The sequence below is a fragment of the Schistocerca serialis genome, chromosome 1, assembly GCF_023864345.2.
Source record: "Schistocerca serialis cubense isolate TAMUIC-IGC-003099 chromosome 1, iqSchSeri2.2, whole genome shotgun sequence".
Lineage (NCBI taxonomy): Eukaryota > Metazoa > Arthropoda > Insecta > Orthoptera > Acrididae > Schistocerca > Schistocerca serialis.
Genome location: NC_064638.1, coordinates 637209972 through 637354150, shown reverse-complemented (window position 1 = coordinate 637354150; position 144179 = coordinate 637209972). Strand labels below are relative to the sequence as shown.

Genomic DNA, 144179 nt, shown 5'->3' with positions numbered 1-144179 from the left:
TCTGAACAGCGGTCCTTGGTTGAGAGGAATAACGTTTATAAGTATTTAAGCATTATATTTATTCTTAAGACCTAGCAAATATATTATCACTATGCCTATACAGGAAACTGAATACTTGTACTTCTACTTTCTTAAATGATAAACTTATCCTTCTACATTATGCTTCGGGGGATATCGTCCGTTTTTCTTTACAATAGGAAAAAATTCGAAAGGTTATGAATGTTTAAAATAGATGCCGTTAATTTACTTTTTGCGAATATTCACATGGGTGTTAAAACACCAACCAGACAATATCCACTAAACTACGTACAATTATGATAATAGTAGTTAGGTGTTCTCGCTTCAGCGGTCGTGCCGTTGAGTTCACCTATTTAGGTTCTGTCCACTTGCCGAGGTACAGCTCTGGCTTCACTCACCAAATGATCACAGAACTTGTCCCTGAGCTGTATTGCTTTTTTGTTGGTGATTGACGGTCTTCACTCCATTCATATAAACCTTCGACTGTCAAGGTTTCTTCAACTTTGAAACCATCACGTTCTGTGATAAAGCTATGCAAAACACAGCAACTTCGTATTATGGATTCATCCAAACGAAGATCAACATTCAATGGTCGATGGAAAATTCTCCATTTATTGCCCAAGATTCCAAACGTACGCTCTATATTTCTTCGTGCTATGCTAAGTCGATAGTTATATACACTTTTTTTTACGATCAGAGATTGACCTGCATAAGGTCTAAGTAGCTTTGTTGTCAAACCGTAACTTCATCTCCAAAAAACACAAATGCCAAAGGCTCATCCAAATCCTGAAAAGAAGATGGAGCTTCAGGAATATTTAAGGAGCTCTCATCACGTTTTTTCTTAAAAACACTGTCCTTGAATATCGTGGAATCAGCAGACCATCATATGCACCCACATGCAAGACAATGTATTTGTAGTTGGCATCACACATAGCGAGTAGCACTACTGAGAAAATGTTTTTGTAATTATAATACAATGAACCACTTCCAGTTCGCTGGATCACTCGTGTATGTTTTCCGTTAGTGGCTCCAATGCAGTGTGCGAAGTAGGTTGTTTTGCAAATACCAGCAGCTGTCCTAAGCCGAAACCTGTGGTGAGGTATGGGAGGCATTCTCGTCTAACGTTTTTCTAGATGGCATCTAAAACCTGTCTTACAAACACAGACATTGTAGGTTGATTTATTCTGTACTGGTAACGTAGACCTTCTATCAAAATTCCGTAGCCAGATATCTGAAACAAAATTTAAAAAAGCAGTTCAATCATTTTTTTAACGTCCCTGTACACAAAAATGAATGTATGTAAGTTTGTCCTCCACTCGTTCCTAAACTATTCATTCGATCGCGATGAAATTTTTGTGAGTTGTTCTCCGTACGCTCACGAATGTTCCTAGCCAAAAAAATAGGAATACGACACATTGTTGAAGAGACATGACGTCATAAAGAATGAGATGCCACCGCCTGAATATACCCAGATTTATGCACCCAAAATTTATGAGAGCATTTAGCGACTATTCTCTCTCTCACCTTCTATTACTTTTTTCTTCAGCGACAATAATTCAAAAGAAGTGGAAATCTATCCGCTCATGTCACACGAGAGAACTTCTTCGGGTGAAGGGTGTCAAAAGTGATTCATATGCAACCAGGAAAAAATAGGAGACCATATTGAACAACTACGTTTTCTAGCAACTGCTGTGAAAAAATCTACAACAAACGTGGACGAAGAAGACATTGTGAATGAAGAAGAAAACGAAACTTCTGTTTCGTTTGATAATGGACCGACATGTAAGATTTCTCAGCACAAATCTAAGAAAAGAACCAGCAACGACGATGAGCTAATTGAAGTTCTAAAGAAAAAGATTGCATCGGAAGAGAAATCTCGCACTTTGGAGGAATCAGATGAGGATGAGCTGTTTCTCCTCTCTATGTTAACTGAGATTCATAGAGTACCCTCTAAAAACAAATTAAAACTCCAGGGAAACATGATTTCTCTCGTCGCTGCTGGCCAAACACCAGTACAGCAAGGATGGCAGCAAATGTGTTATACTGGACCCTTCATTCCTCTGCCATCACCATCAGTACAGTATCCTGTACACCCATAGTCTATGCAAATACAGTGCATACCACAAGGCCGATGGAACAACATCCTATGCAACAGAAAACAATGTCTCAACCAGGACTAAAGAATCAACAACCACAAGTTCAATTTTTTCTAACTCAATTTCAACAATACCCAAATGAAAGCGTGCCCTTACAATCTCCTCCATGTGCAGACACTTCAGTCATTTCAAATGAAGATTCTGATAGTCAAATGAGTGAACCTTTCCTCTTCAATACGTAGTGTATCCAAATATTCAACACATACAATGTACAAAACTTTTGGAAATAAATGTTCTTATCAATGTTCTTTTTGAAAATAAATGTTCTTATTAATTCTATTTTTAGTCATATTTTAAATCACTTTCCTTTTGACATAATACGATAAAAATATTGAACTAAAATATTCATATTTTTTAAAATGTTAACGGTTTTCAAAAGTAATTAATATTTTCAAAAGCAAAATATTTAATAACTTTCAATACAATTTATCGGTTTACTTACCTCAAAGTGAGCCCGCCCCGTTGGCCGTGCGGTCTAATGCACGGCTTTCCGGGCGGAAAGGAACACGTGGTGCCCGGCACGAATCAGCCCGGCGGCTTTGTGTCGAGGTCCGGAGAATCGGCCAGTCTGTGGATGGTTTTTAGGTGGTTTTCCACCTTCCTCGTCGAATGCGGGCTGGTTCCTCTTATTCCGCCTCAGTTACACTATGTCGACGATTGCTGCGCAAGCAAGTTCTCCGCGTACGCGTACACCACAATTACTCTACCACGCAAATATAGGGGTTACACACGTCTGGTGTGAGACGTTCCCTGGTTGGGTCCACCGGGGGCCGAACCTCACAATAATCCTGGGTTCGGTGTGGGGCGGCGGAGGGGTGCAGTGGACTGTGGTAGTCGTCGTGGGGTTGTGGACCACTGCGGCTGCGGCGGGGACGGAGCCTCTCCGTCGTTTCTAGGTCCCCGGTTAACATACAATACAATACCTCAAAGCGACTACAAGTTTTTCTTCTGTGTGGTACACTTTCTCATTTTCGTTCCTTTCCCGATAATATCCGCCTTTATTAACGACTATAACTCAAAGAAAAGCGATTTAGACATTCTTAGGTAATTAAAAATCTTATTGACGTCTAAATACAGTTCATGATAAAGAGTATAATACAACCCTTTAGATTCTCTTAACAACAGCATCTTCCTCTCCCTTCGCCTTCTCCTTTTCGTTAACAGTGCTAGGAGGAGCATGTATGTATAGTTGTTGTCCGACATGTTCCCTGGTCACTAGTGTACAGCGAACTGACGACGTGGTGGTCAAACTGACTGGTGGTGGCAGGACTGGTGACCCAGTGTAACAGCCTCCGTTTGACACAATGCACCGCCAAGACTCTCCACCACCAGTGGCGGCCGACTTGGTGGCAGGGCAAGGCAGCCAGTCAGCAGCCATCTTCCGGCGGCCCCACTGGCTGCGCTAGTCTAATGAATTCAATAACAGTCTGTTCCCAATGACGAGCAGTGCCACCGGTGGCATGGCTGGCTGCGGCGCTTGGCGGCCTAGTTCAATACTCGAACGGTATAGCACATTGTAATTCTCGTCGCAGCGCACCGTAAGTTCAATACTACTTTTCTGCTGAGAAAAACTCCACAACGATTACAGTTCCTGTACGTTACGATAAAAATGTTCACCGTTGAACAACTGACCACTGTGAGCAGCACGATAACGTTAAAGAAATTATGTTAGGTATGAAACCATGTTCCATAATGAAGTCTGTAAGTCAACTGGTCTAGCGTGAATCTCTTGCAAAGTTAGAGAGCCAGCTTGTTGTTATACGAGGAACTTTGCGGTTGCTCGCTGCCTGCTGCACGTTATGCTGGTAGTGGGAACATGTCGCTGACTAAAGCATATGTCCACATCAACTTCTACTTTCTCTTTCCTTGTCCACCTACACACTCCTTCACCCCTTCACAGTTATACCCACAAAATACTGCTCTTCCGAGCTCTCAGCTCGTCGAAGGTGCAAGGTATTAAGGATTTTTACAACAATATTGCATATCAGGACGGACAAGTATGCTGTGGGTAGCCTATTTAGTATATGTGTTGCACCCTCTAAGAATTCTGCCAGTAAAGCGCAATCTTGAAACTTTCCTGGCAGATTAAAATCGTTTGCCGGACCGAGACTCGAACTCGGGAACTTTGCCTTTCGCGGGCAAGTGCTCTACCAATTGTGCTACCCAAGCACAACCCACGCCCTCTCCTCACAGCTTTACTTCTGCCAGTACCTCGTCTCCTACCTCCCGAGTTCGAGTCTCGGGCCGACACAAAGTTTTAATCTGCCAAGAAAGTTTCATATCTGCGCATGAAAATCTCATTCAAGCGCAATCTTTATTCACGTTCCGAGCAACGTTTTATGTGTGACAGCAACAATTTAAATTGTTTAACTGTAGTCCCTACATATTTAGTTGAATAAATAACATGAAACTTGTAAGAGTTTCCAAGTAAAGGAAGTTTAATGGAATATTTTTAAGTACTCATCTGATGGACCTCATACTTTCTGTTGCCCAGGGTCAATTACATTTCTGTCACCCTGCAGATATCTTGTGTACATCATTTTGTACTTCGTATGATGTTCCGATGACTTTACTAGATAGTCAACGATGTGAGCATTATACACTCCTGGAAATAGAAAAAAGAACACATTGACACCGGTGTGTCAGACCCACCATACTTGCTCCGGACACTGCGAGAGGGCTGTACAACCAATGATCACTCGCACGGCACAGCGGACACACCAGGAACCGCGGTGTTGGCCGTCGAATGGCGCTAGCTGCGCAGCATTTGTGCACCGCCGCCGTCAGTGTCAGCCAGTTTGCCGTAGCATACGGAGCTCCATCGCAGTCTTTAACACTCGTAGCATGCCGCGACAGCGTGGACGTGAACCGTATGTGCAGTTGACGGACTTTGAGCGAGGGCGTATAGTGGGCATGCGGGAGGCCGGGTGGACGTACCGCCGAATTGCTCAACACGTGGGGCGTGAGGTCTCCACAGTACATCGATGTTGTCGCCAGTGGTCGGCGGAAGGTGCACGTGCCCGTCGACCTGGAACCGGACCGCAGCGACGCACGGATGCACGCCAAGACCGTAGGATCCTACGCAGTGCCGTAGGGGACCGCACCGCCACTTCCCAGCAAATTAGGGACACTGTTGCTCCTGGGGTATCGGCGAGGACCATTCGCAACCGTCTCCATGAAGCTGGGCTACGGTCCCGCACACCGTTAGGCCGTCTTCCGCTCACGCCCCAACATCGTGCAGCCCGCCTCCAGTGGTGTCGCGACAGGTGTGAATGGAGGGACGAATGGAGACGTGTCGTCTTCAGCGATGAGAGTCGCTTCTGCCTTGGTGCCAATGATGGTCGTATGCGTGTTTGGCGCCGTGCAGGTGAGCGCCACAATCAGGACTGCATACGACCGAGGCACACAGGGCCAACACCCGGCATTATGGTGTGGGGAGCGATCTCCTACACTGGCCGTACACCACTGGTGATCGTCGATGGGACACTGAATAGTGCACGGTACATCCAAACCGTCATCGAACCCATCGTTCTACCATTCCTAGACCGGCAAGGGAACTTGCTGTTCCAACAGGACAATGCACGTCCGCATGTATCCCGTGCCACCGAACGTGCTCTAGAAGGTGTAAGTCAACTACCCTGGCCAGCAAGATCTCCGGATCTGTCCCCCATTGAGCATGTTTGGGACTGGATGAAGCGTCGTCTCACGCGGTCTGCACGTCCAGCACGAACACTGGTCAAACTGAGGCGCCAGGTGGAAATGGCATGGCAAGCCGTTCCACAGGACTACATCCAGCATCTCTACGATCGTCTCCATGGGAGAATAGCAGCCTGCATTGCTGCGAAAGGTGGATATACACTGTACTAGTGCCGACATTGTGCATGCTCTGTTGCCTGTGTCTATGTGCCTGTGGTTCTGTCAGTGTGATCATGTGATGTATCTGACGCCAGGAATGTGTCAATAAAGTTTCCCCTTCCTGGGACAATGAATTCACGGTGTTCTTATTTCAATTTCCAGGAGTGTAGAAACAAGTGTGAAAGTGTAGATGGATACAGCGAATGGTTCTCTGATGTAGATGCGGACGAGGTACGGAAAATGTATGCAGCTAGCCATACACGGTACAGTTTGTTGTGTTTCATACAGTGGTGGGCAAACCTGACGGACAAAAGTAACTTGCGCATGATGTGTTACTGACAAGTACCATATTTTGACGAAACTCTGACCAAAGAGAGAAAGAATTGCTAGACAGAAGATAATTAAGAGAAATCAGTAATGAGACGAAGAGAAACGGCAGTGTCATTCATAGACAGTAAGTACACTGAAGTCGCCGCGATTTTTGATGATTCCCTGGACATTACGAAAGGTAGGACACAGTTCTTAATACGATGGTCTCACTTCTCATCATATGAACGTACGTGTTCCCACATCTTGGTGTGTGAGAGTACGTAACGCGCCTAGGATTGCTGACCGACTTTATTATTTTGGAGATCGAGGTGTTATGGAGTGCAGAGACATAGTGCTGCATGCTCGCACTGACCTCCTTATCTTTGAACACGTTACAATCTCCGGTCAGCGATATTGACACACCGTATTCCTTCCCCACGTGTTTCTTTGAGGAGTGCATTCAGCCTAGACCTACTCTCTATGGATGACACTGCCCGAACGCATCGAACGCTGTAGGTGCATGAGCCCTGGGATCGAGGGGATAATCGACGAAAGGATTGACCTGCCCGTTCTCTGACTTGAATCCGATCAAGTACGTGTGAAATGCGTTGGGGACACGAATTGCAGCACGTCCACATGCACGAACGACCACGCAGCAGTTGCGAATAGCGATGGTGGAGAAATAGAACGCCCTACGGTAGAAACTTCAAACCAACTTTGTGGCGAGAATGGGATACGCTGCAGGGGATGCATAGCCGTTAGTGGTGATTACAGATCATTTTAAACACGATATCCTCCCTTTTGTAGTGTTCAGGGGATGATCATATGTCTCGGTGGTTTCAAAAATGGCTCTGAGCACTATGGGACTTAACTTCTGAGGTCATCAGTCCCCTAGAACTTAGAACTACTTAAACCTAACTAGCCTAAGGACATCACACACATCCATGCCCGAGGCAGGATTCGAACCTGCAACCGTAGCGGTCGCGCGGTTCCAGACTGTAGCGCCTAGAACCGCTCGGCCACCCCGGCTGGCTCGGTGGTTTCAATGTAATTTTTTTTTTCTCTTTTTGTATGTGTTTGTTTGCCAATAGTTTTCTGACTCGTTTAATGCGGCCAGCCACGAATTTTTCTCCTGTACCAACCTCTTCATATCAAAGTAGCACATACAACCTTCGGTTTCATTTTTTTTTTTTTTTTTTTTTTTTTGGGGGTCATCAGTCTACAGACTGTTTTGATGCGGCCCGCCATGAATTCCTTTCCTGTGCTAACCTCTTCATCTCAGAGTAGCACTTGCAACCTACGTCCTCAATTATTTGCTTGACGTATTCCAATCTCTGTCCTCCTCTACAGATTTTGCCCTCTACAGCTCCCTCTAGTACCATGGAAGTCATTCCCTCATGTCTTAGCAGATGTCCTATCATTCTGTCCCTTCTCCTTATCAGTGTTTTCCACATATTCCTTTCCTCTCCGATTCTGCGTAGAACCTCCTCATTCCTTACCTTATCAGTCCACCTAATTTTCAACATTCGTCTATAGCACCACATCTCAAATGCTTCGATTCTCTTCTGTTCCGGTTTTCCCACAGTCCATGTTTCACTACCATACAATGCTGTACTCCAGACGTACATCCTCAGAAATTTCTTCCTCAAATTAAGGCCAGTATTTGATATTACCAGACTTCTCTTGGCCAGAAATGCCTTTTTTGCCATAGCGAGTCTGCTTTCTTGATGTCCTCCTTGCTCCGGCCGTCATTGGTTATTTTACTGCCTAGGTAGCAGAATTCCTTAACTTCATTGACTTCGTGACCATCAATCCTGATGTTAAGTTTCTCGCTGTTCTCGTTTCTACTACTTCTCATTATCTTCGTCTTTCTCCGATTTACTCTCAAACCATACTGTGTACTCATTAGACTGTCCATTCCGTTCAGCAGATCATTTAATTCTTCTTCACTTTCACTCAGGATAGCAATGTCATCAGTGAATCGTATCATTGATATCCTTTCACCTTGTATTTTAATTCCACTCCTGAACCTTTCTTTTATTTCCATCATTGCTTCCTCGATGTACAGATTGAAGAGTAGGAGCGAAAGGCTACAGCCTTGTCTTACACCCTTCTTAATACGAGCACTTCGTTCTTGATCGTCCACTCTTATTATTCCCTCTTGGTTGTTGTACATATTGCATATGACCCGTCTCTCCCTATAGCTTACCCCTACTTTTTTCAGAATCTCGAACAGCTTGCACCATTTTATATTGTCGAACGCTTTTTCCAGGTCGACAAATCCTATGAAAGTGTCCTGATTTTTCTTTAGCCTTCCTTCCATTATTAGCCGCAAAGTCAGAATTGTCTCTCTCGTCCCTTTACTTTTCCTAAAGCCAAACTGATCGTCACCTAGCGCATTCTCAATTTTCTTTTACATTCTTCTGTATATTATTCTTGTAAGCAGCTTCGATGCATGAGCTGTTAAGCTGATGGTGCGATAATTCTCGCACTTGTCAATTCTTGCCGTCTTCGGAATTGTGTGGATGATGCTTTTCCGAAAGTCAGATGGTATATCGCCAGACTCATGTATTCTACACACCAACGTGAATAGTCGTTTTGTTGCCACTTCCCCCAATGATTTTAGAAATTCTGATGGAATGTTATCTATCCCTTATGCCTTATTTGACCGTAAGTCCTCCAAAGCTCTTTTAAATTCCCATTCTAATACTGGATCTCCTATCTCTTCTAAATCGACTCCTGTTTCTTCTTCTATCACATCAGACAAATCTTCACCCTCATAGAGGCTTTCAATGTATTCTTTCCACCTATCTGCTCTCTCCTCTGCATTTAACAGTGGAATTCCCGTTGCACTCTTAATGTTACCACCGTTGCTTTTAATGTCACCAAAGGTTGTTTTGACTTTCCTGTATGCTGAGTCTGTCCTTCCGACAATCATATCTTTTTCGATGTCTTCACATTTTTCCTGCAGCCATTTCGTCTTAGCTTCCCTGCACTTCCTATTTATTTCATTCCTCAGCGACTTGTATTTCTGTATTCCTGATTTTCCCGGAACATGTTTGTACTTCCTCCTTTCATCAACCAACTGAAGTATTTCTTCTGTTACCCATGGTTTCTTCGCAGCTATCTTCTTTACACCTATGTTTTCCTTCCCAACTTCTGTGATGGCCCTTTTTAGAGATGTCCATTCCTCTTCAACTGTACTGCATACTACGCTATTCCTTATTGCTGTATCTATAGCGTTAGAGAACTTCAAACGTATCTCGTCATTCCTTAGTACTTCCGTATCCCACTTCTTTGCGTATTGATTCTTCCTGACTACTCTTCATCACTACTATATTGTGATCTGAGTCTATATCTGCTCCTGGGCATGCCTTACAATCCAGTATCTGATTTCGGAATCTCTGTCTGACCATGATGTAATCTAATTGAAATCTTCCCGTATCTCCCGGCCTTTTCCAAGTATACCTCCTCCTCTTGTGATTCTTGAACAGGTTATTCGCTATTACTAGCTGAAACTTGTTACAGAACTCAATTAGTCTTTCTCCTCTTTCGTTCCTTGTCCTAAGTCCATATTCTCCTGTAACTTTTTCTTCTACTCCTTCCCCTACAACTGCACTCCAGTCGCCCATGACTATTAGATTTTCGTCCCCCTTTACATACTGCATTACCCTTTCAATATCCTCATATACTTTCTCTATCTGTTCATCTTCAGCTTGCGACGTCGGCATGTATACCTGAACTATCGTTGTCGGTGTTGGTCTGCTGTCGATTCTGATTAGAACATCCCGGTCACTGAACTGTTCACGGTAACACACCCTCTGCCCTACCTTCCTATTCATAACGAATCCTACACCTGTTATATCATTTTCTGCTGCTGTTGATATTACCCGATACTCATGTGACCAGAAATCCTTGTCTTCCTTCCACTTCACTTCACTGATCCCTACTATATCTAGATTGAGCCTTTGCATTTCCCTTTTCAGATTTTCTAGTTTCCCTACCACGTTCAAGCTTCTGACATTCCACGTCCTGACTCGTAGAACGTTATCCTTTCGTTGATTATTCAATCTTTTTCTCATGGTAACCTTCCCCTTGGCAGTCCCCTCCCGGAGATCCGAATGGGGGATTATTATTTACTGGATGTATTGCAATCACTACGGCTTTTGTTCCGTTCAGCTCCCTCGAAGACCATTCTAATTATTCCAGATGTCTTAACAGATGTCCTATCATGCTGTCCGTTCTTCTTGTTAGTGTTTTCCATATATTCCTTTCCTCTCCGATTCTGCGAAGAACCTCCTCATTCTTTACCTTATCATTCCACCTAATTTTTAGCATCCTCAAATTTATGCTTATGTTCGATGCTAGTAGTCTTATCTTGGCCAGGAATGCCCTTTTCGCCATTGCTCGTCACTTTGGATGTGCTTGCTGAGTCCGTCATTGGTCATTTTGATGCCTAGGTAGACGGATACCTTAACTTCATCTGCTGACGTTGCTGTTAATAATGGAAGCAGGGCTAAGGAAAATCAGAAGATGTTCATAGGATATGTCGGCCTGGGGAAAGCATTCGAAAATGTAAAATGATGCAAGATGTTCGAAATTCTGAGAAAAAGAGGGGTAAACCATAAGGACAGACGGGTAACACACAATATGTAGAAGAGCGATGAGGGAATAATAAGAGTAGACGACCAAGAATTAAGTGCTTGGATTAAAAAGTGTTTGAGACAGGGATGTAGTTTCTCGTCTCTATGGCTCAATCTGTACATCGAATAAGCAGTGATGGAAATGAAAGGTTCAAGAGTGGTATTAAATTTCAAGGCGAAAGGATATCAATGATACGATTCGCTGATGATAGTGCTTTCCAGGAGGAAAGTAAAGACGAATTAAATGATCAGTAGAATGAAATGAACATTGTAATGAGTACAGAACATGAATTGAGAGTAAATCGAAGTAAGACGAAAGTAATGTGGCGTAGATGAAATGAGAACAGCTAGAAACTTAACATCAGGATTGATGGTCACAAAGTTAAGAAATTCCGCTACATAGGCAGCAAAATAACCAATGACAGAGAGAGGAGGACATCTAAAGCAGACTGGCACTGGCAAAAAGGGCATTCCTGCCCAAAAGAACTCTACTAGTATTAGAGAGAGGCCTTAATGTGAGGAGGACACTTCTGAGAATTTACGTTTGGAAAACATCATTGCATGGTAGTGAAACACAGACTGTGGGAAAGCCGAAACAAAAGAGAATCGAAGCATTTCAGATGTGGTGTTACAGGCAAATGTTGAAAATTAGATGGACTGATAAGGTAGGGAATGGAGAGGCTCTTCGATGAATCGGAGAGGAAAGGAATGTGTGGAAACCACTGACATGGAGAAGGGACAGGATGACAGGAGACTTATTAAGACATCTGGAATGTCTTCCATGGTACTAGAGGTAGCCGTAAGAGACAAAAACTGTAGAAGAAGACAGAGATTGGAATACATCCAGCAAATAATTGAGGACATAGGTTGTCTGTGCAACTCTGAGATGAAGAAGTTGGCACAGATGAATTCTTGTAGGGCCGCATCAAAGCAGTCACAATTTAGTTTAAAGTCAACAGTCGAGATCACTATAATCATGATAACGATCGTGGCATCAACAGAAAACGGCATAAAATTTATGTAAATAAACAAATAGTATTGCGATGTCGACTGCTGATTCTCACCTAAATGTAGCACCAGGTCGCTGTACTCCGTGGAAAGTTTCGTTTAAATTTAAAACCAATCAGAAGATTGTTGACACAAAAAAAAAGAAAAGTAAAATGCTGAGTCAGTCCTTCGGACAAAGACTTTTGTTTAAATTCCTTCTCATTTTTCATGCTGCCGTTTCGTCTTCCTATTTAATTCATACTTAGATGAATCGTATTTGTGTTTTCTGTATTTCCCTGAACACTTTTGTACTTTCTTCTTTAATCGATCAACGAAGTATTTCTCCTGTTACCCATGATATCTTTGCAGTTACCTACTTTGTGCCTATGTTTCTCTTTCCACCTTCTGTGACTCCCCTTCTTAGAGATGTCCATTTCTCTTCAGTTGAAATACCTAATGATCTTTTTCTTATCGCCGTGTCTATAGACTTAGAGAATTCTAAACGTAACGCTTCATTCCTTAGTACTTCCGTATCCCACTTCTTTCCGCAATGATTCTTCCTGACAAAACTCTTTTAGAGTTCAGCCTGTTCTTCATCACCATTAAATTGTCTTCCGAGTCTATATCTGCTCCTGAGTCTGCCTCACAATCCAGTGTCTGTTTGAATTTCTGTCTGACAATGATGTAATCTACGTGAAATCTTCCTGTATCACCCGACCTCTTCAAAGTATACCCCCTCCTCTTGTAATTCTTGAACAGTTTATTCACTATTACTAGCGGAAATTTATTTCAGAACGCAGTTATTCTTTCTCCTCTCTCATACCTAGTACCAAGCCCATATTTTCCCGTAACCATTTCTTCTTCTCCTTCCCCTACAACTGCATTCCAGTCCCCAAAGGCTATTAGATTTTCATCTCCCCTTACATACTGAACTACCCGTTGAATATGCTAAGATACTTTTTCTATATTTTCATCTCCAGATAACGAGTTCGACGTATATACCTGAAATATCGTTGGCGGTGTCGGTTTGGTGTCGATTCTGATGAGAAAATGCAATCACTGAACCGTTCACTGTAACTCACTTTGTGCCCTACCTTCGTATTCATAACAAATCCTACTCCAGTTACACTATTTTCTGATGCTATTGGTATTACCATATCCTCATCTGATGAGAAATCCTTTCCTTCTGCCCATTTCTCTTCACTGACTCCCACTATATCTAGATTGAGCGTTTGCATTTTACTTTTCATTTATTATATCTACCGCAACACGTTCAAACTCTTGACATTCCACGCTTTGAATCGTAGACCGTTATTATTTCTTTAGTTATTCAATCTTTTTCTCATGGTCAACTCTGTCATGATAGTCTCCCCCCAGAGATCCGAATGGGGGACTATTCCGGAATCTTTTGACAGTTGAGATATCATCTTGACACTTTTCAATTACAGGCCACATGCACTATGGATATACGTTATGCGTCTTTAATGCAGTCGTTTCCACTGCCTTCTGCATTCTCATACCACTGATCACTGCTGATTCTTCCGCCTTTAGGGGCAGTTTCCCTCCCTAAGGGCAAGAGAATGCCTTGGACCTCTGTCCACTCCCTGGCCCACGCTGAAGAAGCCGTTGACAGAATGTAGGTGACATCTTATGCTAGGAGTCTTCGGCAGCCAATGCTGATGATTTTTATTCATAATTTAATTGATGGCAGGTACGAACATGTGACTGGAAACGTTTTCATTACTAATCAAAATCGCTACCCCTAGACCATGGATTGGCGTGTAGCTATTGTCTCTGAATATGTCTTTTCTGTTTGTCTCATTTCGTGAAAGTCAAAATCAGCGTCAAATGTCATTTACAGCTGCCCTTCAATGTATACAATCTGCTCAAGCATTTGCACTTTTCAAGCTTATTTAAGTACAAAGTGAGTTGGGCCCCTTAGCTACAATCCTAATCCTTTCTGATTTGGACACTGCACAGGTTTTTCGTCCCATGCGAACTTATGAGCAATTACTAGCAATCATACTAACATTAAAAGCTTTAAAGCTTAGTGTTTTTCTATCATGGGCTTATCAATAGTTTTGCTTGTCGTATTGTGCATTCTGGCTTCAACTGAGCAAAGAAAGATAAAAAATTAGGTTTTAATTGCATCAGAGGTGGAGCACAAGCTAGAATTAGGGAATGATAGTTAACCAGAGCGGCGGCGTTCTTTCAAAGGAACCACCCCCACTGTTGCCTTAATTGAGGTACCCGCTACAGCGAAATTAAATATGGATAGCTCGGTACGTATTTTAAGTGCCCCCCCCCCCCCCCCTTACAAATCGGAGTCCAGCTTAATGACCACTGCAACATGTAACCTGGCTCAACAATTTTAGATAGTACCAAAACGCTTAACTAAAATGTTGGTTAGCTTTTCTATCACTATGTCTGTTGAGTTATTAACATAAGTCTAGGCCTGAATATATTCGTAGAAATACACTGTCCTCAAAAGCCATCAGAATAATTAATAATTCTCGGCCTCATGTTACTTCCATTGTCGGGAGTACACGGTAAACTGTCAACACTATATAGCACATATATCATAATTACAAGGTGTTTCACATAAGATGCAAGTGGTGTGTCCACCATTACATGGGAACCATTTCTGACCTGTCTACCCTGCTCTCTCTCTCTCTCTCTCACACACACACACACACACACACACACACACAAACGAATATCTTTATCTTATCGTCTCATATTAATTGATGCTTTCTACAGTTGCTTGAACAGTTTATCAGGTGGCGCATTGGTTCAGCCGAGCAGAAACTAGTTTAGTGTGTTACTTAGTAGTAGCCTAGAAAGAAAATCCCAGAAATTAGTTGTGCTATTTAGTCCCTCAGGCATGGGTGCGTGTGTTTGTCCTTAGGATAATTTAGATTAAGTAGTGTGTAAGTTTAGGGACTGATGACCTTAGCAGTTAAGTCCCATAACATTTCACACACATTTGAACATTTTTTTAGGATTTTAAACTGGTGTTTCATAGTATCTGCTTACAAAAGAAAACAATAATGACTCAAAAATATCCTACAATACTCTTAGACACACAATGACCATGTACTCTGTTCTGCTGGTATGGAAGATGGAGTTTTCTAAAAAAATTACTGTATATTGTTCACCCACCTATTAGAAGCTACGGTTTTGTGTAATACAACAGATTCAATAAATCAAGCTGTACTAATAAAATATGGAATTCCTGATTTAACATTATGAAGACGTTACAGACGTAACTGTTCAAACACCCCACGATGATTATTTTGTGAGTTTATGCACCTGGCCGGACGGGGTGGCAGAGCGGTTCTAGGCGCTACTGTCTGGAACAGCGCGACCGCTACGGTCGCAAGTTCGAATTCTGTCTCGGGCATGCAATTGCATTTAGTGCTGTACGTTACCCCCAAAGATAGACGCATAATTTTATAGATCCATTGTTCCTTCCAGAATGACGAGATCACCCAGGGAATATCACAAAGACATCCCCCACAACATAACGCTCCCTCCTCCAGCCTGGACCCTTCCCTGTGTCGTTGCAGCGTGTTTCCTTTCAGACGTTTGGTACCGTACAAGCCAACGAGCACGTATCCGATGGTGCTTAAAACGTATTCATTTGAAAAGGCGCCCGTCACCACTCAGTGGACGTCCAGCTGTGGCACTGGCTTGGAAATTCCACCCATTGTCACCGATGAACAACAGCATGGGTGCTTCAACCAGGCGCCGGTTGCTGGGACTCATCTGCAGTAACGTTCGCTGAACGGCCGTTGAGGAGACACTTTTGGTAGCCTCTTGTTTCATATGGGTGGTCAGTTGCTCAGCAGCACGTACACATCTCTGTAGCCGTCGTCCAAGCTTGTCATCTATAGCCTGCGAAACATCACAGTTGCCTCGCCGCTGATTATGGACAGCGCCACATTGTCATGCATGCACGCTTCCACCCTTGGTCCAAAAGCCAACGATAAGTCGTTCTGCACGTCGGAAGAATCGCTTTGTTACTGCAGTATGACAGTGATTACACTGTTTTCCGCATCCCCCCCTCCACCGACATACGTTATAATAAACCGTCCACTGCTAGTACTGCCAATTGCTGTCTGCAAGTGGTTATTGCACGTTTACGCCATACATAGGTGATGGTCTTATTAATGTGACTGGATCCTGTGTTTCTAGATGACAATACTAAAACTCTCTACCACAGTCTGCGTATGATTACAAAAATAATACCGTGTGGTAGCCTTGTGCAAGTCCGTCAACTGGTCGCCACTTCCACGACTTGCGTTGCCCTGAGCTCCAGCACGTAGTGTTTCCAGGCTGTAACCCATTCAAGTACTGACCGGGCTGACTTTGATTAACTTCTATGAACAGGCGAGAACAGTTATATCTAATATGCCAAGCCTTTTGGCCGATTGCGTATGATAGGTTGGTAGCTTTTTCTTATGAAGCATGGCTGCAATTATCCAGGTACATAAAAAATGGTTCAACTATGGGACTTAACTTCTCAGGTCATCCGTCCCCTAGAACTTAGAACTACTGAAACCTAGCTAACCTAAGGACATCACACACATCCATGCCCGAGACACGATTCGAACCTGCGACCGTAGCGGTCACGCCGTTCCAGACTGTAGCGCCTAGTACCGCTCGGCCACAGTGGCCGGCTCATCTTATATAAACCCAATCGAGAATTTGTGGGGCCAGCTTGATTGAGCTGTTTGTGCCGTTGATACTCAAACGAGAAACGAATTGCACCTGGACACGTCACTGGGGTCGACATGGTTGCACTTCCCTGTCAGGAACCAGTACCTCACTGACTCTCTTCCTGCAGATCTCGTAGAAGTCTGCACTGCAAAAGGTTGTTATTCAGGATTTTGAATGTAGTCACTTCAATGTGAGTGGACAGTGTAGTAGATCAGCCGATTAGCTTGTAAAATTTTAGTGGTGCACACTTTTGTTAGTAGATTTTACAGACATACCAACCTGAAGGGCTGTCGATCAGTCGATTAGCTCGTAAAATTTTAGTGGTGCACACTTTTGTTAGTAGATTTTAGAGACATACCAACCTGAAGGGCTAAATTCCACAGCTCCTTTCTCGCTTGTATTTCGAAGACCGGCTAAAATCGATATGCTGCCATAGCATCTAAGCGGCAACTCTGAGCGTATGCTGGAATTTGTGCCCTTTCCCCTGAAATGGTAGCTTCAAGTAACTATGTAAACAACATAATGAAGCCTATCTTCAGAGAACTAACAACCAACGGAAAAGACCTACCGTTTCTTCATGTTGGACATTTCAGGAGCACGTACTGCTAGCGCCTCCATGCGAGTTTTAAGAGATGCTTTCGAAGGCCGTTGCTGGCTGTGAGGAGATGTTATAGGAAAACGTTTCTGAAGCGGTAAACGGCTCAACGAATTTCTGGGAACTCTTCCGAAAGCCGGTATGCCACATGCTACACTTTATGAACAATGGACCGAAGCGCCTGTTGCCAGTTGGTTCAAAAATGGCTCTGAGCACTATGGGACTTAACATCCGAGTTCATCAGTCCCCTAGAACTTAGAACTACTTAAACCTAACTAGCCTAAGGACATCACACACATCCATGCCCGAGGCAGGATTCGAAACTGCGACCGTAGCGGTCGCGCGGTTCCAGAGTGAAGCGCCTAGAACTGCTCGGACACCTCGACCGGCTGTTGCCAGTTGGATCAAAAAATGGTTCAAATGGCTCTGAGCACTATGCGACTTAACTTCTGAGGTCATCAGTCGCCTAAAACTTAGAACTAATTAAACCTAACTAACCTAAGGACATCACACACATCCATGCCCGAGGCAGGATTCGAACCTGCGATCGTAGCGGTCGCTCGGTTCCAGACTGTAGCGCCTAGAACTGCACGGCCACTCCGGCCGGCTTGTTGGATCCTGTCTGGGGCTGGGATTACCCCCCTCACAACAGTAGACATAGTCATAGGATCGTATTCAAAACCTCCGTATATAAAATTATGGCTCGGTTCCTTTCATATGTACAGCAGGAACTTAATAAATTTAAAATTAGCCGTGCGTTGTCGCCGCGTGGTTTAGGCGCCATGTCACGGATTGCGCGGCCGCTCCCGCCAGAGTTTCGAGTCCTTCCTCGGGCATGGGTGTGTGTGTGTGTGTGTGTGTGTGTGTGTGTGTGTGTGTGTTGCTCTTAGCATAAGCTAGTTCAAGTTAGTTTAAGTGGCGTGTAAGTCTAGGGACTGATGACTTCAGTAGTTAGGTCCCGTAAGAATTTACACACATTTGAACAAATTTAAAATTATATCTTTTCTTCTTTTTGCCTGTACTTAGGCAACAATTCTAGAAAAGTAGTAAAGGGCTATGTGTGCCATCAAGTGCACAATTTTATGTTTATTCTCTCCCAGTTTCGACTCTGACAGTCGTCTTCAAAGAGGTAAACATCAATGGATCAATCATACATTTCCATCATACTTGGCCGAAGTGGCCGAGCGGTTATAGGCACTACAGTCTGGAACCGCGCGACCGCTACGGTCGCAGATTCGAATCCTGCCTCTGGCATGGATGTTTGTGACGTCCTTAGATTAGTTAGGTTTAAGTAGTTCTAAGTTCAAGGGCAGGGCTTAACAACTGGCTGGTTTTGAGCGCGAGTACTCGCGTCTGCTCAGGCAAGTGCTCGCGAGCAGGTGCAAGGTCGCTGAGTAGGGAGGGAGGGGAGGGAGGGGAAATGCGCGCGCACGTATGAATAGGACCGCTGTGTGCCTATTGAATTCGCGCCGACTGTGTAACGTTAAAAGGACTACGATCAGCTCTAACAGTCACTTCGCTGGTTAAGAATCATGTCAAGTCGCCGTTGTGTAACCCCAACCATGCTTTCGCAGTTCAACCCCCATTGGGAGGAATTGTATCTGTTTACAGAAAAAGATGGTGTTGCAAAATGTTTAGTATGTCACAAAACGCTGAATTCTTTTAGGAAATTTAATTTGCAGCGCCATTATATGTCATACAATGCGAGAGACTACGGAAAAGGAAAATGTGATGGACCAGATCGTGCACAGGATGTTATTAAACTTAAAAGGAAGCTATCCGAAGAACATCTGGATGACGAAGAAAAATCAACTGAGGCAGCTCTCAGAGTGAGCTACAAAATTGCTTTGTTTTTAGCAAAATCCCTGCGTCCCTTCACTGATGGCGATTTAATAAAAGATGTTTGGTAGTTGCAGCGGAACAATTGTGTCAATCTCAAGTTGAACAGTTTCGGATTGTGCCATTATCTGACATGACCATTATGCGTCGCATACAGGACATGGCAGACGACGCCCAGAGCCAGCTTGCAAATATCTATAAAGATTTTATGGCGTATTCTCTAGCTCTGGACGAAAGTGTTGATATCACTGGAACAGCGCAGCTTTCCATATTTATTAGAGGTGTTAATAGAGATCTTCAGGTGAGGAAGGAGCTCCTCGATGTAGTAGCCATGAAGAACACTACAACCGGAGGTGATATTTTAAGTAGTGTTGAAGAAAGTGTTGAAAATATAGGATTGTCGTGGAATTCTTTAGTTTCAGTGTCTACAGACGGTGCACCAGCGATGACAGGTAAAAAATTAGGTTTCGTTGCGCTGTTGAAGGAGAAAATGTAAAAACTGACCATGCAGAATGAAATAAGGGGCGTTCACTGTGTGATCCACCAGGAAAACTTATGTGCAAAGAGTATCACTCTAAAAAATGTGATGAGTGTTGTTGTTCCTACAACCAATTATATAAGGAAGCATGGGCTACAACACAGATAATTTAAAAGCTTTCTTGAGGATGTAGAAAGCCAGTATGGTAGCCTGCCTTATTACAGCGAGGTCCGCTGGCTTAGTCGTGGCGAATTATTAAATCGAATTTTTGCCTATTAGATGAGATAAATATGTTCATGGAAATAAATAACATGTGTGTTCCTGAATTGAAAGAATTTGATCAACGCTTTCAAGATCTGACAGCACTAGACAGTGATTCTGATCTGTTCTTAGCAGATTTAACTAGCCATCTGAATGCTTTGAACATTTCACTACAAGGTAAAGATCTGCTAATTACTGATTTCATAGATCGAATACCAGCTTTTAAAATGAAATTGACACTTTGGGTGAGTCAGCTGGAAACAGGAAATCTAGCTCATTTTCCTAAATTATCATCCATGCAAGATGTTCACAAAGACTGTGAGCGTTATTCACATAGTTTAGTTGCCCTTAAGGAAGAATTTGATCAGCGCTTTCAAGATCTGACAGCACTAGACAGTGATTCTGATGTGTTCTCCTCTCCATATTCAGCGAATATTGAAGAGATTCGTCCTAAGCTGCAACTAGAAAGTATTGACCTGCAGTGTGACAGAGAATACAGAGACAAATTTCTGAACAAGAAAAACATTTTGGAATTTTACAGACACTTCCCTCAGGATAGATTTCCTCATTTGCACAAACTGGCGGCTACAATAATATCAATGTTCGGTTCCATGAATGTTTGTGAATAACTGTTCTCTGCAATGAAATCTAACAAGACGCGCCTGAGAAAAGCATTGTCTGATCGAAATTTAAACTGCACACTGCACCTACGATACACAAGAATAATTACTCCGTACATAGACGCAATTGTAAAGGGCAAAAAGTACAAGATAACCGAGAATCCCACACTTCAGTGACACCTTTTATTGTGTAACAGTTCACAAACTAATACGAATGTAGAGGCATACACTAAGCTAATAAAATTATGTGGCACGTGTACATTCTCCTTTATTTGTATAATTTGTCACAGTAATAATTCGTGAGTGATATCCCTGCAGGTGGCCGTGGATTTACAATTGACTGGCGGCAGCTGTTGTGTGCCCCACGTGACTCTCCCCACTCTCCGCTCTGGTCCGGTAGTGGGGGTAGCGTGCTCGCGCTGCTCCGTGCTCGCGCCTTGCTGCTCACAGCTTGCTCCGTGAGCACGTATGTTGTGAAGCCCTGTTCTAGGGGACTGATGACCTCAGGTGTTAAGTCCCATAGTGCTCAGAGCCTTTTTTAACTTACGTTAAGGACAACACACACACCCATGCCCGAGGGAGGACTCGAATCTCCGACAGGGTGATCAGTGTACCGTTAACACAGTGTGTTTTTATGGATGTGTTAGCACACACTATTATGGTCCGCCCGGTTGGCTGTGCGGTCTAATGCACGGCTTTCCGGACGGGAAGGAGCGCCTGGTCCCAGGCACGAATCCGCCCAGCGGATTTGTGTCGAGGTCCGGTGAACAGGCCAGTCTGTGGATGGTTTTTAGGCAGTTTTCCATCTGCCTCGGCAAATGCGGGCTGGTTCCCCTTATTCCACCTCAGTTACACTATGTCAGCAATTGCTGCGCGAACAAGTTTTCCACATACGCGTACACCACCATTACTCTACCACACAAATTAGGGGTTACACTCGTATGGTGTAAGACGTTCCGCGGGGGGTCCACCGGGGGCCCAACCGCACAATAACCCAGAGTTCGGTGTGGGTGGTGGAGGGGTGAAGTGGACTGCGGCAGTCGTCGTGGGGTTGTGGACCACTGTGGCTGCGGCGGGGATGGAGCCTCTCCGTCGTTTCTAGATTCCCAGTTAACATACAGGGTGTTTCAAAAGTGACGGGTATATTTGAAACGGCAATAAAAACTAAACGAGCAGCGATAGAAATACACTGTTTGTTGCAATATCCTTGGGACAACAGTACATTTTCAGGCGGACAAACTTTCGAAATTACAGTAGTTACAATTTACAACAACAGATGGCGCTGCAAGTGATGTGAAAGATATAGAAGACAACCCAGTCTGTGGATGCGCCATTCTGTACGTCGTCTTTCTGCTGTAAGCGTGTGCTGTTCACAACGTGCAAGTGTGCTGTAGACAACATGGTTAATTCCTTAGAACAGAGGATTTTTCTGGTGTTGGAATTCCACCGCCTAGAACACAGTGTTGTTGCAACAAGACGAAGTTTTCAACGGAGGTTTAATGTAACCAAAAAGCGATACAATAAAGAATCTGTTTGAAAAATTTCAACGGACTGGGAACGTGACGGATGAACGTGCTGGAAAGGTAGGGCGACCGCGTACGGCAACCACAGAGGGCAACGCGCAGCTAGTGCAGCAGGTGATCCAACAGCGGCCTCGGGCTTCTGTTCGCCGTGTTGCAGCTGCGGTCCAAATGACGCCAACGTCCACGTATCGTCTCATGCGCCAGAGTTTACACCTCTATCCATACAAAATTCAAACGTGGCAACCCCTCAGTGCCGCTACCATTGCTGCACGAGAGACATTCGCTAACGATATAGTGCACAGGATTGATGACGGCGATATGCATGTGGGCAGCATTTGGTTTACTGACGAAGCTTATTTTTACCTGGACGGCTTCGTCAATAAACAGAACTGGCGCATATGGGGAACCGAAAAGTCCCATGTTGCAGTCCCATCGTCCCTGCATCCTCAAAAAGTACTGGTCTGGGCCGCCATTTCTTCCAAAGGAATCATTGGCCCATTTTTCAGATCCGAAACGATTACTGCATCACGCTATCTGGACATTCTTCGTGAATTTGTGGCGGTACAAACTGCCTTAGACGACACTGCGAACACCTCGTGGTTTATGCAAGATGGTGCCCGGCCACATCGCACGGCCGACGTCTTTAATTTCCTGAATGAATATTTCGATGATCGTGTGATTGCTTCGGGCTATCCGAAACATACAGGAGGCGGCGTGGATTGGCCTCCCTATTCGCCAGACATGAACCCCTGTGACTTCTTTCTGTGGGGACACTTGAAAGACCAGGTGTACCGCCAGAATCCAGAAACAATTGAACAGCTGAAGCAGTACATCTCATCTGCATGTGAAGCCATTCCGCCAGACACGTTGTCAAAGGTTTCGGGTAATTTCATTCAGAGACTACGCCATATTATTGCTACGCATGGTGGATATGTGGAAAATATCGTACTATAGAGTTTCCCAGACCGCAGCGCCATCTGTTGTTGAAAATTGTAACTACTGTAATTTCGAAAGTTTGTCTGCCTGAAAATGTACTGTTGTCCCAAGCATATTGCAACAAACGGTGTATTTCTATCGCTGCTCGTTTAGTTTTTATTGCCGTTTCAAATATACCGGTCATTTTTGAAACACCCTGTACAATACAATACACACTGTTATGACAATTATAAATGCTCTACATTTATATGGCTCATATATGACGGAAATGTATGGTTGATCCATTGAAGTACAACGTTTTCGTCCTTAAAGATGATTGTAACAAGTGGAATCCGGTGATAGCACAAATATGCATTTTCGATATTTTTTTGACAGCTGTAGACAAAATATGCTTTTTCTAAATTATTTAGCTGCTGTAGTGAGTCAGCTGCGAAAACCTCTTTAGAAAAATGCGTGAAACAAGAGACCTAGATCTTGTTCGATGAAAGATGGTAAAAAGGCAAAAAGGTCTATTTTATAATAAGTACTTTTTCTTATTTTTTTTTACAGGAATCCACAGTCGCTTCAATAAAAATGGAGGAAATAATGCTTGAAGTAAAAGTCCCATGGAATGACGCATCCTACACGGCGATACGTACTGCGATACAGCACCACGTAGGTGGCTCAGATAGGAGACGGTGTGAGGGCGGACTCAACGCGGAGCGCCGGCGCACTATGTTAACGGCGCGGCTGAGCGCCGACTGCGCCGCGGCTGGGTGAGCTCGCCGGCCTGCGACCGCTTAATTCGCTGCCGCCAGAGTTTATGGACTCCGGCGGGCGCGTCTTTTATGGAGCGGTAAATAACGTGCCGGGCCGCGCTGCGCGTAGCCGGCGTGCGTGACAGACAGGACCGCGGGCGGCGGCGACGGCCCTGACTCCGACGGTCCAATCGGATGGCTGTAAACAGGACGACGTGCTGCAAACCCCGGTGCGGTGCGGCGCAGCCTGCTCCGCTGTTTGGACAGCTGCGGCCTACAACTGTTTTGCGTCACTGACAGGGGTCGCAATGTCGCGCTTCGATCCCCGCTTCCCGATTCCCTTTGATTCTTATTCGCCGAGGCTATCGTCGTCACACTAACGCTCCGTAATCCGGCCAACCAGAATCTAGTGACTCGACAGTACATCGTAGTATTAGCTGTCATAGTTTACTCATCGTCCGTGGTAGGTCATACGTTCATACAGTGTGCGTTATTACCCGCAATATTTGCAGGATTTCTGTGCAAGAAAAGCGTTTCTGAAAGAGAGAAATTTGTCAACATCGGTATTAGTTTACACGTTAGGAAATATTGTCTGGAGATATTTGTCTGGAAGTGATTCATACATGTAAACAGTTTATACAACAAGAGAGTTGAAACTTTTGAAATTACGTGCTATATGTCTATAGGCAGATCACGTAACTAATGAGAAGGTACAGAACAGAATCGGAGAGTCAAGAAATTTGTGGCACAACTTATCTGAAACAAAGGGTCGGTTAATAGGACACATTCTTAGACATCAAGGCATCACCGATTTAGTGGTAGAGGGAAGAGCTGGAGGTAAAAATCGCTGAGGGAGGCCAAGAGATAAGTATAGAAAGTAAATTATTCACACATGAAAAGGCTTGCACAGGACAGAGTAACAAGGAGCGCTGCATCAAACCGGTCATCGGATTTAAGACCACATCAATATGAAATGTAAGCATCTCATGACTAATTCCATCACTCAGTCTCCACTGCTAACTCATTCTTACCGAGTGTATGCGTATGGCGAAGCGGCAGTGCGACTGTGAAACTCGTTTGACGAATGGTTACCAGCAGCCGAGATAAGAACTAATACTGCGAGCAAGAAAGAAAGAAGCGAGGAATGACGTCCCGCAAAGATTGGATACAGTTCTCGTACATCGGAATAACATTTTATATACAAACACGTCAAAAAAAGTTTTGCATCACCTCGGTTCCGAGAGTTCCGGAACCTGTGCAGGATATTGAAATAGAGATCAACATAAACATCATTTCCGCCCTTTTTATAGCTCATGAAAACGACACATTGCAGGTTCTACCACCATACAGCGATATCTTCAGAGGTGGTGGTGGTCCAGATTGCTGTACTCACTGGTACCTCTATTATCGAGTAGCACCATCTCTTGCACTGATGCATGGCTATATTCGTAGCCCTCAGAGTGGCTGGTGGGTCACGTCGTGCATGAACAGCCCTTTTCAATCTATCCCAGACATGTTCGATAGCGTTCATGTCCGGAGAAAATGCTGGCCACTCTAGTCGAGCGATGTTGTTATCCTGAAGGAAGTCATTCACAAGATGAGTACATTGGGGGTGCGAATTGTCGTCCATGAAGACGAATGCCTCGCCAATATGCTGCCGATATGGTTGCACTATCAGTTGGAGGATGGCATTGACGTATTGTGCAGCTCTTACGGCGCCTTCCGTGATCACAAGCGGGGTACGTCAGTCCCGCGTAACGCCACCTCAATACACCAGGGAACCTCCACCTTGCAGCACTCGTTGGACAGTGTGTCTAAGGCGTTAAGCCTGACCTGGTTGCCTCCAAACACTTATCCGACGGTTGTCTGGATGAATGAATATGCGGTACTCGTCGGTGAAAAGAGCGTGATGCAATTCCTAAGCGGTCCATACGGCATGTTGTTGGGCCCATCTGTATTAAACCGCATGGCGTCATGGTTTCCAAGGTGGACCTCATCATGGACGTCGGGAGTGATGTTGCGCATCATGCAACCAATTGCGCACTGTTTGAGTCGTAACACGATGTCTTGTGGCGTTACTTTCAGGGTTCAAAATGGTTCAAATGGCTCTGAGCACTATGGGACTTAACATCTGAGGTCGTCAGTCCCCTAGAACTTAGAAGTACCTAAACCTAACTAACCTAAGGACATCACACAGATCCGTGCCCAAGGGAGGATTGGAACCTGAAAACGTAGCTGTCGCGCGGTTCCAGACTGAAGCGCCTAGAACCGCTCGCCCACACCGGCCGGCTGTCAGGGTTCCTCCCGCGGCCTGAGCGAGGCATGTCATCGACAGTTACTGTCTCTCTTTTTTTCCTTCATGTCCGAACAACATCCCTTTGGTTCACTTCGAGATGCCTGGACATTTCTCTAGTTGAGAGCCCTTCCTGGCACAAAAGTAACAATGCGGACGCGATCGAGCAGGCCGAGGTGGCCGAGCGGTACTAGGAGCTACAGTTTGGAACCGCGCGACCGCTACGGTCGCAGGTTCTAATGCTGTCTCCGGCATGGATGGATGTGTATGATGTACTTAGGTTGGTTACGTTTAAGTAGTTCTAAGTTGTAGGGAATTGACTCTCTAGTCTTTATTACCGGCGCGGGGTTGTCACATAGAGAGAGAGAGTTAGCGCCATCTCTCTCTATGTCGCAACCCCGCGCATACATACACGCGCTAGGCAGGACCTATATAAATCAATGCCCGACCTACCTCACTCTCACACTGCTCGTATACTTCATTCATCCAATACTTGTCACGTCTTCGTAATTAAACGTGTAAAAATGAAACGATCACGAACCGCCAGTGACAGCAGCAGCAGCAGCAAACGTGCTCATGTGGACGAAGTTCCATTCCCTGGTAAGTACATTTTCAGAATTCTGATATCTACACCCTTTAACTCTGTGTATGAGTGCTACATATCTTTTATAATGCTCTCTATAAAGATCGCTCCTCCACTTGTTCTGTGTGTGTTCGGGCTTACGTTTTTTACCCTTTTGAATCTCTCTCTCTATAAAAAATTGCTTATCCACGCCTTTTTTTTTTACCTCTAACTTGGGTGTCTGAATCTTTTATTTTAACTGTTACATTTGTTTTGTACTGTCCTCTATAAATATTGTTCATCCACGTGTTGTATGTTACGTGTTATACCCGTTTTCGATCTCTCTCTGTAAAGTTTACTAAGTCTTTTAACGGATTCTATGTTTGTGTATGCGTTAAGTCTTATAACCGTTTTGGACATCTCAATGTAAAGAATGACTTTCCACATGTTGTATGTGTTATAATTAATTTACCGTATCCGCTATAAAGATAGAGCTTCCACGTGTTGTGTATCTGTTATATTCGTTGTGCAGTGCTCTTTGTAAATATTTCATTTCGTTCCTTTTTTTTTAAATTTGCTGTTCCGCTTATTTCTCTATCACTTAACTGAAAGCACACTTCCCTTTCCATATGCGATATTATATTCAGGCTTCTCCATCTTTCTAGATTTCTTCCAGCAAATCTTGGTTGATCTAGACAACCAGATCGAGATGGAAAGGGCTCAAGCGCAGCTCGAATGTAAGTACATTTATAATACAATCATACTTCTTAAACTTAAATAATTTCATCTAATATATACCCGTTTCCTGATTGTATACATTTAGTCCTCATAAGCCGGTCTTTTCTTTGTAGATGCGCCTAATTCAGAATTCGGTTCAACCACCCAAAACGTTCAAGGAGGCGACGGTAGCGTTCAAACGGCGCCCGCCACACAGGACACTCAGTCTTTAGAGGAGGAGGAGACCAACCTGCCTGACCCGTTTGAGGAGGAGATCAACCTACCTGAGTGGTTTGAGGATCTACTTGATTTTGGCAATGAGTTGCTCAAACCATGGAGTCAGAGCGGAGAAGGTGAATAATTTTGAACATTAACATTCCCTCACATAACCACCATTATCTACTCTTATTGTTATTATTTATCGCTCTTTTAAATATAAATCACTAAATTAATTTTTTTCCTTATTTATCTTACAGGTATATCACACGGCGTAGGCCGTGTTCCTAGAGCGGTGGTTGCGGGGGCGGGACTCGGGCGCACCGAACCGCAAAGACACGCCGCGCCTTGCGTAGCCCCTATAAGGGCTTCGCGGGAGGCGGATGCAGAACACGCACCAGCTCCTCCCCCAGCGCTGTCGCAACCGTTTGGCTGCGCAGCCCGTCCGCCATCGCCACAGCCTGGCCCTTCAAACCGGCTGTCACCCCCTCCTCCTCTAGAAGCAGCAGCTCACCGCCGCCGCCCACGCAGGTATGCGTTCCGAGACGTATACCTCTCCCCGCAAATGATGATGATGATTACGATCACCCATCACCAGCCCATTCATCTATCGGGTGGACTCCTAGTTGTAGCAACAGTGATAATAGTAATTTCCTTACGGCTAGCTGTAGTTCTCTCACCCGTCCTATCGATAACGAAGTCGATCAGAATAACGGCGTAATGTCTCCCTTAGAATACTCAGCAGTTGCTAGAGCGTTTGAGGGGCGAATCTCTTTCACCAGAATTGAGAACCCAGGCGGGAGGTATTGCGATCCTGTAAGGTTTTTGGAGGCATGCCTCCCCATCTTGGAGACCGAGCTCCTCAAACTCTTAGAAGATCCGGAATTTAACGCCTTTAAATGCAGTGCTGTGTTATGCTGTGAACTGAGTCACCCCCCTAAACATCAAGGCGACGCGGAGACGGCTACTCTGCATTATATATGGGGTGACAATGGCGTTATTTCTCGGAGCACATCGATTGCTGAGTGGTATCGAGAATCCACCTTGAGCGCTATTATGGCCCGATTTTCTGAGATGGAAGTACGTGGATCAGCTAACGCGCTCAGCAGTATACCACACCTCGACATCCATATACATGTCTATGATCCAATGAATGGAGGGTCCAGTTATATTAAACTCCCTATAGATATTGAGAAAAAGCAGGCGTGCATTAATGTTCAAAATAACTATGATAATGCGTGTTTTGCATGGTCAGTCCTGGCTTGCGAGAGAAATTACAAACATCATCCCGAGCGTCCCAGCAGTTACAAAGTCAAAGATCTTAAGAGACAGTATAACTTTGACGGAATAGAGTTCCCTTTAAGAATCCAGGACATACCTAAGTTTGAGGCTCAGAATACCGCAATATCGGTCCACGTTTATGGCCTGGAGAAGAAAAGCAAGTCAGATGAGCAGAACAAGCATACAGTAGTAGGCCCCCTCCATTTCTCAAAATTTGCAGGTGAACGAGAGTTGCATGTCAACATGCTGCTCTTCTCCGAACGTGATAATTATCACTACGTCTGGATCAAAGACATGTCCCGACTCATTTCCTCCCAGTTAAGTAAAAATGATCATAAACGACATATTTGTATAAGGTGTTTGAATTATTTTTCATCTCAAGAGTTATTAGCGACACATCTATTAGATTGTGCATGCAAGGATCCGGTACGTGTTGTTATGCCCACTGAGGAAAATAACTTCATTAAATTTAAAAATGCTCAGCACCAGCAGCGTTGTCCTTTTGTTGTGTACGCCGATTTTGAATGCTTGCTGGCTCCTATTACTCGTACTTCTTGTACGGTTTCAAGTATAGGCCTTTTCCAATGACTGCTGCTTCCATCATGCGGTTATGTCTTCTCGCCTCTTCTAACTGGGTTTGCGAGTTTTGCGCATTCTTGACTGTTCGAGCGATAGCTGCAGCTCACCGGAGAGCGAACCTACCGCTGAGAGCGCGGAGAGGGCTGGGATGAGAAAAGGAATAAAACCGCCGAATGTCTTGGGTATTCGTAGAATGCGAGGTGCTTTAACGGATCTTCTCGTTGGTGATTCTTTGTCCTTCATTGCGTTTTTAGCTGCATACATCGCTGTCGGGATACATTTCTTCAAACAACCCTTCTTGTTCTTCATGTTCAGTGCGCGACGTGCAGCGTTCATAACGCGCTTGAAATTCATCACTCCTAATCCTAACTTGATTTTTCCGCGCATGGTTTTATCAACTGCGAATGCCGCGATGCGTTGACCTATAACAATATCTTTTCTTTTCCGTATCGCCTTAGCTTTATCAGCTAAAATCCTATCTGCAATGTGACGACTTGGTAGATCTTTATTTGCTTCGTATGCAATGTCGTGTTCCATGCACGCTTCGTCAAGCAGATTCACTCCCTTATCACCTCGCGCCAAGCGTTTCTGAAGCTTTGTCCCAGGTCCGCAGTAGTTATACCCCGGGATGTGTAATTCCAAAGGTAGTTTGTCCAGAACACCACCGCCTCCTCTAATGTGCCCTCGATCGCGCATGTCAGGCTACTGTGGTGGTTGTGGACGATGAATGTTCATTATATAGCAAATCCCTGGCATCAATCCAACTGTTTTGTGTAGCAGGAAAACCAAGCCATTTGACTAGGGCTTTATTTTGAAGTCGTCTTATGACTCTCTCCACGAGAAAAAGATCTGGTTGTGAGCTCTTCTGCATCTCCTCAGTGTAGAAGGAGCCTGCAATTTCTTCACCTTTACTGTCTTTCAATAAATAAGTTCTAGGATTCGTTCGCTGCACATTTGAAACTGTAAATATCTCAGTTGACCAGTTCGGTAGGTATGATTTCTCAAATGCGGTCTTGTGTTTTGAGATACGCACCAAATCACCTACATTAAATTTCTGTTTGCGTGGATCCAGTATCTTAATGTGAAAGTATACCGTATCCATGAGTGTGTTATCACGAACATCAATTGGCCGCATTTTTATTGTGCTATGTTTGGTTCTATTATATTGAGCAATTATTTCTGGGAGGATATCTGTCCATTTGTATGAGCCACGAAGGTTAAACCGCATCCACATTCTGCCTTTTATTGTTCTGTTCAAGCGCTCTACTATACTTGCCTTCAGGTGAGTGAATGTCGAGTAGTGATGTATTCCATACCGCTGCATCACTGTCTTGAAGTACCTATTGTAGAACTCACCACCATGATCGGTTTGGAGATTGTCCGGGCATCGATTGGTTCCTATCTGTAGCAAGCGTTCAAAGGCATCAGCGACATTTGGTCCGGTTTTTGTCTTGACTGGTACGGCCCATGCAAATTTGGAGTATGTATCAATAACAATTAAGATGTATTTGAAGCCATTATTCTCATGTGAATATTGTCGCATATCTACAAGATCAACTTGCCACAAGTCATCCATCCCTTTAATCATGACATGCCTGCGCGGGTATGTTTTGCGTGCTGGTTTGTGTAGTTCTCGAACTACGGTCTCCATACTTATTCGATGATACCTCTCTCTCGAAGCTCAGAGATTATGGAGATAACTTCATTCGAATGAGCTGTATTACCTGCAGCAGCTGATGCCATGAGCAGACGTAGTCGATCTATTAGTTCGTTGGGGTCGTCATAATATATATACTGAGGGACTCGATTGTTCACTGTCTTAAGACCAATGTCAATACCATCTCCGCTGCTGGCACCGTTGTTGTTGTTTTGGTCTTCAAGTATTGGTTTTATAATGGTTTTATACTTCCTGTTGGTTAGGCTTTTGGTGATCTTGTGTACACCAGTCATGTGTAGTATTTGACGGTACGTGTCCTTATCACTAACTGAATAATTTATAGGTTTTTTAGTTGGTATTAGGAAAATAAGATTCATTAAGCCTGGTGTTCGGTCAAACTGTCCATCAGCTATTTGTATTTTGTCTTCTGTTACAGTTATGGGATGCGTGCCCAACATGTATGGTCTTCCCGGGCTAACGCCGAATGTTCTATCTATCTGGCCTGGTGCGTGACTAATAATGAATTCATCAATGGCTTGACTGTCGTTTTGGGTCGTTTTTGTTTTTGGTGAGAGCTGTCGGAGAGACTCAGTAACGGGCTTAAAGGTCTCTCTTAGTGTTTGCTGACGATCAATATACCCTAACCTAAGCAACCGTAATTTCTCTCGGACTGCTTTACGGGCTTGAATGACTTTCTGTTTGGTCGTCGACATCTCAACGTATACTAATCAGACGTCTCTGCGACATGAGGCTTTATATATGCATTCATTTTCTTCAGCTTCTTAGTATGATCACGCCCTTATCGACAACAATCAGGTCGACATCTATTTTTCTCTGAATATGATCGACCTTTTCAGTTAAGTCGGTTACTTTCTTACTGACTTGATTAACTAGGTCATTTAACTGATTCACCATTCTCAGAAGGGTTTGGTAATAGGTCTCTAGTTCCCTGCGCATACTTGCAACTTTAAGAGCCATAGCTTGAATTTTCGCATCCATGTACAAGCGAATGTTCTGTCTGTGTACACCAATCATCTCAGGTTGAGAGGTGGACATACGCGCGAATTTGTCCATGGTATGACGTAGACTGATGTGCTAACGTCTATTGCCTTGTTATATATGCAAAAATTCTTGAAAGTTTCGTCTGTATCTACCATCATACAGTTTTCTTGTTTTATCAACAACGAGAAACCCATACTGTGAATGGTTCCAACAGTCTGCACATATATTTAAGAAATTATTGAACGACATATCCGGCCCCACATGTGCTTGGTAAATGTGTCTTAAATTAAGATTGTCTTGCTTGAAGGCTATAATGAGATTTGCGTTATCCCTAACAAGTTGTTTGGGGATTCTGGAATATGTTTGACTTAGATAAAATACGTCAGCACCCATATGGCGACCGAAAGAGAAATAGTTGCGAATTTGGTCTTGGTTTTCTACTGCAACATCGTCAAATATGAATACTGTGTTTGGTTTTGTTTCTTCAGGTGGGGGGATATCAGAGCTTTCACTGAATGTTGTGTATGTAACGCCATCTACACCTCGAAATATCTCATGCAATAGCTGATACTTGGGTTGAAAGAGTGTTTTTGAGAATAGACAGACATGTTCAAATCGGACACCTTGCACATGAGTTAGCAGAGTCGTGAGGACATTAGTCTTGCCGCAGTTGGATGGGCCTACAATAATTGCTCTTATATTATCGGGAAGGAGAATTCCATTTTTCTTGTTCTTCTTCTTCTTCTGCTCTTCACTTGAATCTTCACATGACCAGTCACCGACAACAAAGTCCTTGTGGTGAGGGTGCTTCACTCAGCCAGCCATGATAGTAAATGAGCCATGTACAAACAAGTACTTGACATATATAGAAAATATAACTGAGAGGATAATAATAATATTTGTGTGTAGCCAGTATAGTTTGATCAATTAACCGATTGAGCTATACTGCCTACACGAGGAACACATGTATGAAGAGTAAGATGGTCATAATTTGAGTAGAATTAAAAAATTATTGGATCAATTTGATTATAATAGGAGTGGTGGTCTGAAATAAAAGAGAAACAGGAGATAAGATTAAATATAAATTATTTATTTAAAAATCATACATTGGATGTACTATTTCTGAGGTGTTATCATAATCTGCACGTTTCTTCTTAGAACCTGTACAATATATACCAAATAATTCTCTTTGCTTGGCAATAAATTCTGCACGTATCTCACGCAATCCGATAGGTGACTCTGAGTACTCTGGTTTTTGACACACGCAATTCAATTGGATGTCTGTAGTTTTAATGGCCATATGCGAACGAAGATGCTGCTCAAAATCGTCAATATGTATATTATTAACACGTAGAGAGTTTTTAACATCACTATATGCTGCCTCTATGCTAGGAACCCAACGATTCAGTCTCTCGAGAGCAAACCGTATAGAGGAGTCTAGGTTGAATAATTTGATAACTGACGGATGCCTTAGATAGACGCTGTTGACACCTGATTTAATGCATAAGGCGCAGTCATCATATACAGTAGTAATGGAAAGTGTGACATCGGCAAGACGAATTTCTGGTGGGGGATGAGTTGGATCATATTCGGTGGTCATTTGTTGATTGATGTAGCGCCCTGCATGACAGATCCCGGCCCAGTCGAACTCGGAAATCGGGACTTTAACACTTTTGGAAATATTTTCAATCTCCATTATAGCTTGGATCCCCCAGACATGATGGACATCTATAGCAATGTTCACACGTTTGGAACCACTGGAGATTAAATTATATGTCGTGGTGAATAGCGTAGCCGCACTAGACGTATTCTTTTTATTTACAGTATCTAAACTCGGTGGTTGCAGTATCACGGGAGTGTTCGATTGTTATGAGTTATATGTAGGCATCCAGTACTGACCACCATTTAGTTGATCTTTAACACCACCAGTGGTTGAATTCGTTGTGTGGTGAGCAGATCGAGCGTCTTCATCACACAAGTTGCTGAGTGGGACGGAGAGCAGCAACTCCTTGTCCTGCTCCAACATGTAAGCTCCAGGATCCCACGTGGTCGCTACTGGATCAAATGAGTCGGCTGTCGCTGGTGTAGGTCCGGATGAGATGGTTAACGAAGCTAATGATGATGCAGGTTCGGACGCGTCTGCGGAGCTAAGCATGGTTGCGTTTGACTCTGTTGAAAAAAGAAGATGAATGATTAGATATTAGCGAATAAGTGAAAACATTGAATAATAAGAATAATGAACGAGATAGAATAATGTGAAATATGATACTTACTTTTCCGTTTGATCCTGTTCTGAGTGACTGCACTGGAGGTTGACTGGTGCTTCATGATTGTTCTTCTTAGTCTTCCGCTGACTGAGTGACCAAGACTGGGGTCCCGGAACTTAACCTATATATGTCCTACAATGAGGTCATAGGATAGTTGAATCCTATTGGTAGAAGTCGAACATGTGACTCAATTAAGGGATCGTATTGGATACAGCCATTTTCACCACCCCACCGGATACATTGCGTGCGTAGAGAGAGATGGCGCTAACTCTCTCTCTCTATGTCACAACCCCACGCCGGTAATAAAGACTAGAGAGTCAACACATGCCGGATACATTGCGTGCGACCTTGTCGACTAACGATGCTTTGGAAAGGTGACGGTGTTACGAAAACATTTCATGTCTAGCGCGTATACCGTAGGCGGGAGGGGGGGGGGGGGGGGGGTTGGTGACGGTATTTTGGAATGGTACCGGCCCTGTTCCAATACTACTGATGACCTCCAAAGTTAAGTCCCATAGTGCTGAGTCATTTTTGCGGACGCGATCGAACTGCGGTATTGACCATCTAGGCATGGTTGAACTAGAGACAACACGAGCCGTGTACCTCCTTCCTGGTGGAATGAGTGGAACTGATCAGCTGTCGGCCACCTTCCGTCTAATATGCGCTGCATGGTTGTTTACATCTTTGGGCGGGTTTGTGACTTCTCTGAGCAGTCAAAGGGACTGTGTCTGTGATACAGTATCCACAGTCAACTTCTATTTCCATGAGTTCTGGGAACTGGGGTGATGCAAAACATTTTTTGTTGTTTGTACTATTATATATTTCTGTTATGTTTTGTATGGCATATGGAAAAGCTAATGCAAAGCGCAACGAAAAAGGGTGAAATTACTTGGAAGTAAATCAATTGATCTGAATGTTAGGATCAGCTGCTAACTACGTACTACGCAGTGTCAGTGTGTAAAACTACTTCCTTAGAGGTCCCATTTGTAGGAGTGAACAGCTCGTGGTCTAGAAACTAGCGTTGCTGCCTCTGGATCAAGGGGTCCGGGTTTGATTCCCGGCTGGGTCGGGGATTTTCTCTGACCGGTGACTGGGTGTTTGTGTTGTCCTCATCATCATCATTCGGGTAGAGGCGACACTGGAAATGAAAAGATTGGAACGTGTACGGCCGCTGATGACCTCGCTGTTGAGCGCTCCACAAACTATCATCATCATCCCATTTGTAGGAAGACAAATGTCATCTTTCACCTAACTGCCTAATAACCTGAAAACAGAGCTTGTGGGATGATGTGATCGTCGTTCTACAAACTACCTAGGTGAAGATGATGTGATCATGTGCTTCCCTCAGTACTTCTCCTTTAAGGGGAGGTTTACTATCTCTTGGTTAAAAAATCGATTTTTTAATTGCATTTTTGGATCCATAGAAGTGTTTAGAATCTACCCCTGAAACAGTTTTTCCGAATACGGGTCGGAAATGTTTGTTATTCGCGGTTGAACCAAAATATGCACCTGCTTGAAATCGTCCTTCTCAAGCACCAGTTTTTTTTTTCTTTCGGAGGACGAGTTATTCTACCGGTGCTTGGGAGGAAACACACAAAATTCAAATGAAAGTTTGAACGTGTGTGTTTGGAAGTTATCCCCCCAGCATTTGCATTCTGGTGCTAAGACTGTGGAGATTGCGACTTTCCTGGCACTGAGCAGCTTCAACGAAGGGTATTCAACAGTTCTGAAGACCATGACAACGATGGACGTCAACCTGGGACTCTATTCGACGCAGTTCGCCAAGGGACGACCACCGGATTCAAGCGGCCGAAAACCGCTTGTCACCGGCCGTACAAGCGGCTCTGCAGCAGCGCAGGATGGCCCAGACAGAGCAGAACGCCCTCTATGAGGAAGAGGAAGGACTAGTTTATGGACCCGGAATACCAGGTTGAATGTAAGTTGCATACTATTTTTCTCGAAATGACTTTTTTTTAACGCGCGGTATGATAACTTCAAATCTAGTGAACCGATTGGCATGATTATTTGTTTCCGACGAAGCTAACTAAATTATCTAGGAGTTGTACCACTTTTATTCTGATCCCTCAACTATAAACATTTTTACTTGGCCCAAGAATTCGAAAAATCGATGAAAAAAAACATTTTTCTTCAAATGGTCGCCATTTTGTTTCCTATGGTCCATATAACTTAAGCGAGGCACAACTCCTAAAGAATCTTACATACTTCGCTAACGTCAGCTCAATTTTGATTTCAGACGAGCCGGCTGACCAGTGACACTCTACGCGTGGAGGTCTACATCGAAATTTTGTTTCGTTCCGACGGCACTTCCGTCTTTGCTCTTCGACATTTCCGGTGGAAAAAATTCCAGGTTGTAGAGAAAATATCAACAAACATTTTGACCAAATTTTACATTGACATCTATACTACATCCCGAGAAACAAATTCTCAATGAACATTCTTTTTTCGGGACTAAGAAAGTAAACCTCCCTTTAAGAAAGGCCTAATCTTTGCAGTCGGCGTCAGCACATTACTCTGGTTGTCATTGTGCAAGGCCGTGACACCTAAATTTACATGGATATTTTACAATTCAGAGTTAAATACCTGGCAGAGGGTTCACCGAACCACCTTCACAATAGTTCTCTATCATTCCACTCTTGAACAGCGCACTGAGAAAATGAACACCTAATTTCTCCGTGCGAGATCTGATTTCTGATATTTTATCATGATGATCTTTCCGTCCTATGTAGTTCAGCGGAAACAAAATATTTTCACATTGAGAGGAGAAAGTTGGTGACTGAAACTTCTTGAGAAGATCAGCCGCAACGAGACACGTCACCCCAAATACTGTACGATGTCCGTGACAGTCTCTGCCCTAATTCTCTATGATACACAACGCGCTGCTATTGTCCGAACTTTCTCAGTGTACACCGTTAATTTTATATCTAAGGATTCCAGATCGCATAGCAGCAATCTAAATGAGGACGGACAATCGTAGTGTGCACAGTATCTATAGCAGATCCGTTGCATCTTTTAAGTTTTCTGCCAATAAATGGCAGTCTTTGACACGCCTTCCCCAAAACTTTTTCTGTGTTTTTTCCAATTTAAGTTGTTCATAATTGTGACTCGTCAGTGTTTAGTTGAAATTGTGGCTCTAAGGTTTGATTTATTTGCCGTGTAATCGAAGTTTCAAGGATTCTTTTGAGCATTCATATGAATGAACTCATACGTTTCATTATTTAGGAGAAATTGCCAATTTTCGCAGCATACACATATCTTTTCCAAATCGTTTTTCAATCTGCTTTGACCTTCTGATGACTTTATCAGATGATAAGCGACAGCGTCACCTGTAAACAACCTAATACGGCTGCTCAGATTGGCTCCTAAATCGTTTATATAGATAGAGAACAGCAGAGGACCTATGGCACTACTTTGGGGAACGCCAGAAATCACTTCTGTTTTACTCGATGACTTTCCGTCAATTACTACGAACTGCAGCCTCTCTGAAATGAAATCACGGATCCAGTCGCATAACTGAGAAGATATTCCATAAGCACCCGATTTGATTACAAGCCACTAGTGAGGCACAGTTCTTTGCCTCCTGGAAATCTAGAAATACAGAATCAGTTTGAAATCCCTCGTCAATTGCACTCAGCTCTTCGTGTGACTAAAGAACCAGATGTGTTTTACAAGAACGATGTTTTCTAAACCCGGACTGGCTGTGTGTCAATAGACTGTTATCTTCGAGGTCGTTCGTAATGTTCGAACACAATATGTCTTCCAATATGCCGCTGCATATCGAGGTTAATGACATGGGCCTGTTATTTAGTGGGTTACTCCTATGGCCTTTCTCGAATATTGGTATGACCTGTGCAACTTTCCAGTCTCGTTGAGCGAGCGGTTGTGTATGATTGTTAAGTATGGAGCTATTGCGTCAGCATACTCTGAAAGAAACCAAATTTGTTTAGAGTCTGGATCGGAAGACTTGCTTTTATTAAGTGATTTAAGTTGCTCATTTAAGCTCTTCTTGATTCGAATTCTGGAATATTTACCTCGTCCTCTTTGGTGAAGGAATGTCGGAAGGCTGTGTTTAGTAGCTCTGATTTAGCAGCACTGTAATCGATAGTATTTCCATTGCTGTCACGCAGAGAAGGCACTGACTGTGTTTTGCAGCTGGCAGACTTTACATACGACCAGAGTCTCTTTGATTTTCTGCCAGATTTCGAGACAAAGCTTCGTTGTGAAAACTTTTAAAAGCATTTCGCATTGATGTGCACGCTAAATTTTGAGCTTCTGTAGAAGATAGGCAATCTTGAGGATTTTGCGTTCGTTTATGTTTGACATTCGTTTTTCGTCGTTTCTGAAACACTTTTCTAACTCGTTTTAGGTACCACGGGAGATTTATTTGGTGTTAATCTTTCAACTGCTATTGATGCTATTTCCTTGAATACAAGCCATATCTGGTCTCCACTCATTGTTTATTTGGTGGGAGTGGAGATTTTCTCTCAGGGAAGCGTTAAGCATTTTTTTTTCTTCTTTTTCGAACAGGTCTATTTTTAGTTTACCTTTGGAGTATTTGGGAGATACGGAATTCTGTCTAGTTACTACAACCCTGTCTTTCACTAAAACATGTATCCGTTGTGATGCTCTTTCTTAGCTCAGAATTATTTGTTGCTACGAGTTGAAGTGTGATTCGAGTGGGCTCACGAACTAACTATACGAAATAATTATCAGAGAATGCGTTTAGCAGAATCTCGGATGACGTTTTATGCATACCTCCGGATTTAAACATGTATTTTCGCCAACGTATCTAGGATAAATTGAAGTGTTTTAAGCTAGACTCAAGTTTTCTTTGAACTTATATCATCTGAGTTTGGAGGTTGAACTTGTATCAACTGAATTTGGAGGTCAGGAAACGATCCAATTATTATATTATTCCGGCTGCCAAGAATGACCTCAACCCATACCAACTAACTGGAGATATGTATTTCTATTTCGCTACAAGATAAAATACCTCTAACAGCAATAAACATGCCATCGCCAATTGTGTTCAACCTATTCTTTCTGAGTACCGTTAGGTCCTTAGCAAAAATTTCGGTTGAACTTATCGCTGGCTTTAGCCAGCCTTCAGTGCCTATAACTATTTGTACATCAGTGTTCTCTTTTAGCGCTTGGAGCTCTGGTGCTTTCCCAACATACATACCACAGTTTACAGCTGTTATACCGATGATTCCTAGATGTATATTCTTCCTGTGTTCGACCTGCACCTATGAGACTGAAGCCCTTTTTATGTTTCCCTGAGACCCTCTAACCTAAAAAATTGCCCAGTCCATGCCACACAGCCACTGCTACCCGTGTAGCTGCGTTCTGCGTGTAATGGACTCCTGACATACTTACCAGAACCCGAAATCCCACCCCCCCTCTGGCACAATTCGAGGAATCTACAGCCTACACAGCTGTAGAACCATCTGAGCATATGTTTCAGATCCTCCACTCGGCTGTGTACTGGTTGTCCGCAATCGGTCCTTCATTGGTACTGATGTGAGCCATCACCTGTAGTTGTCTGCACTCTGTGCTCTTCATGGCATCCAGAAGGACCCATTCCAGAGCTGGAATGACCCCACTCGGTGTGCACATGGAGTGAACATTGGCATTCCTCCCCTCATTGTCAGTCATGTACTTAAGGGGCCCTATAACATGCCAAACATTGGAGCTCGCAACTACTAATGGTCTGTGACTGCCTGTATTTTGTAGGCTAAGAGATTCACTCTGAAACAGGACTAGCGACTGTATCTGACTGAGGGACAGTATCAGCTGGAACCTGTTTGGCCGACTAACTGATATGGCCCTATGTCAGGACCCCTGGGAAGTCTTTCACCGCTATACACGCCCCGAGGCAGCTTCCCACTCGACCATAGGTGAGCAGTAACCGCGCTGGCCATCGGCACGGACCGATCAGAGGACTCTTGAGTCCTTTGGATCCCCACGGCCCTCCTATAATAGTGATGCCCATCCAAAGCAGCGTCATGTTGTGTAGCCGAAGCCATCAAAGCCTGGAGCTGGAAACGAAGTATCACCAACTTGGCTAGCATCCGCACACAGCATTCACATTCCCTGTGCATACTGTAGGCAATGGAAAACTTCGCTCCACAGACAAACAAAGGACTACCAATACGCACCGTGGAACTCTGCTACAGACACTGACGAAAGCGCAAGAAATGTGTCTAATAATTTAGATTAACACGTAGAGACTAAATAATCGGCCCCTGATTGGAAATTGTTATGTCATAAAATCGGTAAACTTTCCGACACAAACGTGAACACGAGAACTATGTCTATTAAATACATACATTAAAAAAGTTTTGCATCACCTCGGTTCCGAGAGTTCCGGAACCTGTACAGGAAACTGGAATAGAGATCAACATAAACATCCTCTCCACCCTTTTTATTGCTAATGAAAACCACACATTGCACGTTGTACAACCATACAGCGAGACCTTCAGAGGTGGTGGTCCAGACTGCTGTACACACCGGTACCTCTAATTCCCAGTAGCACGATCTCTTGGACTGATGCATGCCTGTATTTGTCGTGGAATACTATCCACAAGTTTATCAAGGCACTGTTGGTCCAGATTGTCCCACTCCTCAACGGCGATTCGGCGTAGATCCCTCAGAGTGATTGGTGGGTCACGTCGTTCCATAAACAGACCTTTTCAATCTGTCCCAGGCATGTGCGATAGGGTTCATGTCTGGAGAAGATTCTGGCCACTCTAGTCGAGCGATGTTGTTATCGCCGGCCGGAGTGGCCGAGTGGTTCTAGGCGCTACAGTCTGGAACCGTGTGATCGCTACGGTCGCAGGTTCGAATCCTGCCTCGGGCATGGATGTGTGTGACGTCCTTAGGTTTAAGTAGTTCTAAGTTCTAGGGGACTGATGACCTCAGAAGTTAAGTCCCATAGGGCTCAGAGCCATGTTGATGTTGTTATCCTGAAGGAGGTCATTCATAGGGTTCATGTCTGAAGAAGACCAAGAGCGGTGTACATCGGCCCAACAGAGTGCCACCCCAAAACAGCAGGGAACCTCCACCTTGCTGCAACTTGCTGGACAGTGTGCCCAAAGCGTTCAGCCTGACAGGGTTACCTCCAAACACATCTCTGACGACTGTGTCGTTGAACGCATATGCGGTACTCATCGGTGAAGAGAACGAGATGCCAATCCTGCGAGGTCTATTCGGCGTGTTAAGCAATTTCTTTGAGCTTGATGGTCAAATTACATGACCTGAGAGCATCTCTTGCGTCCAAATCAGTGTCTGCAAATGAACTGTGAGGCACATGTGTATTATAAACATTTCACTTGTCACTAGCTCACATGTCGGAAAAAAGATAACCATTTTTATGTTCAACATCAACTTGCCATAATTCAAGAGCACGTTTCTGTTTTTTACACTACGACAAGTCCCGTTTTACCTATGCGATGCTGTATCGTACTGGCGATTACGAAACAAATCGTGAGAACCTGTCTGTTAATACAACCTCCTACCAGATTTTATCACCTCTCTCTCTCCCTTCCGTTACATGGAAACCAACTACTGTCTGCATGCATACGTTTCATATTTCTGCTCCCTAACTCCCCTCTGTCTGTAAACTTTCTCGTGTTCCTGTTTTGTAAGCAGTTTGATCATCACAGATTCTTGCACACAATCTACTCACATGTTAGGAACAAAAAAGAACACTGACGTGTCTAGGTTCCACAATGAGCAATAATTCAAGTGGTGTCTACTTCACAATTAAAGGTTATGAAGTATGAAATCACACATGACTTGCAGTAACATCTATTTTCTAAGTACACAATCATGATGATAATAGCAAAACAGTCATTTCTGTGAGAATAGGTACATCCGATTTCTATTAGTTTTATGGGCAAAATCGGTTTAGTTTCGAGAGAACTCTCTACATCCAAACTTTTATCAGGTATGCACTCTCTATATTTGAACTTTCTATAAGTTTTATGGCCTATCTCTCTACAGTTATATCGAAAAAAATACCATCGGCATGTTGACATCGAGCATAATGCATGCACACGTATCGCCCGATTGGAGCTCATAGCCAGTGTTCGACTGTACAGGAAGAGGACAATATGCAGCAGACTATCACTCACAAGAGGAGGTTCCTGTATTGGTCCTTCATAAGCAGTATAATACATCGTTTTTTCGGCTGTGACACACCCAAGGAGGGTATGACTACGGTTTTGTGCACTGACATACATTTTGTTCTTCTACCATAACTTTCAGGAGCTAAAACAATATCAACACGTTTTGATCTTTTGTCTGTCACAGAAACATGAACACCACAACACACAGGTCGGTAGAGATAATATAGAGGGGATATTTCTCATTGACAAAAATGTGGCAGACATCGCAATCTAGGGAAACTGGAAGAGTTTGTGGCATTGTAGAGCGTTTTCAACAGTTATCTGAAGGTGATGACCTATACAGTTAAACTCATCTTCCACAGCGATTGAGTAGTGGATGTTTCAGCGTTCCGTTTTGAGAGCAATGGTTCCTCATTTTGCAGTCATGTGCTTTATTACTGTTCTGTTTATTCTGTCGATGACCATTGCCGAAAGGTGGGATTCACAAAAGAGGTTCTGTTACCTTATTGGTGAAAAAATAAAAAATAAGAACATGTGGAGGGCATTACGGCATATGGAAATAGGATAAATCTGCAGCATTGAGAAATGCTTCCAAACAACTGTCTGGAGGTAATGACCTCTACATTTCATCCCATGCTCCACAGTGAGAAGTAGAAGAAATGATATGTTCCACCAAGGTTCTCTCCATCTCAACCAAGTGGTGTCACTCAATCGTTATGCGGTAATCAGCGTCATACCAGTGGACAGATGGGATGGAAAAGACACTGTTGATAACGCCAGCCAGTAACACAGTACAATGCTTCCCTATTTCTGTATCATCACTAACGCTTCCCTCCACATCCTTGCAGCCGCAATATACTAGATTCCGAATACAGTGCCCTATACCGATGCAATTATGTTATCTACATATTTCCTGCACATGGATCATGGTGCAGAATTTACGATTATGACTGGCAATTTGACCCATGAGGATGAACGTCACAGAGTATTCCTGCATTTGTAGGATAAATTCGGAGAGTGACAGATCCCTCCAACATTATTGCTATTTGGAGCCACCCACAACACACACACACACACACACACACACACACACACACACACACACACACAAACACACACACATGGACACATGGACATAGATATAGAAGAAAGAAATGGAGTAAATGCATTTGCATATGTAGAATGAATGATTGTGAGTGACTAGGTGCATTCGAGTACAGTGCTATACCGTCCAACTAACGTGCTGTTTTGTACCGTACATAAGAATAATGCTCAGGAAGAACTGTCTCCATCCTTCAGATGGACATCTATCACACAACATAGTGGAACTGGGATGTGCTTACATCTCCTACAGAATCGTTTTGCGGAGTTTTTCGCTCTTCACGAGTTGTAGCACTGTCAAAAATAATGTATAAGCAGTTGAAATCAAGGCTTCGTGATTGGTATTATGCATGCATAATTTTGTGTATGTAGAGCTGTCAGCGGCAGACGGTTGTGGTTCTGAAGCATAACTTGCAATTATATTGCCAGGGATGCACACTCCATATGTACAGGGAATGGAAACTCTCATGTTCCAGGATGCTAAGTGTTCTCGATACAGTGTCAAGTAACGAATAACTTATTACTAAGATAAAAAAACACCCAAAATCTATAGTTTATAGATGACCTGACGTGGTTGTGGTGGCATATCAGAGTTGGAAGGTATAAACAAAAGTAGCGAAGCTCATCTGCTAAGCAATGAGAACATATACTTATGAGAAAAAATATAAGATCGGCAGCAGAAATTAATTCTGTACCAATGTCATCTTCCTGTTGCAGCTCTCTATACGGTGGAGCGGAAGTCATATGAATGTGTAGAACTGTGCCAATCTTTGAGTTTGCATCACGTGCATCGTTACTTGAGTCTTCAGACAAGCTCTCTGATGTGCCGTAGCAGTATACAGGTTTGTTTCCAGGCTACCAGTTTCCAATTTGCACCACTCATTGAGTCTCATCTAGGTACAAGGTGAGTGTTACTATACTATCCTTGATCTCCCTTTCAAAATTCATGCATTTAGATCATCGGGAAGAGGGGATTTCTTAGGCATGTTAGTAGGCTGCTGTATAGGACACGCCATATCCTCTTATAAAATGAAACAACGTGTGGGTCCGCTAGCAATATGATCATATACGTAAGGAAAAATGTAAATGAAATGTGAAAAAAGTTATAAAATTGATAAAAATCGAGTAAAACCTGGTATAATTATGAGAAATTGATAGGAAATACCTAAAATTGAAGGAAATTCGACAACATATGTAAAAGTACGAAAGAAATTTGTAAAATTAATAAATTGACGGACAGAATATAAAATTAGAGAAAAAGCATCACGAAATGCGGGGAATTGAGGTGGACACTCAAGACCGAGAAAAGCTTAAAAATTTAGCTCTAGCAGCATTCAGATTTAAGCTTCCCCCAAAACTACGTGGTTTTCGTAACACATACTTCAACAAAGGAAACATATTACACAGAGGTGCTATATTAAAGCATGAAAAACATTTGCATCCCAATCTGTAACTGTATTCTCACACTTGCAGTCGCATATGGATTTTACCAAATTACAGCTGGCTCTCACAAAAAGTTTTATTCCTTAAAATTAAGGAGAAGAACCAATGCATTTCCCTAGAGTGTTCTGTAGAGTGTACCAGTGTCCCATGTGTCGCCTTCAATGGAGTGTGTACTACAGATGTGGTGTTAGGACGAAACTGCTGTATTATCCTACACATGACCAAAACTAACTAACACCATACCAGGACTTCTTCCTGCAAGAGGAATGCGTGGTGGTGCTACTGTAAACACCATTAAGACTGTTACAACTCTTTTGGCTACTAATTGTGGTGCATATTCCCTCATAAGAAGTGGCTACTTCTTTGTGTTCATTTTTGTACAGAAGGGTGTGGGTCGTACCTCAATGTATCAGCTATCGAGAATATTCATGTTGGCTATTCGTCACTCTATTTCCTAGTGAGACATAGTCACATCTGTCATATCTGGCAATACTGCCAATTAAAAGCGCGACTGTTACAGGAATTGTGATTGGGGGTACATACATCTATTAATTTCCTAAGAGTCAAAACAGCAGTCTCTAGACTTCGTTCTAGTTGGTTTATAAGCAACTTGAGTGGCAGATATGCACTGACACCAGAAGAGTGTAGAAGGAAGTAGTTTTACCATTTTAAAGTTTGTCACCACAGTGACTGGGGTAGGAAACTTGCGGTGTGGGTGCATGCCTGATGTTCGATAAATACATCCTGTATTAGTATTAAGAGCGTTGCATTCCATATGAATAATACTTTGGAAACGGTACGGCATTAACAGTATAGCATTTTTAGGTGCAGAACGGTGTAACCATAGGAGTGTGTGTTTTTTACTCTATGATCATCTCTCTCATGCTGATACCTTTCTCTTACTGACTCCAGATAGTGGAATAATGCTGCAGAACTGATAGCACAGTTGATTTACGTGAAATATTTCGAACTCGATCCATCTGGAGCTCCATCATTTACAAACATTCGTTTCTTCTTTACTGTCTGTTATATCACCACAACACTCTCATGTCTAATATATGCCAATAAGAGGCGTACCGTCGTCGACAGAGATGCATCTGGAGAGATCTTCTGCCTTTTGGAGGGTGCCGTGGGCAAGATTGGTGCTGTAACAAGGATTGGTCAAGGAAAATGTGGGAGGGGTATGTGTCTGAGTTTATCCGACAAATTCGAGCATACCATGTGACACCAATCCACACAGGGAAAGATGGCCAGTCGTAATCATACTATGATCAATATGCAGGAAATATGTAGATAACGTAATTCCATCAGTGTAGGACGCTGCATTCGCAGTCTAGTATATTGCAGTTTCAAAGTAGTGGATGGAAGATTTAGTGATGATACGGAGGACTTGAAGCATTCTACCATGTTACTGGCTGGCATTAAAACTATGGAACAACTGGTGTACTTTTGCGTATATATTCGAATGGATGTACTGCACAGTCACCTAGTTGCATTCACAATCAATTATTTGGTATTTGCAAAGTCGAGGAGGGGTTATTTGGAGATGATACAGAAATTGGAAAGCATTTTGTTCTGTCATTGGCTGGCATTGAAATAATGGAACAACTGGTAAAATTGCAAAAACTGATTGCACTCTTAACTACAGTGTACGTAAGTACATAGTTCCATATCAGCAGTGTCATTCCCATTCCGTCCATCCACTAGTGTATTGATGATTGCCTCATAATGACACCACTCAGTTGAAATGGAGGGAGCTTTAATGGAGTACTGGATTTCTGCTACTTGTCACTGCGGAGCAGGGGATCAAGTATGAAGGTCATCACCTTCAGACAGCTGTTTCGAAGCATTCCTCAATGCTGCAGGCTCGTCCTATTCCCATATGCTGCGATGCCCTTTACATGTTTCTATTTTTTCACCAATAAGATGAAAGAATCTCTTTTTATTTTACTACCGAGTGCATGTTTGAGGAGCACCTTGTGGCAGTGGTCAACATCAGAATAGTAGTAATGTACAAGACTGCAAAATGAGGATACAATGCTAGTCAAAATGAAACACCAAGGCATCTTGCTACCCCAACACTGTGGAAAATGAGATTAACCCTATAGATCATCACCTTCAGATAGCTTTTGGAAACGCTAGTAGTAGGACAAAGTATGTGCCACCCCACTCTCCATTGTTGCCAAATTTATTCAAGATGGCGGATCCAGTATTTCAGTGATAGATATGGCTCATCATAATGATGTCATGGCGGGAAGTTCAAATTTTGGTGGGAAAATTTGTCAATTGGTCTACCTCCACTAAACTAACCCCTTCCCCAACCCACCCCAGTAAATAGCAGGAAGTTCAAATTACAGCAGAACATTGCAACACACCATGGATTCATCCACAAACCTAAGAAAATGGCGGGAAAAGAGCTCACTTGGCCTACCTCCACTAACCTTAGTCATCCAACAGCTACCCCTTCCTAGGAATTGGCGGGAAAAGGACTCAGCCTTTGTTGGGCTGATGGATAGGTGGGACTGTACTTTATTTATTTTGGGACAATTTATTTAGGGACCGATATGACATAGTACATTTGTTACACTGATACAAAACACTCGTCCTGGTGTGCTTGGGTTCACAATACATAGCATACAGACACACAAACAAACCGTAAATCACCGAAATAATGCAGTACATTGATGTACAGAAACGCAAACTGCTTATAAATTACCGAAATAATGCAGTACACAGCATACAGACCTGCAAAAAACTGGTAAATCGCCGAAATAACGCAGTACACTGATGTGCAGACACGCAAACAACTCGTAAATTGTCAAAATAATGCATGTAAAACGATCTGTAGACAGGCTCACTAATTATAAACTGTTGAACTAATGCAGTACACTGATGTACAGACATGCATACAACTCGTAAATTACTGAAATAATGCATAGCACAGCCGACAGACCTGTTCGCAAAATGAAGCAACAGAGACCCTAACAACTCATAAATTGTCAAAATAGTGTGAAACGTCCCCTTAGAAAAATTGTATACGTGACTGGGCTTAAACTACCACACAATGTTTTTAGCGCAACGCAATCTGACTTTCAATAATCCCTACAAAAGAATGGCCCTGACTAACATTAACTTATACCTTTCGCAAATCACTTACCTCACAAAAATCTTCGTTACTCGAACTACTGCAATATAGCGAGCGCCACTACTGCCAGCTAAATAAAAGATTCTAACTACTTAAGGCACTAACTACTGATAGGCATAGTTAGCAAATGAAAGATTTTGATAGAGAACAAATGATGTATTTACCTTAATAGTCATAATATATATAGCAGTTCATGACATCCAGTCTTACAAATTTCAAAACTCCGCCATCTCTCTCCCCAGATCCTCACCTCCAACTGCGCAACGCTACGCGCTGTTCACATCCAGCTGCCCAACACTGCAATGGCAGACAACAATGCCAACTAGCCACAGACTGCACACAGCACAGCCAGTGATTTTCATACCGAGCGCTACGTGGCGTTACCAATAAGAAAATCTAAACAGCCTACTTACAAGTGGAAGTAAAAGGCTCTGAAAACACATTCACAACGCTTAACTAGCCGAAAATAATACTGTGCACAAACACTCAGTGCACGTGAAAAACACTTTCGACCTGTCATAAACCGTGACGTATCAGCAAACTGTTCCATCGCGCGCAAAAGCCGACGCCACAGACACTACACAGGCGCTTTGCAGCCCGCAGCCAGCAGGTGAAAGTCACATCTACTATCGGGTGTACAGTTATAGTTCTTCGAGTGTTATATTGATGTCACATGTCTACGTAAATAAGAGCCTAGTCACCCACTGGACGTGCGTTCACGCCACTCCCATACGAGAGATGCCTCTGGCACAATACCTCTCTAACTGTGGATACTGACATCATAGGTCGTGATATAGAAATCTGGTCCAATCCTTCCCAAAATAGCACAGAGTGCATTATTCTTAGTGATCCTAATGGGACACGCAAGCTGCGTCTAGCTGTGCATACATTTACCTCCCCAGTGTGGCAGACACATCACCATGAAATGTTCATGTGGCTATGTAAATAACAGCCCTCAGAAATTGGTAAATTGCTGCAGAAATAGTTAATGGTCACTTTTGTAGGAGCCTTCGTGATGTCTCAGCTTGTCTGCATGGAAATTCTTGTCCTAACAGAACCTGTCCCAGAATGCTTTCCTCCTGATGGTTTTAACATGGAATCCCGTCCATCACATGTTACTCTTCCTGGAAATTGCGATGTCCTGCTTTCAACATACATCTCAGAAACGCAGGAAATGCAAACGCTGTCACTGCTGTATAGAGGCTCCTACATCCCAGCACTAAGGGTGTCTTGTGAATGAATGTAGCATTCTGATCACCTCTTTCTGCATTTACCCACCAAATTTCTGATGCTGCCAGTGTGAAAGCACTGTCCGCCTTTTTCTTTCTTCCTGCATGCTTGACTTGCAGCAGCAAAACTATTTTGTACAGATCGCCATATTGCACTGACAGTTAAACCCTGCAAAAGTGACCTAGAGATTGTCAAATATGGGAAGACACATGCTGAATTACGCTGCTCTGCCACTGAGAGCAGGAGGTTGAATATTAGAGCATGAAACCAATCTCCAATCCGGCAATATATCACTGCATGCTATGTAGATGTAGCAAACATACAATTCGCATCCTGCGCCACACAAAATCGCCCCTTTTGCATCATGCGTATAGCTATCGACTGCCAGACACTCGTATATATACCGCAAAGACAGAGAGCATAAGCACATGCACTGTAGGTATACTCCTCGCTGCACTAGATAGTTCCCATGAAGTCGGGCAGTCAACCACTCTGAGCATGAGCAGAGCGCCCTCAGTGGACCAAAGTCTCTCTCAGAACTGTTGTACAAAGGCTGGATCAGTTCACCTCTGCTCAAAGGCGTCACCATTCCTGATTCCGACCTGCTTGCTTGCTTTTAACACCAATCTCCAGACAGTGAGATTATTAGAACACATATATTTTCACATGTTTTGCCACAATATTATACCATTTACGCAATACTTCTCGATATCAAGCACATAGCAATATCGCTTGGATAGCAGTATCACTTGGGCAACATAATTCAGAAGATATAGACTGGAAATTATTTCTCTAGAAACCCGAAACGTTAGCGAGGTGGAGAATGCTACAAACTACTGAGTAACTAGAAACTTATTCCATCTCTGAAAATCTTTACATGAAAACCTGAAAAAATTCGAGGAAACTGATATTTCTACTCGTGAATACCAATGTCGGTTATGTAACAGATTACAAATCATCCCTATAATTTACAAAGTCAGCTAAGTTGTTTCTCATGTCCAGAGAACCAGCAAATGTGCCTGCCATCTGTCTTTCACATGGTAGATGCACACACCACAATCGATGTTCCCCCAGCTAAATAAAGGCCCGAAATATTCAGAAGCAGTCAATTGAGTAATTTACATGGGAGGGAATAATGGTCCAGCACAAACACATGTCCATATTGTATCTTCTCAGATTTCCACCAGATCACGAAAGCTGTCCAACACAAACTAAGTTTTAGTTCGCTATTCATCCATCGACAGGACGACGCAGTTAAGTCAGCTACATTCCTGCACCCCAACAGGCCCCTCCATTTGGACAGCTCCTAGTGTTAGGCGGAAACGTAAATTATTCCCACCACAGGTCACCGGCACTGCACGCCAAGCATGCATAGCTGAATCATCATTGTAGGAAGCCAGCCACAGATATACTTCATCACTTTACTTACAATTAAATATTATGATCACAGTCTCAATTGGATGACATTCAACAATATGCGAAGTGTTGGAAATACACTCTGCTGGCGGTTGTGGCTCTGGAAGTAGAAATATCTATACCATTCTTATGACTTGATATACTATTGCCTTTGCTGTCACAGTATTACACATCAAATCCAGACCTTCCTTACGACTGGACATAGTCGTTTCCATTGCGATTTTGGAACACACACGCACACACACATACTTTATAAGCATGGTGCTCAAGGTGTACCTATCATCCATCCCCTACTAATAAGTATAATGCTTGGCCAATAACTGACTGCCAGCGATACGAAATAATAGTGACCGAAAATCAGCATTTCATTGACATGTCTGATAAGTTTTCTGTATGGGTAGTATCACTGTGTCTTAGAAAGAGAGACACGATTGTCTTACAGACTGCCAGATGTTAAAAAACATTACCATGTTACTATCACTAGCGGTCTTGGTTCTACAGGTACCTATACTGAAACCTATACTGGATTTATAAATCTACATATGCCACTACCTCCAAATGAACTGGTTTTTCTAGACAAATACAGTGAAACTGAATACAGACAGTGATCGCAATAGTGTATATTATCAGACCAGCAGTGCAGTTATACATAGCCTATAATGCAACCTTGTGATAAGTTCACTGAATTTTGAAAGTGGTTCAAATGGTTCTGAGCACTATGGGACTTAACATCTGTGGTCATCAGTCCCCTAGAACTTAGAACTACTTAAACCTAACTAACCTAAGGACATCACACACATCCATGTCCGAGGCAGGATTCGAACCTGCGACCGTAGTAGTCCCGCGGTTCCGGACTGCGCGCCTAGAACCACTAGACCACCGCGGTCGGCAATTTTGAAAGTGGTTCAGCTAAGAAACATGGTATGAAATTGGTACTTGCAACTCCCTCATGCTGCCACTACGTATTTCTCCTGTATTTGTAATGCACTCTGTCTCATTGCAATCTCAGCGGTTCTGCTATATACCCATTGGGCTATAGGCGAAGGTTGATTGAGAAGAATTACAAACAGTAGGTGGTGTGCTGATTGAGGTTCTAAGAAATGTACACTAGCTTTTCAGATCTCTAGTGTTACCCTCTCCATTAGAAATGTTGTCTGGGATTTTGAGTCAAGTCTTTCCATTCAACTACATATCTGCATTGAATATTATGGAGAAATCCTTTAATGATTGCAGCCACTGGTGAATCAACTTTCTGGCACTCTCATATCCTACTGGCGACACATGCATGTACACGGACATGCAGAAAACAAAGGAAATGCGTTGCAATTGTGGAATATATAGGGTAGAGGCGACTGGATGCAATCGAGTACAGTGCTATACTACGCCTCTCGATCAATGCATTTGGGTTAGGTGTTGGCAGCTGTACTACATTTACAAGCAATTTTAGAACGCGAGAAGAGACATCATGCCATGATCGCATGGGTAGAAGTGACATACAAAAATCTATAAAACTGTGGAAAATACGTATAAATTGAAAGAAAACACACAGATATGTGGGGAAATTGAGGATTTACGTTTGTGTCCATGGTTGATGCAGAAGAAATCGTGTACTTTGGAACGAGTATGCGACAGCAAGAGGAATACAAGAAAATGTTGACATGAAAGCACCAGGAACCAGGGAAACAGTATTTTTTTTTGTCAAGGCAGCATTCTACTGTATGTCTACTGAGGTAATAGTGATACACGTGAGTTGACAGCTGTCTTTGATGCTTTCCTGGAAAAACAGAGACTCATGTGCCTCTAGACTTACTTGCATCTGCGAAGGATGACATAGCGTGGATGGAGTGGTTGGTTGAGAAGGAGTTGTAACGAGGTACGATTTAATGGTAGACTGGTGATACATTCTAGAGAGAGAGAGAGAGGGAGAGAAGTTGCTGCAGGTCATTTGACCATTTTTCCCGATGTTCTGTCAGGATGCATCAGTTGTGTGAGATAGCCAGCATTCACTTGTATACAACTGCGTGTTCTGTGTGGGTCTTAGAGCAGTGTCTACTTGCGATTGTTAACAGTAAACCTCTCAGTCATCAGTCATCAGTCGACTTCCATCTCATGTGTAATGAAATGTGACATATTCCTCTAAACGAGCTATGATTTATGCAATGTACTCCATTCACCTGTGAGGCACTGCAAACCCCATGAATACATTTGCTTGACAGATGTCTTGTTTACAGAGTTAGTGGCGGCATGAAATTTAATTTCACATGTCAAACGCCGGTGCTATGCGTTTATCTGTTTCCTTCTAAGAGATATTCTCCGTTAATAACTTTCATTTTATATAGAACTCATGCGGGCGTAGCATAATTTCTGAACTGTGATCGAATGCAAGCAATGGAAGCTATACATCTCTGGAAAGCTATATTGTGCACGTATCACATAGAATCGATATTTTAAGGAAGCAGTGTTTCCATTTTACGGATCATTACCAAAGTTTATCGTAGAGAAACCCGGAGGAAGGATACATGTTATGTGCTGGAAATATATTTCATACATTGGAATATTAACACTGTTACATTCCTTATGACTAATAGGTCTGAAACTGAAGCGATCTTACATTAAAGCCTGTTTTAAGTGCGGGAAATTGTAGCCTTAGGAGTGCGTATGTTTATGTTCTCTCCTACCCATAACTTCCAGGCTCTAGAGCAGTACTTTAGAGTTGATAGCGTGGTTGATTTACATAAAAATGCTTCTAACTCCATCTGTCTGGAGCTCCAACATGCACAAAAACCAGCCGTTTCTTGTTGTTCTTAAACATTTGCTATTACACCACAACACTTTCAAATGTGTTACTACACACCGGTAAGGAGTGTTAACCTCCTCGACATGGGCGCATCTGGAGAAAAATTGTGTACTTGGATGGGCGAGGACTCGTCTAGCTCCATTCAGTCATGAGATGCAGAATATAGTGGTCTACTTCTGGTCGGCTGAAGATTAAATCGGTAACAGTGCTGCAAGGCGGGCTGGTCAATGACAGTGTGAGGGGGACTTTCAGTCTCTAATTTTATCCTAAAACTGCGAGATTGCTCTGTGACTCCCATCCGCATAGAGATAGATCGTAAATTATGCACTATGCTCAAGGTGGTAGAAATATGTAGAGTGCTGTCTAGTATACTTTGATGATGTATGTGTTCGAGAATTAACAATGAATGGACATACTGCACAATCATCTCTCTACATTCCCAATGATACTCGCAAAGTAGAGAAGGGGCGGTTTAGGTACGATACTGAAATTTGGTAACATACTGTCACATCACTGGTCGGTGTTGAAATTACTGTAAAATTGCCAACGTTGTTCGCAATATCAACTGCGATGCTTATTATTACGGTACATCGACGGTGTCTTTTGCATCCCATCCATCATGATTGACTGACATCGCTTGTTTGAGTTGGAGAAAGAGTTCTGATGGCGGGCAACACCTTCTGGGGAGGCTAGCACCGAAACAGTGATTGCGTACATGACTCCATTACGAGGAATCATTCGAAATGGAATGCAGAGCCATCAGATATTCTATCACTGTGACAGACGAGTTTAAATGTAGAGGTCGTCAGTCACCTTCAGACAGCAGTTGGGAAGCTCTTCACAACGCTGACAAACTCCTCCAGTTTCCTTATGTTGTAACTGTCTTTTATTCAAAATCGTCCAGTGTGTGTGGTGTGTTATGGTAGCAGCAGTAACAACAATTACTTATACCCTGCAACATCTAGTTTTCTGTGAGAATCAATGAATCAGAACATGTTAATGTCAGTTTAGAATCTGACACAGACCTTGAAGTCATGGCGGAAAAAACAAAATGTATGGAAGTGTACAAAGCGTTTTACAGCAGAAAAAAACAGTGTTTCAAACAACAACACAGGGACACAGGGAGGGACTCTTCGACTTATAGTATAGTTCGTGGGTTGCTGTCATCCTCCTACAATAAAGGCGATGTAACTTTATACTGGTCCGGATCAATAGCTGTATATTTCATAGGATCATCACATCTGCTCGATGATGGCACATAGATGGTATTTGCTTTCGATATATAGGAGGAGAGAGATGCGACAAAAATCTTATCGAGTTCCCTATCAGATGAAATTAGAGGAGCACTTATACTTCATAATTTGTTACTGTTGAATGCTATAGAATAACGAAGATAGCGTGATAGGTGATAGATGTGAATGGGTCCTGAGGAACATGGATCTGCTTCGGACAGCAGGACTTGAATGTAGTTTCGGGACACACGACAATGCAGTAGCAAAATCCTCATTCTTCTCCCAGTTTCCGTACTCTTTTGTACTACCTGGTGTTGCAGGAGCAGGCTTCGTTTGGCGCTGACCTTACACATTGTACATTGTTGGTGGAGCTACAACATGTTCCCAATGAATGGTCAAAACACATTCCTGTCGCGCTAACTCAGGTCTCTCTGTTTCTACACGGCTTACAGAAGGTGGTACATACAGCTATCTCCGACTTCTGCTCAGTTCCTACTTAAATTGGAACGTTCACATGCCCAAAGCTGCAGAAATGGCAGCAATTGCCAGATACATAGGGACTACCTAAAATTTTTCTGTAGCTCACGCATTTGGAAAGGGTGACTCGTTTTAGGATATGAGAGTACCAGAAACATGATTCACTAGTGGCTGTAATCATTAAAGGACTTCCCCGTAGGATCCAACGCAGGTGTTTGGTTGAATGGAAAGATTTGACTCGAAATTCCAGACAGCACTTCTACCGGAGAGCATAACCCTAGAGATATGAAAAGCTAGAATATATTTCTTACGACTTCAGTCAGCACACCATCTACTGTTTGTGATCTTTCTGAATCAATCTTCGCCTATAGCCCAATGGATATATCGTAGAACCGCTGAAATGACATCGAGACAGAACACGTTAATAATACTGGAGAAATATCTAGCGGTGGAATGACAGCGTTGCAAATACCGGTTTCATACCACGTTCCTTAGCCGAACCACTTTCAAAATTCAGTGATTTTATCACGAGGCTGCATCGTGGACTACGTGTAACCGCATTGCTGGTCTGATAATATACACTCCTGATATCACCGTCCATATTTGGTGTCACGGTATTTTTCTAGAAAAACCAGTTCATTCGGAGGTAGTGCCATATGTAGATTTATAAATCCAGCATAGGTTTCAATATGAATACTTGTGTGCACCTGTAGAACCAAGACCGCTTGTGATAATAATATGGTCATGTTTTTTAACATCTGGCAGTCTGTAACACAATTATGTCTCTCTTTCTAAGACACGTGGTACTACTCGCACAGAAAACTTATGAGACATGTCCACCAAATGCTGATTTTTGGTCACTATTATTTCGTATCACCGGCAGTGAGTTATTGGCCAAGTATTATAATTAGTAGTAGGGGATGGCTGATAGGTTCACCTTGAGCATCAGGCCTATCAAGTATGTGTGTGTGTGTGTGTGTATGTGTGTATGTGTGTGTGTGTGTGTGTGTGTGTGTGTGAGAGAGAGAGAGAGAGAGAGAGAGAGAGAGAGTGTGTTCCAAAATGTGCAAAGGAAATGACTATGTCCAGTCGTAAGGAAGATCTGGATTTGACTTGGAATATCGTGACAGCAAAGGGAAAAGTATGACGAGTCACAAGAATGGTACAGATATTTCTAATTCCAGCACCATAGCCACCAGTAGAGTGTATTTCCGATACTTCACTCATTGTCAAATGTCATACAATTGAGATCGTGATCATAATATTTAGTTGTAAGTAAAGTGATAAAATATATCTGTGGGCGGCTTCCTATGATGACGATTCTGCCTATGCGTGCTTGCCGTGCAGCGCCGGTGACTGTGGCGGGAATGATTCACGTTTCCAGCTAACGGTAGGAGCTGTCCTAATGGAGAAGCCTTTTGGGGTGCAGTAAGGTAAATGACTTAACCATGCCGTCCTCTACACTGACAAATAGCGAACTAATTCTTAGTACGTGGTGGACAGATTTCGTGATCACGTGGAAATTTGAGAAGATTCAATACGGATTTGTGTGTGCAGTGGGCCATTATTTCCTCCCATGTAAATTGTCCGCTTGAGTGCTTCTGCACATTTCGCGCCTTTATTTAGTCGAGGGAAGATCGATTGTGGTGTGTACTTCTAGCAGGTGTTAAACAGTGGAAGACACATTTGGTAGTTCTCTAGACATAAGAAACATCTTAGTTGACTTTGTAAATTATAGGGATGATTTGGAATCTGTTACTCACCGACATCGATATTCGCGAGTTGAAATATCAGTTTCCTCTATTTTTATCGAGTTTACATGTAAAGGTCTTCAACGGATAAAAAAACGCCAGAAGGACAATTTGGAATATCAGGTTTAGAGGGAATATCTTCGAAACTCTGATATATAGAAACGTTTTTTTGTATAAACATTGATATACAACGAACGTTCCTGAAAACCGTTTAATCAACTTGTGTAATAATTTGAAATTTTGCAAAGGCCTAATGACCATTAATTAATGTTGAAAAATGAAATCTTTTGTTACAACACATATTGAAGAAACTTTTAAGACACACACATCCATGTGTAATGAAGCTCGTTCCGAAAATACAATTTTTGGAGAGTAAGTGTGTATGCTGTCGGAGTGACACATAAGTTTCTACCGGCGTATGCAATGTTCAGATAACGTACCAATTTGCATCAGGTTGAAGTCGTCGAAAACAGACGGTATTCTACAGAAGACCACCTTGTCATTTTCAAGAGAAAACTGCAGCAGGAAAAGTGCAGTGCAAGGGAATTTTAAAGCTCGGTTTGCAATGAAATTTCGGAAAGCGAGACCTCAAAAAGTCTGCTTTTCCTTGGAATTGACTGAGCAGTGCTTAACGGTTGCAGTCAAACTGGAATTTCATTCTGTAACTGCTCGACATTTGGTTTTGAGTCTAATACTACACACGGTCAGTTTGTGATAAATCTCGCGGAGAAACGTTTTGTCGACGCAGCCTTTCCGTGCGAAGGAAAAGTTTAAATGCTGCACTGACCCCAAGTGTTTGCCAGTGGCTGATTTTATTATTTCTGTCGAACAAGCTGTTTTTAAACTACCTCCTGAAGCTTCAGAGGAGGTTGGAGGGTCGCATACCGTGTGTTGATTGGGGCACGTTCACACAAGTGAAATATAGCAGCAGCAGATAGGGCTGCTTCACGGATTCTTACAGTTGATGTGGATAATTTTTACCTGCGGACAATGGAAATTCTACAGTGGTTCTGGACCAGCAGGGTTATGTTCAAAAGAAGCAGTGTTTACTATGAGATTTAGCTTATAGTAGGATCGGTGATGACGCCACTAAACGTGTTAAGAGATAGACTAAAGAAAAGTTCCTTGCCGCAGGAGACTATCAAGAATATTACTGCTGATTCTGCTGCACTCCCTGTTATATAGTCTTCTGAAGATCCACAAAGACGGGGTTTCACTGCGTCCGATTGTAAGTAACGATGGTGCTTCGATACATCATGTAGCAAAACACTTGTCTGCTATGTTTATCTCACAACAGGTCGTGTGAGGAACAGTATAGTTAACCCATCTTGAGTTCACTTTTCGTCACAATGGGTATAGTGAAAGATCAGAAGTGCCTTGCGCTGTCCAGCAAGCGTGCACTGGCTGACTGGTTATAATACCGAGTTAGTACGAAGGTTTACGCCCTTTCCACCTTACACAGGGAGGATTTGCGATAATATTGGTCGTATTTTGTGAAATGTGTTTTCCGTCTTTCATCTAAAATTAAGGACCTTCTACGTTCCGTTAAGGATGATCTTCGTTTATGTAATATGGGTATCTATCGTATTCCTTGCAGTTGTGGCATGTCATAAGCTGGTCAGACAGTCAAGATCGTGGAGGACCCGTGCACTGAGCATAAGCGTCATACACGCTTACAACAGTCCAGTAAACAGGCTATTGCTCAACATTGTATGGAACATAACAACACGCCGAATCTGGCAAGACCTTCAAGCTGTTGGAACAGTGTTAGTAAGGAAAGTAAATCAGCAAGTAACTTCGTACATGGAGATGAAGGTTTTTGCTTAAATGGTGCGTGGAATCCTGCTGTTTTCGTCATCAGACAACGGACGTTAATGCTAATTTTCAGCATCCATAACTTCTCGCGTTGGTTATGTTTGGAGGGCATGGTGGAGCTAGTGTTTACAGTGTGTGTGTGTGTATGTGTGTGAGAGAGAGAGAGAGAGAGAGAGAGAGAGAGAGAGAGAGGGAGGGAGAGGGAGAGAGAGAGATAGAGAGAGAGGAGGGGAAGAGAGGGAAAAAGAAATTGCATTGCAAACCGTGATTTTAAATTTCCTTGCACATCACTTTCCTGCTGCACTTTTCCCTTGAAAATGGCAGAAATGTTGTCGATAGCGCGCGGCAAGACGGGGCTGTTTAATTCGTGTAATTGATGTTGTTGCCATCTAGGTCTTTTTGGCGTTCGTGGTAGGACAAATTTAGTGTGAAGAAAGTAGCTGAGAGCAGTTACGATCCTCAAAACGAAAGTCAGTCAAATCTCTATGCTTCAACCGACAGTGAGAAGAAGATCACGTTTTTATTGAAACGCAAACCGACCCTCAGTGTCTATTTGTAGTACTTTCATATCGACTTGGAAAAAAAGAAAAAAAAGCACGAAGCAGGATTTTCAGTTCCTTCCGGAGAAATTCTTGATCACTTAGGATGCTGATGAAAGCGAGGTCAAACTTTTCGAGCTAAAATACATGAGACCAAAAGAGGAGAGTTCATACAGATATATGTCATTTTGTGAGAGTGTTTCTTTTATTTATAAAGCGTTATGTGGTTTCCTCCAGATTTTGCCCCTTCATTGTAACGTATCCACAGGAAGAGATCCATGTTAGTGAGTGAGCTATCACACAGCTCTTAAAATAGGCAAAACAGTGCATCCCTTCAGCGAAGGAGAATTTGTCAAAGTGTGTGTTCGACGCTGAAACACTTTTGTGTCCAGCGACTTTTCGGGTTTTCGAAACAGTTTGCAAACGCATAGAAGAAATTTCAAACGACGTGTAAACGCAAATGGAAGGCGAGAATAAAGATTTTTTCTCTTTGGTTTTGGATGAAAGCGTGGATGGGTCCGATATTGCTCTACTTGCCTTGTTTGTGAGAAGTGTACGCTAGTGGAGTCGAGGTGTCGTTTTAGAACGTTTTTCCAACTTATGTAAAGACTTTGCATTAATCATGGACATGTAAGAAAAGCCAGTAAAATAGTTTGATGACCAGTGGATATTAGATCTCATATTTCTAACCGATCTTAATAAGCAACAGAATTTCAGTGTAACTTTACAGGATACACATGAACTAATCGCCTCTATTTTTAACATCAGTTATCAGTTTTAAAAGTAAACTACTGTAGTGGATAAAGCAGCTTTCAGAAAGGTCATTCGCGCACTTTTCAAATGTTGCCTTCGTCGTTTTCAAATGTTGTCTACTTCGTCGTGTATATTATATGGAGAAATTTAGTTCATTTTATGTGCATTGTATAAAAAACTTTATGTTATAAGCGTTTCTTTACAGACTCATTTTTGTAATTTTCTTGTAACAAATAACGAACAAAATACACAAATCTGAAACTGTAACTTAAAAACAAAGAAAACATGATTAAAAACAAAAAAACAATTAAAAACATAAACATAAACAAAAACATGAATGAAAATAAAGTGAATAATTAGAATAATAATTTAGATATTTTAATTAGGTATTTCGTAAATACTCCGACAGTACAATGTGTAAGGCTTATTTTACAAAAATGGTATTTCAGAATCCAGTTTTACTACTCTTGATTGTGTGTGGCTTGAAACCATCTTGAATTTATGTTGTAACAAAAGTTTTCATTTTTCAAACGTAAGTAATGGTGGTGGGGTATTTTGCAAAATTTCAATTATTAAGAAAGTTGACTATATAGTTTTTAGTAACGTTTCTTACATATGAACGTTTATATGAAAAACAACTATCGAAGACATTCCCTTTAAATTACTTTCGGGGTGGGTTTTACTCATTAAAAGTGAAATTGGGCACAAAAAGAATAAGTATCACATTATTTCGCCCACTCTACATACGCGCCAAACTTCATCGAGATCGTTTATGTACACTGTTGCCTTTTGAGCTGTGTTTTCATTGGCAATATTGAATACAAATAAAGCATAAACATAAGCAAAAATACGAATATAAAAGTGCCCTCCGAACATGGCTCAATGGGTTCTTCGTCTCAAAACAGCGTGATTTTTACAGTCGCGGAATCGGAAAGTTACCCCAGCTTTGACAGATTGCTGTAAATAGTGAAGGGTAACATGTTATTGGTGACTAAACTCTCTAGTACTTGTATCGGTTGTGTTTATTAAACTTATGGAAAAACGCTACGAACTTACGCATCAGCCCAATAATTTTATTTTAGCAGCATTATTTCTAAATGATTGTAATTGGCGCTCATTGTCAATGTTTATGTTATGAACAGAAATAAGGCAAATAATGTATTTCATCTTAACAGTATTCGTAATGCCTTTTCATTTCTTTTCACTTCCATTTCATAAAGACTGCACTTTTGTGCCATGCGAATATTTTTGGAGCAAGACTAGTTGTTAACAGAAGTAGTACAATGCAGTAAGTGAGCAAAAATTTGCGGGACCTAAGTACAGGAACATTAATACCTGGAACAGTCAAATAATAGACAAAGTAAGTCGCCTGAGGTCTGTTAATTTACAGATCAGTTAAATAAATTTTATCTACGGTCTTCCGATGAATGCCACCGCAAAATCCTTCGTTTTCTACGGCATTTACTATTTGGGATTGGTGTATACCCACTTATAGAGATTGTTTACCTGAATTCTTCAAGTAGTCCGTCCATCTAAATGAGTCCATGGTATGCACTCTTTCGATTAACAACTCGGTATTCCTCAAAAATGAACAATATGTAATTAGCATCGAGTGAAAGTGTGTCACTCTGCAGTTGTTACTCAATACTAGAACATCTCCACGTCACTTCATTCATTTTGGTAGTACTATTGGTTAGTGAATATCTAAATGTATTTTTATTCATCTTGTATCTGTCTGTGATGTCTGTAGAGAAAGTGAACTGAAAATGGGTATCCCTCATCAAAAATCTCGTGGGAGGTTGTGTGTGCTCACTTGTATTGAATAAAGTGTTTCATTTACCTTAGCCAACCTGATAATCATTGTAATACTTATGCCAAGAAATGTGGTGAAGTGTCAAGCTAACTGTTGCAGTGTTGCGACCATCGTTCCCATATTTTTATCAACAAAACTTACAGCAAGATAACAGTCACCTTCAGCAAAGGAGTTACCGAGGAAACAATACCATCGTAAGTGAGGCAGGGCGCAGACTCTCAGGATCAAATATAATGTCTAGCTGCTTTTTCATTAAAATAAAATGTTGTTCCACTCGTAAAATTGTAAATAATTGATATACGACAACAATGTCATTGTAACAGTATCAATACATAAATTTCCCTGTTATTTTTCCGCCATAAGTAAAATAGCAGTCACATCTGTTCTCATTCATTCACTGTGAGTGCCAGGTTTCGCAGATTCTGAGTCCTCACGTAACAAATAAGTAACTGCGTCAAATGAACAGCTTTGCAACCCACCTTTATATAGCGTGCACCTGAATCTATCATGAGGCTGTTTCGTTTAGCAGAGAACCGCTGCCCGCGTGGTATTCGAATTTGACAATTGGTATACACATGTTTGATGTTGGTTTGTTTATAATATTAGCCGAGTTGCATTGCTTAAGCGCGTCAGTCTATTTCAAGTAACTATGTGCATTTCTGGGTGTATACGCGCTTGTTATTCAACAGCATGTGTGTGTCAACAACGCAATGCCAAACTAATTAGGTTTATTTAATTTCCTCGCTCCTCGTTTCTGGTTTGAGAAGAGGTTCAGGGCAAGTATATAAGTACATTTTTATTGATTTTCAGCCGCACAGAAAATTTAGTTTCGTCCGTTTGACTCAGACGTCCAGCTGGGAAAAGGAAGTAAATGTAAAAATATAATTGAAAACTCGATTCTACATAAATTTACAAACAAGTGTTATCAAAGACTTGTGGCATTTCGCGAGAAAATACAACCTTATATTTAAATCAATATACATAAAGAGGAATCCAGAATGTTTTACGTCATTTACACTACTTAAATTAGGGCGACTACTTCCGTTGCGTTATAAGCGCCACAAGGGGTCCAAATGTAAGGTAGTGAGACCACACGGTCCAGTTGATCTCTATGAACCGACCAGCAAGAAACAAAGCAGGGCCCTCACATTTGCTTATGTTCGTCACTCCACTCCGGTAAATTAGGGCTCTGAATTTCAGTGGAAGCGACGCTTGCACGTAGAGAATCCGGTTGGTTGTCGATGAGTTTTTGATTACTTCGTAATCGCTCTGCCGCGCAAATAGGCTTGATAAGCTCTGACTGGCAAATCCGGTTTGGCGGAAGACCATTATAGTCAGCTTTAAAGCAACAGAATTATCACCTACTTTAGCCTGCTCTCACGTTGCGTCCATTACGATTTCTCGTTTAACATAGCGAACCGTTTTCCCCACACGGATAAGTGGAGTAGCCAAACCGAACGTGAATTTATCGTTTAGCTTATACCTGATAAATCAGAATAGGTCAAAACGGAAAGACCATCTTCCTGAAAAAGTTAGATGCAATGACGCATATATCAAATCATCACTCCATTTTTTCACAGCATCGTGGACAAATACCCAGCTGATCTGTTGTTGACAGGCTCAGAAAGCTGTGTAAGATGTGTACATTTCTATTGTCTTTTTCAGACCACAATTTATGAAAGATGTTTATATTTTATTATTAGGATTAAGTAGGAATAATTAATATTTGTCATTTCGGAAAAAAATTGTGGCAGCAGGGAATGTCTGCAGCAAAGTATAGTTGCCAAGAAAGACCGCTAATTGATATAATTTTAAAAAGGGCGGGAGAGACCGCGTATGGATACATTTTAAGAAAAGAGTGGGAAAGACCGCGCATTGATACATTTTTTAATGGTAGCAGGGATTGTCTGCACCAGAAAGCATTGTTGGCAGGAGAGACCGCACTTTAGCGTTCGTAGGAAGTCAGTAGTAAGCGAGAAGTGAAGCGAGGCGGTAGCTGGTCTGAAGTGATAGGTTGAGAGGAGCGGTGTGCCTGCCATCCACCAGTTATTATTTGCAAGAGATTATAAAAGGATGTGCAGAGACTTCAACTAACTATTATCATAAGAGGAACTAATATTATTGAATTATTTTCTTTGCGAAACTCAAAACTACTGAAGATATGTATGCGCAATGCTAGTTGTAAGATTATTGTAAAAGTAAGTCCCATTTGAACGTTTGTAAAATCATTTCGTTACCAGCAGTAAATATTTGAACAAACGTTTTCAGAATATAATTAATTTTTGCCAGGAATGTTGCATTACAGATTATAATCCATCCCAAAATTTTATTGTTGTCAAGAAAAAATGTAACTATGAATTACGTAACTTCAGTCAAATTAATTAAACAATAACGTCAGCTTTCCTATTAAAGAATAACTTCAGGTTTGGTAATAAATACAGCCACCTATTATGACAGCCCACCAGCAGTTAATAGAGTATAGTAAACCAGAGTAAGTATATTCATGTCATAGTTCGATGTAGCAGTCAGATGGAGATCCAGTAACAGTAAAAAAGGGAAGGAACAGGTTTGGGTTACTGCAGATAACGACTGAGGGCCACGACGACGACACATTGTATGATTCGTCGAAATTATCAGAAAATCACTTTTAATAAGCAGCAATTAAATTTGTATGCGAAGATTGAGAAAGAGAATAAATTTCAAAGGGAAGATTTCATTTGTTATTACTAAGCAAGGGATAGAAATCCTGAGGAAAGGTTTCATAGGTTATTGTAGAAGGGAAAGTTGCGTAACAAAAAAAAGAGATATAGAGGAGACGGGAAGGTGTCACTTGGCGAAATACAATCAGTAAGACTCGTTAGTGAATCTACTGTGAAAATGACTATACTGCCTCTGACAATTGTATGAATAAGCTAGTGTTAAGTGACGCAACACTTATACTACAGTGCATACCTTTAATTCACAGCCCATCGGAAATTCTGTTTGCTCTATTGATTCTGCGTTGAAGAGTGTTTGTTCAGTGTTGAATCCGCTTTGAACAGTGATAGATTTTGTTCCGTGTGCTAATTATAGACAATGTCCCGCAGAATAATTTACTCGTTCTCAAAGTGATAAAAGTGTAGAAAATACTGACGAGAAATTCTTTTCAGGAATAGACAGAAATAATACGTGTCAAAAACCCGACAGTGAAACGTTAGGTGAACAGATATTAGACAGTAGTAATAATATGAAATCTTTTGACGAACAATCAACATCAGAAATGCCAACTGATAATGAGACATTAGTGCAAAATAATTTGTTTGTAAATACAACATACGCTACAGAGTCACAAATTACGCGTAGCAGACATAATACACCCCTGGAAATGGAAAAAAGAACACATTGACACCGGTGTGTCAGACCCACCATACTTGCTCCGGACACTGCGAGAGGGCTGTACAAGCAATGATCACACGCACGGCACAGCGGACACACCAGGAACCGCGGTGTTGGCCGTTGAATGGCGCTAGCTGCGCAGCATTTGTGCACCGCCGCCGTCAGTGTCAGCCAGTTTGCCGTGGCATACGGAGCTCCATCGCAGTCTTTAACACTGGTAGCATTCCGCGATAGCGTGGACGTGAACCGTATGTGCAGTTGACGGACCTTGAGCGAGGGCGTATAGTGGGCATGCAGGAGGCCGGGTGGACGTACCGCCGAATTGCTCAACACGTGGGGCGTGAGGTCTCCACAGTACATCGATGTTGTCGCCAGTGGTCGGCGGAAGGTGCACGGGCCCGTTGACCTGGGACCGGACCGCAGCGACGCACGGATGCACGCCAAGACCGTAGGATCCTACGCAGTGCCGTAGGGGACCGCACCGCCACTTCCCAGCAAATTAGGGACACTGTTGCTCCTGGGGTATCGGCGAGGACCATTCGCAACCGTCTCCATGAAGCTGGGCTATGGTCCCGCACACCGTTAGGCCGTCTTCCGCTCACGCCCCAACATCGTGCAGCCCGCCTCCAGTGGTGTCGCGACAGGCGTGAATGGAGGGACGAATGGAGACGTGTCGTCTTCAGCGATGAGAGTCGCTTCTGCCTTGGTGCCAATGATGGTCGTATGCGTGTTTGGCGCCGTGCAGGTGAGCGCCACAATCCGGACTGCATACGACTGAGGCACACAGGGCCAATACCCGGCATCATGGTGTGGGGAGCGATCTCTTACACTGGCCGTACACCACTGGTGATCGTCGAGGGGACATTGAATAGTGCACGGTACATCCAAACCATCATCGAACCCATCATTCTACCATTCCTAGACCGGCAAGGGAACTTGCTGTTCCAACAGGACAATGCACGTCCGCATGTATCCCGTGCCACCCAACGTGCTCTAGAAGGTGTAAGTCAACTATCCTGGCCAGCAAGATCTCCGGATCTGTCCCCCATTGAGCATGTTTGGGACTGGATGAAGCATCGTCTCACGCGGTCTGCACGTCCAGCACTAACGCTGGTCCAACTGAGGCGCCAGGTGGAAATGGCATGGCAAGCCGTTCCACAGGACTACATCCAGCATCTCTACGATCGTCTCCATGGGACAATAGCAGCCTGCATTGCTGCGAAAGGTGGGTATACACTGTACTAGTGCCGACATTGTGCATGCTCTGTTGCCTGTGTCTATGTGCCTGTGGTTCTGTCAGTGTGATCATGTGATGTATCTGACCCCAGGAATGTGTCAATAAAGTTTCCCCTTCCTGGGACAATGAATTCACGGTGTTCTTATTTCAATTTCCAGGAGTGTAGTTTCAGTAACGAAACCATTATAATGCAGCCAAACAGTGTGACTCCATTACGTGCCGAAACAGATTCAAACGGTAAACACCTTCACAATCTGCGTAGCAGACACCACAGTTTTATTGACAAAAATTCCGAACCCACGGAAGAGGTGACACGATTACAATCGTCTGAGAATGTTCAAATGAACACAGATGTACAACCTACAACCTTCAACAACGAATACAAATACACAAAGAAGTCAATCCGAAACGGATCCAATAATGGCATTTTTGCTACAAATGAGACAAGATATGAATCAAAACTTTAACAGAAGGGCACAAGAATCAGCAGACCTAAAAAACGAAATCAAATTAGTCGCTGAAAAATGTTCACAATCAAACCAAGAATTACACTCCAAGATTCAAGAGATAACAGATGAACAAGAACCATTCGCTGTTAGCATACGAGAAACAATGACAGAGAACTTTTCTAAACAAAACGCTGACATTGATGAACTTTTTAACAATCACACAGGAAACTGTTTGATACGTCACCGCAAACTGTTGCGATCGCAGGATAAAGAACGAAAAGAACTGTTACATACAATTAATAAACAGCGACAGGACGACAAAAAGAAAGTGTTTGCTCAGAGAAAAACTTACGTGGACAATCACATATACTCGATTTCGGAATAAATCGAAACTGTTAAGGAGACAAATATTCAAATACAAGAGAGGCTCACGGAAATCACACACAATTGAGGCGAAAATTTCTACAGACACTGAAATCCAGAATATTAGGGATGAATTAACAGAAGAAATCTAGACACTAACTGACAAAATATAACACATAGAAATCAATCAAGACCCAGAAAATTTGAAAGCAGCTTTTAAGAAAGTAACCAAAAGTAATCGTAAATTACGAAACGAACTGACAGAAAAGATCAACGAACTCACTACAAGAATAGACCTGTTAGATACTAACAATGACTGTAAATCAGATGACACTACACCAGTCTCAGTTCAACAGATTTCTAATAGCAAAGATACGCAAATTACAAATGTGCAACAAACAATCAGAGACCTAGAATCACGTAATAATTTGTTACATCCGAAAATCAATTCTTTACAGCAAGGGATAGCTGACATACAAGAAACAACTCCAAACAATCAATTCCAACAGAACACACACCATTACGACATGCCTCAGATGCACAATACATATAATATCGGTATACTTCAGAGAGTAAGAGATCTTAACCAGGCAGAAAGACACATAAATTCATATTAACAACATTACGAAAATAATTACACACAAAGGCATGACGGTTTCGACCACAAGCATTTCCTTTCAAATGGTTCAAATGGCTCTGAGCACTATGCGACTTAACTTCTGAGGTCATCAGTCGCCTAGAACTAATTAAACCTAACTAACCTAAGGACATCACACACATCCATGCCCGAGGCAGGATTCGAACCTGCGACCATAGCGGTCGCTCGGCTCCAGACTGTAGCGCCTAGAACCGCACGGCCACTCCGGCCGGCGCATTTCCTTTCAGTGAGAAATTTTAAAAAATTAAAAACGATAAGATGGAAATACGTCCACTGGACTGGATCCAACGATTCAATGCGGTACTCCCACCGTCGTGGCCAGTTCAACATAAGCTAGGATTTATTATTAGTTTTCTTGAAAGGGAATCAGCGAGAAGAATGCGACCAATTGCTAGACAGTGTTTTTCCGTAGACGCATTCCAGGAAGCATTTCTAGCAGCATATTGGTCAGATAGCACACAGAGTAGCATTAAAGATCTGCTAATTAGTCTGCCAAATCTCGAGAATTCTACTTTCCCAACAATCACACAATTTTTCGAGTATATCGTTGAACAAAACCAATACCTCAATGAGCCATACAGTCAATCCGCTTTAATACATTTGTGTATTTCAAAACTCCCCAGAGCATTAAAAGTGTCATTATTACCAGGCCAGCAAAAGGACAGTGTGTATGCATTTAGAGACATCCTGCAATTGCTAGAGTTACACCAGGCAGATTATGTTTGTTAATACGAACTGTTCACGACATATTGCAAACCAGACGAACAATGCAAATTTTGAGCAAACACGATTTGGCAATAACAATCATAATAAACACTTTCACAGTGAAAATGAAAACTTTAATCGAGAATACACACAGGGATTTAATGAACAGCAGTATAACAGCAATGTACACTACAGTTCAAGACAGCAACAAATCCATCCAAATAACACGACACATATACGACAGGAAATGCCGAACCAGTCAAACTTTCACATGACTCATCGCCTAAATAAGACGGGTGCAAGCAATTACATGGGTTAGCCGCAAAATATACAAAACGAACAAAGACAGCCTTTTCAGAGAAACATGCGTGCCTCGCCGTATAACCACAGTTATAATGACAGAAGGAGAGAAAACGAACACCGACCGCAAAGGACATTCTACACTGATAATTTTCATAGATATTCAAACAGTGCACAACAACCAAGTCATTGTTTGAATGTACCAGACACAAGATTTCATCTGCCACCTACCGCTAATAATCAAAACATGATCATGCAGAAAACTATATGCCACCCAATAGTCCAGATAAATTTAAAGTCACAAAATATTTTAGCAATAAGTGATTCAGGCTCACCAATGTGCATAATCAACGAAGACACATTTAACAGATGCAATACCAATAATGATTACCCAGTATTCCCGTTACACAAAACTAAAGGTGCGGGAGCAGTTACAGGAAAAAGCATTGAAGTCAAAAGACAAACACAATTAACGTTTATTTATGCAGGGCAAACTTTCCGTATCAATTGTAGGATAGTACCACATTTAACAACTGATATAATATTAGGCATAAATTTTCTCGTACAGTACGACGCAAAGATTGACTATAAATCGTCATACCTAATATTACAGAAGGAAGGCAGCGAAGTGGTAGTGAGATTTCAAAACACAGTATCCCCAGAAGAACAAAATATGCACAGGATCGAGATTATTGCAGATTCTAAAACTAACGATTCTTATCTCACACTATACACGAATACACATTATAACGACATGGAAAAGGAACAGGAGTATAATGTGTTAGAGACAATTACACGCTGGGTTGGAGACAGTATAGCAAAAGACGACACAGAACACACAGAATTAGAAAATATTCTTGTGCGACGTAAAACAGTTTTTAAGAATGTTCCAGGAACGATGACAGGATTTATGTACGAATTTCAGGTGAAACCACACGAGCCTTTCAAAGCAAAACACTATCCAATCCCGCATATACACACAGAAGCAGTTAAGAAAGAGTTACGAGCAATGATTGATCAGGGTATAATTGAACCAGCAGAAAGCCAATATATAAATCCATTTCACATCGTTGAAAAGAAGGGTGGATCACTCCGTTTAGTGTTAGATTCACGTCAGGTTAATAAAATAATCATTACAGAAACTGACCGACCACAGACGTTAGAAAAGTTACTGCAAAAGTTTCATGGCACCTCTATATATATACCATCCTCGATCTCAAATCAGGATTTTGGCAAATCCAGTTGCATCCAAATTGCCGAAAGTATACTACATTCCCTTGCTTTGGTGAATGTTCCCAATTTTGTAATCTTCCGTTTGGACTAACGATTTCGTCTGCAGCTTCTATACGAGGCATGAATACAATTCTCCCACAGAATCTTAAAAACAAAATTACTACATATGTAGATGACATTCTAATCGCAGCAGAAAACTAGGAACAGCACAACTACACTCTTCAAGAATTACTGAATACATTCGAGCAGAACCGTGTAACTATAAACTTCCGTAAATCTTAATTTGGCAAAGCCTCAATAAAATATCTAGGTCATACCATTTCACAAACAGGTATTGCGCCAGACTCCGACAAATTGCAAGCATTGAAAGATATCGACGTACCAACAAATAAGAAGGAAGTATGGAGCTTTTTAGGCCTTATTAATTATTTTAGAAAATTCATTCATTATAAAGCATTAGACACACACTTGCTATACCAGCTCAAAAGTAAAAACACAATTTGGCCATGGAATGAAGACGCTGACGCTGAATTAGAGAATTTGAAAGAAGCGTTACTAAGGGCACCTTTGTTATCACATCCTGACCCAACATAAAACTTTTCCATTGCAACAGATGGTTGAACTACAGCACTAGTAGTACATACTTTCCAGGAAGTAGAGGAGGAAGGTAAGACAATCGTTAAACATATTGCGTTTGCAAGGAGGATACTTTCTCCAACAGAGCGCAATTGTTCTGTAACAGAATTAGAGACGCCATGCGTAGTATGGGCATTTAAAAGATTCCGTCATTATCTATATGGAAGACACACCACGGTATATACCGATTACCGAGCAATCCAGTTTTTATTATCATTAAAACTTAAGCGTGATGGATTAAGCCGTTGGAAATTGTATCTACAAGAGTTCGACTTTACTATTGCACACATTCCAGGCATGCAGAATATTGTTGCCGACGCACTGTCAAGATCTATTCACCATAAACGATTAGAGGAGGAAAATACCTTCCGCCACAACAACCATAGTATTATGTATATCAAACAAGTAGCTTTCGAAAACCTTGTATCATCAGCATTACAGGATATAGAGAGAGAACAGCAGAAAGATGAAACACTAAAAGAGATTGTAACGCTTTGGCGAGTCAAGAGCAACGCAAAAGTCAGACATAATTACACTATACATCAAAATATTCTGTTTATTCTCTCATACCCAGACGGCAACAATTGGCTTTTATGCATTCCAGAAGGGATCAGAAACAAATTGATATGCTATACGCACCTAAGCTATGCACATTACGGCGCTAGGAAATGCTTTCTAATTCTTCAAAATTGTCACTTCAACAATATGGAAAAACACATTCGCAAAGTTATAGCATCGTGCAAGATATGTCAGAAAGCTAAATCATCAACAGTATGACTTATTCCACCACTGTATCCCATCATACCGGTAAGTTAAGACACATGGCAGAACAAGTAAAGGTTATAGTTATATTCTAGTAGCCGTAGAACTGACATCCAAATTTGTAACACTTTCTCCACTAAGGAAAGCAACAGCTAGATCAGTATCAAGAGCGTTTGTAGGAGATATTCTATCAATAGTAGGACACGTACAGAAGGTTACTTCAGATAGCGGACCACAGTTTAGGTCAGACTTATGGAAACAAATGTTAGAGAGTAAGAACATAACAGCAATTTAGATATCAAGATATCACAGTTCTTCTAACCCGTCAGAAAGAATAATGAAAGAGATCGGGAAACTATGTAGAATTTATTGCCACAGAAAGCATACAACATGGGAGGAATACATTTCACAGTTTCAGGTAGTAATAAATGCAATACTTAATGAGTCAACGATGCTCTCACCAACTGTAATATTGGCGAATAAAGACCCACCGAATAATCTTACTGAAATGATTACTTTTCCAAAGAAGCGTAGACTTCGTCATTGTGAGATAACAGACATGGCATTAGCGAACATTAAATGAGCTGCAGATCGTCGGAAGAGACAGCAGAAGAAGGTAAGTAGATTACGCAAGTACGAGATTGATGATAAGGTATCTGTCACATAAAGGGAAGAACCGATGCAAAAAATTGGAACTTCTATATGCAGGACCGTACAGCACTCGAAATATTCCGCACGCTAATGTAGTACACACTGAGACACTCAGAACAACAAAATCAAGAGGAAACCATCATATGTCAAACATAAAGAAATTCTTAAAATAGGGAAACCTTCTTACAGGGATACATATAGACATATTATAACAATGAGCTTTTTGACACATTCCAGCAAGCCCGAACACAGTGAGCTACTAATGGGTTATTTATGTGCACAACAGGTCACCTCGATTCGACCGCAGATAAATACTCTGAACACTAGTAGCAGTCTCAGAAGCGTTCTCGCAGGACATTTATTTCACATTATGTAAGGTAAGTGAAGCAATTAACAGGACTATTTTAAATGTAAATGTATAACACGTACAAATGATTTTGATACAGTAGTAGCAATTAGATGTATTCTTTAACCCATGCATGCAACATTGTTGTCATAATTCACCAAAATAAACGTAGTTTTAATTATAATGCAAGTATTGAATACGGAGAAATGTGGATAAATGATTTACAGGTCATGCCGAGAGCTGACGCGATTTTCCAGATGCAGAGAGATGATGAAGTCAAGCCGTGCGCTGACGAATATTAGCCACGAATATTTTATTACAGGTAATATAGAGAGATGTTGAAGTCGTGGCGTGCGCTGATGATTATTAACAATGAATATTTTATTATAGGCTATGCAGAGAGATAACACGGGATACAAAGGAGAGAGGAGAATGAAGATGTTAGTATGTAAGGAATACAATTTACTAATGGTTTATTTTGATAACAGGTGACACAGGGCAGCACAGCACTACGGATAGAGAAACCGCATTAAATTGCTTACTATATGTACTTTGCTATTCGAAAAAATTTTTCTGCGCTGAACATGATATCTTTTACATCAGATACATATACATACATAGCAAAAGCATATCACACCAAATGTCAGCATACCGATTCGCACTCTGCGTAAAATACAAATGTTTTCTCTTAAACAACAATGACGATGTGTGCTACACAACTCAAACATAACATATAGTCGACTGATAACATGACTCGTAACTGACGACCACATTACCGAACATACTGAAGTCGCAGGAAGTTACATAGTTTGTCAAAATGTACTTTCATATTTCAAAAACTGTGAATTCACAACCTGTGAAGTAATATAACAGTGTCTTTATGTAATTATTTATATGAGCACCAAATTATGATTTATTTAGAGGAAATTTATCTGATAAAGTCATAGAAAGTGGCATAGTTTGTGTAAAGGTACTTGCTTACTTTATTTAAAATGTTGATGCCTAAATGTACTACTAAACTCGACTTACAGAAATATTTGTCTATGTTATTAACTGTTACATAGTGTCATATGTACTGTAGGCTGAATTCACTACAGATGGAAAATGTGTTTTTTATGTAATTGTTTAAAACTATGAACTTTTTCTGCAGTCACACAAGGTGACATATTTTGTCCTTTTAAACGTAAAATAAGAATACGGTAAAGATAATTTTTATGAGCACAGAGGAAAGACATGATGTAAAATTTGGTAATAACGGTACAACCATATCCGTGAACCTTTTGACAAAATGATTATACCTGTACCTTAATTCCTGTGCACCCCCATGGTTATAGAACACAAACAAAGTGAATAGTGAACCACGTTACTTCAATCTACGATGTTTTCTATGAGGTGTCGGCATACCAAGATGCACACCACAGTCATGATGTACGTCAATAGATGCTTGCATACCAAGATGCACACCATCACTACTAATGGATAAATGGAGTTGTAACTTGTACCTGATGTAACTGCGGCAACTCAGGCAATTCGACGGTTAACTTAGTGTTTGGTTACACTAAAGCTATGGATCAAAGAGACGATGGAATCACATGGCGAAACCTGGTGTTGTGCTATGTGAGGGAAAGAAACTGACTTTTGAGTGCATTCACAGACAGTTGCCAGTGCTTTGACCATGCTATCCAATTCCTTTTTTTTCCCTTCCTTGAACAATTTTACCAGAGAAAAAAAATTATAGTGTAACATAAACTATGTTCTAATTTTTTGCCATGCATTACTATTAGAGATATAAATAACTTTTACTACCTGATGTACACTTCCGACTTACTGATTCATATTATTTGTATATTTTGATGTATACTCTTTTGAATAATCTCTTTGTTAGAGTTAGTAAAACAAATTCTTATGAAAGTATATGTATACGCTTTGTTGAAAGAAATATTCTATCATTAACTCACTTATTACTACTCATATTTCTATAATCAAATTTTCTCCTTACGTCAGGTCCAAATGACTTAAGGACGTACGAAAAATTTAAGGAAACCCAGTGGAGGGTTATGTAAGACGTGTATATTTCTATTGTATTTTGTCAAACCAGATTTATGAAAGATGTTTATATTTTATTAATAGGATTAAGTAGGAATAATTAATATTTGTCATTTTGGAAATAATTGTGGTAGCAGGGAATGTCTGCACCAACGTATTGTTGCCAAGAAAGACCGCTAATTGATATAATTTTAAAAAGGGCGGGAGATACCGCGTGTGGATACATTTTAAGAAAACAGCGGGAAATACCGCGCGTTGATACATTTTGTAATGCTAGCAAGGATTGTCTGCACCAGAAAGCATTGTTGGCAGGAGAGACCGCACTTTAGCGTTCGTAGGAAGTCAGTAGTAAGCGAGAAGTGAAGCGAGGTGGTAGCTGGTCTGAAGTGATAGGTTGAGAGGAGCGGTGTGCCTGCCATCCACCAGCTATGATTTAGAAGAGATTATAAACGGATGTACAGAGAGATCAACTAACTGTTATCATAAGAGGAACTAATGTTATTGAATGTTTTTCTTTGCGAAACTCAAAACTACTGAAGGTATGTATGCACAATGCTAGTTGTAAGATTATTGTAAAAGTAAGTCCCATTTGAACGTTTGTAAAATCATTTTGTTACCAGCAGTAAATATTTGAACAAACGTTTTCAGAATACAATTAATTTTTGCCAGCAATGTTGCATTACTGATTATAATCCATCTCAAAAGCCATCAACGTAAAACTTTGCAAAAATTTTATTGTTGACAAGAAAAAGTGTAACTATGAATTACGTAACTTCAGTCAAATTAATTAAACAATAACGTCAGCTTTCCTATTAAAGAATAACGTCAGCTTTGGTAATAAATACAGCCACCTATTATGACAGCCCACCAGCAGTTAATAGAGTATAGTAAACCAGAGTAAGTATATTCATGTCGCAGTTCGATGTAGCAGTCAGATGGCGATCCAGTAACAGGAAAATAGGTAAGGAACAGGTTTGGGTTGTTGCAGATAACGAATGAGGGCCACGACGATGACACATTCTACGTTTCGTCGAAATTATCAGAAAATCACTTTTAATAAGCAGCAATTAAATTTGTATGCGAAGATTGAGAAAGAGAATAAATTTCAAAGGGAAGATTTCATTTGTTATTATTAAGCAAGGGATAGAAATTCTGAGGAAAGGTTTCATAGGTTATTGTAGAAGGGAAATTTGCGTAACAAAAATAACGAGATATAGAGGAAACGGGAAGGTTCCAGCTGTATGAAACTTTAATACCGTTATACTACTTTAAACTATTGATTACCGACGTTCCAAACACGTGGCTCAACGATATATAACATGAGACCATTACACAGCTTATTTGCCACCGCATTTTCAATCGCAATGAGGACTGAAGGACTCATAGAGGATTAAAATACGTACATGTCCATGTAATATATGCACTAACAATAGAAAAGTTGCGATACCAAAAAAATTACTGGGTGGTAATGAAATTTCGGTAATGCATTAATATATTTAAGTGATTGACATTGCCAGATCACTGGTTATTGGAAGCGTGAGATAAGTCATTGTAGATGTGAAAAGCTGGTACATTAATAATCGATAAAAAGGCCAGAATGTTGAATGCAAACCTAGAAACTTGCATGCGTAGTGCGATGGAATTACATGCCTGTTGCACTCGGTCGGTTAACAAAGTGGCGATTAATGCTGGTTGTGGATGATGTTAAGTTGCAGTCCGATGATGTCCCATATTTTATCGATTGGAGACAGCACTGTTGATCGAGTAGGCCAAGGCAACCATGTCGACACTCTTTAGAGCAAGGTGAGTTTCATAAGCGATATTTGGGCAACTGTTATCCTGTTGGAAAACATCCTCTGGAATGCCGTTTATGAATGGCAGTACATCAGGTCGAATCACCAGACTGATGTACAAATTTGCAGTTGGGGTGCGTGGGCACCAGGGGCCATAACATGACATGTAGATCCAGTGCCTCTGGCGCACAGCCAGTTTTGGTTCAGGTCCTCAACTGGCTTTCTTCTAATCAAAGCTCGATCATCACTGGCATCGAAGCAGAGCCAGATTTCATCAGAAAATATCACAGAGTTCTAACATGCTCTATAATGAGCTCTCGCTTGACACCAAGATGTCACAAATTGTGGTTGTTTGGGGTCAGTATCATGTACGCTACAGGGCGTCCTTGAATTAACCGATTTATAACAGTTCATAGTGTCACTGTGGTGCCAAATAATGCTCAAATTGTTGCTGAAGACGCAGTACGATGCAATGAGTCTAACGCCGAACACGACGGTCTTTCCATTCGGTAATGGCACGTGAGCGTCCGTAGCTCGGTCTCCTCGTGAAGTTACGTTCTCGTCACCAATCATGTTCAGTGGCCACATTCATGCCAAGTCTGTATGCAGTATCGCAGAAGAGACGTCCAGTTTCTAGTAGTCCCATTGTACGACGCTTTGGTAAAGACGATATCGTCAGCTTCAAGGTATTCTTGAACACACACATACAAAGGGTGTCTCTTATGTCCCGTCAAGCTCATTTTCCCTGGTGGTTCTGCAGGTATTTGCAATTCCGTAGAGCTGGAGGCATCCCAGTAATTCTTACTCATCGTGTCTTAAATACGACGCCCGCCCTCGATGAAAAAGCACCAGATTGTTTCTCATGACAAGAAAAATGATTTTCCAAACCAAATATTACATGTCCAAACAAGAGAGCGAGTCCAAATTAGATTAGCACATTATTCGATTTATCGGGTGTATATCAATGAATCTACTACCCTGTTGTTGAAGGAGGAGAGATGCTCTGAGGAGGCGCGTCTCAGTGACCCAGGTGGCGGATAGGGAGATCTTCACCGGCTTTCCGGCGGACTTCAGTGACATGTATCTCTCGCAGACAAAATACACCGTCTACTGTTAACAGTAGTTGTTTATCGGAGGTTGCTCCAGCCAAGTCAAATACATAAAGGTCTTTTAGGTAAAGAATACTATACTCAGGCTCAAAAAGGCAGGTAAAGGCTACATCGAATGAGGTGGGTGGCCACCTACGATACAGCAACGAATCGCAGTGATTGCAGTAACCAAAGCACATCAACACACAAAAAGAAGTTTGCACTTAAGCAAATAAATTATATAGCAAAACACAACAGAAACTTACTACTTAAGACCGGAAATCTCAAGAATTACGCAGGTGAATTACGTAAACAAAAAATTTAATAGCGTGACTCCAAGAAATAACGGGAATACAGAATGTATGATGGAAAACCAAGAGATAGGGTCCTGAAGTAACGTCCCCAATTGGGAGCAGGATTTATATTGAACTGAAAAATAACAGATTCAGTAACTAATTTTCAAGCTATATCACCAAGAATTGCAACTCTTACGTGTAAAATAATGAAAGAAACTTACTCAACAGTAAACGTTCATCCTCCTACAAAAGAAAACATAGTTTCTAACAAAAACAAAGGAGGAGATAAATAAATTTTGGTTCTCTCGCGAACAAAGTGTGAATGGTATAAATAAAAGGAATGTAGAAATCTTATTGGGAGACTTCAACATCCAACTGGGAAAGGGAATGTAAGTAAAGATGTAATTGGAAAATGAAGGCCAAATAAATTTACAAACAAGAATGGCCAAAGTCTTGTAGCATTCTGCAAAAAACACAACCCTATAATTAAATTAACATCCTTAAAGAGGAAGCCAGATAAACGTAAAACACTGAAACATCCACACTGGAGGAAGGGGAAGTGGCAGCTAGAGCGTGGATGTATAGACAAAAATCCTCGTAAGGAAATCTACAATGTTAAAGAATAGAGAGGAGGAGACAATGAGTCAGAACGATACTTTCTGAAAGTAAATTTAAATTCATTTCATTAGAGAGAAAAAATTGGAAAAAATAATAAAACAAAAGGGAAGTATACCCACATCACCCAATAACAAATGACAAATACCAACAAACAACACAAACCATTAAATTAACAAATGGTCGAGAAGAACTGGTACTACCTCTCAAGAAACCAGCTGAGAATATAGTTCCTTGATACCGCGAAGAAAACATGCATTGTGAGCACCAGAATAAGACGAATTTCAAAAGGACAGATACCAAGCATGATTAAAGTTTCAAACACATAAAGAAAATGCCAGCGACCTCTAAAACCAAGGAAAAAATTTAAACAAAACATTAGGAGAATAAAGAGGGCATTCCATAAAGGCATAATAAACTCTATAGAATATAATCACCACAAAACCAATTCGAGGAAATACTAAAAAATCTTTGGAAAGCAACAACAAATTATGAGCCCGTACCCTAACACTGAAAATGAATATGGAAGAACGGCATGCAGTGACAAAGGAAATTCTGAAATCGCAACGAAAGCATTTAACAAACATTCGAACTATGAAGAACCCAAATAACTTTAGCAAATGAACGTAAGTATCCAAATATAAACCAATCCTAACAAACCAGGCCCTCCAACTTTACAAGAAGTATAAAGAGGGACGAAAAATTAGCAGGCATGCCGAAAAAATCAGTTTTTTGTTAAAATGTGGAAATATTCAAGTGACAAGGTTAAGAAATCATTATACAAGATTCTCACAATCATTTGGATACTAGGAAATTTCCTGAACATTAGGCCATGGCCACCATCAGCCCACTCCACAAGAAGGGGGATAAAAACAAGCTGGGCAACTCCAGAGGAATCTCTCTCCACAAACGCATACACAAGATTTTATCCAATATCCTATATGGGACAAGGAACAACTACAACAGGTGTTAAGGAAATGCTAGGCAGATTTCAGACCATGACGAATTTGTGCAAAGCACATCATAATTTAGAATTAACTATGGCATATTACAGGAAACGGAACAAACCTCTGGCAATAGCATTTGTAGATTTCAAGATGGGTTATGGCTGTCTCCACAGACCGCCAGTATTAAAAATATTGTGGAATCTGGTACTCTGTACAAAACTAATGAAACAAAAGAAACTTACTCTAATCAACACCAGACTGAAGGTGAAGTATAGATGCGGAATTTATGAAATACTCCCCATAAAAAGAGGAATAAGACAAAGTGCCTATCACCACCACTGTTCAACTGCACATTGAAATGCATAATGTTACAAAGATAACACAGAGGACATAAGAATTGGAAGCAGATTAAAACTGTATGCCGGACTGAGACTCAAACTCGGGAGTTTTTCCTTTCGCGGGCGAATTCGAGTCGCGGTCCGGCGACCAGTTTTAGTTTGCCAGGTAGTTTGATATCAGCTCTCATTCCGCTGCGGAGTGAATATTTCATCCTGGTTGTGAGTTGCTGACGATTTTGCCCTTTTGGCCAATAATGTTCAAGGAACCAGGCAATAAGTTAAATCGCTCTAAGAAATAGCGCAGAAAATCGGCCTTAGAGTATCATTTGAAGAACAGAGATTATGACAACTGACGAACCACTTTCAAATAAAATTACAATGAAGGAACAGCAAACCAACTCACGTCTTCGTATAAAGCATCTGCATAACGATTTGAACGCACGATATCCAGTTTTATGGCGCCATACGATAAGTTCGTTGATTTGAGAAAAGCGTGTGGGGGCCTGAAGATGGCAAAATGAATTGCCGGAACTGGTTCTTTTCAGAATAAAATAAAATATCTTAAAGTTTACGACTGTTCATAAAGTTTATTGACATTGAAAACTGTGTACTATGTTGCAGGACATATTTCACATCCTGTCGTATTAATTGACTTCACGTCATTGGAAAGGAACTACATTATGTAAGCAGACTTATGTTACTTCTACATACGTATATTTACCATTCCATATAAATCTATACTCATACAGTTGTTTGTTCCTCAGTATCAGATGTCACTGATGATGAGTTATAAACCTGAAAACCGGTTTTGGCAAATAAAATAATGAAGCTCATGGTGTATGAGAGATGTCTTTAAATAGTAAGGAGTGATGCCACTAACGACGAGGTATAAATCAGAAAGTAATTATCGACAATTAAATAGTGCATCTCATAGCGTGTAGCATACGTCTTTCAATAGTCGAGCAAACAGATTTTTCTTACTTGAGTTAAGCCACAATGTAAACTATGCGACAGCGAGAAATATTTAACTTTCACTATGATGCACTAAAGAGAACGATTTTGTTCTGTCAACAAGTTTCAGAGGGATTTTCTTTGGTTTTAAAAGTGGCGTCATCAAAGATGCACGGGTTTGTCCTCTTATCCGTGACTCCAATAGTGGCGCTGATGGAAGAAGATCTCTTACCCCAGCACGGTAGATGTTTCGCTCTAACTGGAAGTTGCTAAAATTTCGCAAGTGAACTAATGTACCTGAATAATTTAACGTCCCAAACTGCAGCTTCGCTACACTGTTCTGCTATTGAAACTCCTATAATTGCCTCAGAAAGGTTATTTAAATGGAATTTGCTAGGTTCATTCATGAATACACCAGTTTATAATCAGGATGATGGTCGCTCACATAATAATTCATTTGATTGGCACCAACTTGTTGTAAACTTGCACTTTTAAGCTAGCGTGTACTTTGTCCTTACAATAAATTATCTGATAATGACTACTCCGTTCAAGATCTCTTTCTCTAGCATAAAGATTGCGTAATAGACTCTTCGTTTACACAGTCCACTCGTCCGCTGTAGTTTACCATCTCTCCATCACTCTCCGTCAAAACATTAAGCGTTTCTTCTCCATATACAATCACTGCTATTGTTCGGTGTACTTCTTTGAGTGAACCCATACAGTTATTTTTATTCCAATGTCTTGAATTCTTCATTCTTTGTGTTAATCTTCTGCTTTTCCTCTATTGATAAATAATTTGTATATATTAGTTCTTCTGTCTCGTTCCATTCGCCTTTCTCCTGTTCTCTGTCGAAGCTTCAGTAGCTCAATGCTTCGTTGTAGAATTTAATGACTCATTATGTAAATGAGTAATACTTCATTAGCTCTGCGATAACCTTCAGAGAACTGTTTCATTCTAATTAGTTCTTCAAATCGTCCCTCCGGATCAAATGCGCTTATTACTGTCTTTTTCTTGACTTTAAATTAATTTTTCATTCTGTAATTTCCAAACACGAAAAGCCGACGACCGAGATTCGCAAGGAAACAACACTTATTCTTTCTCTGGACAACGACTTTCAATTGTATAGTGCTACCTGTCCTCAGTTGTTTCTTTCTTCTCGATAAAGTTGCAAGGATTAATTTTAACCTACCAGCCCTTTCTTCTTAAGCATGACAGCAAGGAGAATTTTACATCTGATTCTACAGATATCGCAGGCCAACGAAAAATCTTTTTTTTGAAACACTTTTTTTTACTTTTGTAGCTGATCTTTATAGATTTTTATGAGCTGAATCAAAATCTAGCTTCAGTTTTCTCGTATCACCAGTAGTTTTTGAGCAATATTCTTTTTACTATATAGTATAAAAGTCCTATGCTACACGGTAAATGGGCAAATTAGTGAAACGCCTTGTTACAAAATAAGCATGGCTTGTATTTACAGTAAGCTGCTTAAAACAATGATATGTATTAATAGAGGTTTCACTTGTCAGCTGGAATTCGTTTGTATTTTCTTTCTCTTTTTTTCTTTGAAGCTTCTTTTGTAGCTTTTTCTTCGATGACTCGCTTGCTGATCTTCTCGGTGAAGTGACCAACAGCAGTCCGCCGTCATGTTGGTGTTCCAGCGGCCTTGGTAGCGTTTATCCATCACTTTCATGTCAGTGGTAAAAACGCCCTCCTTGCTCCTCACTAACGTCTCCCATAATGTCTGGGAAGTAATCAACGTGACTGCTCAGGCTCATTAAGCATTCTGAAGTTTTAAGCTTCTTTAACATTATAACTATAACAGAAACATATTCTGAGTCTATCTCATGTCCTGAGAACTTTGTAACGACTTGCTTGAATGATACTCATGCTTCTTTCTCATTTAAGGTCATCGTGGATTCAAAGTTAACATCAAACATCAATTTTCTAATGTCAGGTCCGACAAAAAGGTCTTCTTTTAGTTTAGCTTCCGAAAGGTGTGGAAACCTTTGGCAGAGATACTTAAAACATGGTCCCTCTTTAGGCAAAGCCGTTACCAGCTGTTTTATTTGGCCTAACTTTATACATAGAGGTGGTAGAAGTGCGTTTTATAGATCGACAAGGATTTGCGAAGAATGTTCTTCTCACCAGGTTATAAAGACTCTCTCACATGCCAGTTCTTTCTGCACCAGTGTTGATCCCTAGCCCTACTGTCCCATTCACACAAGAAATGTGGAAATTTGGTAAAGCCAACTTGCTGACCAAGGAGCATGCATGTTTCTTTTAGATCGTCACATATCATCCAACCATGAGCAGAATAGCCTATTTTATTTAGCACTATTTATAGGTTTTCATAACTTTCCTTCATACATACAGAATGTTAACATGTATAGATGCATACATGTTACCGTTGTGTAATAAAACAGCCTCTAAACTAGCTTTGGATGAATCAATAAACAGCCTCCAGTCTTCCTTTTTGTATTCAATACAAAACTCGTTCATCAGACTGGGAATGTCTGAGCATTACATTAAATGTAAATGTCGAGTGACTAGGGCTTCCCATCAGGTGGACCGTCAGCCATGTGCAATTCTTTCTACTTGATGCCACTACGGCGACTTCGATGGGGATGAAATGATGATTATTAGGACAACACAACACCCAGTTCGTAATCGGAGAAAATCTCCGACCCAGCCGGGAATCGAACCCAGGCCGGTAGGACTGAAATTCTGTCGCACTGACCACTCAGCTACTTGGGGCCAACAGCAGCACACTAAATCACGTTCTTGTTGAAAAAAACTTTGAAAATTGCTGCTGTCTCTTTCTATACATGTTTATGCTCGTTCCAACTGCCAATAAGTTCTTTTCTTTCGATCTAGAGCCAAGCAATTTAGCTTTTTCTTTCGTTAAGCCCAGATCCCTAACAGAATCGTTAAGCTCGGTCTGAGTAAATAATTTGGACTCTAGACTTTCTGTATTACAATGGAAGTCATCATCATCCGGTTCATGTAAATCAAATTGTACATCAGAAAATACTTCTGCTGGAAAATAATTTAAATCATCTGTTGGTTCCGGAACCGGCAAATCTACAGCATGCCCTACTGCTCGGCTGGCGGAAGGAAGGTTAGGGTAGCTTATTATCTTCTTGTTTTTCGAATTATGACCATTAATATCAACACTGCAAAAGTAGCAATCATCGGAATGATTTCTTGGCTTCCTCTATATCATGGGAACAGCAAATCAAAGGCTTGTTTCTCCTTTTTGGACCATTTTCTCAGATTTTCAACACACACATAAAATACCCTATATGGCGCCCAAGATTTATGTTGATCACCAAGTTTAGATCCAAAATATGATAGAAAAACCTTTCTCACAAAATCTGTAATTTTTCTTTGATGATTTTTAATAACAAATTCAGCACAAATATAACAGAAACTGTCAGTAGAGTTTTTACAACCTCGATTAGACATTGTACTGAGCACATGCACACTAAACAGGAAAGTGAGGTTAAGTTGACAGTAAACAAAACACTATCTGTTAACACAAAAACAGATCGACCTTTTTTGCGAGCAAATGTTTTTCATCAGAGCTACCAACGTCATCTACATTCATTACATCTCCTTTTTAAATTATTTTAACTATATAAAAGCTATTAAATTCTTTAAAAAATCGCTTAATTTAATCAATTTAACTGTAAAATGTGAATACACAGCGGGTGATACAGTTTTTTAAGTATCATATTTGGAATTCCCATCCTAAAAAACACAAGAATAAGCTGTTTTCAGCAAGAAAGTTTTTCCATCGTTGGCCTGTGTAATAAAGCAAACGTACATACACAGATACCATCTGTATACAAAAACGTTTAAAAACGCATGTTATATTCGGACTTGTAACAAAATCTTCAATAATAGACAAAAATGACTACGGTAATTGTACCGGAGAGAATACCCGTCACTGCCTTGCGTGGCAGAAAGAGGAATTACATTCGTTGGCCTTGCGCATCTGTCAGACTGAGTGTGTTTCTAGCGCTCAACGTCTTCCCCACCCCGTCACAGGTACAGAACACGCACTGGGCAAAAAGCGAAAACGTATCATTTTATACGTCTACTATGTCTATACAACTTCAACCCCAACATTAACAAAATGACGACGCACATCAGTAGTAGTTGACAACACTGGACATACAGTTATTGACCTCCAGAATTAACAATGATAATGGGCTCAATACGTTGAAGATGAGTCCATAGGTTTCTTCAGGTATGCGGCTGTAGATACACTTTGATGATTCGGTCCCGTTGTGGTGCCAACTTGCAATAATGCTGATTGTGAATCACCCATAGTTTCAAATAATCGCAGACATGTTATGTGGGATCAAGAGCAATTGATTAAGTGGACCAGCCGAAGTGCAGCTGCATGTCTGGACGTCATGAAACGAGGAAAGTATGTGTGCAGCTCTTTGGACATCGCTGTTATTATCGTGAAAAGCTGGTGCTGTTCGCACCCTACTCATCATTAAAGTACAGCAGAAACGGCAGCACCTGTTCATTCACAATGTTGAAGCAGATAGCCTGTTTCATGTTCTCGCTAACTTTCGAGAATGGACTGAAGCCACGGCGTGAAAAATACTCTCAAAACATCACAAAAACATCTTTGGTCTGAAGAACACCCTCAACACCAGAGCATTAAACATGATATTATGCTGTCGATGCACTCGACGCTTTTCATCCTTTGAGAGAAGTAAAATCGCGAACCATAGAGCTACAAATGTACGTTAATGCAGATGAATGTGAAAAACGAACCTGCAGTATTCAAGTACAGCATTAGTAGAGTACTGCTGTTTGACACGATGATTTCTATTAAACACGAGGAGGAATGTTTTAAAGCGATATGAAATGCAACGTAAGGACAGTAGTAGGTAAGGCGAATGATCGACGTCGGTTTATTAGGACATTTTAGGAAAGTGTGATGCATCTATAATAAAGATCGCGTACAGCACACCTGTCTAGTAAGCAAGGAGATCCAAGTTCTGGTCCCAGCCATGGCACAAATCTTAATTCATTTCTTGAGCTTCTATCATTATTGTAGATAATTTAAATTTAATTACTGCAAGATTGTGTACGACCCCATAGTAGATACAACTAAAGGAAGATATGGAGTCAATTTAGATATGGGCTGCTAGGTTTGTTACCAGTAGGTTCAGTCAACATGTGAGTATTATGGAGGTGTTTCGTGAACTCAGATAGGAAATTATAGAGCGAAGGCGACATTCTTTTTATGAAACACCATTGAGAAAATGTAAAGAATCGACATTTGTAGTTGACTGCAGAACGATTTCACTGCCGCCAAAGTATATTTCGCGTAGGGACCACCAAGATAAGACAACTTAGTGCTCTTACCGAGGAATATAGACTGTCATTTCCCCCTCGCTATGTTTAGGAAATGACTTGTAGTGCTACAACATACCATCCGCTATGGGCCGTGCAGTGGCTTGCGGAGTATTTATGTAGATGTAGATGTGCGCTATACTCTTATTGTTGGTTACCATCAAGTTCTGCATTGAAGATTTATAGCTTAGAAATGTTCATGGACTCTCCCCTGCAATAAGTGCTCGGAAACTGTTTCAGGTGGATGTGCGTTTACTGACAGCAGCAATTCATGTCGGATTCCAAAATTATTGTTACCGACAAGGTGTAACACTTGTCTCTGTTAACTGTTGGTTAGTATATTTTTTATGAACACAAGTCTTACGCTGTGTTACGTGTCTTACCATTGATACACCATTCCATGTAGTCTGACTGGGCAGTTCGCATTGGTGTACCAACAAATCATGTACGGTAATTCGTTGTGTGGACACGGGCATGTTCTAACACGATACCTCCTTTCTGTTGTTCTGCCTCGTCTCCAAGAAGACGCATCTCACAGTTGACTCCAAAGAAAAGAGTGACACAGACATTAAACTGCACTACTACGATATACGTTTGTGGTAGGAGGTGCTATGGCGGCCTGGTATCTAGTTCTGCGCTATCCACAGCGCTCGAAAGCAACGATTTAGATTTTTTGACAGGGTGTCTACACTGAGGTGACAAAAGTCATGTGATACCTCGTAATATGGTGCCGGACCTCGTTTTACCCATCGTAGTGCAGCAACGCGAAGTGGCATGGATTCAACCAGTCTTTGGGAGCCCCCAGCAGAAATATTGAGCCATGCTGCCTCCTTAGCCATCTCTAATTGTAAAAGTATCGGTGGTGCAACACTTTTGTGCACGAACTTACCTCTTGGTTATGTCCCATAAATATTCGATGGATTTCAGGACGGCGATCTGGATGGCCAAATCAGTCACTCGAACTGTCCAGAATGTTCTTCAAAGCTATCGTGAACCATTGTGGCCTGTAACACGATGCATTGTCATCCATAAGAATTCAGTCGTCGTGTGACAACATGAAGTAAATGAATGGCAGTAAATGATCTCCTGGTAGCAGAAAGTAACCATTCCCAATCAATGATCCGTTTATTTTTACCAGATGACCTAGTCCGTTGCATGTAAATATTGCATGTAAACACAGCCTACACGATTACACAGCCACGACTAACTTAGAGAATGCCTTATTGACAAATTGATTTCTTGGCGTCGTGGGGTCTGTGGCACTCTCGAACTCTATCATCAGCTCTTTAACAACTGGAATCGGCACCAGGCCATGGTTTTCCAGTTCACGACCCCAAGAGGGGCGCTGCAGACGATATCGTGCTGTTAACACGGGCACTCGAGTCGATCGTCTGCTGCCATAGCCCATCAACGGCAAATTCCGCCTTACTATCCTAACCGATACGTTCGTCGTACGTTCCACATTAATTTATACGAGTACATCATGCAGTGTTGCTTGTCTGTTGGTACTGACAACTCTACGCAAACGCCGCTGCTCTCGGTTGTTAAGTGAAGTTCATCGACCACTGCATTTTCTGTAGTGAGAGGTAATGCTTGAAAATTGGTATTCTCGACAACATCTTGACGTTGTACATCTCAGAATATTGAAGTCCCCGTGGATTTCCAAAATGGAAAGACCCATCGTCTATAATCAACTACCATTCCAAAGTCTGATAACTCCTGTCATGCGCCCGTAATCACCTTTCCAAATGAATCACTTGAGTACAAATGACAACTCCGCCATTGCGCTGCCCTATTATACTTTTTGTACGCGATACTACACTCAGTGTAACATTTTGTGTTGTGGTTCAAAATGGTTCAAATGGCTCTGACACTATGCGACTCAACGTCTGAGGTCATCAGTCGCCTAGAACTTAGAACTAATTAAACCTAAGTAACCTAAGGATATCACACACATCCGCACCTGAGGCAGGATTCGAACCTGCGACCGTAGTGGTCACGCGGTTCTAGACTGAAGCGCCTAGAACCGCACGGCCACACCGGCCGGCCTTTTGTGTTGTGAGTTCAGTTACTAAATAGAGAGTGACCTACGGTCAGTCAACAGAAGTGAGAAAATCTATAAACTGCCAACGTATACTGAAGCTAACTATAAACTAAAATGGTGGTGTGTTCACTGGGAGCATTACTAGGCCACAATCACGACTCGCTGTACACGTTTGTGTCGCTCTGGTAGCGCGCCACGTGCGCCCTGTCGGCGGCGGGCAGGAGCTGGCTGGAGCTCGGCGCCGGCGTCACGGCGCCAGCCAGCCAGCCAGACAGCCAGCCAGCTCCCGCCCACCCGGCCGGGCCAGCTGATTACGCGCGCCGGCTGGTGCGCCTCGTTAGCAGCGGCAGCGCTGCCGGCCGGCCGGCGTAATTTGCCAGCGCGGCGCCGCGACACGCCCAACGAGATGGAAAAATCCCAACCTGATCCCAGTCCGCTTTAATTATTAGGAAATGAAACGGGACGCGCGGCTAATTTACGAAATTATTGGCGCCGTCCGCAACTGATGCGTCATTATACCCTCACCTAATAGCGACGTCGATCAATTATTACGCGGTCATAGGTGACGGTGCGGGGCCCCGAAAATTCACTTTGTTTTTCTAGGTCACATGCGTCAAAACGCCGGACAGCGATCGCTTCCAGAAATCAAAGGCCATAATGAACATCGATAAACTACACAGCTGAGTGCACGTAAATCAGTTTCTTGCGACGGTTAAGACCACTAGAAAGGTGAACTAGTCGTGAATTTATATCCTGTGTTTCCCTGGAGAACCAAATTAGAGCCTGCAATAACAACGTTTCCTGATAGCTACAAAATTTCATGCACACTTTTGGATTCATCACTGCCTGACAAAACACGGATGCACCCAGAACACATGTTCTATACTACTGTATGAAGGCAGTCAATTCTTAGCACTGTTTTACCAAAAAATATCGAAAAGTTCTAGACCAATTTTCACACAATATATATGTACTTTCTCTGTCCACATGTTCGTTAGAGTATCACGAGTTTTCGAAATTTTTAGTAACCACCCAAGGGTTGCTATTGAAAGTTATATATATATATATATATATATATATATATATATATATATATATATATATATATATATATATATATATGGTACAGAGAACGGTTATCAGAGTATCGTGTGAAAATATATATCGTAAGGGTTGTTATTGAAAATCTCGGAAACTCGTGATAGTGTAACGAACATGTGGACAGACGTAGTATCTATTTTAATATATGTAATATATAAATACGTATGTAGTATGTAAAAGCGACACGTTGTTGCAAAAAATCCGAAAAAGTTCTTGAGTGTTTTACTTCAGATTATTGCACAATACTTGAATGAACGTTCTGACAGACAGAGCTTTCATATTTTTTATATAACATACAAATATGTATGTAATATGTAAACACGAACATTGTTGCGAAAAAGATGAAAAATTCTTGACCGAGTACTTCAAATTCATACCAATACTCTAATTAATAGTTGGTTGACATATATACATAATTTATAAATGTATATGAAATAAACAAAATGGAAACATCGTTACAATAATCTCGAAAACTTCTTCGATTTGTTTTTCAGACCTTTATGAGTTACTCTAATGAACACTTGGATGGGCACAGACTATATATTTGTATGTATATAATACACAAATACACATTTAATACACAAAGCAGAAACATTGTTAGCAAAAAATTCTCAACCACTTTACTTCATATTCTTCAATGGATACAGTAATAATAGTTCAGACAGACATACGCTTTGCAGTTTTTCAAAGGCTAACGTACTGGTTTTCTGTTAAAACTGTCTATGAGAACGAAATGCTGTGCTGTGGAAATGTGCGGTCTCGGTATCTTTGTCGGAGTCAGTTCCACTTACTTTAGGAAGGACTCTGGAGCATTAGACAAGCTGTTTGTTACATGTATATTCCTTATACTTGCATATAATTTGGATCAAAAATCGTATACGCGACAGTGTACTGTTTTTTTTTTTTTTTTTTTTTTTCCCTTCGCCGTTAGTCTCACAGAAAACAGGGAATGTGTTTGTGGTTTATCTTCTTATGAATAGAATACTAAAACGTAATTTGAATCATTCGAAATTTTTTAATGCCGAAGATGCGAAATAGTGAAATCGAAGCTACTATCCCCATGGACACGGCACTTGGAGGTACCTCGTATCCCGTCAACCAATGATCCCAATTGATTTGCTTATTGATTTTAAGTGACTTCTGTTCCCAATCATGGTTTCGCTCGCAATATCAACAAAGGGAAGAATGAGTGGTTAGAGACATGGGGTAGGAAGAGATAGGCAGGGTGAGCTGAGAGTAATCGATGCACAAAGAGAGGGAGGCAAAGAGAAGATGGACAAAGAAAGGGGCAGAGAGGGGAGAGCGACGGGTTTAGGTTATATATCAGTTCCCATACATATTTAGCAATCGCGAAGAATTTCCGGTTCGATAGACGGATATAAATCTTTGCACGCACAAATAACGTCGGCGGGTTAATAAATGAGTAGCGTCGCAATTCTCTGTGCCAGCTACAGCAGCCACCAGAGTGCATTAGTGCTGCTCGTGTTTAGATTGTTACCAAAGCTAGTAGCGAATGTAAAGCGCGATAATAGCTTCAGCTAGGAGCGGGAATGCCACCTACTAGTGTGCAACAGCTAGCAAAGGACACAGTTTGAAAGAGTGTTATTGTAGGTCTCCATTTGGCCGTCTGATACAATCGTGCAATACCCAGTTTTTTGGGGCTTTCAGGTGTAACAGTGGCCTCATGTTCGGTTTCCGTGGAACATGTCTTACGACCACTAAAGTCGATCGCCGTGTTGTGGACCAAGCTCATGCGCCTGCCATTCGAGAACATGTAATGAACTCGGTGCAGCATTCTGCATCATCTCGCACGACTGGTCGGACGCTAGTAACAGCCGGACTAGAGATTTTTCGTCACGTGTGTTACCTGCCGTTAATATCACAACACAAACGAGAGTGATCCCGTCATCGGGAAGCATGGGCTGCTGATGAGTTGTGCCGCATTGTATTGGGTGGTGAGTCGAGATTCCACTCTCCTAGTGACCATCTTTGGTGTCTATGGCAGAGACATGGCAAGAGGTCCCATTCTCCCAAAGTTTTTGAGAGAGACAGCGATGTTGCCACTGATGTCAAGCTGTGGGGAGCTATCACATACGGCTTCAGGTCACGTGTGATACTGATTGCTTGAGGTCTGATGTCACAATGCTACATCACGGATATCCTGAATCCTCACGTGTTGTCACTCGTGCAGCAATACCGTATTATCATTTTTCAGTATGGTAATACTCGTCTAAACATTGCAAGTAACTCTATGAACTACCTGTATCATGTTGAGGTACATCTGTGGTCAGCAGGATCGTCCAGGTCAGACGAGCTGTAGAGTCATACCGATAAGCGGACTCATACTGCCAGGTTCTTTATAGAATGAGATTTTCACTCTGCAGCGGAGTGTGCGCTGACATGAAATTTCCTGGCAGATTAAAACTGTGTGCCGGACCGAGACTCGAACTCGGGACCTTTGCCTTTCGTGGGCAAGTGCTCTACCAACTGAGCTACCCAAGCACGACTCACGCCCCGTCCTCACAGCTCTACATCTGCAGAAGAGCTTCTGTAAAGTTTGGAACGTAGGTGACGCCGTACTAGCAGATGTAGAGCTGTGAGGACGAGGAGTGAATCGTGCTTGGGTAGCTCAGTTGGTAGAGCATTTGCCCGCGAAAGGCAAAGGTTCCGAGTTCGAGTCTCAGTCCGGCACACAGTGTTAATCTGCCAGGAAGTTTCAGGTTCCTTATAAATTTGACCCGATTTTGAAATAACTGAAATAACCTCACCTGTACTTAAAAACTCTGAAGTATTATTTCGTTTTCTCCTCCCCTCCTCGGTGCTTCATGATGTTTTATTCCTTTCGACACATCGAAATTGAACACATAACCAGTGTGTAGTTGCCATACACTTCTTTATTACGAACATATGGTCTTAATGAAATTAACAGTAAGAACGACTATAATAAAAGGCACCTGCTCTACCGAACCACCAGCAGGACTGAGATTAAAACATTAATGGATTTAAGTCTGATAGACACAGATCTTTCGAAATTTACTAAATCAATTTTCACTAGTTAAAACAATGTTCATAAAACCACCATTAAAGAAATTTAACTGACATAACAGAATCACACAACCCTTTTAAACATGCTTTATGACTTCCATAAAAACTGGATTTCACATAATTCATATCAAATTCTAAAACTACTTCCAATAACTTAGACATCTACCATGGACTGATCTTAAGCAATTCTAGCAAATCAGATTATCAGATTAATACACTCAGCTAGGCTTCTCTTTAGTATTACTTACAGGTACGAGGTACACATACATTTCATCCCCAGAATATAATAATAGAATATTAAATAGTTTTAAAATGGGGCCGTTTCAGTTTTACGTTGAAAGTTAGTGATGGACGCGAGCAGACCGAAAGGTTCTAACAGATACAGGAGATTCACGGACCAGAAGATGAAGTAGAACTATACTCAACTTTGAGCTACAATTAAGCTTCCGGAAAATCACAACGCTTCACCGGAAAGATGGAATTGCAGGGCACTAACCACGTAACCATAGACACCGATTCAGGTCCTTAAATTTCTCTCTTCCACCGTGACACACCGATCGCAGTTTGCTCGCGTCGACCACTGTCAGATATCTGAAACATAAACACATCAGCGGCAGACAACATTCAGGCGCATCAGATATACAAAACATATCTGCCCAGCTGATTCTAAATAAACCTTTTAAAATATGATTAGCCAATTCCCTAGAACAAACAAATAAAATAATAACACAGGAAAAGGAAATAGGGAAAATTATTTCGGCCCGCTTTCGAACGCCAGGCACACACTTACGCACTACTTGGTATGACCTCTAGCTACGCATTAAGCACGGCTTCTTGTCTATTTGTTGTGCGTAGCTAGCACTCCCTTAAATATCATCAACATATCAGGCGCCCAGACCAAATACAGTGTCAACTAACTGAAACAATCAAGATAGTTTTCAGTGCACTCGGGTATTCAATTAACATGAACAGAACCCACCAATGAACAATTCGACGGATCCAGTTCATTCACTTTGAGCAACATGTAACAGTCGCGAAGGAAACCTGTCCTTCAAATCTCAAGGGAATCCCAATCACCGTCTGCAGTGGATCTGCACTCCAACGGCTAAACATGCCGCAGCAGCTGCCCACAGCGCCACACCTCACTGTCGCTCACACAGCTGATACCCGAACCCAAGCCCTCTGCAGAGCGCGCGCGCCGCAGTTAAATAGCCATCCGCCAAAGATGCGAAGAAGACAAGCAGGCATCGAAAATCGACTCACAACGATAGGGATGACAATCGATGGAGACTGACGTCAGGAGCGCACCAGCTCACTTCATACTTTTCGTCAGGCAATATAAAAAAACATCGACAGAGCAGTCGTGACGGCCTGCACGAAGTTTACTACACAGGATCAATCCCCTAATACTTTCACTCCCGAAATGAAATGTGCTACTGATGAAGTGTAGCCAAGGTTCACAATTTCAGTCCAAACACAGATTCTATTAATCACTAGAATGTGTGTTTATTTCAGAAATTCTAATTTCCTTAAATAGAACAATGCCTGTTGCCGTTAACAAAATAATACTAGAGAAAAGTAGAATGGTAATGATGAAGGATTGTTTTTTTCGTTCTGAAGATTTTAGTACAAACAGTACATTACCAGCCTCAATTTGAAAATTGTATGCACCGGTTGAGAGGCACCCACTTGCCTTTCTCATACTGTGGCATCAAGCAGTCAGGCCTGCAAGATGAGTGGTTTGCCAAGCGAGTGGATTCTTCCTTAATTTATCGAGCAACATGAATTCTCGTATCTTACTATTTAGTTACAAATTATCCTCCTGTATGAATAATACGCAACGGAAACACGCATCTGACTATCAGTGATTTATAGAACTCTGACCGTACACTACGCACTGGCAATACCACATTTACCTTTTGTCTTTGATTTAACGGCTTTTATATAAATTCGGGACATTACGATAACATACAATTTAATGAAAAAGGCCACCAATCTCTTTCTTTTCACTATTTGATTTATTCCTAAACACACAAATTCTACAACCTACAACAAAATCACATGAGAAATTCCGCCCAGTGGGCATGGCTTTACGTTAGTGAATCTCTATACTATGGTCTCGTAATCTATTTACCGCAACAGTGCACTCCCTGGATCGGATGGTGGATCTTTTATTATACCTCACACTTCGCCTCTCACAATAATCCTCACGAAACTTTCCTCCAGATCGAGCGATACAGAAGGAACAGGCATACCCACAAATCTTTCGAAACTACCTTGCTACTCCCATGCAAAACACACATACCCAAATTACACGACATACACAACACAACAATATGAAATATTACACAAAGAACGGTTACAACTTCATCACTTTCCGCTTTCCCACTTCAATCAATATTTATCCCAGTTTCACACGACACTGCCCCACTTTGTAATTCCACTTTCCTACTGTGAACTCTGGAGATAAACGCACGTCTTCCTGTGCAATGCAAGCCATGTGGCGTTGCTGGAAAAACGGCCGACTCACCTTGATTCTCTCTCAGAGTTTAAATTCAGCGTCACACGGAATGATATTTCTTAAATACTTCAACTTATGATACACACGCTATTTCTTAAATATTTCAGCTTATTGTACACACGCTATTAATTCTTAGATATTTCAGCTTATTGTACACACGCTATTAATTCTTAAATATTTCAGCTTAAGCTCACGGAAGTATCTCAACTTATAACTACACGTGGGCTCTTTGTGACCGTTGGTTTACTACAATCCCCTTAAAATTACCTGCCTCACTTTGTAATTTTCCCCACAAAAGATCCTGTGAAAGAGAAAGTATTAATTCTAACTACTCTTAAATATTCCACATCCATACCATGCCTCCACTCTTTCATCACGGAGCACAACAAAAAAAACAGGTCTTTACAGCAGAAGGTTCAGCGGCAGAGTGCTGAAACATGGCCGTATTCTGATTCTCTCGCACCTCTCTCGAAGTGGGAGAAGCACCTTGCTACCTTATTGGTCAGCCACATTTCAGACGCTCAAAGCTCTGGTAACTTCCATCTCTTTGGTCTCACCAAAGGTAGCCAAAGGATCGACTCAAAGATGATCATATATTCCGATTCACTATCTGTGGTTAGCAGACGACCATACATTCATTCCTTTCACAGATCTCACCAAACTGGATGTAGGGATTTATTTTGAGGGAGTGCACATGTGATCAATTAAATAAATAAATTGTCATTCTTTCCCACACTGGTATACGGCTTCGCTGTATTAATTGAAATTGAGTTACTTTTACACAAAAAATGTGTTGTTCTGACAAGAATTTCGTACCTATTTTCAATGTTGGGCGGTACTGTACCCTTTCACGGTAACTGTCTCTTCCATGTGCTGCTTAGTTTTTTACAAAAGTAAACAAAGAGATTTTTTGCCTAATGGAGATGAAGGAAGAGAAAGGCCTTCAAAGATTCAGTTCATAATGTCCAGCGCCAGTTTGAATACAAAGTTTTAGCGTGCCCTGTAAAGATTTATGCTCACATTCAAGTATTTCGACAGAAATATCAATGTAGTAATACGTCATTTAGTATCTTCTGCTGTTATCGGTATGTCCTTGTGAACTATTTCCTTCACCTTTCCACAAAAAAGAGTTTAAGGAGGTGAAATCTGGTAAAAACACAGGCTGAGGTAAAAGTCCCTTTCGTAGAGTCCAGTGATCTGGGAACAGTCGGTGAAGACAAGTTGTAGAATGTGGTGCACTTTGCGCTCATCATACTCATTTGTGTGTGGGTTCTAATTCTTGGCTCTTCTTTACGCTTCATACATGTCAAAATAGCAAAACGGCATCGCCTTCCATTTCAGAAGTATTTCGGGTACTAGGTTTAGGTACTTCTCTTATAATCTTTCCGCCAAATCTGAAGAGCAATCGTTAGTTTCTTCAAAACTATCTCAAAGGAGAATAAAGAGTAAGAGACAACGAATTGCTGAATCATAGTCCATTCCATATCATTGACTTCAGTCTTATCTTTTTAATTTCTTTCACGAAGAAACCATCAACCTGTAGGAAACATTTGTGTCACAAAATGTATGAGTAATAACAATTATAGAAGAAAAGATGTTAATTATAGCTCACAGACAACATCCATAACTAATCTCTCTATAAGATTTCTTTAAACGCACGATTTATTACGAAGCTCAGACTTCCTCTTCTGGCTACTCATTTATGTTTCAGATCTCGATGTAACAGCATTAGTATTCGATACATCAGATATGGTACACAATGTAAGTCCTGTTACATCGATAGATCGTAGGTTGTGTACTGTATGTGATTTATCGAATACTAATCTTTTCAACCACAATTAGTGACGTAGAAACCTCTGTCTTTGCCATATTAATTTTATTTCCTGATCTCGTATGTCTCAGATAGATGCACTAAGGAAATGTGCACACATTGTTTCAAGGCAGAAAGATAAATTGCATCCCTCACAATTTGAATCTCTAGATCTATTTGTACGAAGTCCGTACTAATATATACTACCACTTTTTAAGTGGAAGTCAGTTTAATATTTTTACACTGAACAGGTCTCCAAACAATGATGATGTTCAGTAGCCACCAGGACCTGATACATCAAAAGATCATAGGTATTTGGATGACGGTGATTCAGTACAGCAGAAAGTTCAATTGTATTTCGATGTGTGTAATGCTAATAACGACGCTGTGCCATCGTATCTCCAAAGTGCCTTTCCCAAGGCAAACCTTTCTTCATACACTGCATATTTTTATCAAAATTTAAATATTTATCTCACTTTTATCTGCTGGGAAGGAAAGGTAAGTCATAAGGTGATTCGCCCGTCACATGAGCGGGGAAAAAAAACATGGGTGTTCCTTCGTGCTATTGGAGATCACATGCCGTCACATGGTGTCACCCTCTTCGTCCTCTCAACGTAATAGACGACAACAACATCAACAACATGGCTCTGCGTTGCAGTCGTTACAGATGATATGAAAGAGGCCAAGGGGACATTAATGAGAAAGCCTTGCATAATACGGTGGTTCCAAGAGTTCACTGATTTAAGCAAATACCAATGTGCAAAAGTCAACCGCTTTTCCAGATGGTCTCAACCAACCCCATATCTTGACTGTTTCTGTGAGAAATGTGTAACGCTAAGCTGCTAGACGGTATCAGATAAGGATCCATCCAATAGCAACTTCTTTTGACATTATCTGGCTTTCTTGGCTGTACGTACATGTGAGGTATGCCTCTACAGCAGGCTGTGAACTAATTATGTAGAACTGGATGCCATCCGTCGGTTAAATTTGAATGCAATAGGTCACATGAGGACTGTTGCGATTCCGTACCCTACTGAAAAGTTCCATAAAATCATTTCCATAATATCATTTCCATAATGCACTTAAGATATTTTCACGCTAATGGATCTCCAGGAATTTAAATAATGTGTCCCCGGTTCCATACTAGTTTTCATGAAACAATTAAGAAAATTCATATGACCGATTGTTCCATGTGTCACAGCTGGTGAAATTTCCTCTATTTTGAGTATTGAAGTGTCATTTAGCCACAATCAACTCGTGAACGCAGACAATGATCGGCGGATATGTAATCTTATTTTCGAGCGTTTCTCACAAGTAGATATGATGGTAATAGCCATTTTACATTTGATATTTTGAAATATTATTCTAGCTACAAGACATTCTATGAATATGAAGATCTGTTGTTTAACACTAGTGAAGCTGAATGGCAAAACACCGTCATATTCCTCATATTACGGTTAACTAAAATAATACTCGCTCACGTAGATGTGTGAGCTAACATTTTTTTTATTTCTTGGCGAGACGTAGGATAGTAAAACGGTTCGGGACTATTTTCTAACTGGCCTGTCAGTACCGTATGGTTCCTAAAAGGTCTTCATATTGTCCCGACTCTTATTCCATTTACTTGGCTTATTCAAGTCCATTCAAACCCTACATTAACTTCTTTACCATAAACTTCACAACGTTTCTACTTTGTGCTATTAATACTTCATAATCGGTAAATAATAATGAGTAGATAGTTCCTTGCCGAGAAGGAACTCTGGACCTCCAAACGATTGGTTACATCATTCCTATATATACTGCACAACATCGCATCCTCTCTCCAACCCTGAGTTTTAGTCTTCTGACATGGCAACATAGGGTGGGGCGGGTCTCCTAGATTGCTGTACACACCGGTACCCCTAATAGTCAGTAGCACGTCCTCTGGGATTAATGCATGCCTGTATTCGTCATGGCATAGTATTGCGGGCTTTCAAATATCAAATGAAATGATGGTGGTGGCCCTCAACTACGCACCCACAGACTCAGAGTTGAAAGATTAAAGTTTTGGCTGGTTTCGTTGTCTCGGGGCTGGGATACGCAGTTGCCGTATTACAGGCCAAATACTGCTGAGTCTACAGTATACGATATGAATATACACATGAATAGAATGGCCCAAGGTTCCTATCACTCGGCAATTGCGAATTATGAAAGAAATATATAAATTTAAAAACGAAAGATTGCAATTAAATAAAATCTGCCGGTACTATCTTAACGACTTTAAATGATGAGTACGATAGTAGAAGTACTTTTGAGAATGCGGTATATTTCTGCAAACCTCTTATTGGTGTCGATGGTCCAGCAATTAAATAAAAAAAAGTTGAATAACAGGGAAACAACAGATTCCTACTTCACGTAATTAGTTATGAACAACAACATAGGTCTCCAGACATTCACTTCTGAACGCATACTACGTCTTCACTGGAGTACCCACGGAAATCACACAAGAGCACTGGTCGGCACTCCGAAATCTTTCTATGCTCTGCGACCACGCGCAAACTGCTCCACACTCCAAGTCTTTCCTCCGACTGCCGCGCCCAGCGCTTCACGTTTCCTGTGCCGTACTCACCTGTCCTCTCTCCCGAACTCGCTTGCATCCAGTCTCCTCATTCACGAGCGCTGTGATTGGCTAGAGCGCTCGCGCCATGTCTTCAAGCCAATGCACCCACCAAACGTAATGAAACACATTCGAAATACTGGATTTACATTTAAATAACTCGAAATTATATAAATATTCCTATGGCTGCACCATAAACACGTTCTAGCACACATTATTAGATACATAAACAAATTAAATAAACATATACCAAAAGAATAGAATAAAAGGTAGGACAGTAGCCTAATGTGACTGTGCTTTCTAAAATACAGTATATATTTAACGAACTTCTTCATGAATAGTATATATCGGATATAAACAAAGACATAGATGAATAAATATATTTATAAGCATGCTGCTACCGTTTCTTTGTGTAAATGTGGAGTACTTATGGCTTGACGCGATCGATAGTAATCGGCCACTTTGATCTCCCATAGTTCGTGTTCTATTCAAGTTACATGCCTGTAATTCGTACCAATTTAGGTTTACACTAATAGCTTTCTAAAGACATGGCAATCGACAAAATCGGATGAGGCGTGTATATTTTGGAAATTCGTTGCTGGGTGTTACTTGTATAATTTACTGCCAGATACTAAACTTTAAACTAATAAGGATATTGAAAATCTGATTGCACCATCAGAATCATCGTGCATATCATAGTAACGTACATGTTTCTTTATGAGGTATCATGATTCATCTGGCTACTATTAATATCTATACAAACTGTGAATGTCTGCCATTAAGGTTTCACAAAGTCCGCCATTTTTGGAGCTCCCGGCGCACAGCGACACCAAGGAATTCCCAGCCACATGCTCGATGGACCACATGCTGGGGCTCCTCTCATGATCAGCTAACGTTCAGCACCACGCGGTTCGTGCCTGGCTACGGCTTTGACGAGCGACCTGTGCGGATGCGCCAACTCTGAACATGTAATATTTACAGGGAGCCGCAACTTGCCCGTTACCTCACACTATCCACAGGTTCATCAAGGCACTGTTGGACCAGATCCCTCAGATTGGTTGGTGGGTCACGGCGTCCATAAACAACCCTTTTAATCCATCCCACGCATGTGCGATAGGGTTCACGTCTGGAGAACATCTGGCCACTCTAGTCGAGCGATGTCGTTATCCAGAACGAAGTCATTCTCAAGATGTGGTCGATGGGGGAGCGAATTGCCGTCCATGATGACGTATGCCTCGCCAATATGCTGGCAATATTTTTGCACTGTTGGTCGGAGGATGGCATTCACGTATCGTATAGTCGTTAGGCGCCTTCCATGACGACCAGCGGCGTACGTCGGCCCCACATAGTGCTACTCCAAAACAGCAGGGAACCTCCTCCGTGCTGCACTCGCTGGACAGTGTGTCTAAGGCGTTCAGCCTGACCTGGTTGCCTCCACACACTCATCGGTGAAGAGAACATGATACCAATCCTGGGCAGTCCATTCGGCACGTTATTTGGTCAATTTGTATCGCATTGCATGGTGTCATGGTCACAAAGATGGACCTCTCCATGGTCGTCGATAATGAAGTTGCGCATCATGCAGCCTATTGCGCACAGCTTGAGTCGTAACACGACGTCCTGTGGGTGCACGAAAAGCATTATTCAAAATGGTGGCGTGGCTGTCATGGTTCCTCCGAGCCATAATCCGTAGGTAGCGGTCTTCCACTGCAGTAGTAGACCTTCAGCGGCCTGAGCGAGGCATGTCATGGACAGTTCCTGTCTCTCTCTATGTCCTCCATGTCCGAGCAACATCGCTTTGGTTCACTCCGAGACGCCTTGACACTTCCCTTGTTGAGAGCCCTTCCTGGCACAAAGTAACAATGCGGACGTGATCGAACCGCGGTATTGACCGTCTAGGCATCGTTGAACTACAGGCAACACGAGCCGTGTACCTCCTTCCTGGTGGAGGAATCCCTCTGTTTAATAGGTGCTGTTCATGCATGGTTGTTTACATCTTTTAGCGGGTTTAGTGACATGTCTGTACAGTCAAAGGCAGTGTGTCTGTGATATAATATCTACAGTCAATGTCATATCTTCAGGAGTTCTGGGAGCCGGGGTGATGCAAAACTTTTTTTGATGTGTGCAGTAGCAACAATATAAAGACATTATACGGTTCTCCCAGGGCAGCTATTAAATAGTCCCGAACCGTTTTATTACCTTATGTCTGGCCAGGAAAGAGAAAATTAGAAAGTGACACATGTGTGTGAGCGAGTGTTATTTTAGTTAACTGTAACACAAGGAACAGGAAAGTGTATTTCTATCCTGCTTCACTAGTGTTAAACAACTGATCTTCATATTCGTACAGATGTCTTGTGTCTATAATAATATTTTGAAACACGAAATATTAACTGATTATTACCACCATATCTACGTGTGAAAAACGGACGAAAGGAAACATTGTCATCATTTACGAGTCTATTGCGGCTAAATAATGACGGCTAGATGTTCAAAATAGAGGAAACTTAACTAGCTATAGCACCTGGAACAGTCGCACACATGATGTTTCTCCGTTATTCCACGAAAACACGAAAAGAATGAGCGAGAAAGGGGAGTATATAGTTTCAGTTCCCACAGATCAAAATTCTCCGTTGAGCAAAGTTGCGACTGGAAACAGGTCGTAGCCTCGATGAGGGCTCTCTGCCTGTGTACGCCCACAGATATTTTGAGAAAACACAGAACGCCAAAACCGGGATAGCTCTGGTACTCTTGACGAAAATAAATGTTTCATTCATTTTGTGTTCGTAGCTCTTTTGTTGATGCAGATATTGCAGCACTTCGTTCGTAATTTCTTTTCATTCAAGAAACCATGTTGCAATGCAAAAGACATACAGACAAATTGGTAACTCGCTTCTAGTCAGACCCTTTAGTATAGAATGCAATGACGTCGAAAGTGGTTAGCGTTTACTGGCCCTTAAGGATCTTCACATAATTGCTAATTTGTCTGTGTTCTTGTCGCTTTCCACTTCGGTAAGTAGCGTAACTCATTACTGTGTTTCAAATAAAGTTACAGGCATCACACTACTTTTGTTACCAGATAAGTCTACATTTATTTTTAGATTCATTCTAATTTATTGAGTGATGTGTATTATATCTTAAATCAAGTGTGAATAAGACAGAGTATCTGGTAGTGGGAGGAGATAGAAGGGATATAGTACTGCTACAAGGAACCATAGGATCGATTATTCATACCTTTGTGGAGCAGGCAAGAAGAGCAATTAAGGTGGTAAATGGAATTCTTTGGAGCAGATGTCATATGTCAGTTTTTTTCATAACAGTTACATAATCTGTTTAATAAACCAATATGCAGATCCAACTTATAAATCAAATCAAGCCACTAACATTGCATGAAAACTACAATCAATAATAACAGCTGCCAATGATTGCAGTTATAATTATCTCTAGCTCGTCTCCTTTTGGTATGGTGAAGTATTTACAAGTTTAGACCAATTTAAAATAAGGTGATTCGTATACACATACATTTACAGACTTCTAGTTAGAGACAATCATTAGATTTACTCCAGGTTTACAATATTTCTTTACAAATAACTTATTAAACAATGTAATGCCACATTGTTCACTCACATTTCACTATCAGCCACTGCATAACCTATACACACAATGTTTCATAACACTTCTCTCACTACACACACACACACACACACACACACACACACACACACACACAGTCAACATCCCTCTACAATGAGTGAGATGTTGAGCTCAATAAGAGGAAAAGGTTTTAGTAATGTTCTATGCATAGCCTGGGGGTAAGTTTTTTTTAAAAAAAAGGAAAGAAGAAGAGAAAACGTAGTGTGCAGGCATTATGTGGAATATTGGATGTTTTATAAACATTATTATTATTTATTTGCATAACACTCTTTTTTTCACCAAACACCTACTCTGTTTTATCTAAGTAATCCCTCAATGTATAAAACGTATTACATAACAGGTACTGTTTAGCTGTCTTTTTAAATAAGTGTATTTTTGCAATTTCTTTGATCTCTTTTGGTAATTTAGTGTAGTTTTATTCCTTCCTAGAAAATGCTGTTTTTAGTTTTATGTTTTTTTTTTTTTTTTGGTAAATGTAAGTTGAATGTAGCTCTTGTTCCATGGTCATGGACAGAGCTATTTGTACAGTAATTTTTTATGTGGACAACTGACTGATAAATGTATTCACATGGAGCAGTTAAAATTCCCAGTGTTTTGAACAGATCTTTACAGTGAGCTCCACTACTATTTTTCGTTATTGTTCTTATGGCTCTTTTCTGGAGTTTGAAAATTGTTTTCATACTTTGTGCACTTGTTCCCCAGAAAAGAATACAATAGCTAAAAATTGAGTGTACATATGAACTGTATGTAACTCAAAGACACTGCGTGTTACACACTGATGATAGGATTCTAAGGGCATAACATACTGATGACATTCTGTTTGCAAGTACCTGTGTGTGTTCACACTGAGAATTTATACTCATTTCTACAAATTTTGCATTTGTTACACAGTCTATAGAGGTGCTATCTAAATTTAATTTAACATTGTCAGTTTACCCTCTTCAAACAGAAATTAATGGCATTAGTTTTCTTTATATTCAATGTCACTTTATTGCTTGTTGACCAATCGTGAACTTCTAAATTTTGTGGAGGAGAGTATGAAAATACTTGCTCGAGGAATATCAAAGAAGACACCTCTCTACACGGCTTCATGCAGTACGCTACGTCTTAGAACTGCAGAGCCAAATGTCTTCAACTTAGACCAGAGCTCAGATGCTTGGGCTGAATATAGAATTGTCGGCCACTGCTGCAGACTACTCCTGCTCTCGGACATAATTAAAGTGGCGAGCATAGGCCGCATTTGCATTCGGCATGATGTGACGAAAGCTAACTCATTTATCTTGCATCAGGATTTCATTAGACGACCTAATTTTCAGAGACAGCTAGTTGCACCCACCATGTTGTTAAACAAAAGTACTGGTGATGTTCTCATTTGTGTAGGACCTTTCAGGAATCCATTAACATTTCCCACAATCATTTGTCGCACTCATGATACACTTTTGTTTTGTTTCTATCACGTATCCACCCATCTGCTCCACCTATTCTCAATCCCTTATGTACTTAATAATTGATTGTATTCTTTATTCAATGGACAAAACATTTTTTATGTCTCTTAGCAGTAAATTAGATTGATATAGCAGCCGTTAGTTTTCCTTCGTAGTTTTATGATTCCCATCATCAGTGGTACCCACACTTCCGTGCTTAGGTGGGCCACCCTTGGTAATTTCATTAGATAAGCGGTTATCTGTTGCGCGACCTTGATTCTTTCAATTCACATGAACTTATAGGGAGCCTTCTATCACTGTATGTCACTTGGGATAGTATCTGTAGCATATCAGAAGCACGCTAAATTGCTCAGCCAACACCTCACACATGACAATATCGAAAGAGACAAAGAACAGGATTCCGAAGACTATTTGAAAGTACACTAACGTAAGTGCTATGGCGTAGAAGGATGGACCTTGTTGGAGCAGCAGAGATGTAGATTACAGGCAGTAGAGGTGGATGTAATAAGGAGGAGAGCCAGAATATTCAGAGCAGATGTGAGAAGAAATGAGAAAATTAGGAAGATGATGGATATGGAAGAACCAGTCGAGCAATGAATTGCGAAAAGAGCTCTTCAGTAGTATGGCTGTGTACAGCGGATGGAACAACGACTATGGTCAAAAGCAATTACGGAAAGGTCGATCCCATGAAGGAGAAAACGCGGAGGATGGTCGAGAATTCATGGAGAGCGGGAATAACTGAAATGAGAGCCAGCTTCAGACTGGGTGACGCAAATCCATTTAGCTACAAGCTTTACCAGAAAATTTTCTTGAGCAGTTAATTACGGAATCGAGTAATAAGGGTGAAATTTTGTTTGAAAGCTGATCATAGGGCTCGGTGAATGTAGAGTACGAAATCAAACGTAATAGGGTCATTATAGTGTCACAAAGGGGGTCAATAGACATGTAAAAAAACTGTAAGATAATTCTACTTAGTATATGTGACATGAAAGGATATTCATATTATCTGAGCACCGACGTGAACTTTAAGACCGAAAATAAAGACAATAAATTGACAAACTTCCAGAGTACTGTACGAAAAGTCTTAATTTGATAAGTGCCGTGCGATATAGTTAGGGATAAAAAAATGCCATCGTGTTATAAGTTGGTCGAAAAGGAAAGAAATCTGCAAATTTCGACGTTGCCAAACCTCGCAGATAAACAAAACTGAACGAAGCTACAATAAGCTTAAGGTCAGCAAGACAAGAACAGTCCAAGGAAGTCGAGAGTAAAATCGTATTACCAACCTGACAGAATATCCTAAGAAGTTTGATATTACTGTTAGTGAGTAAACAGGTAAAAGCTGTGTGTCCAGTCTCCCAGTGAAACAGTTGGCACCTAAACTGAGAAGATCAGAAAATCGTATTCCTTGTTCCGAAATTGTTTCACTGAGTAAGGTTCCTCCACCTTTCCATTACTCCAGAAACAATAAAATAATAAATAACGCACTGAGGGACGAGCTAAAACCGATTGACTGAGGACACACGACTGCTCCTAATGTCACGGCCTTACGATTTTGCAAAGAATATGCGAAAGAACTGGCTTCTCTTCTAGAAGCAGAGTATCGAAGAACGCTGTAGGAGCGAAGCGTTTCAGATGATTGGATAAATGTGAAAGTGATTTCTGTTTTGAACGCTAACGTCAGGCTGTTGCAGAATGTTTGAACACGCTTTGTGCTCGCGTACTATGACGCATAGGAAGATCAATAATTTCTTCCGCATGGCTTTCGCGAATTACGATCTTGTGAAACCCATTAACCTTATTTTGCAAATGACCCATAAGTTAATATACCAGCGTGTAGACTGATACTGTGTTGAAATGCGCTCTCATCTAATCTATAAAATACGTAATATGTAATATCAGACTAGTTTTGTGCTTGGATTGAAGAGCTGGTAGCAAAGTAAACACAACATTCCATTCATAACGGGGAGAAACCTTCAGGCTTCAAAGCATATGTACATGACGTAGCGGATAGCTTCGGAAGCCCAGTGAAGCTGTTCGCAGGTTCTACTGCAGCATAGAAAAACGTCGAAGCGTTATAAAATTGTAGCGTAATGCAGGAAACACTGTAAAGGGCCGACGCTTGGTGCAGGATTCGGCAGTTGACCTTCAACATTAGTGTAACGTATTGCGCATAATTTGGAGGAGGAGCCTATTATTGTTAGATCACACAAATACTCACTGGAAGCTGTCCAAATAACTATTTGAGTAGTGAAAAGCAAATATTGCTGTATGTCGATAATTCTAGTTCACTAACTTATTACTCTTGCCTATTATAACTCACTGAAGTTCATTATATGCTGACTAAGATTATTAGATTGTAGTTCATTAAAGTCTATTTATAAATCAGTTCAGGTTCCTATAGTGAATAGAGGAAAAAGGGAAGTAAGGAAATAAATATTCTCTGATAGCAGTTTGTGTTCGTTGGACACGCTTGTCAGTATCTTGCAGAGCTGAAAGAACAAGTCGATCGCCGTAGAATTCTGTACCCTCCACGCCGCTGCAGCTGCCATTACTTATTATGCTCGAATTTGAAAAAGGTTTCAGCGGAGCAGTTCAGACAGATTGGAGGCTACCATACGATGTAGCGCTGTTCATTGAGTCATGATCAGTGGTCTGCATAAGGAGAAAATATGCATTGGATGTAACGACTCTAACGGAGAAAATTCCTATGTATATAATGTTGTACCGCAAGCGGGCTCGAACCTACGATCATTTCTCACGGATTTCAACCGTCTGAACGATATCTGTAGCGGTAATTATGCCGATAAGTTTTGTCGAAGGAAAATATATAACCATATTAAATATCTTGGATTTATTTACAGAAAATAGTTTGTTAGCTGACTAAACACTTTTTCATCCAGAGAACGTCGCAGTCCACTCCAAAACAAAAGTGAAATCTTAAGTTATTCTTTCGTTACACACAATCAGAGATAATCGAACACCACCGAGTACTGCAGCACTCGTAAGAGCGTGTGTATCGTTATCACTGGTTGCAACTAACTCGCAGCTGGTAAAAACGTTCATTTACAATCATTCCACGAAAGATGTAAATGACATTGAAATAAGCTGGCTATCAGGTTTCTGATCTGTATTAATACTATTTCGTGTCAATACAATTTGATTAACGAAAATTAATAGACGCACATCGCGTCATCTCATTTGATCCACCATAAGCCACATCTACGAAATATCTGGGAACACCCGTACAGAGAAATGTAAAGTTAAACTACCAAATGAAATTAATTATAGGAAAGTCAGATGCCATCTGAGATTCATTAGGTCATTATAGTGTCATAAAGGGTCATTATAGTGTCACAAAGGGGGTCAGTAGACATGTAAAAAAACTGTAAGATAATTCTACTTAGTATATGTGACATGAAAGGATATTCATATTATCTGAGCACCGACGTGAACTTTAAGACCGAAAATAAAGACAATAAATTGACAAACTTCCAGAGTACTGTACGAAAAGTCTTAATTTGATAAGTGCTGTGCGATATAGTTAGGGATAAAAAAATGCCATCGTGTTGTAAGTTGGTCGAAAAGGAAAGAAATCTGCAAATTGCGACCTTGCCAAACCTCGCAGACAAACAAAACTGAACGAAGCTACAATAAGCTTAAGGTCAGCAAGACAAGAACAGTCCAAGGAAGTCGAGAGTAAAATCGTATTACCAACCTGACAGAATATCCTAAGAAGTTTGATATTACTGTTAATGAGTAAACAGGTAAAAGCTGTGTGTCCAGTCTATATATATATATATATATATATATATATATATATATATATATATATATATATATATCAGGAGAAGTCGACGAAGCTGACATGAGAGAGATATGAAATCCCTGGGGGGAATGCCAGCTTCCCGTGGGCCATTACCGATTAAAAGAGTAGAAGTACACTCCGCCACGAGCTGTAAGAGAAATTATGGAAGTCAGAGCTAGACGTCGATGTAGCTATAGCTTCTTGAGTGGAGGGTTGTGAATATTTGCAAATATTAAACAGATGCACTAGCACTAATATCATTTTCATTTCAAAAGGAATAAACTGTCCTTAAGGGTTCTGAAATCATTAAAGTGGGATGTGGAAGGATGCCATTTGTAAGATTTACATAAATTATGACTAACTTGGTCGGTATTTGGATAAAGTTCATGCGTATGTAGGAACAGATTATGTGCTGCTTTGATTCGCACAGTTCGGTACGCAGAAGGATTTATAATTTGTATAAAGAAGGTAACTTCAGAGAAATCTTTGTTGAAGATATTTTAGATATTCTGTATTGTTACACAGTAAGGGAAGGTAAATTCTGTGCATGGATCAGTATATTTCCAGGCGAAACCGACTGCTAAAGTTTGCCACCATGTTAACAGATGGAGGAAACCTTGTAAGCACTCAATGAAAAAGTGTAAACCAGTGTTTCTGCCACCTTATGAATCAGTAAAATACGATACATCCCAATATTCTAATCTCTGCTCACTGAAATCTTAAGTTAGCACCTTACACCGTTTATTACAAAGTTAACGTGTAACTGTCGATTTGGGCGCAATCGGAAACAATTATAGCAAATCGTAATTTCTTTTAGCATTCACTTCGAAGCAACAGGATGCTCAAGATTTTATCGTTTACTAAACGAGAGTAAAAAATGTATTTTGTTACAATTAGCAGCATTTGTTCATTTACAAGTTTCTAAGCAAAGTTAGAGGATACACTGCATATTCAGTTGCTGTATAAAGCTACGTCATATTGTTCGCTTTCTTCACAAGCTTCCTTCTCACTGTCACTTAATTCCGTCGCCGGTCCTGGAAGTGATAATATGCAAATAAGGACTAGTAAAGTAACGCACAGCACGGCGCAGTAAGTAAATTACGCATTCAGTTCATAGCTGCCTGATGTAATGAAGCCAGTTTGCGAGGCAATAAGCTTTTTTCTTCATTTCACCCTATGTTTTTCTTTTAAGTAACACGCAGATTATTAAGTTATATGCCAAAAGCCCTACATAAAATCAGTTACGAAATAATATTACATCCCTGATAGAGCTTCAAACATTTTCCTTCATATTTCTCACTTAAAGGCGTCAAATAATTACCTTAAGCTGTGTATGTCACTCTAGGTCTAATGAAATGAATTCTTATTGGACGCCATTTACGAGGTTACGAATTTTGGCACGTGGAAGGAACATCTATCACTCGGCAACATTGTTTCAGTTTTACATCCAAACATTCAAAATTTAAGATTTAATTAGTGGTAAGGCCCCTATTACGTAGGGGAAAAAATTTTCATGATTTTAGGTGCGAGACATGGGTTTACTTCACTGCCTATTTTTGTTGGTGTATGTATAGCAGATGCCATCCCAAGATGGAAAGAGATAGTACCGAAAGGGATCCACGTAAACCAGAAAAATGTGTTAATACAATATTATATGCTGACAAAATTCTGTTAGTGGTAAATTCTGAATACAAACTACGAATCTCCGACTGGGGACTACTCAGGATAGCGTTGTCACCAGGACAAACAAAACTTGAGCTCTAAAGGTCGGAGTGTGGAATGTTAGACCACTTAATCGAGCAGGTACGTTTGGAAATTTAAAAATGGAAATAGATAAGTTGAAGGTAGATACAGCAGGAATTAGTAAAGTTCAGTGGCAGGAAGAAGACTTCTGCTGAGGTGAATAAAGGTTTATAAATAGAAAATGAACTAGGGCTAATGCAGGAGTAGGTTTAATAATGAATAAGTAATCAGAAATGCGGGTAAGATACTATGAACAGCATAGTGAACGCATTATCGTAGCCATGATAGACACTAGCCCACACCCACCACAGAAGTAAGATTTCATAAGCCAACAAGCTTCGCAGACGCAGACGATGAAGATGTGGAAGAAATATATGATAAGAGAAATCATTAATTATTGAGATAGTTAAGGGAGACGAAAATTTAATTGGGATGAGGGACTGGAATTCGATAATAGGACCGGGAAGAGAAATATAAATACGTGAAAATGGTAAGGGGGGGGGGGGGGGACGGAGGGCAAGCAACATAAAGAGGAAGTTGCCTGGTAGAATTTTCGCACAGAGCCTTATTTAACCAACACTTGGTTTACGAATTGTGAAAGAAGGTAGTGTACGTGGAAGGGGACCAGAAAACATCGGAAAGTTTCAGATTGGTGATTTAATAGTAAAGACAGAGATTTAGGAACCAGATTTTTATTTTAACACGTTTACAGTGTTAGATATTGATTCTGACCACAATTCCTTGGTTCTGAAATGAAGATTAAAAGTAAAGAATGCCCAAAAAGGCATGATGGGACCTGGTTAAGTCGAAAGAATGGAAGTTGTTAAGATTTGAGAGGGGTCATTAGGCAACAGTTGACTAGACAGGGGAAAGGAATACTGTAGATGTAGAATGGATAGCTTTGAGAAATGTAGTAGTGATGGCAGCAGAAGATCAAATAGGTAAAAACACATGACACATAAAATAAAATATAAAAATGCAGCACATGAAGAAGGACCTCGGAATACAAACGTCTGAAAAATGAGATTGACATGAAGTCCAAAATGGATAAGCAGGAATGGCTAAGTAACAAATGTAAGGTTTTAGAAGCATATTTCACTAGGAATACCGCATACCGGAAAATTGAAGAAGTCTTTGGAGAAAATCAGACCTGAGCAAAAAAGGGGAAGCTGAAAGGTGCAAGGAATATATACAGGGTCTATACAAGGGAGATGTACTTGAAGACATTATTTCACAAAACACTGAAAGACATGATTCGATACAATATCACTGGGGTAGACGACAGTCCACCAGGACTACTGATAGCCTTGAAAGAGTCATCCACGACAAAACTTACAGAAGAATGGAACAAAGTTGTAGAAGGTGACCTCGGGCAAGATCAGTTTGGATTCCGAAGAAAATGTGGGAATACGCGAGTAAATATTGACCCCAGTACTTATCTCAGATGATAGGTTCATGAAAGACAGACCTACAATTATAGCATTTGTAGACTTGGAGAAAGTTTCGGTAATGTTTACTGAAATATACCCTTTGAAATTCTGAAGGTAGTAGGGGTAAACACACAGGGAGTGAAAGGTTAATACAATGAAGAGCCAAAGAAAATGGTACATCTGCTTAATACCGTGTATCCCCCCCCCCCCTCCAACATGTAGAAGTGCCGCAGCACGATGTGGCATGGACTCGACTAATGTCTGAATTAGTGTTGGAGGTAACTGACACCATGAACTCTGCAGGGCTATCCATAAATCCGTTAGAGTACGACGGAGTGGAGATCTCCTCTGAACAGCACATTGCAAGGCAACCCAGATATGCTCAAAAATGTAAATATCTGGGGACTCTTATGGCCAGCGAAGTGTTTAAACTCAGAAGATTGTTCCTGGAGCCACTCTGTAGCAATTCTGCACATTTCGGGTGTCGCATTGTCCTGCTGTAATTGCCCAAGTCCGTCTGAATGCACAATGGACACGAATGGATGCAGATGATCAGACAGGTTGTTCACATACGTGTCACCTGTCAGAGTTGTATCTAGACGTTCTGGGGTCCCATAGCACTCCAACTGCACATGCGCTCACCATTACAGGATCTCCACCAGTCCCTGCTGACATGCAGGGTTCATGGATTCATGATGTCTCCTTATCCGTACGCGTCCATCCGCTCGATACAATTTGAAACGGGACTCGCTCGAACAGGCAATATGTTTCCAGTCAGCAATAGCCCAATGTCGGTATTGACGGCAAGGCGTAAAGCTACGTGTCGTGCAGTCATCAAGGGTGCACGAGTGGACCTTCGGCTACGAAAGCCCATATCGACGATGTTTCGTTGAATAGTCCACACGCTGACACTTGTTGATGGCCCAGCACTGAAATCTTCGGCAATTTGAGGAAGAGGAAGGATTGCACTTCTGTCACGCTGAATGATTCTCTTCAGTCGTCGTTGGTTCCGTTTCTGCAGGATCTTTTTCTGGCCGCATTTATCGGAGATTTGATATTTTGCCGGATTCCTGATATTCACGGTACACTCGTGAAATAGTCGTACGGGAAAATCCCCCCTTCATCGCATGCTAGGAGATGCTGTGTCCCATCGCTCATGCGCCACATTCAAACTCACGTAACTCTTGATAACTTACCATTGTAGCTGCAGTAACCGCTCTAACAACGGCGCCAGACACTTGTTGTCTTATATATGCGTTGCCGACCGCAGGGCCGTATTCTACCTGTTTAAATATATCTGAATTTCAATACGCATGCCTAAACCAATTTCTTTGGTGCTTCAGTGTATAACTTATGGAGAAACAGATGTTCCGCTGTAAGCGTCGAGGAGCATGAAACGGAAGCAGCAGTTAAATAGGGAGTGACTCGCAGTCGAGCAGCCGACCCGAGCGGAACGCTGCTCTCTGCACCTGGCGTAGCTGCCCGCGGATAGCTCCTTGGAGTGGTCCCTAATAAGCTACAACTGGCGTAGCTGCCAGTGACGCTCTTCTGAGCGGCACGAACCCGCGCAAGCTGCTTAACGCTTTCGGGCGCTAAGTGGCAAGAGCTTCGGCTCCACTTCCTGCAACTTCGGTTGCAAACCTCCCCAGCTGGACTCTCCCGTTCTTTGGTAGGGTAATCTCAGTGTCAGGGGCCCGTTCACGTCGGATAACCCCGCGCACTGTAGGCCGCTCTCTTCAACCCGCGCTCTCTTGCGCCGCGCATTGCACTCCGCGCAGATAGGTCGTAGGGACACCCCTCTTCTGTAGGAACAAGATACACAGCGCTTTCGCTAAAAAGCATTATTGTCGCTCCTTAAAAAGAGCAAAATTGTCGTGTTCCATCCTTCCCTATCCAAATAAATAATTATTCCTGAAACAGCGAAGATGTCCGATCTTTCCTGTGCTTCCCCACCACTCACCCGCAGCAAAGCTGCAGCACAAGAGGCCGTAATGCCGGCTACTCCCGCCATCATTTCCGTCCCACTGTCCACCTTCCAGGAGCAGGTTGCCCTGAAGGACCAGCAGATCGCGGAACAGCTGGAGCTGATCGCAGAGCTGATGGGCAGCGAAAACACACGAACAGAAACACCCACACCACACACACAGGCACCTGATGAACAACAGAAGGACATGCCCCCTATTTCACCTCTGGCGGCCCAGGCACCGACGGAACCGGATCCAGAGCCGACAGAGGATACAACAAACACCGATGAAGACGGGCCGTGGCAGCAGGTCGGCCCAAGGCGCAAACAGCAACCAACTACGCAAACAAGTGAGCCCACAAACTCACGAGGCAACGGCCGAGCGCTGCTGCCAACACCATCCACGCCGCGAACAAACAATAACAACACAGGGACCAACACAAACAACCCTGCGACCGCAGCAACCACAAACATACACGCAGCTACGCAGAACACAAACAACACCGCGACTGGCTTCCCACCGGTCATCATTCACAACTATGGAGACCTAAGTCTCCTAAACAAAGAATTTAACAATAAGCACAGACCCACAACATACTACTCTAAGCTCACCGGGGAACACGCCGCACTGTACGTGGCGAACAAGGCAGACTACACGAATCTACTGGACTTTCTCAAAGAAAGGAAGGTAGAACACTTCACGTACAGGACAGTCTTGGAAAAAACACAACAGTACGTGATTAAGGGGATAGACTCACGAACCCCGACCGACACGGTACACAACGAACTCTCTGCTCTCGGGTGGGAGTGCATTCGGGTAAACCGGATGTCAGAGTTCGGCACAGCGAGACCGTCACATAACTACATGGCGGAGCTGGCCGACACGGCCAAATCCCGCGACCTGCTGAAGTTAAAATTATTTCTTCACATGGTCGTTAATGTAGAGGTGTACAACACGCCGCGCACCCCCCAACAATGCCACAACTGCCAGCGCTATGCGCACGCGGGTATCAGATGCGGTCTCGCACCCCGCTGCCGCATTTGCGCTGGCGGTCACACAACCCAACTACAGAGGGTGCATTGCATACAAAGCAGCTCTGAGGCGCAAAATCGCGAAACATGCGAAACCAACCGCCATCACAGTTCCAAAACCGCCCCCGCGCCCAGTAAGAAGTGGAATATCCTTCGCTGGAGCGGTCGCTGGCAGCCCCAGCAGCGCGGGACGGTCAGAGGAGCCCCAGAGCTCAGAACACGCTCAGTAAACACCCCCAGCAACAGACACACAACAGACAAGCACAACAAATGACACCACACCCGCACCGGGCACACCACGCGAAACAAGCAACAACACCACCCTACCCCCTGAGATCGCGAACCGCAGCCCACCACAGGCTACAGAAAACGCACCCACACAGGGACAACCACAGCGCCAGAGGAGGAGGAGAAGGAGAAACAGCCGCAGCACGGGGAACACGACCGCACCACAACAAGTACACAGTCAACAGAACACCAACACCCACGAACACATCCCGGACACCAACTCAACAACCCACATAACACACCCACTCACCTCAGAAAATACACAGGCGCCCACAACTGCCACACGAACAACCGACTCGCAGGCCAGCCCTCACCAAACGCCAACACTGGAACAAGCGGCCGCTAACACGACCAACAACTCCCAGGCCGACATGACCAACATAACAACAACATTCCAGAGAATAATGGAAACATTATTCCCCGGACGCACGACCACCGAAATAGTCACGAAGATTATGGGGTGTGTCTCACAACTCTTCATGCAGTTCATGTCGGGTACGCTCAACTGGACTAGCTTCCAAGCCACTATCACATCGCTCTTTACACTACTACATGGATAATACACCACACCAGCCCCGAAACGCAGACTTAAACACAATCACACAGGTCCTGTTTTGGAATGCCAACGGGATCGCAAACAAAAAAGCCGAGATGGCCGCGTTCATGGAGCGAAAGGGTATCCGAATCGCTCTTGTGAACGAAACACTGCTTACGCCTCGCAAACAACTAAACCTCCCAGGTTATTGCGTCTATCGTACCGACCGAGCGGATGGCAGGAGGGGAGGCGGCACGGCAATCATTATACACAGAGACATAGACCACACGAACATCGAGCTCCCAGCACTTGAAAGACTGGAGGCTACGGCCGTTAGGGTCAAGTTCAACGGAGCCAACACCACACTGGTATCGCTATACAATCCTCCTAAAAACATAGTAACACGCGATATCAGCACAGTACTCAACATGGCACCGCGGGTAATAGCCGCTGGAGACCTCAACGCAAAACACCCCGATTTGAACTCACGAATACGAACCTCCAACGGCAAGAAACTGTACGAACACGCACTAGGCCGAAACTACATTATACTTGGGCCGGACTTTCCCACGTTCGTGCCTACACAGACCCGACATAGGCCAGACGTGTTAGACATAGCCCTCATAAAGGACATCACATGCACACTCAACCTAATGGTTGAAAACGATCTGGACTCAGACCACATGCCTGTAATACTGCACATGGAAGAGACACTGCAGGACATCGAACCACGCAGGATGCTTAACTACAAGCGTGCGAACTGGACACTGTTCAAGGAAACGCTTGATAGTCGCATTCCTGACACCCACGAAATTAACAACACACAACAAATCGATGAGGCTGTGGAGGCTCTCACAACTGCCATCCAAGACGCAATGACTGACGCCATTCCATTTACAACACCAAGACAACACTCGACGGCCCTGCCCCAGGAAATCCTGGGCCTTATCTCAATGAGGAACCGCCTCAGGAGATACTGGCAGCGTACCAGGCGCCCGTTCTATAAACTGCACGTCAACAGACTCCAGGGCATAATACGGAATAAAATCCAAACATTCAGAAACGAACAATGGGGACAGAAACTCGCTCGGCTGGATACCACACGTTCTGGCGTGTGGCAGCTGGCCAGACACTTCACCAGGGAGAAACATTACATTCCCACGTTACAAGGACCAGACGGACCAGCCTACTCCGCGACGGAGAAGGCAGAGCTTATGGCCACAACACTTGCAGCGTCCTTCATGCCGAATCTGGTTCCTTCAGACCCAGCATTCACACTTGAAACGGACCAGGAGGTTACACGACTTGTAGCCCAGCCCTCGCGCGACGAAATCAGACGTGCTAGCACAAATGAAGTCACATGGGCTATCAAGCACACCAACGCTAGAAAAGCCCCTGGGCCTGATGGCATTCAAAACCGTGTTCTCCAGGAGTTCACGGATAAAGCCGTAGAATACCTCACACACCTAACGAATGCCATCCTGACACACCAACACTTCCCTGACTTTTGGAAGGCGGCCAAGGTCCTGATGTTCAGGAAGCCAGGGAAAGACCACTCCCTCCCACAAAATTACCGACCCATCAGTCTGCTGTGCTCGCTCAGCAAGATTGTTGAGAAGGTAATACTAAAACGTATCACTAGGCATTGCATCGCCAACGACACCCTAAGACCGGAGCAATTCGGCTTTAGGAATCACCACTCGACAACACAACAACTCCTCCGCGTAGTCGAACATATAACACACGGCTACAACATGAACAAAGCCACAGGGGCCGTGTTCCTAGACATCGAAAAGGCTTTCGATCGTCTCTGGCACAACGGACTCATACGCAAACTAAGCGAAGCTGGTTTCCCAGACGGACTCGTACGTCTCATACACTCATATCTCACGAACAGATGTTTCAACACTAACGTGCAGGATAAACAATCAACACAACACGGTATCCAAGCTGGAGTACCCCAAGGAAGCATTCTGGGGCCCATCTTGTTTAACCTGTACATTAATGACTACCCAGCGACACGAAACACGACGTTAGCCGTCTACGCGCAAGACTGGAAACCGTCGAACATCAACTCACGAATACAGACAGCACTCAGAACAGCTGAGCCTTGGCTGGAGCGATGGCGTATTAAAGTAAACGTCGACAAGTGCGAAGCAGTTCTGTTCACACGCAGACCGAAACTACTGCGCAAACACCAACACTGTAGACCGATAACACTACATACACGCCCAATACGTTTCCGAGAGAAAGTCAGATACCTTGGTGTCTGGCTGGACCGGAAACTTACATGGGGGGACCACATCGAATACGTTGCCAACCGAGCGCACGCGAGGCTCAAACAGCTCTACCCAATGCTCAACAGGGAAAGCACACTGAATAGGAGGGTGTCGAGGTCCTTATACACGACACTGATTAGACCTCTGATGACGTACGCAGCTCCCGTCTGGGGATATGCAGCTCCCACACGACTGCGCCGCCTGCAGATCATACAGAACAAAGTGCTACGAATCATTAGCAATGCTCCACGCTACACACGCACCGTGGATCTTCACCATGAATACCGCCTTGATACCCTCAAGGAAGTATTCAAGAAACACGCCACACGACTATACAGGAACTCGAGACACTCGAACAATCCTTTCATCCTCACTCTGGGAAACTACGATCACAACCACAGGTGGAAACACAAGCGACCAAAGACACTGCTGGCTAGGGCATAACCACCTATGGTAAACTAACATACGCAAACAGCGACAAACGTCGGTAAGCCCCTGCATATCAGCAATACTGACTGGCAACTACCAGCTGCTATTAGAGCCGACCAACAGGCCACAGCAGGGACACCGACGAGCTCGCCCACAGACGCACGAACAATCTCCCAACACTCCCTCACACTGTGCCTCCGGTATATGACCTATCGGACACAAGACCGATAACAAACATAACTGTTGCAGGTTGCAGGACGCTGAACGAGGACTCTGTACCAGCACCCAGCGCCAGCCGCCGAGCAGCACAAACGCACAACGTCAAGGTATCGACATGCATGATACCCACTACTAACAAAGCCTATCCTTGCACAACCTATCGCAGGCAGCAAGACAACCGCTACTGCTCTTGCCGCCCGACCTAACTTTCGCAGAGGTTTTTTTCCCTTGACCCTTGCCTTGGCACTTTTTTTCCTCTGCCCTTCAAACCGCTACCCTTCGTCAGATTTCAACCAATCTATCTCCAGATGAGCGCGTATTAATGGTTAATCCTAACCAGACGTACGCAAACATCGCAGCACCCACATCCTGCGACACCTCACTTTAGTGAATACTAACCCTTATGCAGAGATGGCAGTAGACCTTTTGTGTTGGCCATCATGCCGGTGTGGGCGTGGAGGTGCTCCACATCTTGGTAAAAAAAAAAAAGTTGTAGTCTATCTAATGTCATTCAGTCCGTACACTGAGCAAGCATTAAAGGAAACCAAAGAAAAATTCAGAGTATGGATTAGAGTTCAGGGAGAAGAAAAGCTTTGAGGTTTGCCGATGACACAGTATTTCTGTCAGATACAGCAAAGAGCTATGTTGAGCAGTTGAATGGAATGAACAGCGCCTTCAAAGGACGATCATCAACAAAAGCGAAACAAAAGATTCCGAGACGAGAAATAACATTAGCAGATTAGTTTTGCGATTTTGGCATCAGATACTTGATGATGGCGAAAGTAGGGGCAATAGCAAGACAAGCATTTCTCAAAACGAGGAATTTGTGAACATCCAACATGGGTTTTTAAGTGTTAGGAAAAAATCTTTTCTGCAGTGTAGCCATGTATGGAAGCGAAACATGCACGATTACCAATTGCCAATTGTGGGGTAGTGTGTACGTGTGTGTGTGTGTGTGTGTGTGTGTGTGCCTGTGTGGAGGGAGGAGAGGGGGGGGGGTTAACATCGTAGACGGAGATCAAGGCCTGAACGCGGTAAGCAGATTCATAAGGATGCAGGTTGCAATATATATTCGGAGATGTGGAGGCTTGCACAGCACAGAGCAACATGGAGGTCGGCATAGGATCAGTCTCCGGGCTGAAGACCACAAGAACAGCAACTGTTGGTGCGGGACTTGACAGCTTCATGTATCGGACCTCGCAGTAACCTAGTAGACAATTGTTCAACATTCATGGACATCCTGTTTCTCTTACTCCTTTAAAGAATGAATGTTATCACAAGCTATAAAAAGTCCCATATATGTCTATCATTACATCTAGTACATATTTTGTGTCTGCAACGTAAACTAACTTTTTCGCTTCATTAATTGCACCCTCAATATATTTACTCTTTCTGAATCCATACTGAGAGTTGTTAGGCTAGAATCTCGTGGCGTTTTACTCTGTGTGATACGCACTGTCTCCAAGACCTCACACAGTGTATTAATTACACAAATGGACTGGTATGACTTGGGAAGTACGGGAACTTTATCTTCTCCCTCTTTTATGACTGCTTCCACCTTTTTTTTCAACTTTTAGGAAAGCGCCACTGGATAATGCATTTATTAATTTATCTGCTCGTGTAAGAAACTATTTTGGGACTTAATGATTCCAGTACCTCACCTAGTATGCCATCGGAACCAGATGCTTCTTTCACTTTCATAGTGTGTATGAATTCAGCATTATTTATCGGTACACGAGTATGCGGCATCTGTATTGTCACAAGTCTCTTCGATCTCATCTCTCAGTTTCTTGTGATAAACAGCGTCCTTCCCTCCGTTATCATGTGGACGAAGAACTTGAAGGAGACCTCCACAGGACTTCCCCCAGTTTCTTGGTATTCGGCTTTCACTGTGGATTGCTGATAGAACATTGGGGGGTCTTATTTTTTCAGTTATAATTTTATAGGGTGTACTCCAGGAATCAACTTCCAGGTTTCAAAAAAAACTCTCTCCAGCTAGTTCGTGGAACAGACCTTATCTCAGATTTATACCTCTCATTTAGTTAACTATTGCATCAATCTGAATTCTCTCTCACAAAAGCTACTGTGATATATTCTTCTTTCTTTTCGAACTTATAAGCACAGTAACTTCTGAGCTCCCAGGTCTAAGCTCAGTATGTTCTGTGCTCCAAGGTCTCAGTTGTGATTCAGTGGAACATACATTTCTTCTGCTTTCTGAATAATAATCGATAATTCTGTGGCTTTTCGTCAACGTAAAAGGCTTTATACCTTGTGCATAAAGAGTTTATTTATTTTTTCGTTTTTCGAGTCACCAGTCTTCGGACTGGTACAATGCGGGACGACACAAGTTCCTGTCATACGCCAACTTCTGCATTTCAGAGTATCGTACGGACACTATATCCTCAGTTATTTGCTGGCTGTAGTCCAATCTCTGTCTTCGACTATAGGTATTATCCTCTTCCACTCCCTCAGGTACGATGCCTTAACAAGTGTCCTAACATCCTGTGTCTTGTACTTGTCAGTGTTTTCCATATGCCCCTTTCTTCGGCTATTCTGTAGAGAACATCCTCATTCCTTATCCTATCAGTCGACTTGATTTTCAACTTTCATCTGTAGCATTACATCTCAAACGCTGCGATTCTCTTCTGTTCCCGTTTTCCCACTGCCTATGACTAACTATACTGGAATTTTGCGCTCCAAACGTACATTATCAGAAATTTATTCCTCAAATGAAGACCTGTATTGGATACCAGCAGATTTATTTTTGTCAAGAATGCCTCTTTTGCCTGTACTAGTGTGCTTTTTATGTCCTCCGTCCGTCATGGATTATTTTGCTTGCAAGATATCAGAATTCCTTAACTCCATCTACTTTGTGACCATCAATCGATATGTTAAGTTTCTCGCAATTCTCATTTCTGCTATTTCTCATTACTTTAGACTTTTTCCGGTTTACTGTCATTCCATATTCTGTACTAATTAAAATGTTCATTACACTCATAAGATCTCTTAATTCTCCTTCAGTTTCACTGAGGATCCAAATGTCATCAACGAATCTTATCGTTGACATCTTTTTTCCCTGAATTTTAATCGCACTCCTGAACCTTTCTTTTATCTCTGATTTTGATTCTTCGATGTAGAAATGAAACATTAGGGGTACAAGACCGGGTGCCTGTCTTACGCCCTTTCTAACTCGGTTACGTCGTTCTTGGTCTTCCAGTCATAGTGTATAAAGTGTTATCACTCGTCTTTCCCTACAGCTTACACTTATTTTTCTCATAATTTCGAACATCTAGCACCATTTCAGGTTGACAAAATTTTGGTTAGGTCGACAAATCCTTTGAGCCTATCTTGATTTTTCTTTAATCTTGCTACTCTTACGAATGGCAAAATGATAGCTGCTTCCCTTTTGGCTTTACCTTCTCTAACGCCAAGCTGATCGGCATCTAACAGATCCTCAATTTTCTTTTCCATTCGTCTGTATATTGTTCTCGTTAGCAGCTTGGACGAAATAGCTGTGAAGCTGGCTATGCGATAATTTTCCCGCCTGTGTGCTCTATGTACGAAATTGTGTTGATGATATATCTAATGGTACGATGCAAGTCTCATAAATTCTAAACTTCAACTTGAACAGTTTTTGTGTCATTTTCCCGAATGATTTTCGAAATTCTGGTGGAATGTTATTCATCCCTCCTGTGTTATTTGATCTTAAGTCATACAGAGCTCTTTTGCTCTTAAAATTCTGACTCTAATATTTGATGCCCTATTTTTTGTCGCCTCCAGTTTCTTCTATTAACATATCATCGGACAATTCCTCCTCACCAATTACTCCTTCCACCTATCCACTTCTTCTTCTGCACTTTGAAGTGGATTCCCATAGCACTCTTAAGTAATGTTACACCCTCGCCTTTAATTTAAATGAAGCTTGCTTTGAATTTTCCATATGCTGAGTCAGTCCTCCCGACGAACATTTCTTTGTTTACTTCTTCACATTTTCCCTCCAGCCATTTCACCTTTCTTGCCATGCACTTCCTATTCCAGAGTGATTTATATTACTGTATTCCTGTTTTCCCCTGAACATTCTTTTACTTCCTCCTTTCTTCGATCTTTGGAGTAATTTCTTTATACCTGTGGCTGACTGTCCAATACGAATGACTGCCATTTTAGAAGATGGTCATTGATCTTCAGTTGAACTGTCTCTCTGATAATCTTGATCGCCGTCTCAACATCCATAGCCAACTTCAAACGCATCTCATCATTTCTCATTTCTTCAGTATCCAACTCCCTTTCACTCTCATTCTTTTGGACGATTCCCTTGAATGTCAGTCTATTCTTCATAGATATTAAATTTTGTTCTATGTCTGCTCCTGGGTATCCCTTAAAATCTATTATCTGATGTCGGAATCTCTGTCTGTCCGTAGTCCATCTGGAATCTTCCCGTGTCTCCGGGCCTGTTCCAGGTACCTCTTCTCCTCTTGTGATTCTTGAACAGAGTATTAGCTATTACCATCGCAGAATTCAGTTAGACATTCCCCTCCATCGTTCCACTGACTAGATCGTGTATCCCATAACCCTTCCCCCTGTTCCTTCCTTCCAGTCTCTCTTTACATACTGAATTACCCGTTCAATATCCCCATATACTTTATCGATCCCTACATCATATACTTGTGACATCGGCTTGTATACCTGGTCCATCGTTGTTGGCACTTGTCTGCTGTCGATTCCGATGAGAACAAACCTGTCACTGAACAATTTATCGTAGCTCACTTACTGTCATGCTTACCTATTAATAACCATTCCTATTCACGTTACACCATTTTATGCTGCTATTGATATTACTCTGTATCCATTTGATCAGAAATATTACTTTCTTTCCATTTCAAGTCACTGACCTCCAGTACATTCAGATTGACCCCATGCTCCAAAAAACATGATGCATACGTAAGGTGTGGCAAAAGGTAAAGCAGACCAACGCTAAAGATTTAAGATTTTCTGGCATTCCAACTACATTCAACCTTCTGACATCCCATGCTCCGACTAATAGAATTTTATCCCTTAGTTAATTATGCAATCTCTTCCTCACGGCCACCTCCTCTGGGAGTCCACTTCCAGAAAACTGAATGGGGACTAATTTGGAATATTTTTCCAATGGAGAGATTATTATGACACATGTCCTGCGGATACGTCTTATGTATTTTTAATGCAGTGGTTTCCATTGCCTTCATTATCATCATGGCGTTGATCATTGCTGAACATCAATGTATGGTAGGAAAAGTAAGAGTAGCATCCTACCCCCCCCCCCCCCCCCCCCAAAGGAAGTTCAGAACGTTTTGTTAAGTGGAGGTGTGACACTGCAGCCTCCACCGTTTTCCATATCCCGTAAATAACAAATTAACAACAGGTTACATATCATGCACCGTTTTATAATTTGTGGAGTATGTACAAGTTACTAGTTACATTTCAGCAGTGGTCTTTGTGTTATTGACGGAATCTCATGATCTTTGACTAAGGTGATAGCGCGAACAAATGGGAACATTACTGCCGAAATGTGGTCTGCTGACTATCTGAGCATATTTCCATTTCTTCTCTTTGAAAAGTAGAGTGTCCTCGAAGTTTGGCTCTTAAAAATAAATCATATCTTCTAATAAGAGACGTCTACTAGCGTGGCGACATTGTAATGTGCATAGCTTCAAATTTTCACCCATTATTGCAGCTGCCTTGTACTAGGTCGTCAATTATCAGAAATCAGCACAGTTGATGCATTAGAAAGAATTGGATTAACTTGTCCCTGCCCCCGGTGTGCGAAACTGACTTGTTGGGTGTGTGTATTTCTTTGATTGTGTCGCCGCCGCGTTTGAGCTGTAATATTTCTAGGGGGCAGAGCTTTATGGCAGACACGCGCCGGGAGGTTGGGTTGAGAGCACAGGCCGCGGCGGAGACGGCTGCGGCGTGCCGCCGCGGTGACAAAGAGTAATAACGGCTGATTTCCCTGGGGCGCGGCGCATCACAGTGCCGCACTGTGCTCTTCGACGGACAGCCGCTTTCGCTGGAGGCGCTGGACACAGCGAGGGTGCTCCAGCGATTCCAAAACATTACCAGACACAGTGAGCCCCAGGGAGAAACAACATTTGACTGCTGGAGGAGAAAATACTGCTTACTGCATACATTATTATTGCCACCTGATAACGGTTCGACTATTCACAGTACGTACAGAAATTAAAGGAGTCAGAATTGCGTTAGTGAAGTTTTAACAAGTTTCTAGAGACGATCCGCAGACCAACATCGGATTGCGTATGTTTGTGTATGTGTATGTGTGTGTGTGTGTGTGTGTGTGTGTGTGTGTGTGTGTGTGTGTGTGAGGGGAAGCTGACAAAGTGAGAATCTGATGTTAAGTCTCATACTCTCCAGGAAAGAGAATCATTAGTAGATGTAGGGGAAAAATATGATATTGGAATGTTAATTCGTAATTTAATCGCTCAAGTGGTTTACCATTTTCAGAGCGTGCCGTACACACATGCTCCATTCTGTAACGCTGAACCTACCAGCCCTCGTAATCTTCCAGAAAAGTTCGTAGCGTTCTACTCCCCCAACATGTCTTATCGTGCGTCAGCCGCATACATCAGGTACAATATTCTCGAAGATTTACTCGTCTTCAGGCAGCAATACAGCAGTTTCGAAACAGTTAAGCAATATCAAGTCTCTTTCCTGGGTCAACATTTTGTAGACAGAACGTTGCAGGAAACATCCACCCACACTCGGGTCTTACATGTCGCTGGATTCGTTGAAATATTGAAGAGATGTCTCTGGTTGCTTCCTACTTTGTACATGAACTAACATGTTTCTGTGTAGTTTGCTGGATCACGTTGATACACCAACATAATCGGCACTTACCTCGAACACCACTGACAGGTTGAGCTTCAGTAATACAGGGTGATTCAAAAAGAATACCACAACTTTAAAAATGTGTATTTAATGAAAGAAACATAATATAACCTTCTGTTATACATCATTACAAAGAGTATTTAAAAAGGTTTTTTTTTTCACTCAAAAACAAGTTCAGAGATGTTCAATATGGCCCCCTCCAGACACACGAGCAATATCAACCCGATACTCCAACTCGTTCCACACTCTCTGTAGCATATCAGGCGTAACAGTTTGGATAGCTGCTGTTATTTCTCGTTTCAAATCATCAATGGTGGCTGGGAGAGATGGCCGAAACACCATATCCTTAACATACCCCCATAAGAAAAAATCGCAGGGGGTAAGATCAAGGCTTCTTGGAGGCCAGTGATGAAGTGCTCTGTCACGGGCTGCCTGGCGGCCGTTCCATCGCCTCGGGTAGTTGACGTTCAGGTTTCATAACTAATCTTTTTCGTAGGACTCTCCATACAGTTGATTGTGGAATCTGCAGCTCTCTGCTAGCTCTACGAGTCGATTTTCCTGGGCTGCGAACAAATGCTTGCTGGATGCGTGCTACATTTTCATCACTCGTCCTCGGCCGTCCAGAACTTTTCCCTTTGCACAAACACACATTCTCTGTAAACTGTTTATACCATCGTTTAATACACCACCTATCAGGAGGTTTAACACCATACTTCGTTCGAAATGCACGCTGAACAACTGTCGTCGATTCACTTCTGCCGTACTCAATAACACAAAAAGCTTTCTGTTGAGCGGTCGCCATCCTAGCACCAACTGACGCTGACGCCTAGTCAACAGCGCCTCAAGCGAACAAATGTACAACTAAATGAAACTTTATAGCTTCCTTAATTCGCCGACAGATAGTGCTTAGCTCTGCCTTTTGTCGTTGCAGAATTTTAAATTCCTAAAGTTGTGGTATTCTTTTTGAATCACCCTGTACTTGTTAAACGCTGTACCTTCAGTCAGAGAAACAGCAACAAGAAGACAAATGTAAGGCTATCGAATTGTCAGTCTGACATTTTTTTACTCCTAGAAGGACGCTAAGAAGTTCAGAACAGACAACGTGAAATTATACAACTGTTTGTGACTGTTGCTGCCGTTATCAGTATTACAGTATACACGGTATTAGCGTAATGTCTACTGGGAGTGGGGGAGGGGGGGGCTAATAATTTTTTTCCGTTGTGGCTACCTTTGACACTTTTTGCTTTTAACCTTCAGTCAAGATTAATATTGAAGCATATCATTTGCAAAAGCGTTCAGATCGGCCGTTATCGAAACATACCTTAAGCTATTGTGGATAAGAGAACAAAAGATAATGAAGGCAGATATGGTTTTACGCTGGTGAGTTACCTATTAAGGGGATGACTCAGCCGCCTTTAAAGGGAGTTTAAAATCATCTAACAACCTTTGATGTAGATCAGAAGCCATAAAGAAAGGCTTAAAACTCATGCTCCCACCTTTGCCTAAAATGTGAAAAAAGACTTCCATACCCCTGTTGATGCAAATTCATATGCCTCTGAAGGCATAACCACTACACTTCGGTTGGCCTAATCACAGAAGAAGGAGCTCATTTGGCATAGGGCATTGGACCGTCTGGAAGTCGTTTAGAATTACGGCGTGTCGCAACAGCGTCAGAAAGTCGATGCTCCCTGGCTGGGCCGATGCCGTTGTAGGGGCTTCGAAGCGTCGATAATGATAAAATAGCACTCCCGAAACAACTTAGAATTCAAGCGAACGAGTTTCCAAGTTTTCAGATTCTATATATGGTGCATCATGTTTCTAGAGTAAAAATTAAATTTCTTAGCACATATCAAGCACTGAGGACAAGACAGCCTGAAATACTTACCAAAGGACCTGGCAGCGATTCATTTACCATGTAAAGCTGTTGTGGAGAGCAATGCAGCACAATGCAGTGAGAGTGCGAAGACAATGATTGTCTGTCGAAAGACAGAACGTATATCTTAGTCAAGAGATTTATGTGGAAATATTTTTAATCTGCAGCCAACAGCTAATTAAAAGCAAGAAAAGTGACTTTATTCGTGTAGTCATATTTAGATTACCAAAGCCTCCTTCACGCTTGTGAAGTAATAACGAGCAAGGAAGTCGCAGCCTGAAGTGCACTGACCGCTAAGGAGGGGAGCCGTTCCTCTGGTTCATCAGAATGGCTTAGGCTTTCCCACCTAGGAGTTGTGGTTCTGAGGAGAAGGTCAAGTTTACTTGGGTTCGTCAGAGGAGCAAGGAGGCTGAGGCAAGGAGCAAGGCGTCCCTGAAACCTCCTTGTTGTTCCAACAAACACAGAGTAGTTTCAGGTGAGTGCCCTCGCCCATGGTTTAACACTGGCGTCAACCCAGCGCATCTATATTTTATGTGCATGGTCAGGCGCTGATCTCGCGAAGCATAATGGCGAGTGTTGTGAAGACGTCAGCAGCCGGTACGCCATCATGGCCGGAGCACGTGCGACCTTGTACGAGAAACATTCCCAACGGCGCTCTGTCAGCTGTTGATGTGGGTGACTGGCGTGGTCGGCCGATTACAGGAGGTGCTGGCCGCGTGGCCCGCCTGTGGTGAGTGACGGAAGGGTAGACTTCAAGAGCATGAATCGGTCCCTACCAGTCCGACACTCGCTGGAACTACTATCGAGCGGTCCTGTCAAGACGATGGTAGAGCTGTGGGGCCTTACGGTGGAAGCAGATACTGCAGCAGACGCCCACTCAGCAACTCGCCGATTGAACGACAACTCTGGCCGTACGGAAAGTATTTAAACATCCCAAAGTGAGTTGACTGTGATGTTTCTGGCACTAATATCACGTATACCGCTTTCCGAAGTGTTCCTGTTTTCAGTAAGTGGCCGGGCTTTGACAGGAAAGCGGTCGGCGCTACGATACCCAGCAGGTTCTGCGGCGAAACCCTGAGCCAGCGTCTTACTGCAAGTAGCCCTGTTTATGGTGACGAGTCGTCTCCTAAGCTTCTGCTGTGCGCCCTCCCCTGCCCCACTTCCCCCAACGCAAACCTATGAATTTCTCTGTTGCTGTACCTGAAGCGAGTAAATACTTTGTAACTCATTTCTGACACATATAGCTAGTTTTTCGTCACATCTGAATTAGTCCTTCTGTAACATCTAAGGCGAATACCAGATACTTTCAAAATCTTTCCGCAGTTTATAGGGTTCCACAGGAGATATTTTACATATATTTTTATCATATACTTAGAAAATGCTGTTCACAGCAGTTAGTTTACATGACATAACGAACATGTTTCTTCATTCGTTATTAGCTTTTGTGTAACTGTTCTGTATACACGCTGTTGTTACAGCTGTTTCATGCCCTTTATTCCTGATTGCCTATCGCTGACGTAATTAGTTATGCAGTGTACTGAGCATCTCTTATTTAAGCAACAAGTACTCTGCTGTCTTTAGCAGTTAAAGTTCGTGAAGTCATAACACTTGCTCCGTTTACCGCCATCGCCTGCCATCATAGGTATAATTTCTTATTTTAATTTTTGTTATATGTCATTTTTTTACTTTTATTTTATTTAATTTAACCTGATCTGACTTGGTCATCAGGCCTTTCTTACGTCGTACCAGCTTTTCACCGCATATAGTACGTATTACGTTGTAGTTACCTAAGAAAATAATAGTTTTAGTATTATAAGTAGTATTAAAATGATTTCATGTCTGCATTGGTGACGTGAGTAAATTATAGTATGAACTAACAAAGTCAGTAATGGGATTACTTGTAGTACTGTAGCTGCAACCACTAATAGTGATAACAGTAACATTAATAATAAGACAATAATTATAATAACGACAATAATTGTTACATTAAAAACAATAACGATGGCGCCAGATAAATGAAGAATTCACAGGAGTACAAAATAGATGTTTTGTGATATAACGAGTTCTGGGAAAAGGAAACTTACCGAGGCTATATCGCCTAATAGCACTGGAGAATGAAGAAGATCAGGTTGGAAAGAAGGGTGTACAAGGGTAAAATATTTTGTGTGTTACTGCTATTACCGGTTATCCACATAAATTATTTCTGTGTTCATATTTCAGTATAAATCGTCTGAAGATGACCACATTCTGACCAAAACCGATAACCATTTTAAATAACGTCTTATTATGATCGACACAGTTTCAATCCATTTCCAAAACGCAGTGAGTGTGCAAAAGAGATTCTTTACAAAATAATCATACGACCCAATCTAAAATATTGTTAGAGTGCGTGGTATCTGATCAGCTGGGAGTAACAAAGGATACTGAGTGTGCATAGAAGGACAGTATCGCCAAAGTTAATTTTAATGAACTGCCATGGTAAAACAGCTGAAAGGGCAAATGTTGGTAGTTAGATGCCAATTACTAGTGATGCCCACTAATATCGTTTGAAGCAACAATATTAAGTGAGCGATCTATGGATATAGTACAAGTCCCTAATTTTGGCTGCCGTAGGAACCACGTTGATATGTTTATATTTACCACAACGCACACAAAGGCGTTGAAGGAATCATTCTTCTCGTGATCCACATGTCAATACGCCGAAAACAAACCTGGTGGTACAATGCGAAGTATCCTCTGCCGTGTACTACACATTGATTTGTAAAGTATATGAGAGGTAGTCATTAAGTTTCACATGTCACCTCGAAAAAATAAGTTACGTAATTAAATGTTTCTTTATTTGCAGGTACGGGTCTGCAGTCGTGGCATACATAGAAATTCTCACACCATAGTATCGTAGTATGCTGATAGAGGAGACAAAACGGCAGATATTGTTGATAAAGTGGCATATCATGCGGTAATCTGTTTTCTGCATTCGATGGGGAACCATGCCGCGAAAATCCATTCTGAGCTAATGCAAGCGAACGCCAAAAATTCATTGTCGTATGTCAGTGGCTAGGTGGTGCAGACGCTTCCAGTATGGTCCAACAATTCTGAATGACAAAAAACGAAATGGCGTATCTTCTGAAGAATAGGTAATCTATCTTGCGCGATATTTTGAATCTGAGTATTAGCGTGGGTTCCTCAGCTGTTTATACCCATCCAAAAATCCTGCCGAATCAATGTAGTAGCGAAGTTATTTCAGCTGACTCATGCCAACTGACTTACTTCAGATGACTAGGTTACTCGTTTATTCACAACGGACGACTGCTGGCTGCGTCACTATGACCCCTATACACTTTATTGTAGCCGCAAAGCGCCGAGACCCAAACATCGTCGGCTAAAGTGATGTTGAGTGTTGTTGGGGATTGACACGGTATGGACCTAACAGTGAAGCTGAAGGTAGCCGGTGGGAAGAGTGGTAATGTGCTGGACCAGTAAAATCTGGATTAAGTTTAACAGATTTGATTTGCAAAAAGCAGAAAGGCAATTCTACACCAGGCATAAATATCAAAATTTTGTGAGAGCTTTTATCAGTATAATAATACAGTTAGGTCGACCATAAATTTCATATCATAAACGTTAAAAGAAACACACAACTGTTTGAATCTATTCAGACTTTGTTGCAACTGTCAACTGCCCAAAAGACAGGCAATTTGCAGCAATTACTAGACTGCATGGATAGGTTTAGAGACGTGATTACCACCATCGCCAAGGGCTCATTACGAAATCATACATCATCTTAACGGACCACATAAAATTTTGATATAGAATTAAAGTAATTTTTAAAATAATTCACGACATCAAACTTTAAAGAAAACCAGAAATAGTTAATGATATAATAATTCTTTCTGACCACACAAAGTTATAAGAATAAGGAAAATGTGGCAAGTCCTGAAATTAGTCTTTTAAAATAAACAGGGATATAAATGCTCTTAGCTGAGATATAGTTAATGGTGAAACTATTCACACCCACAAAAATTATATAAAGAGATAAAATAGCTAATAGTGGTATTGAGCCTAACCATTCCATCGAATTACTCGACCTTTGACAATAACATTTACATGAGAGAACCGTTCCAGGAGGCTGTGACAGAATTAGAGGCCGTTAACAATCACCTCTAAGAATGCATGACTACTACTATGGCGTCAAAACGAACCATTACACACACATCACTATCTACAGAACCATTACAAAGCAATAGAAGGGGATAGTAACACTTACGCTTCATGGCCAGGAGAGAGGTGAGCCTGACTCAGGTTTACCAAAAGCAAACAAATGACACAAACTCATCATTAAATAAACTCTTTAAAGGTATGAATTACTTATTATCTGCGCCTCTCATCTTCCTGTAAAACCTTTTTTTCATTTACGTTCGAGTTAAGCAACCAATATCATTACTAGAAAATACAGTGTAGAAGAAACGCTTGTTCCATTTCCAGCTCCTATGTGTTTCTGACCACCACTTACAGCTTTCCTCAGCCTGACCCTCATATAAAATGAAGTTACTCTGCAGTCTAAAATTATAAACTGGAAATTGCTAATGTCATGGAGGTGATGTTTTAAGGAATATGTATGTCTTAACGAATAACAATCGGCAATTTTATTTTTCATCCTTGCTCAGCGCTAATTTAGCTGAAAACAGAGAACTTTGTTAAAGGCGCATTCCGTATGTTCGTCACGAAATAGTGCAGTGGACTCGCATTCGAGCGGAGAGGGCTCAACCACGTCCTGCCATTATGATTAGCGTTTTCCGTGATTTTCCAAAATCACTTAAGCCACTTATTTTTTCTTTCCTTTTGGATGCTTGACTAGTCTTTGTGAATAAAAAAGTTGTTGTTAGGCGAGAGTAATAGGTTGTTAATGGCTTTCACCTATAAAATGGAAAGCGTTCACTTCTAGTAAGACTTCGGAGAAGTTTACATTAACTAACGGCTTTGTTCACGAAGAATTATACCAACGCTATGAGAGTGACAGGAATTATTATGCTATTTTATTAAAAACAAAGTAGTAAACAACCTCCAAAGCAGTTTTTCGAGACTACATACCTCTTGGTTTAGTATCTATAATAAACAGTCCATTAAGCTGTCTTCTTAGATCATGAAAGTTACGTAACATATCTCCGTGGAATTTAGTCGTGAACAGTTGCTAGCATGTAAACTTTTTCAATCACATATGCCGTTTTATATTTATTAAATCTGCAGTCTTTTCCATTATCAAAAAAATACATATTACACATGGACCTTAGAACTTCACAAATTTGAATATCAAAGTAGCAAATCCCAGGATTCATCATATATACATCTTGGGCTGCAGGTCTAATGGGCTCTGGAACGGATGCTATCTTTCAAACTGCGGTATATATGCAGTTTACTGAAATATGATACTTGTTTTTCAGTTTCTGCGTTTGTCGCACAGAAACGGAGAGCGACTTACACCAGGCGGACCGTTGTAAAGTGACGCCAGAATTCTGCATCCTTGCCTACTTACTTGACCACCATATGCAGACACCTGGATGCCATGGATATTTATAGGTGATGAACTACTACCGGCCAAATATTAACCACAGCAGCAAATGCGCGATTAATGGCGAAAATGCGTCGCCGAGGCGCTCTGAGTAATGGCACGTCAAACAGAGAGACAGGTGGGAGTCTGTTCGCTCTCTACTAACAGGAACTGGCAACAGCTGCGGTACCGAGAAACGGGAGCAGCTGGCCCGGTTCCCTTCTTTTTTGGGACTGTACGTGGCCCATGGTTTGCGAAAGGTGATTTTCTAGGAAATTAAATCTTGGTTATAAATCTATAGCATTTTTAGACGCCGCGGACACGTATCTTCGGTTTTAATGACAGAGAAAACCAAAAATTTATTTCTGTAAAGTGTTTTGATTATCACATAGCAAGGACCATATTGCAGAAATTCTACAACAGGAAATCTGTCAGATATGAAAGGAACTAAAACGCGAGTTTAAATACACTCCTGGAAATGGAAAAAAGAACACATTGACACCGGTGTGTCAGACCCACCATACTTGCTCCGGACACTGCGAGAGGGCTGTACAAGCAATGATCACACGCACGGCACAGCGGACACACCAGGAACCGCGGTGTTGGCCGTCGAATGGCGCTAGCTGCGCAGCATTTGTGCACCGCCGCCGTCAGTGTCAGCCAGTTTGCCGTGGCATACGGAGCTCCATCGCAGTCTTTAACACTGGTAGCATGCCGCGACAGCGTGGAAGTGAACCGTATGTGCAGCTGACGGACTTTGAGCGAGGGCGTATAATGGGCATGCGGGAGGCCGGGTGGACGTACCGCCGAATTGCTCAACACGTGGGGCGTGAGGTCTCCACAGTACATCGATGTTGTCGCCAGTGGTCGGCGGAAGGTGCACGTGCCCGTCGACCTGGGACCGGACCGCAGCGACGCACGGATGCACGCCAAGACCGTAGGATCCTACGCAGTGCCGTAGGGGACCGCACCGCCACTTCCCAGCAAATTAGGGACACTGTTGCTCCTGGGGTATCGGCGAGTACCATTCGCAACCGTCTCCATGAAGCTGGGATACGGTCCCGCACACCGTTAGGCCGTCTTCCGCTCACGCCCCAACATCGTGTAGCCCGCCTCCAGTGGTGTCGCGACAGGCGTGAATGGAGGGACGAATGGAGACGTGTCGTCTTCAGCGATGAGAGTCGCTTCTGCCTTGGTGCCAATGATGGTCGTATGCGTGTTTGGCGCCGTGCAGGTGAGCGCCACAATCAGGACTGCATACGACAGAGGCACACAGGGCCAACACCCGGCATCATGGTGTGGGGAGCGATCTCCTACACTGGCCGTACACCACTGGTGATCGTCGAGGGGACACTGAATAGTGCACGGTACATCCAAACCGTCATCGAACCCATCGTTCTACCATTCCTAGCCCGGCAAGGGAACTTGCTGTTCCAACAGGACAATGCACGTCCGCATGTATCCCGTGCCACCCAACGTGCTCTAGAAGGTGTAAGTCAACTACCCTGGCCAATTAGATCTCCGGATCTGTCCCCCATTGAGCATGTTTGGGACTGGATGAAGCGTCGTCTCACGCGGTCTGCACGTCCAGCACGAACGCTGGTCCAACTGAGGCGCCAGGTGGAAATGGCATGGCAAGCCGTTCCACAGGACTACATCCAGCATCTCTACGATCGTCTCCATGGGAGAATAGCAGCCTGCATTGCTGCGAAAGGTGGATATACACTGTACTAGTGCCGACATTGTGCATGCTCTGTTGCCTGTGTCTATGTGCCTGTGGTTTTGTCAGTGTGATCATGTGATGTATCTGACCCCAGGAATGTGTCAATAAAGTTTCCCCTTCCTGGGACAATGAATTCACGGTGTTCTTATTTCAATTTCCAGGAGTGTACAATAAAGAGAAACACTGACACAATATTACAATATGAAAACATCAGTATCAGTTATCTATAAACAGAAATAATATTATTATAAATTCAAGGAAATATGCTAACCAAGGAAGCAAGAATACAGCCGTACAGAGTTTATTAATCCAGTCTTCAAATTTACTGTATTGCAAAAAGTTATATGATTATACTTCGGCAAGCCTACATGAGCATTTGTAATCTTGCATCCAACCCCATGTTAATACCCTGTAATCTTGCCAGATGTTTTGATTAGTACTTAACGCTCTTCCAATATGTGTTGCGAGATAGATTACAAAGAAAATGCGTTAAAATATATGAGTTCCTAATAATTGCATTGTGTAAGTATTTCAGTGATGAGACAATATTCATCACTGTTATCTTGCACCTAAGGTTTTAGTATTAACGTTAATACAATGTTTTCTAGGAAATATATACCGTGCCGATAATGAAATTTGCTTGTGTGGTTAAAAAATTACTAAAGTACCCATATTTTTTAAAAAAGGTCTCTTTAGAGGGTTCTAACAATAACATTAGGTATAAGAAGGCTCCATTTTATTCGGAGGACGCCATTTCTTTAAGCTGAGTTTTCCGAAAAAATGATTCAGTAACTTAATAGCAAATGTGCAGTGAATGTACTGAAGAGAGAATTTCATGTTTTAGTTTTAGATGATGAGTATATCGGTTGGTTACTCGCATTTCATTTGCAGCTGAAGTAAGATAATGTCTTCATTCTAGCTTGTTGGTTCTATAATCCATCTTTGATCTATTTCTAATTCCAAACATCATAATTTCATTGAATATATTTCTATATTCTGAGATCTTGAGTGACATATTCGACTGTTTGTGTTTAATCGTGTCAAAATTTCGTAACACTCCTTGTGTTTACTCATTTATTGTTATTTATTAATAGTTCCGTAGCTCTCTGTTTCGTTAACGTTTAAAAAATGATGTCAACAGGAAAACATGCTACATGCACAACTATATCTACCGTGGCCATAATAGGTAAAATACGACAAAACGTTTAAGGAGACTGCAATATCTAGCGATTAGTTAGGTACCTCAAAGACCATATTTTGTAGCTCTTGGTTCCTATATTGCCAATACATGGTCGCTAGTTGGTTTTCGGAGGTGATTCATTTCGTTTCCAGTCAACGCCTCGTGTTATTTAATCACGTTTGTCGATGATATATTCCTAATAAATTAATCGGTTCGTTTTAATACCCCGTAAGTTACTCTTTGTGACAATTCCGTTTTATGTTTAAGGGTGTAAGATTAAATACATCATTATGTATGGAAATCCTGTAAGTGTACTGCATGCAATATCTGGAAGGGGATTATAAATATTTGCTTTGATTTTCAAACTCCGTACGTCACTGACTTGCGAGGTTGTCAAGCGTAACAGTGTTTTACCGCCGAGTGTGCTGACAGGACCACCTCTTTGTAACACGAATTTCACTGACATTCCTGAAAATCTAAAACATCTTGACATATTCCAAGATGGGTACTCTTCCCAAACGAGGATTAATTCTATAGCGAGAATAGTTCTTGCGCTTGTCAAAGATAGATTTCATTCTATAAACAAATACTTCCTTGTGATAGACGTTTGGATCATGGAAAGAAAGATAAGTAAACTTGATGAGCTACACACGTTGATCGAGTATGTGTCACTGATTACTATGGCATCCAGGAATAAGAGATTCACAATTAACATCATAGGAGATAATAATATTGCTCATCAAACCCGGTGGCCTCCATTATTGAAGGAAACTCACGGTAACGCAGTGTCTCGAGGTGATAAATGATCTAGTATCGCAATATAATTATTTTGCTCACTCTATTGACACTTTCGGTGTACTTAAGGCTAACCAGTGGATTAATGGTCTTATAAGTCACACATGCAGACTTTCGAGTGTGATACAAGCACCATTACGATGCCAGAAGAAGAATATACTTCAGTAATCTTTCAATCGATGTAAAGAAAATAGGGATCTCTATATATATATATATATATATATATATATATATATATATATATATATATATATATATACACACTCCTGGAAATGGAAAAAAGAACACATTGACACCGGTGTGTCAGACCCACCATACTTGCTCCGGACACTGCGAGAGGGCTGTACAAGCAATGATCACACGCACGGCACAGCGGACACACCAGGAACCGCGGTGTTGGCCGTCGAATGGCGCTAGCTGCGCAGCATTTGTGCACCGCCGCCGTCAGTGTCAGCCAGTTTGCCGTGGCATACGGAGCTCCATCGCAGTCTTTAACACTGGTAGCATGCCGCGACAGCGTGGACGTGAACTGTATGTGCAGTTGACGGACTTTGAGCGAGGGCGTATAGTGGGCATGCGGGAGGCCGGGTGGACGTACCGCCGAATTGCTCAACACGTGGGGCGTGAGGTCTCCACAGTACATCGATGTTGTCGCCAGTGGTCGGCGGAAGGTGCACGTGCCCGTCGACCTGGGACCGGACCGCAGCGACGCACGGATGCACGCCAAGACCGTAGGATCCTACGCAGTGCCGTAGGGGACCGCACCGCCACTTCCCAGCAAATTAGGGACACTGTTGCTCCTGGGGTATCGGCGAGGACCATTCGCAACCGTCTCCATGAAGCTGGGCTACGGTCCCGCACGCCGTTAGGCCGTCTTCCGCTCACGCCCCAACATCGTGCAGCCCGCCTCCAGTGGTGTCGCGACCGGCGTGAATGGAGGGACGAATGGAGACGTGTCGTCTTCAGCGATGAGAGTCGCTTCTGCCTTGGTGCCAATGATGGTCGTATGCGTGTTTGGCGCCGTGCAGGTGAGCGCCACAATCAGGACTGCATCCGACCGAGGCACACAGGGCCAACACCCGGCATCATGGTGTGGGGAGCGATCTCCTACACTGGCCGTACACCACTGGTGATCGTCGAGGGGACACTGAATAGTGCACGGTACATCCAAACCGTCATCGAACCCATCGTTCTACCATTCCTAGACCGGCAAGGGAACTTGCTGTTCCAACAGGACAATGCACGTCCGCATGTATCCCGTGCCACCCAACGTGATCTAGAAGGTGTAAGTCAACTACCCTGGCCAGCAAGATCTCCGGATCTGTCCCCCATTGAGCATGTTTGGGGCTGGATGAAGCGTCGTCTCACGCGGTCTGCACGTCCAGCACGAACGCTGGTCCAACTGAGGCGCCAGGTGGAAATGGCATGGCAAGCCGTTCCACAGGACTACATCCAGCATCTCTACGATCGTCTCCATGGGAGAATAGCAGCCTGCATTGCTGCGAAAGGTGGATATACACTGTACTAGTGCCGACATTGTGCATGCTCTGTTGCCTGTGTCTATGTGCCTGTGGTTCTGTCAGTGTGATCATGTGATGTATCTGACCCCAGGAATGTGTCAATAAAGTTTCCCCTTCCTGGGACAATGAATTCAGGGTGTTCTTATTTCAATTTCCAGGAGTGTATATATATATATACTATTACTATTAGTTTAATAAGTCACAGCTGCAAAATACTAACGCGAATTCTTTACAGACGAATGGAAAAACTGGTAGAAGCCGACGTCGGGGAAGATCAGTTTGGATTCCGTAGATATGTTGGAACACGTGAGGCAATACTAACCTTACGACTTATCTTAGAAGAAAGATTAAGAAAAGGCAAACCTACGTTTCTAGCATTTGTAGACTTAGAGAAAGCTTTTGACAATGTTGACTGGAATACTCTCTTTCAAATTCTGAAGGTGGCAGGGGTAAAATACAGGGAGCGAAAGGCTATTTACAATTTGTACAGAAACTAGATGGCAGTTATAAGAGTCGAGGGGCATGAAAGGGAAGCAGTGGTTCGGAAAGGAGTGAGACAGGGTTGTAGCCTTTCCCCGATGTTATTCAATCTGTATATTGAGCAAGCAGTAAAGGAAACAAAAGAAAAATTCGGAGTAGGTATTAAAATTCATGGAGAAGAAATAAAAACTTTGAGGTTCGCCGATGACATTGTAATTCTGTCAGAGACAGCAAAGGACTTGGAAGAGCAGTTGAACGGAATGTCTTGAAAGGAGGATATATGATGAACATCAACAAAAGCAAAACGAGGATAATGAAATGTAGTCTAATTAAGTCGGGTGATGCTGAGGGAATTAGATTAGGAAATGAGACACTTAAAGTAGTAAAGGAGTTTTGCTATTTAGGGACTAAAATAACCGATGATGGTCGAAGTAGAGAGGATATAAAATGTAGACTGGCAATGGCAAGGAAAGCGTTTCTGAAGAAGAGAAATTTGTTAACATCGAGTATAGATTTAAGTGTCAGGAAGTCGTTTCTGAAAGTATTTGTATGGAGTGTAGCCATGTATGGAAGTGAAACACGGACGATAACTAGTTTGGACAAGAAGAGAATAGAAGCTTTCGAAATGTGGTGCTACAGAAGAATGCTGAAGCTAAGGTGGGTAGATCACGTAACTAATGAGGAGGTATTGAATAGGATTGGGGAGAAGAGAAGTTTGTGGCACAATTTGACTAGAAGAAGGGATCGGTTGGTAGGACATGTTTTGAGGCATCGAGGGATCACAAATTTAGCATTGGAGGGCACCGTGGAGGGTAAAAATCGTAGAGGGAGACCAAGAGATGAATACACTAAGCAGATTCAGAAGGATGTAGGTTGCAGTAGGTACTGGGAGATGAAGAAGCTTGCACAGGATAGAGTAGCATGGAGAGCTGCATCAAACCAGTCTCAGGACTGAAGACCACAACAACAACAACATATATATATATATATATATATATATATATATATATATATATATGCCGAGATGGTTTCTGTCCTCTGTGCTTCTAGCTCTGTAGACTGTGATAATGGGATAAAATTTTATATTTTTAAGCACATATTATATACTTTTATTGTTTTACAGAGAGGAGTAGATGTCTAGATCCTTGCCTGACGAGTATCTCCCAAACAGAAAATCAGTGTATGTGTCTTCCGAATTTTAAAATATTCGACCTCCTTTCCACTACGAATCAAATGCACATTACTTAACACGTGTTTTCACAGGGTGTTACAGAATATGTATACACATGCTCGAAGCCTCTCAGATCGTGAGACGTCCTCTCCACAAAGCAGTTCACAGTTTGTTACGTGGTCTTAAACGTCCTGGACTCTATGGACGTACTGCTGCAACCTACTTGACTCTCTTGCCTATCAGGATAGTTCTTAAAGAGCTCACTGTGAAACTCAGTTCTGCAATAAATGCATTTCTACTAATGGATATCGTGAGCGTCTGTAGAGGCGACATCGCTGCAACTCAACCAATGCTTTCACAGTAAGGGTTTGTGGGTTGTAGCCGTTAGGTTATCGATACAGCCAGGAGATACGTACACAGGTAGTAAAGAATGCAGCAGCAGGATCAACCCGCTTTAGCCTTTGCTCTGGCCTCTACCCCTCTACCCCCGCCCATTCTCTCCACGCCACACCACAGTGTCAGTCGCCGTACATAGCTAAACTTCATGTATCTTCTACTTGGGCAACAACAACTCCCACTGCTGTCACGTGACAAGCACCTCCAACGAGCAAAAAATATTAGCAGTAGTAGCAGTAGAAGTAGTGGTGATGGGATCCCTGGATTAGTTTTGTAAGGATATTGAACGCATCATGTGGTTAAGTTGAGAAATAAAACAAATATGTAATTTATATATACAGGCATATATGAACTTCCAGTTGTAGTGAGACAAATGTGCGACGCATAGTCGACCACAGACTTTAATAATTTAGGGAAACCACAGAAAAACTGAGGATGGCTGGATAAAGATTGGAGTTCCTTCCTTCCGAATACAAGGCCACTGTTTAAACCACAGCACTGACATTAGTTTTGTCCTCAGTGTGCAATATTGCTTTGCCCAGAAGTAATTTAATGCTGCAAAACTAGTGCTACACTTTTTATTTTTCAACATCGGTCACCGCACACACTACACGCATCACAAGCACTGTTTCACAATTTAACACTCTACACAGAATCAACTGAAGTCGGAACCATAGCTACGATATTTGTTCCCATTTTGGGCACCGCAACTTCAAATTTGCTTTGATGAAGAACTGAGTTATCATCCAACGGTAGTGAGTGAGATGTTGAACTCAGAAAGAGAAGATGTTAGTATCATCCACTGGAGAACTTGAGAGAACAGTTTTCTAGGAAATAATGTTAGGGTGCGAATGTGTAGTGTGAATTGTCGTAGATGTTTCATTTTTATTATTGAAGGTTATGCTCCTTTTTTTGCCTTCCCTATACTGCGACTTCTTCCCCGTCTAGAATGTTCTGCTTAAAAAATACTTTCTCACTGGGCAATTTATAGTTTAATTTTATTCCGTGATAACACATGTTATTTTGACTCATGTTCATTTTTTCTCGGTAAATGTAAGTTCAGTTTAGATCTTCTTCCATGGTTGTGAATAGCGCAGTTTGTGCAGCAATTATCAAAGTTGAAAGATGAGCATAACTGACGGAAACATACTCAAAATGGCATAGTTAAAATGCACGATGTTTATGGCAAATCTTTATAGTAACCCCTATCATTACTTTTGTTGTTATTTTTGTGACCTTTGTATATAGTTTGAAAACTGTGCTCATATTGTATGCATTTGTTCCCCAGAAAGGAGTTCCGTAGCTAAACTCTGAGTGTACAGATTATGAGCAGTATGTAACTAAATAACACTGAATATTTCATACTGATGACAAAATGGTTCAAATGGCTCTAAGCACTATGGGACTTAACATCTGAGGTCATCAGTCCGATAGACTTAGAACTACTTAAACCTAACTAACCTAAGGACATCACACACATCCATGCCCGGGGCAGGATTTGAACCTACGACCGTAGCAGCAGCGCGGTTCCGGACTGAAGCGCCTAGAACCGCTCGGCCACAACCACCGGCCATTGATGACCGTACAGTAAGGGCATAACACTCTAGTGACAACCTTTCTGCAAGTGTCTTTCTATGTTTACACCACTTCACTGAGAATCAGTTTTCATTCTTACAGATCTTGTATTTTTGTTACGTTTTCTATAACTGTATGGTCTACATTTCCTTCAACAGTGTCATTTTCCGTCACTAAACTGAAATCTTTGACATTTGTTTTCTTTACACTCAATGTAACTTTATTGCATTCAGACAAGTTGTTTAGTTCCTTGACAGTTTCATTTGCTTTCTCTGGAAGTTCTCTCGTTGCGTCAATTACTAGATCGCTGGTGACATCAGCAAAGAAATTTTTTCTGTTGAACGAATGCTATTGGACAAATAATTAATTATGAGGAACAGCATTATTCCTGATATTCTACTCGAGGGGCTACCACTGTAATGTATTTTGCCTCTGATAACCGTTTCATTAAAAGCTTAGCCTTCTTTAACATTTGTGTTACCTCTTCGGTTTATAACCCATCTGTTATGTATCATCAGAAACAACCATTAGCTGCACATGTTATTCCTAACGATTCTAACTTGTTTAGTAGAATCTGACGGTCAACAGTATCAAAACCTTGTAAATATCTTATAATATTCTTGTCAAGAGTATCTAGTACCACTTTTGTCAATTCTGCTGTGGCTAATTCTGCACTTCTGCCACTGTGATTCAATTAGAAGGTTATTTATTCACGTAATGCATTTATCTGTCCTTCATAATTGTCATAATTGATTCTATTATGTCTGAGAATGATGACAACGGAAAAGCAAGCCAAACAATTTCATATGCCTTCTGCATTATCTCTCTTTGGCTCATGTCCGCTTGGAAGGTTCACTAACGTAAATGACTCATTTAATTGCTGTGCAAAAGAAACTAGTATGCTCTGTATGCATTGTTTCAGTAGCCAAATTAGTAAATCTTATAATCCTGCTGCTCTTCTATTTTTTTGCGTTCTGTGCAGTTTTCCTGGCGTCATGCTATTTGATTAGCAACGTCATTATTGTAATTAGTACATAAAAATCTACAGAGGAAGAAGACGGTAGGCTCATTTTTGTGAAAGGCAATTATACTCCATTCATTTACACTAAGCTGCGAATATTACAATTCACATATGCTTTAGGGAAGACAGGGTATAGTCACATAAATACAGTATATTCTAATTTACGTACATGAACAGGGGAAAATGAAGAAGATGCCCTGGGGAGGAAACGAACCATGTCCAAAAATCTGTCACAGTCCACCAAATTATCAATAGAAGTGTTTTCATTTTGGCGTTGGCCAGTTGGTGTTTAGGAAAAAGATAGGGAGCTGTGGTTTGCTCCACGTCAATCGTAAATGATATGCTTTCATTGTGATTGTTATTCTTATAGCAGCAATGTTTATCTTAACAGTTTGTTACAGTATTAGTAAATGTTGGTGACCGGCGGAAGATTTTACTTTTACTTTTATATCTTGCAAGGTGATGGAGAACGAAGTTTATGTCAGTCTGCTCTGATACATCTGCACTAATGAAGTTTACTACAAAATCTTAATAAAAAACTTAATTCACACGGTGCTAAAAGTTTGTACGCCTACTCACGCCGCAGATGACAAGACTGAAAGAATGTACGATGGGATAAAAAAAATTATTGATTTCCTTGAGGGGGACCAAAATTTAATTCTGATGGTGGTATGGAATCTGATAGCACAGAAAAGGAAAGAAGGTGGTACAATAGGCGAACGTGGACTAGGGGAAAGGAACGAAAGGGGAAGTCACCTATTCAATTTAGCTCAGAGCACATTCAATAATTGCCAACACTTGGTCTATTAATCACGGAAGATTCTTGCAAAAGTGAAGAGACCAGGATCTACCTCCGGTAGAGTACACAATGCTAATACTGAGATTTTTAAACTGGAATATAAGCTGCAAAATATTTCCAGTGGCAAATGTGGACTCGGACCATAATTCATGGGTTGTGAGTTGCAATTCAAATAGAGGAAATTGTCGAAAGGAAGGAAAAAGATGGGGCCTGGATAAGTTGAAAGACCGGAGGTTGCTGAGGATTTCTGAGGCAGCAGTAAGCAACTACTGACTGTAACGGGGAGGACAGAAGACGAATAATTAGCTTTGATAGAAGGTGTAGTGGTGGCTACCGAGGGAAATTCATCCAAAAGACAAGTCTCCGAAGAAATCCCTGAACAGGACTCGGGATACTGAATTTAACTGACGAAAAGAGAAAATTTAAAACACACCACAAATGGCACATGTAAAAAGGAATACATAGGTCTTTACAATTAGATTGACAGGAATGATGTAATTAAATACGACTGAAAGCAGAGAGGATGTAAAATGCAGACTGGCGATATGATGGAAAGCGTTTCTGAAAAAGAGATATCTTGTAATTTCTCATAGAAATTAACTTTTTTGTTGCCTTTAACCTTCTATGGTAGTGCAACATGGACAATGTAAAGTCCGTAGAAGAAGAGAATACAAGATTTTAAATTGCGGCAATACAGAAGATTGGATGAACTGACTAAGTAACTAATGCGGAGATACTGATTGCGACTGCCAGAAAAGAAGTTTGTGGTTCAGTTTCAGTAAAAAAGGCGATCGGTTGCCAGTGTAAGTGCAGAGTCAAGGAATGTTCAGTCTGTTGATGGAGGGAAGTGTGAGCGTAGACAATGTAGCGAGACCCCACACTTCGGATAATAGTAAGCGGGTTCAAATGGGTGCAGGATGTAGTAGGTATGCAGTGATTAACAGACCGCGTGGAGAGCTCCATCCAAACAGTTTTCTGACTGAAGGTCTCTAGAAAAAGAAGACATCTATACAAGACTTCCGCATTTCGCAATGTATTTTTGATGCTTGTTTTTCTATTCCACAGACTAATGAATGTAACTGCCGCTGTCAAAATGCTTTTACTTGTTTTTCTGTTCGACGAAGAAAAATAACAGTCAAAGCGAAAGATTCGATGTACTGATTTACTTTCCATTCGCACTTTGTGCCTGAGTGGCATCTTGT

The 144179-nt window shown here is 41.9% G+C and overlaps 1 protein-coding gene across 1 annotated transcript; it reads left to right on the top strand.

Moving 5' to 3' along the window:
- Nucleotides 1-26461: 26461 nt before the first annotated feature.
- LOC126419908 (uncharacterized) lies at nucleotides 26462-88497 on the top strand. The gene is made up of 5 exons (XM_050087227.1): nucleotides 26462-26572; nucleotides 27200-27271; nucleotides 27386-27604; nucleotides 27728-28014; nucleotides 88315-88497. The coding sequence occupies exons 1-5, from the start codon at nucleotides 26497-26499 to the stop codon at nucleotides 88495-88497; spliced, it is 837 nt and encodes a 278-aa protein (XP_049943184.1). The 5' UTR covers nucleotides 26462-26496.
- The last annotated feature ends 55682 nt before the right edge of the window (nucleotides 88498-144179 follow it).

Coding starts and splice junctions, on each gene's coding strand:
- LOC126419908 (XM_050087227.1), top strand. CDS start 26,497: ATGAAACGATCACGAACCGCCAGTGACAGCAGCAGCAGCAGCAAACGT. Junction 27,272..27,385: donor GGCTCAAGCGCAGCTCGAAT/GTAAGTACATTT, acceptor TTTTCTTTGTAG/ATGCGCCTAATTCAGAATTC. Junction 28,015..88,314: donor GCAGGTATGCGTTCCGAGAC/GTATACCTCTCC, acceptor TCGCTCTGGTAG/CGCGCCACGTGCGCCCTGTC.